The following is a 137,336-nucleotide window of genomic DNA, read 5'->3' on the forward strand; positions in this document are numbered from 1 at the left end:
GCCAGCCGGGCACCCCCTCATTCGTCCCCGGGGCGCTCCTCTCCCTGCCAGCCCGGGGACACTGTGCACAGCTGTGCGGGCCCTGGCCCTGGCGGACGTGCACCTCATTCATTCAGGGAAATACCGGGGAACCCCACGGCTGCGCCCCGACATCATGAGGGGCTAAACTGTCTCCTCAAGCTGATGGTCTCGTATGGAATCCTCTGATGTCCATGCTAAGGACAATGAGCACTTTTCTTGCCTTGGTTTTCTGACCTTTCTCCATGAAGCGTCTGTTCAAGGACGTTCCCACGGGGGCGTCTGTTCCTTGTTGAGAGGGACGAGGCCTCGAGGCTCAGGGCGGACAACCTGTGTCCACGCAGCCTGGGAGGACATGAAACTTAAAGGTGTGCAATTTTTGCTCCAAGTCTGTTTTTTAACTTTTTAAGGTTATTTTGAAGAATGAGCTTTCTCTATTTTGATGAAGTTAATTGGTGGTTTTTTTGTTTTTTTTTTTTTTTTTGTGGGACCCTCGCCGATGGCCGGGGATCGAACCGGCACTGCAGAGGCTGCGGGCAGCCCCGCACCCAGCGCTCAACCGCTGCGCCACCAGGGGAGGCCCTAATTTATGTTTTTCCTGGTATGGTTAGTGCTTTTTGAAACTTAGGAAATCTGTGCCAAACTCCAGGTGGTAAAGGTTTTCTCCTCTCTTGATTTCCTGTTGTTCTTTTTGTAAACTAAGATCTCAGTCCTAGGCTGATGTCCAAGGTCTCTTCTTATAAGCACTGGATTGAGGCGTACTTGACATTATTTGCATCTTTCTACACACTCTCTTCAGATTCTCTTCACTGTCAAAATTTTTATCTCAATGACTTTTTTTAAGTTTTTTTTAGTTATGCACACAAAAACTGGGTGAGGGCCAGAGGTGCAGGGGTGAGAGGACCCACCAGAGACAGTGGGGAGCAGAACAGGCAGGTCCAGTGAAATCTACTGCTGAGGGGCTAGCGGGTGGACAGGAGAGGTCTGCTGCGCCCTGTGTCACTCCCTGGCCAGGGAAGGACTCAGGCCACAGTTCTGGAGAGAGCTTGATGGCGCTGAGACTCAACCCCTGTGCTCCAGGGAGGCCCATGATGAGTCCTGATGGGATGTTCATCTGAGTTTTGCTGCTGTGGTTGTGGAGATTCTTTCAACTAGGACATTTAAATCATTACTTTTCACCCCATTTTTTACTCCCTCCATTTCTGGAGACACAATTACATATACGTTAGATACTTGGATATTTCCACGAGGGTCACAGAAGATGTTCATTGTTTCCAGCTATTCTTATACTTGAGCATAATCCTAAGTAGATCCTGGTGCCACGTCTTCAATTCACTAAACTCTTCTTAATCTTTTGTTGTTCCTTCAGTGAATTTTTTCATTTCAGGTATTACATTTATCACCCCTAGAAGATGTTTTTGGTACTTTATTAAATCTTTGATTCTTCTAGTATGCACACATCTTCCTTTAGCACAAGGGACTTACATACAACAGGTGTCCTGTGTCATCGCTCACCGACTTCTCCCCTGGGAGCTCTCTGTCACCCGCTGCAGCGTTTCCTGCGTCCTGCCCTGGGCTGGTGATGCTGCACGGGCTCCGGACAGACGGTTTAGGCTGCTTGGCGCCCACTGCTGTGGCCTCCTCAATGTGCGCGACTCTTCCATCGGGAATCATAGACTTGCCAACTTGAGTGTCTGGTTCACGGTTATTTCAGCTGCCATCCAGGGTGTCTGGAGAAGTCTTTTTTGTGTTGCTAACTTCACCTCACATCTAATGTGCAGCCCTTCTGGGTTCTCTACTTAATGTGTGGAAGTCCCCATAAACCATAAGATGGACACACACGGCACAGACACAGAGACAGAGGAAGCCCTGAGACAGGCCAGCAGCTCTGGCCTCCAGGGCAGCAAATCACGCCAACACTGGAGTAAGGAGCTCACTTTCGCTTTGGAACCTTAGGAGATGGTTGTAAAAATGACTAATTTCAACATTGTTTACGTTCATTTTCAAGGCAGGATTTGGAAATTTTCCCAAATAGCCTTTCAATTATCAACCCCACTGGCCAGGCTGATTATCTGCATCAGCAGCCCAGAGGGCTCACGTATTTACATAACATTCAGTTTAGCATTGCTATATCAGAAAAGTGAAATAATCTAAATCCCCATCAATAAATACAAGTTGAGGGCGTCCCCTGGTTGTGCAGGTGGTTGAGCACAGCGCTGTGAAGCTCTCTGCAGCTTCTGTAGCACTGGTTCGATCCCTGCTGGTGAGGGTCCCACATGGCGGGGCAGACCTCTCCTGATTTACCCTCTGCTCCCCTCAGCAGTGTATATCGTCAGTCTGCCTGTTCTGTTCCCAGCTCTGTCTGGTGAATCCTCTCACCTGCCCGTGCATCTGGCCTGTACCCTGGTTCTTGTATAAATAAATAAATATAAATAACTAACTAAATACTAGTTTAAATTAAGTTGCATTACAAAATTTGGAACGATACAGGTCTATGAATGTTGATACAAGCAACTCCCCAACATTTATTTAAGGAAGCCCAATAGAGATCCTCAAAACACGAGAACAGAGTGGGCTGGGTGGTCTCTCCCCCATCCTGCACTGAGAGGAAAATGAAACCAGCAGAACTAACGAAGGATGAGTGAAGGTTTTGGGGCAGAAACAGAAGCTCCCTGGGGCCGGTTCTGGGGCTGCAGACTGAGGGTGGGCAGTGAGGACGTACAGGGGGTCGTAGGCAGAGTAGGCACTGGCTTGGGTTCAGCTGACCACACTGAATGGTCAGAGGGCCCTTTGGAGAGGGAGGGACAGAGAGGTACATGGTTGTGCCCAGGATGTGGGGGCAGGTGGGTCTCTGCATTGTGGGCTTGTCTCAGGGGTGGTGATTGTGGTAGGGGCCTCCCCTCACCCTGGAGCCGCAGCAGAGGGACACCCTGTGCTGGTGCTGTGGAGCTACACTGGACCCACCAGGACTAGGGGTAGGAGAGCGGGAGGGAAAAAACTCTTACCACTGTCTGCAAACTGACCTGCGTGAGCATCAATGACCTGGCAGCCCCACACCTCCCACCCCCAGTGGACATTGCTGAGAGTCAGGAAACAGCCCACCCCAGGCGCCACTCCCAGCAAGAAAAGCCCGTCTGCGTCTGGTTGCCCCTGCTGCTAGGGTTACCCCGGGACCAACCAAGTTTTCTGGGGACACAGAGTTTTCTTTAGAGAAAGAGGAGAGGAGCCAGAGATGACCTTTGCCCTAAGCTGCCCTCCCTCCTCACCAAGACTGAAAATGAGAATTTGAGCCCTGTTTTCCCTCTTCTCCACCCCCACTTGCTCCACAGTAAGCAATCAGGAGGAACAAAGAAACTAAAGGGCAAAAAGGGCAATAAGGCAGCATGCCCCTAGGAAGCAAAAACACCTGAATGCAAGATAGAAAGGCAGAAGGAGAACACAAGTCCAGACACAGCGACCAGGGGCCAAGAAATAGAGAACCTGAGAGGCAAATAGCAACGTTTTCATACTAAATGAGGTACAGGGAAGACAGTCCGGAACGGAATAGGAAGGCACAGGGTCACAGAGGGAACAGAGGTGGGCCAGGCAGTCCAGGAATCAGGAGCTCACAGTACAAGGACAAGGGGCCCCACACAAACAGGAAGCATACACCTTTTCTTCAAGTGCACAGGGAACTTTTTTCACGGCAGACCCCAATGTGGGGATACAAGTCAACTGTCAATAAAACCACTGAGACTTAAAATATACCTGGTGCCTTCTCTGACCATAATGCCATAAAACTGAAAATACCTTAAAAAAATATACGGATGTGCTTCCCAGTGTCGCAATGGGTTAAGATGCAGCCTATGAAGCTATCTCCTGGCTTGACCGCTGTTCACCTCAGTGTGTATTTCAGTCAATCCACCTGTTCTGCTCCTTACTCTGTCTCTGGTGAATCCCTCTTACTCCACGCCTCAACACCTCTGGCCTGCACCACAGTTCTTGTGTGCATAAATAGATAAAGATTTTTTAAAAATTTACACAGAATGGCATGAATTCTTGGACATTTAAATAATAGCCTCTTAATAGCAATTGATTAAGAGAAACTCAATGTAGAAAGTTAAAAATACCAGAAATGAATAAAATTATTTATACAATCACCAGAATTTACGGGGTACAGCAAAAGTGCAGAAGATAATTGCAATACAGACCCATATTACCATAAAAAGTAAAAAGTATCCCAGATAAACAACCTGATATCACACCACAGTGACTTGGAAAAGTGGAACAAGTAAGACCTAAAGTTAGTCATAGTAAGGAAATTACAAAAGCAAGAGAGGAAACAAATGAAATAGAGATGACAAAGACTACATCAAAAAAAAAAATCAATGCAACTAAATTTGTTCTTTGAGCTGGTTCTTTGAGGAGACAAACAAAAAGATAACCCTCTATCTAGGCTAACAATAAAAAAAAAAAGATAAAAAATTAATGAACTAAATCACAATCGATAGAGGAGAAATTGCAACAATTAACAGAGAAATACAAAAGGTAATAAGAAAGTACTACGAAAACTATATGCTAATAAATTAAATAACCTCAAAGTAACAGGAAAATTTCAAGATCAACCTAACCTACCAAGACTATCCCCAGGAAGACACAGGTACCTGGAGAAAACCTACCACAAGTGTGGAAACTGAAACAGCAGTGAAAGTTTTTCTGAGAAACAAAAGTCTAGGACCAGATGGCTTTACAAATAAATTTTATCAAGCTTTCAAACAAAAACTAATGATCAACTTGCTTGAATTGTTTTCAAAAATACAAGGACTCCTCCTTATTACATTTTAAGATGCCGACATGACCTTAATACCAAAATCAGAAAAAAAAAAAAAAGGAAACTATAAGCCTCTATCCTTGATAAACATCAATACAAAAATTTTCAAGAAAATACTAGCACACTGATTTCAACAGCGCATCACAAGAATTATACACCCGGATCAAGTGGGACTCATCCCAGGTATGCAAGATGGTTTAAAACACATAAACTAATTAATGTAATACACCATATTAACTAAAGTAAAGATAAAAGTCATAAGATTAACAAGAACAGATGCAGAGAGGGCATTTGATTAAATACCCATTTCTGATAAAAACTCTAAACAAGATGGAAAAAGAAGGAACCCGCCTCAACATGATAAAGGTCATAGATCACAAATCCACGTCACTATGATAGCCAATGGTGAAAGACTGAAAGCCTTCCCCAAGATCCAGCACAAGACAAGGGCTGTTACCCACTGTCACCACTTCTATTTGACTTGGTATTAGATTTTTGGCTGGAGCTATCAGACAAACACAAAAACAGAGGGACCTACATAGGAAAAGAAGAAGTGAACACATCACTATTTGTAGATGAAATGATGATACATATTAAAAACCCTAAAGACTCCATCAAAAGGTCATTAAAAAAAATATGAATGCAGCCAAGTTGCAGTCTGAAAAATCAACACACAAAAATTCGTAACATCTTAATATACATTGCCCAAGCAGCAACAGAAATTAAGAAAACAGCTCCATTTATGATCGCTTCACAAAGAGTCAAATACCTGTAACCAACCTCTACAAGGACATCTACAATGTGTCATGAAAGGACTAGATTTATACTTCACATGTATGAGGTAACAGGCATCAGGACCTACAGAAATGAAACACATTTGCTAATAAGAAAACAAAGGAAAGGGGAGGGAGCAATGTTTCTGGGCTAATGAATTTATTCCAGATGTTAACTCAAATTCACAAAAACAAATACAATATTCACAGGAAAAATAAGGTGGCCAAAATAGCAAGAGTTTAAGATATTTCCCCCCATCCTTTCTAACCTTCATTAAAAGATATAAAATTATATCCTATATATCTTTTATATATTACTTATTTTATAAGTTATAATTCTATATTCTAGGGTATATAACAGTTAGAGATATGTTACATATATTACAGTCATATGTATATAACATAGACATATAACATAAAAAAGGTGAAAGGACTAACAGAGAATATCTCCATAAAGTACTAAAGTTAACTTAGCACAAATATGAAGCTTATTCTCATTATTATGAAGTATATAGAAAGTCCTAAAGCAACTACTAAGGAAATAATTCAATATAGTTGAAAAACTTTAAAGAAATTAAAATTCTACATTAAAAAATATTCAGTTAGGAAGTCCTAGCCAGGGCAATAAGACAAGAGAAAGACATCCAAGGAATCCAAATAGGAAAAGAAGAAGTCAAACTATCACTATTTGCAGACGATATGATATTATACATAGAGAACCCCAAAAACTCCACAGAAAAGCTAATTCAACTCATCAATCAGTTCAGTAAAGTGGCAGGATACAAAATCAACACGCAAAAGTCAGTAGCCTTCCTATACACAAACAATAAATCTGAAGAAGAAGAAATCAAAAAAACCATCCCTTTTGTTATTGAAACAAAAAAAATCAAATATTTGGGAATCAATCTAACAAAAGAGGTAAAGGACCTATACAAAGAAAACTATAAAACACTGTTAAAAGAAATAGAAGAAGACACAAAGAAATGGAGAGACATCCCCTGCTCGTGGATTGGAAGAATAAACATTATTAAAATGGCCATCCTTCCAAAAGCAATATACAGATTCAATGCTATTCCAATCAAAATTTCAATGTCATTCTTCAAAGAAATAGAACAATTATTGATGAAATTCATATGGAATCACAAAAAACCCCGAATAGCCAAAGCTCTCCTGAAAAAAAAAGAAGGGAATGGAGGCATTACACTCCCAGACTTCAAACTATACTACAAAGCCATAATCATCAAAACTGCATGGTATTGGAACAAGAACAGACATACAGACCAATGGAATCGAATAGAAAATCCAGAAATAAACCCACAGATTTATGGTCAACTAATCTTTGACAAAGGAGCAAAGACTATGCATTGGAGCAAAGAAAGTTTGTTCAATAAATGGTGCTGGGAAAACTGGGTCGCTACATGCAAAAGAATGAAGCTTGACCACTACCTCACACCATACACAAAAATCAACTCAAAATGGATTAAAGAACTAGACATAAGACCTGAAACCATAAAATATATAGAAGGAAATATAGGCGAAACACTACATGATTTGCACATCAAAGACATCTTTACAAACACATCACCCAAAGCAGTGATAGTGAAGGCAAAGATAAACAGATGGGACTACATCAAATTAAAGAGCTTCTGCACAGCAAAAGAGACAATAACAAAAACAAAGAGAAACCCCACCAACTGGGAGAACATTTTTGCACCCAACACTAATGATAAAGGACTGATCACAAAAATCTGCAAAGAGCTGATGAGACTCAACAACAACAAAGAAAATAATCCAGTCAAAAAATGGGCAGAAGAGCTAAAAAGAAACTTCTCTGAAGAGGAAATGCAAATGGCCAACAGGCATATGAAAAAATGTTCAACATCACTTGCCATCAGGGAAATGCAAATCAAAACTACCATGAGATACCATCTTACACCAGTGAGAATGGCACATATTAAAAAAACTAGCAACAACAAATGCTGGCGAGGGTGTGGAGAAAAAGGAACTCTTCTACACTGTTGGTGGGAGTGCAAACTGGTCCAACCACTGTGGAAAGCTGTGTGGAGATTTCTGGACCTACTAAACATAGAGCTTCCATATGATCCAGCAATTCCACTCCTAGGTATTTACCCAAAGGACACAGAAACATCAATTCCAAAGAACACCTGCACCCCTATGTTTATAGCAGCACTGTTTACAATAGCTAAGCTTTGGAAACAACCCAAATGCCCAAAAATAGATGACTGGATCAAGAAGATGTGGTCCATATATACCATGGAATATTACTCAGCATTCAAAAAAGATAAACACATGCAATTTGCAGCAACATGGATGGCGCTGGAAGGGATCATGCTCAGCGAAATAAGCCAAAAAGAAAAAGAAAAATACCGGATGGTCTCACTCATAGCAGGAATCTAGAAAACTTAAATAAGGGACCAGGAAATTGAATAACTATAAGAAAGTGAAAATCAAAATCAACAAAAAACTATGAACCAGAGACACTTTTAGGGGGGTGGGGCGGGAGGGGAGGGATTGGGGTCAGAATGGGGGGCTGCAATTGTATGGGAATATAACAATAAAATTTATTATTAAAAAAAAAAAAAAAAAAAAAAAAAAAAAAATAAAAAATATTCAGTTAATAAAACAGGAAAAATAAAACAATAATAAAAACATGGGAAATATACAACACAGAAATTAATGTTGAAGTCATAAATCCGACTACATCAATGATGGCATTAAATGTCAATGAAGGGCCTCCCTGGTGGCGCAGAGGTTGAGCACTGGGCTGCAAAGCTGCCTGCAGCCTCTACAGCACCAGTTTGATCCCTGACTGCCAGCAAGTGTCCCACATGGCATGCAGACCTCTCCTGCTGCGTCCGATGCTCTCCTTAGCAGTGTACTTCAGCCGTCATCCTGTTCTGTTCCCTGCTCTGGCTCTGGTGAATTCTCTCACCTTCCTGCATTTCCGATTGTACCCAATGCTTGTATAAATAAATAAATAAATAAATAAATAAATAAATAAATAAATAAATAAATAAATAAATTTTTTTTTTTTTAAATGTCAATGAAGCAATCAAATTCAAAGGCAAAGAAATTTCTAACTGGATTTAAAAATCAAGGTGCAACAATATGCTGTCTTCAAGACACATGTCCATCAAAGATACAGATTAAAATAACATAGATGGAAAATATAAACTATGTAAAGAGCAACCAAAGAAAGCTGGAAAAACTATACTAACAGCAGACAAAGTTGACTATAAAACAAGTATTATCAATAAAGATAGAACAGAACAAGGGCCTCCCTGGTGGTACAGGTGTTAAGTGTCAGCACTATCAAACTATCACCAGCCACTGCAGCATGAATTCGATCCCTAGCCAGGGAGCTGACACACTTATGACACAGCAGACCTCTCCTGTCTCACCCACAGCTACCCTCAGCAGAGTGTTTCAATAAATCGGCCTATTTTGCTCCCCACTCTGTCTCTGGTGAATTCTCTCACCCCACCCCTACCCTGCACCCCTGACCTAGACCCCAGTTCTTATATGCATAAATAAATAATATTAATCTTTAAATAAAAAGATATAAAGGAAAATGTCATAACAATAAGTGTCAATCCACCAGGAAAACATATCAATTACAAATATATATGCAACCAATAACACACACCAAAAATACAGAAAGCAAAAATTGACAAAATAAAGGAAAATGGAAAATTCAATAAAACATTGGAAATCAATGTCTCACATTAAATAATGGATATAACAACTAAACAGTAGACATACAATATTTTTATTGTATTGATGGAATAATTGATGTAAAAATTGCTTGAATGGGTTTGTCTTGGAAAGACTGCAGAAGGGAAGGGCTAGGACTCAGCAGGAGTGTGTCTGTCCCTTGTTCCCTGAGAAGCTCTGTCTTCCTATGGCATCCCCACCATACCCAGAGCTCCAGAAGCAGCCATCCTATGAGCTCCAGGAGCAGCCATCCTCATAGGTTTTCCCGGAACCCTTGCATACTGCATGACCACCTTTGACACTGCTGACAGTGGAGTGGACACTTAGTGACAAGCACCCATTTCTTCAGAAGTGATTGGGTGTGGTCATCCCACATGTGCAGATGATGCTTTTGTTGAGAAGGAAGCTGCTGGGCCCCAGAAAGCACAGGACAGCTCCTGGCCTTTCCCAGCCAGTGGAAGTGACCCACATCCATCAGCCAGTCATCTGAGGGCTCCACCCACCAGCCCACCCACTGCTGGTTCAACCTCAAAACATAGTACCAGACCCACCCCACTCTCCCTGCAGATATGCTCAAAGAAACAGGGGCAAGGGCGGCACCACTCCCCCCAGGGAAACCAACATAAGACCAGAAGATGAAAACGACACTCAACACCGTCCAAGAGAAAAGCTGTCCCAGATGGACATTGCATTGTGCAGCGGTGTACAGGCAGACAGCTGGCCAGCCCACTGGCTGCAGGGGGACAGAGCCCAGGTGGGGCGTGTTTGGGAGATGGCCAAACCCTGGGACCGGGAACCTGCAAGCAACTGAGGAACAGTGGGCAAACATCTACGGCCAGTGTGGTGAGGGCAGTGAGATGCACCACGGGGGTCCAGATGGAGCTGTGGTGCAGGAGAGGTCCTGGTACTCAGGAGGAGTGGGGAGGAGAGAGACCTTATAGGATGAAGTCCATGGGCAGCAAGGTGATAGCTCCTGTCCCAGGTACAAGAGCACCTACCCACCTGGGGCCACGGGTCCCACTGAGGCTTCTTGGGAGTCCAGGAGTCCTGACTCAGCTAGAGTGCCCAGCACCAATGCTGGGCTATGAGAGGGAGCTGGCCGGTCTAACGTCTAAAAGCCTGGTCTCAGGTAGATCCAGGGGTGGGGATCCGACTGGAAGAAGGACTTGCACATGGTGTTAGCGCCTGCAGAGATTAAGGAGTCTCCTCAGGGCCTGCTTAACCTCAGCATTCCGCAGAGAGTAGATGAGTGGGTTCAGGGCAGGGCCCACCATCGTGTACATTACTGAGAACACTTTACTTCTATCAGAATCATAGCTGGAGGCCGGGCTGATGTAGGCACAGAACACGGCTGAGTAGTAGAAGGAGACCACCAGCAGGTGGGAGGAGCAGGTGGAGAAGGCTCGCCGCTTGCCCTCGGCCGAGCGGATGCGCAGGATGCTGGCGATGATGAAGCCGTAGGACCCCAGCGTGAGCATGAAGTTGATGACCCCATAGAAGGCGTCGGCCAGGACCGTCATGATGCTGTTGATGAAGGTGGAGCTGCAGGAGAGCAGGAGTAGCGGGGGGATCTCGCAGAAGAAGTGTGTGATGAGGTTGGAGCCACAGAAGATCAGACGCGCCATCAACCCGGTGTGCACGGAAGCGTTGATGGCACAAATGGTCCAGACGGCTGCAGCCATTACCCCACACAGCTGTGGGCTCATGATGGAGCTGTAGTGCAGCGGGTGGCAGATGGCCACGTAGCGGTCATAGGCCATGACTGTGAGCAGCAGTAGATCTGCAGACGCTGACCAGGCGAGAAAGAAGAGCTGGGCCATGCACCCCTGGAAGGAGATGGTATTCTCCGTCTCTGACACCAGGCCCACCAGCGTCTTGGGCAGCACGGACGAGGTGCAGATGACGTCCATGGAGGCCAGGTTGAACAGGAAGAAGTACATGGGGCTGTGCAGGCTGGCGCTGCAGCTGATCAGCACAATGATGACGGCGTTGCCCGCCAGCGCCAGGGTGTACAGGGCCAGGAAGCAGCCCAGCAGGGGCAGCCGCAGCTCAGGGTGCTCGGAGAAGCCCTGCAGGACGAACACCTCCACCTGCGTCCAGTTGTGCCCCAGGGCCCTGCCAGGAGAGGCCCCCAGGCCCGACTCCATGGTGACCCCTGAGAGAGATGCACAGTCAGCCTGCGCTCTGGGTAGGAGCTGCAGGCCCCTGACACACACACACCCTGACCCATGACCCCTGCAGCTGCTCCAGGACCACCTGGACTGCCGTGTGCCCTGTGCCCTGGGACATCTGTTCCACCCTACTTGCCCATTCCAGTGGGCTCCAGCTGTCCTCCTGCTCCGTGTCCTGCTCCCTGGCCCAGCCCAGGTGAGGAGCAGTCTGCCCACTGGGCCCTGAGGCCATCGCTGTGGGGCCCGCCACACTCCACCGAATGAGCTCGTCCCTGCTCCTGAGGGTCATGTCGCCCTGGGCTCGGCCCCGCCACTCCAGATGCACACACCTGTCTCTAGCTCCAGAGCTCTCCCCAGGCATCTGTTCCCTGTGCCCTGGGACATCTGCTCAGACATCCTTGCCCACAACGGGCTCTGGCCAAGTTCCTACTCCATGCCCTTCTCCCTGTCCCAACCCCAGAAGAGCAGCAGTCTGCCCACTGGGCCCTCCAGTCAATGCTGTGGGGCCGTTCATGCCCTCTGCGGGCTGAGCATGTCCCTGCTCCCAAAAGTCATGTCACCCTGAGCTCAGCCCCGCTTCTCCAGGTGCACACGCCTGTCTCTAGCTCCAGAGCTGTCCCTAGACGCCCGCCCCCAACCCCTCACTGAGCCCCAAGCACTCGTGTGACATCTCTGCCTCCATGAACTGCAGCCCCTTTGCGCTCAACACCCAGGGGAATGGTGGCCGCACCCCAGGGCAGGTGTGGTACCTCCTGCAGGCCCTGCCCTGCCTGATGCCCGAGCGGCCCAAGGGAGCAGGAGCTGGCTGACCCCTCACCCCTCAGCTCCCGCCATCCAGGCTCTGCGGATCAGCTGCTCAGGGCTGAGACCGTCTCTGCCGTCATCTCTGTCGGCTCCACGGGTCCCCACGGCCGGCTGAGCTTCCAACCCCTCTGGCAGCTCCCCCGCCACCTCGGCCTCCTCTGCACGCCAAGGCCCTGTCCCCCGAGGACGCCGCAGCTGCCTCCACTCCCACAGATCTCCACGGAGACCCCAGGGACTCCTCCAGCAGAATCTGGCTCTGGGCACCTCCCGCTGGACTGACGGACACTCCCGGGACATGTGTGAGCGCCTGACTGTGTCCATGTGTGTGGGGCATGGGGACCCCCCAAGGATGCCAACGGGGCAGAGCTGCACTCAGAAAGGACGGGAAGGATTCTGCTCGGCAGTGCGGCCCCATAGAGCCTCGCCCTGGACAGGAGGAGTCAGAATCCACAGGGGGTGGGGGGCGGCCACCTCTGGCTTTCCAGGGAGCTCACACACACACACACACACACACACACACACACACACACACAGGGAGGGGTCCAGGACCCACGGGGCAGAAAGGACAGAGCAGCGGGGCCTGGGATCGGGCAGGGGGAGGCCCCGGGCTGGGCGGCCACCGCCTTGTGAGGGGAACCGGCAGGGGCAGCTCTTCCCTGAGGAAGAGACAAGAACGTCAGCGACAACGATGTGTCCACGGCACAGAGTGTTGGAGGCTGCAGGGACGGCGGGAGCCGCCCCGGTCTACACTGCGTGACCGGGCTCGGGAGCGCGAGTGTCCGAGCGAGCGAAGGGCCCGCGGTCTCCACCGGGACGGAGCTGGGTTTCTCACACGGGACACAGAAGCCGAAGAACAACAGCTCGAGCTCAGGGACAACGGGGCGGCGTGGGGTGAAGACAGCCTCCGGGACGCCGTCAGACGCGGGGCCCCCGGGGCCCCTGGCAAGGCCGGCAGGGACTGCCCAGTCCCTCAGTCACAAGAGGAGACCGTGGACAGCCGGACACAACTGGGGGGGACACAGACAGACCCTCCAGCAAGGCCCAGGGGCTGCGGGCGAGGCCGGCAGGGTGGGGAGAGCGACTCCGCGGGGGTGGAGGTGCTGCAGGGGGAGGGGAGCCTGGGGTCCTGCAGGGAGGGGGAGCTCTTTTGGCCAGGCTCGATGGAGAGTGGGGTCATGGGGGAAGCGGGCAGCTCAAAGGTGGCCTGGACAGACACTGCAGCCCTCCATCCCCTCCTGACCCGAGGCCACATCGTCCTGGGTGACCCACCGGCAGATCCTGCCTGTTCCCGTGTGAGGTTTCACGCCGGAACCTGGGACTCAGGACGGCCCTTCTGAAAACGGAAACACAAAGTTCAGTCCTGGCCAGTGTCCCGGGCCTGCCCCCTGCTGGCAGGAGACGTGACCCCAGGACGCCCTAACAAACATGGAGCCGACCCCAAGGGACGAACAGGCCTCTTCCCCATGCAGGCGCTCAGTGTGGTGAGCGAGGGAGCTGGCCCTGGGCAGGGCCTGGACACTTGGCCGCCCTGTTGAGTGTGTGGAGGACACTGGGGTCTGCACGGGGGCACCTGACACAGCCTCCGGAGTGGCGGGAGGCTGACCAGACGGCCGTCCCCATGAGGCAGCTTCCACACTCTAGCCTGTCTGGGGCTGTGTCCTGTCTGCACGGAGGTGCCCCAAAGGCATGCAGCCTGGGTGGACACTTGGTCTGTACTGGACACACTCTGGCCCCTCCTCAGCCTCCCTCATGCCCTCCTCCTCCTGCTTCTCTCTGCTCCTATCTCCTGGCTGACTTAAGGCCCCATGTCTACCAGGCCGGGTTCCCCATGGGCAGCGGGGCTGCTGTGGGGTGGCAGCACCTCTGCTACTCCCTCACTCTGTGCCTCACCAAGTCTGAGATTGCTGCCGAGACTCCGATTCCCTCTGAAGCAGGACTCTGCTCCGGCGCACCGAGGGCAGGGCAGCTGCGGTCACTCACCTCTGCTGGCCCCGCGAGCCGGGCTGTGGCTCGTCGTGCAGCCCCTCCGTGTCCACCGTGCTCCGGTATGGACGCCGCTGCTCAAGAAAGCTCGGAGTCTCCAAGGCCGGGGCCAGGGTTCGGGGCGGGCCCTGGGGAGGCCACCGCTGAGGTGCTCGCAGGGACCATTAGCGCAGCTCGAGGCGCGTGACCGCAGCTTCCCGCCCATCAGCGTCAGACCAGATGCCAGGGCTGCGGGCCAGCCAGGCGCCTCCGCCATCCCCAGGGCGCTATTCTCCCTGCCAGCCCAGGGATTCTAGCGTGGCTGTGCACTCCCTGGCCAGGGATGGACTCAGGCCAGAGTGCTGGAAAGAGCTTGATGGCGCTGAGACTCAACCCCTGTGCTCCAGGGAGGCCCATGATGAGTCCTGATGGGATGTTCATCTGAGTTTTGCTGCTGTGGTTGTGGAGATTCTTTCAACTAGGACATTTAAATCATTACTTTTCACCCCATTTTTTACTCCCTCCATTTCTGGAGACACAATTACATATACGTTAGATACTTGGCTATTTCCACGAGGGTCACAGAAGATGTTCATTGTTTCCGGCTATTCTTATACTTGAGCATAATCCTAAGTAGATCCTGGTGCCACGTCTTCAATTCACTAAACTCTTCTTCTATCTTTTGTTGTTCCTTCAGTGAAGTTTTCATTTCAGGTATTACATTTTTCACCCTTAGAAGATCTTTTTGGTACTTTATTAAATCTTTGATTCTTCTGGTATGCACACGTCTTCCTTTAGCACAAGGGACTTACGTGCAACAGGTGTCCTGTGTCATCGCTCACCGACTTCTCCCCTGGGAGCTCTCTGTCACCCGCTGCAGCGTTTCCTGCGTCCTGCCCTGGGCTGGTGATGCTGCACGGGCTCGGGACAGATGGTTTAGGCTGCTCCGCGCCCACTGCTGTGGCCTCCTCAATGTGCACGACTCTTCCATCGGGAATCATAGACTTGCCGACTTGAGTTTCTGGTTCACAGTTATTTCAGCTGCCATCCAGGGTGTCTGGAGAAGTCTTTCTTGTGTTGCTAACTTCACCTCACATCTAATGTGCAGCCCTTCTGGGTTCTCTACTTAATGCGTGGAAGTTCCCATAAACCATAAGATGGACACACACCGCACAGACACAGAGACAGAGGAAGCCCTGAGACAGGCCAGCAGCTCTGGTCTCCAGGGCAGCAAATCACGCCAACACTGGAATAAGGAGCTCACTTTTGCTTTGGAAGCTTAGCAGATGGCTTGTGAAAATGACTAATTTCTTCATTGTTTACGTTCCTTTTCAAGGCAGGATTTGGAAATTTTCCCAAATAGCCTTTCAATTATCAACCCCACTGGCCAGGCTGATTATCTGCATCAGCAGCCCAGAGGGCTCACGTATTTACATAACATTCAGTTTAGCATTGCTATATCAGAAAAGTGAAATAATCTAAATCCCCATCAATAAATACAAGTTGAGGGCGTCCCCTGGTTGTGCAGGTGGTTGAGCACAGCGCTGTGAAGCTCTCTGTAGCTTCTACAGCACCGGTTCGATCCCTGCCGGTGAGGGTCCCACATGGTGGGGCAGACCTCTCCTGATTCACCCTCTGCTCCCCTCAGCAGTGTATTTCATCAGTCTGCCTGTTCTGTTCCCAGCTCTGTCTGGTGAATCCTCTTACCCGCCTGTGCATCTGGCCTGTACCCTGGTTCTTGTATAAATAAATAAATATAAATAAATAAATACAATTTAAGTTGCATTACAAAATTTGGAATGATACAGGTCTATGAATGTTGATACAAGCAACTCCCCAACATTTATTTAAGGAAGCCCAATAGAGATCCTCAAAACACGAGAACAGAGTGGGCTGGGTGGTCTCTCCCCCATCCTGCACTGAGAAGAAAATGAAACCAGCAGAACTAACGAAGGATGAGTGAAGGGTTTGGGGCAGAAACAGAAGCTCCCTGGGGCCGGTTCTGGGGCTGCAGACTGAGGGTGGGCAGTGAGGACGTACAGGGGGTCGTAGGCAGAGTAGGCACTGGCTTGGGTTCAGCTGACCACACTGAATGGTCAGAGGGCCCTTTGGAGAGGGAGGGACAGAGAGGTACATGGTTGTGCCCAGGATGTGGGGGCAGGTGGGTCTCTGCATTGTGGGCTTGTCTCAGGGGTGGTGATTGTGGTAGGGGCCTCCCCTCACCCTGGAGCCGCAGCAGAGGGACACCCTGTGCTGGTGCTGTGGAGCTACACTGGACCCACCAGGACTAGGGGTAGGAGAGCGGGAGGGAAAAAACTCTTGCCACTGCCTGCAAACTGACCTGCGTGAGCATCAATGACCTGGCAGCCCCACACCTCCCACCCCCAGTGGACATTGCTGAGAGTCAGGAAACAGCCCACCCCAGGCGCCACTCCCAGCAAGAAAAGCCCGTCTGCGTCTGGTTGCCCCTGCTGCTAGGGTTACCTCGGGCCCAGCGACCAAGTTTTCTGGGGACACAGAGTTTTCTTTAGAGAAAGGGGAGAGGAGCCAGAGATGACCTTTGCCCTAAGTTGCCCTCCCTCCTCACCAAGACTGAAAATGAGAATTTGAGCCCTGTTTTCCCTCTTCTCCACCCCCACTTGCTCCACAGTAAGCAATCAGGAGGAACAAAGAAACTAAAGGGCAAAAAGGGCAATAAGGCAGCATGCCCCTAGGAAGCAAAAACACCTGAATGCAAGATAGAAAGGCAGAAGGAGAACACAAGTCCAGACACAGCGACCAGGGGCCAAGAAATAGAGAACCTGAGAGGCAAATAGCAACGTTTTCATACTAAATGAGGTACAGGGCAGACAGTCCGGAACGGAATAGGAAGGCACAGGGTCACAGAGGAAACAGAGGTGGGCCAGGCAGTCCAGGAATCAGGAGCTCACAGTACAAGGACAAGGGGCCCCACACAAACAGGGAGCATACACCTTTTCTTCAAGTGCACAGGGAACATTTTTCACGACAGACCCCAATGTGGGGATACAAGTCAACTGTCAATAAAACCACTGAGACTTAAAATATACCTGGTGCCTTCTCTGACCATAATGCCATAAAACTGAAAATACCTTTAAAAAAATATACGGATGTGCCTCCCAGTGTCGCAAGGGGTTAAGATGCAGCCTATGAAGCTGTCTCCTGGCTTGACTGCTGGACACCTCAGTGTGTATTTCAGTCAATCCACCTGTTCTGCTCCTCACTCTGTCTCTGGTGAATCCCTCTCACTCCATGCCCCAACACCTCTGCCTGCACCACAGTTCTTGTGTGCATAAATAGATAAAGATTTTTTTTAAAATTACACATAAAGGCATAAATACTTGCACATTTAAATAATGCCTCTTAATAGCAATTGAATAAGAGAAACTCAATGTAGAAAGTTAAAAATACCAGAAATGAATAAAATTATTGATACAATCACCCGAATTTATGGGGTACAGCAAAAGTGTAGAAGATAATTGCAATACAGACCCATATTACCATAAAAAGTAAGAAGTATCCCAAATAAACAACCTGATATCATACCACAGTGACTTGGAAAAGTGGAACAAGTAAGACCTAAAGTTAGTCATAGTAAGGAAATTACAAAAACAAGAGAGGAAACAAATGAAATAGAGATGACAAAGACTACATCAAAAAAAAAAATCAATGCAACTAAATTTGTTCTTTGAGCTGGTTCTTTGAGGAGACAAACAAAAAGATAACCCTCTATCTAGGCTAACAATAAAGAAAAAAGGAGAGAAAAAATTAATGAACTAAATCACAAATGCTAGAGGAGAAATTGCTACAATTAACAGAGAAATACAAAAGGTAATAAGAAAATACTACGAAAACTATATGCAAATAAATTAAATAACCTCAAAGTAACAGGAAAATTTCAAGATCAATCTAACCTACCAAGACTACCCCCAGGAAGACACAGGTGCCTGGAGAAAACCTACCACAAGTGTGGAAACTGAAACAGCAGTGAAAGTTTTTCTGAGAAACAAAAGTCTAGGACCAGATGGCTTTACAAATAAATTTTATCAAGCTTTCAAACAAAAACTAATGATCAACTTGCTTGAATTGTTTTCAAAAATACAAGGACTCCTCCTTATTACATTTTAAGATGCCGACATGACCTTAATACCAAAATCAGAAAAAAAAAAAAACTATAAGCCTCTATCCTTGATAAACATCAATACAAAAATTTTCAAGAAAATACTAGCACACTGATTTCAACAGCGCATCACAAGAATTATACACCCGGATCAAGTGGGACTCATCCCAGGTATGCAAGATGGTTTAAAACACATAAACTAATTAATGTAATACACCATATTAACTAAAGTAAAGATAAAAGTCATAAGATTAACAAGAACAGATGCAGAGAGGGCATTTGATTAAATACCCATTTCTGATAAAAACTCTAAACAAGATGGAAAAAGAAGGAACCCGCCTCAACATAATAAAGGTCATAGATCACAAATCCACGTCACTATGATAGCCAATGGTGAAAGACTGAAAGCCTTCCCCAAGATCCAGCACAAGACAAGGGCTGTTACCCACTGTCACCACTTCTATTTGACTTGGTATTAGATTTTTGGCTGGAGCTGTCAGACAAACACAAAAACAGAGGGACCTACATAGGAAAAGAAGAAGTGAACACATCACTATTTGTAGATGAAATGACGATACATATTAAAAACCCTAAAGACTCCATCAAAAGGTCATTAAAAAAAATATGAATGCAGCCAAGTTGCAGTCTGAAAAATCAACACACAAAAATTCGTAACATCTTAATATACATTGCCCAAGCAGCAACAGAAATTAAGAAAACAGCTCCATTTATGATCGCTTCACAAAGAGTCAAATACCTGTAACCAACCTCTACAAGGACATCTACAATGTGTCATGAAAGGACTAGATTTATACTTCACATGTATGAGGTAACAGGCATCAGGACCTACAGAAATGAAACACATTTGCTAATAAGAAAACAAAGGAAAGGGGAGGGAGCAATGTTTCTGGGCTAATGAATTTATTCCAGATGTTAACTCAAATTCACAAAAACAAATACAATATTCACAGGAAAAATAAGGTGGCCAAAATAGCAAGAGTTTAAGATATTTCCCCCCATCCTTTCTAACCTTCATTAAAAGATATAAAATTATATCCTATATATCTTTTATATATTACTTATTTTATAAGTTATAATTCTATATTCTAGGGTATATAACAGTTAGAGATATGTTACATATATTACAGTCATATGTATATAACATAGACATATAACATAAAAAAGGTGAAAGGACTAACAGAGAATATCTCCATAAAGTACTAAAGTTAACTTAGCACAAATATGAAGCTTATTCTCATTATTATGAAGTATATAGAAAGTCCTAAAGCAACTACTAAGGAAATAATTCAATATAGTTGAAAAACTTTAAAGAAATTAAAATTCTACATTAAAAAATATTCAGTTAATAAAACAGGAAGAATAAAACAATAATAAAAACATGGGAAATATACAACACAGAAATTAATGTTGAAGTCATAAATCCGACTACATCAATGATGGCATTAAATGTCAATGAAGGGCCTCCCTGGTGGCGCAGAGGTTGAGCACTGGGCTGCAAAGCTGCCTGCAGCCTCTACAGCACCAGTTTGATCCCTGACCGCCAGCAAGTGTCCCACATGGCATGCAGACCTCTCCTGCTGCGTCCGATGCTCTCCTTAGCAGTGTACTTCAGCCGTCATCCTGTTCTGTTCCCTGCTCTGGCTCTGGTGAATTCTCTCACCTTCCTGCATTTCCGATTGTACCCAATGCTTGTATAAATAAATAAATAAATAAATAAATAAATAAATAAATAAATAAATCTTTTTTTTTTTTAAATGTCAATGAAGCAATCAAATTCAAAGGCAAAGAAATTTCTAACTGGATTTAAAAATCAAGGTGCAACAATATGCTGTCTTCAAGACACATGTCCATCAAAGATACAGATTAAAATAACATAGATGGAAAATATAAACTATGTAAAGAGCAACCAAAGAAAGCTGGAAAAACTATACTAACAGCAGACAAAGTTGACTATAAAACAAGTATTATCAATAAAGATAGAACAGAACAAGGGCCTCCCTGGTGGTACAGGTGTTAAGTGTCAGCACTATCAAACTATCACCAGCCACTGCAGCATGAATTCGATCCCTAGCCAGGGAGCTGACACACTTATGACACAGCAGACCTCTCCTGTCTCACCCACAGCTACCCTCAGCAGAGTGTTTCAATAAATCGGCCTATTTTGCTCCCCACTCTGTCTCTGGTGAATTCTCTCACCCCACCCCTACCCTGCACCCCTGACCTAGACCCCAGTTCTTATATGCATAAATAAATAATATTAATCTTTAAATAAAAAGATATAAAGGAAAATGTCATAACAATAAGTGTCAATCCACCAGGAAAACATATCAATTACAAATATATATGCAACCAATAACACACACCAAAAATACAGAAAGCAAAAATTGACAAAATAAAGGAAAATGGAAAATTCAATAAAACATTGGAAATCAATGTCTCACATTAAATAATGGATATAACAACTAAACAGTAGACATACAATATTTTTATTGTATTGATGGAATAATTGATGTAAAAATTGCTTGAATGGGTTTGTCTTGGAAAGACTGCAGAAGGGAAGGGCTAGGACTCAGCAGGAGTGTGTCTGTCCCTTGTTCCCTGAGAAGCTCTGTCTTCCTATGGCATCCCCACCATACCCAGAGCTCCAGAAGCAGCCATCCTATGAGCTCCAGGAGCAGCCATCCTCATAGGTTTTCCCGGAACCCTTGCATACTGCATGACCACCTTTGACACTGCTGACAGTGGAGTGGACACTTAGTGACAAGCACCCATTTCTTCAGAAGTGATTGGGTGTGGTCATCCCACATGTGCAGATGATGCTTTTGTTGAGAAGGAAGCTGCTGGGCCCCAGAAAGCACAGGACAGCTCCTGGCCTTTCCCAGCCAGTGGAAGTGACCCACATCCATCAGCCAGTCATCTGAGGGCTCCACCCACCAGCCCACCCACTGCTGGTTCAACCTCAAAACATAGTACCAGACCCACCCCACTCTCCCTGCAGATATGCTCAAAGAAACAGGGGCAAGGGCGGCACCACTCCCCCCAGGGAAACCAACATAAGACCAGAAGATGAAAACGACACTCAACACCGTCCAAGAGAAAAGCTGTCCCAGATGGACATTGCATTGTGCAGCGGTGTACAGGCAGACAGCTGGCCAGCCCACTGGCTGCAGGGGGACAGAGCCCAGGTGGGGCGTGTTTGGGAGATGGCCAAACCCTGGGACCGGGAACCTGCAAGCAACTGAGGAACAGTGGGCAAACATCTACGGCCAGTGTGGTGAGGGCAGTGAGATGCACCACGGGGGTCCAGATGGAGCTGTGGTGCAGGAGAGGTCCTGGTACTCAGGAGGAGTGGGGAGGAGAGAGACCTTATAGGATGAAGTCCATGGGCAGCAAGGTAATAGCTCCTGTCCCAGGTACAAGAGCACCTACCCACCTGGGGCCACGGGTCCCACTGAGGCTTCTTGGGAGTCCAGGAGTCCTGACTCAGCTAGCGTGCCCAGCACCAATGCTGGGCTATGAGAGGGAGCTGGCCGGTCTAACGTCTAAAAGCCTGGTCTCAGGTAGATCCAGGGGTGGGGATCCGACTGGAAGAAGGACTTGCACATGGTGTTAGCGCCTGCAGAGATTAAGGAGTCTCCTCAGGGCCTGCTTAACCTCAGCATTCCGCAGAGAGTAGATGAGTGGGTTCAGGGCAGGGCCCACCATCGTGTACATTACTGAGAACACTTTACTTCTATCAGAATCATAGCTGGAGGCTGGGCTGATGTAGGCACAGAACACCGCAGAGTAGTAGAAGGAGACCACCAGCAGGTGGGAGGAGCAGGTGGAGAAGGCTCGCCGCTTGCCCTCGGCTGAGCGGATGCGCAGGATGCTGGCGATGATGAAGCCGTAGGACCCCAACGTGAGCATGAAGTTGATGACCCCATAGAAGGCATCGGCCAGGATCGTCATGATGCTGTTGATGAGGGTGGGGCTGCAGGAGAGCAGGAGCAGTGGGGGGATCTCGCAGAAGAAGTGTGTGATGAGGTTGGGGCCACAGAAGATCAGACGTGCCATCAACCCTGTGTGCACGGAAGCGTTGATGGCACAGATGGTCCAGACAGCTGCGGCCAGAGCCCCACACAGCTGTGGGCTCATGATGGAGCTGTAGTGCAGCGGGTGGCAGATGGCCACGTAGCGGTCATAGGCCATGACCGTGAGCAGCAGTAGCTCTGCAGACGCTGACCAGACGAGGAAGAAGAGCTGGGCCATGCACCCCTGGAAGGAGATGGTGTTCTCCGTCTCTGACATCAGGCCCACCAGCGTCTTGGGCAGCACGGACGAGGTGCAGATGACGTCCATGGAGGCCAGGTTGAACAGGAAGAAGTACATGGGGCTGCGCAGGCTGGCGCTGCAGCTGATCAGCATGATGATGACGGCGTTGCCCGCCAGCGCCAGGGTGTACAGAACCAGGAAGCAGCCCAGCAGGGGCAGCCGCAGCTCAGGGTGCTCGGAGAAGCCCTGCAGGACGAACACCTCCACCTGTGTCCAGTTGTGCCCCAGGGCCCTGCAGGGAGCAGGCCCCAGGCCCAGCTCCATGGCGCCCCCTGAGAGAGACACACAGTCAACCTGGGCTCAGGGTAGGTGCTGCAGGCCCCTGACCCACACAAACCCTGACCCATGACCCCTGCAGCTGCTCCAGGACCACCCGGACTGCCGTGTGCCCTGTGCCCTGTGCCCTGGGACATCTGCTCCACCCTACTTGCCCATCCCAGTGGGCTCCCGCTGTCCTCCTGCTCCGTGTCCTGCTCCCTGGCCCAGCCCACGTGAGGAGCAGTCTGCCCACTGGGCCCTGTGGCCATCGCTGTGGGGCCCTCCACACTCTACCGAATGAGTTCGTCCCTGCTCCCGAGGGTCATGTCGCCCTGGGCTCGGCCCCGCCACTCCAGATGCACACACCTGTCTCTAGCTCCAGAGCTATCCCCAGACGTCTGCCCTCACTGAGCCCCAAGCACTCGTGTGACTTCTCTGCCTCCATGAACTGCAGCCCCTTTGCACTCAACACCCAAAGGAATGGTGGCTGCACCCCAGGGCAGCTGTGGTACCTCCTGCAGGCCCTGCCCTGCCCAATGCCTGAGTGGCCCAAGGGAGCAGGAGCTGGCCTGGCCCAATACCCCTTGGCTCCCGCCATCCGGACTCTGCAGATCAGCTGCTCAGGGCTGAGACGGTCTCTGCCGTCATCTCTGTCGGCTCCATGGGACCCCAAACCACTGAGTTTCCAACCTCACTGGCAGCTCCCTCACCCCCTTGGCCTCCTCTGCACGCCAAGGCCCTGTCCCCCGAGGACGCCGCAGCTCCCTCCAGTCCCACAGATCTCCACGGAGGCCTCAGGGACTCCTCCAGCAGAATCTGGCTCTGGGCACCTCCCGCTGGACACTGATGGACACTCCCAGGACATGGGTGAGCGCCTGACCGTGTTCATGTGTGTTGGGCATGGGGACCCCCAAGGACGCCAATGGGGGCAGAGCCAGACTCAGAAAGGACAGAGCAGGGCTCCGCTCTGGTGGTGCAGCCACATGGTCACCTCATCTTGGGCAAGTGGTGTCAGAATCCGCAGGGGGTGCGTGGTGGCCACCCCTGGTGCTCCCGGGAGTGCACACACACACACACACACACACACAGGGAGGGGAGCCCAGGACACATGGGGCAGACAGGACTGGGCAGCGGGGCCTGGCTCAGGCAGGGGGCGGCCCAGGGCTGGGCAGCGGTGGTGCCCCCAGATGCAGAGCTTGCCAGACCTAGCCTGGCCTGAGCCGCCTCCCTGGACAGCGCGGGTTGAGTGAAACGGCTGTGGACGTGCCGGGGCACCAGAGCCGGGCATGGGACAGCCCGACTGGGGGCCCAGGCGCAGCCTCACCCATCTGCTCAGCGGGCTCCAGGAACGACAGACCAGAGGCAGCGTCGCCCGGCCTGACGCGGTGACACTTGTGAGGGGAGCCGGCAGGGGCAGCTCTTCCCTGAGGAAGAGACAAGAACGTCAGCAACAATGATGTGTCCACGGCACAGAGTGTTGGAAGCTGCAGGGACAGCGGGAGCCGCCCCGGTCTACACCGCGTGACCAGGCTCGGGAGCCCGATGGACAACAGCCCCGGGCGCGCGAGCGTCTGAGCGAGCGAAGGGCCCGCGGTCTCCACCGGGACGGAGCTGGGTTTCTCACACGGGACACAGAAGCCGAAGAACAACAGCTCGAGCTCAGGGACAACGGGGCGGCGTGGGGTGAAGACAGCCTCCGGGACGCCGTCAGACGCGGGGCCCCCGGGGCCCCTGGCAAGGCCGGCAGGGACTGCCCAGTCCCTCAGTCACAAGAGGAGACCGTGGACAGCCGGGCACAACTGGGGGGGACAGAGACAGACCCTCCAGCAAGGCCCAGGGGCTGCGGGCGAGGCCGGCAGGGTGGGGAGAGCGAGACGCCGTGGGTCCTGCAGGGGGAGGGGGAGCCTGGGGGTCCTGCAGGGAGGGGGAGCCTGGGGTCCTGCAGGGGGAGGGGGAACGTGGGGGTCCTGCGGGGAGGGGGAGCTCTTTTGGCCAGGCTGGATGGGCAGCAGGGTCATGGAGGAAGGGGCCAGCAGGCAGGTGGCCTGGACAGGCGCTGCCGCCCTCTGTGCCCACCTGGTCTGGTCCTGGGTGACCCACCTGCAGATCCTGCCTGTTCCCGTGTAGGTTTCGCACAGGCACCTGGGAGTCAGGACGGCCCTTCTGAAAACAGAAACACACTAAGTTTGGGGTCCTAGCCAGTGTCCAGGGCCTGCTCCCCGCTGGTCGGAGAGGTACCCGGGACCCTCTAGCAAATGTGGAGCTGCTGCGAGGGACTGACAGGTCTCCTCACTGCGCAGGAGACTCGGTGTGGCAGAGCCGCCCCAACCGCCCAGCCCCGGGGGAGCTGGTCCTGGGAGTGTCTGGACACTCGGCAGCCCGTGGAGTGTGGGTGGACTCAGCATCTCTGACTTAGGTCCAGAGCAGCCTGGCGCTGACCAGCCATCTGCCCCTTGAGGTGGCTCCCACACTCTGCCCTGCCCAGGGCTGTGTCCTGTCTATATGGCGGTGCCCGGTAGTCCCCCAGTCCGGGTGGACAACTGGTGGGCTGGACACACTCTGGCCCAGGCCCTGGCTTCCCTCACGCACCCTCACCCTCCTGCTTCTCTCTGCTCTTGTCGCCTGGCTGACACCAAGGCCCAATGTCCACCAGGTTGTGTCCCTTACAGCTGGCAGTGCTGTTTGGGTGTGGACAGAACCCCACTGTTCGATCTCTCCGTACCACCCCCAGGCCGAGGCTCATTCTGGAGACTGATTCCCTCTGAAACAGGACACTGCACCGAGGGCAGCACAGCCACGGTCACTCACCTGCACCGAGCCCAGCAGAAGGAGGGCTGAGGGCTCCTCCTGTGGCCTGTCCGTTTCCACGGGGCTCTCAAGTGAGCTTTGCAGCTCAAGAAAGCTCTGAGTCTCCAAGGCCAGGCCCAGGAGCCAGGGCAAGCCCTGGGGAGCCTGCCGCCGGAGGAGGCTCTCAGGGACCATTAGTGCGGCTCAAGGCACGTGACCACCGCTTCCTGCCCATCAGGATCAGGAGACCAGATGCCAGGGCTGTGAGCCAGCCAGCACCTCCTCTGCTGTCCCTGGGGGTGCTCCTCTCCCTGCCAGGCCCCGGGACACTGTGTGCGGCTGTGCGGGCCCTGGCCCTGGGCGGACGTGCACCTCAATCATTCAGAGAAATACCGGGGAACCCCACGCTGCGCCCCAATGTCATGAGCTGCTAAACTGTCTCCTCAAGCTGATGGTCTCGTGTGGAATCCTCTGATGTCCATGCTAAGGACAATGAGCACTTTTCTTGCCTTTGTTTTCTGACTTTTCTTCATGAAGCGTCTGTTCAAGGACGTTCCCACAGGGGTGTCTGTTCCTTGTTGAGAGGGACGAGGCCTCGAGGCTCAGGGTGGACAACCTGTGTCTACACAGGCTGGGAGGAAATGACACTTACAGGTGTGCAATTTTTGCTCCAAGTCTGTGCCTTGTTTTTTAACTTTTTTTTTTTAAAGATTTATTTATTTATTTATTTATACAAGCACCGTGTGGAGTCAGAAGCGCGGGAGGGTGAGAGAATTCACCAGAGCCAGAGCGGGGAGCAGAGCAGGCAGAAGGACTGAGGTACACTGCTGAGGGGAGCAGCGGGCGGCAGGAGAGTTCTGCGCGCCATGCGGGACCCTCCTCTGGGGCCGGGGAGTAGCCGGGGATCGAACCGGCACCGCAGAGGCTGCGGGCAGCTTCACAACCCAGCGCTCAACCGCTGCGCCACCGGGGAGGCCCAGTTTTTTAAATTTTTAAGGTTATTTTGAAGAGTGAACTTTCTCTATTTTGATGAAGTTAATTGATGTTTTTCCTGGTATGGTTAGTGCTTTTTGAAACTTAGGAAATCTGTGCCAAACTCCAGGTGGTAAAGGTTTTCTATTCTCTTTGCTTTCTGGAGTTTTTTTAAAAATTAAAATTTCAGTCCTAGCTTTATGTCCAAGGTCTCTTCATAAGCGCTGGATTGAGGCGTAATTGACATAATTTCAATTCTTTCTACACACTCTCTTCAGGTTCTCTTCATTGTCAAAATTTTTATCATGATGAATCCTTTTATTTAAAGATATTATTTATATGTGCATACAAGAGCTGGGGTACAGGCCAGAGGTGCAGGGGGGCGGGGGTGGGTGAAAGGACCCACCAGAAACAGAGTGGGGAGCAGAACAGGCAGATCCAGTGAAATCCATTGCTGAGGGGCCAGCAGGGGAGAGAGGAGAGGTCTTCTGCGCCCTGTGGGTCACTCCCTGGACTGGGAAGGACTCAGGCCACAGTGCTGGAGAGAGCTTGATGGTGCTGAGACTCAACCCCTGCGCCCAGGGAGGCCCATGATGAGTCCTGAAGGGATGTTCATCTGAGTTTTGCTGCTGTGGTTGTGGAGATTCTTTCAACTAAAACATTTAAATCATTACTTTTCAACCCATTTTTTTACTCCCTCCATATCTGGAGACACAATTACATATATGTTAGATACTTGTGTATTTCCACAAGGGTCACAGAAGATGTTCATTGTTTCAGGCTATTCTTATATTTGAGCATAATCCTAAGTAGACTCTGGTGCTACGTCTTCAATTCACTAACCTTTCCCCACATCTTTTTGTTGTTGTTCTTTTTGCTGTTTCGTTGATTATTAAATCTTTGATTCTCTAGTACGCACATGTCTTCCTTTAGCACAAGGGACTTACATGCAACAGGTGTCCTGTGTCATCGCTCACCGACTTCTCCCCTGGGAGCTCCCTCTGTCGCCCGCTGCAGCGTTTCCTGCATCCTGCCCTGGGCTGGTGACGCTGCTCGGGCTCTGTAGAGACAGCTTAGGCTGCTCCGCGCCCACTGCTGTGGCCTCCTCAATGTGCGCGACTCTTCCATCGGGAATCATGGACTTGCCAACTTGAGTGTCTGGTTCACGGTTATTTCAGCTGCCATCCAGGGTGTCTGGAGAAGTCTTTCTTGTGTTGCTAACTTCACCTCACATCTATGTGCAGCCCTTCTGGGTTCTCTACTTAATGTGTGCAAGTTCCCATAAACCATAAGATGGACACACACCACACAGAGACAGAGGAAGCCCTGAGACAGGCCAGCAGCTCTGGCCTCCAGGGCAGCAAACCACACCAACACTGGAGTAAGGAGCTCACTTTCGCTTTGGAACCTTAGGGGGCGGCTTGTGAAAATGACTAATTTCTGCATTGTTTACGTTCCTTTTCAAGGCAGGATTTGGAAATTTTCCCAAATAGCCTTTCAATTATCAACCCCACTGCCCAGGCTGATTATCTGCATCAGCAGCCCAGAGGGCTCACATATTTACATAACATTCAGTTTAGCATTGCTATATCAGAAAAGTGAAATAATCTAAATCCCCATCAATAAATACATGTTTAAATTAAGTTGCATTACAAAATTTGGAACTATACAGGTCTATGAATGTTGATACAAGCAACTCCCAACATTTATTTAAGGAAGCCCAATAGAGACCTTCAAAACACAAGCACAGAGTGGGCTGGGTGGTCTCTCCCCAATCTGCACTGAGAGGAAAATAAAACCAACAGAACTAACAAAAATGAGTGGAGGGTTTGGGGCAGAAACAGATGCTCACTGGGGCTTGTTCTGTGGCTGCAGTGCTGTGGGGTGAGCAATGAGGAAGTACAGGAGGTCATAGGCAAAGGCCGGTCACTGGCTCCGGTCATGCTGACCACTGAGGATGGTCAGAGTGTTCTTTGGAGAGGTAAGGATGCAGAGGGACATACCTGTGCCCAGGACTGCGGAAGCAGGTGGGTCTCTGCATTGTGGGCTTGTCTCAGGGGTTGGTGATTAGGGTAGGGACCTCCCCTACCCTGGAGCCGCTGCAGAGAGACACCCAGTGCTGGTGCCGCGGAGCTATACCGGCCCCACCAGGACTGGGAGTAGGAGATCAGGTGGGAAAAACCTCTTGCCACTCCCTGCAAACAGCATCAATGACCTGGCAGCTCCACACCCCCCACCCACAGTGGGCATTGCTGAGAGTGAGGAAAAAGCCCACCCCAGGCGCCACTCCCAGCAAGGAAAGCCCATCTGCATGTGGCTCCCACTGCTGCTAGTGTCACCCCGGGCCCAGTGACCATGCTTTGTGGGAATACCCCCGGCAACATCGGGCAGCACAAGGACACTGGGCATGAATCAGGGTCCTTGAGTCACTAAGCTGAGCTTTCTTTAGAGAAAGAGGAGAGGAGGCAGAGCTGACCCTTTGACCTGAGCTGCCCCTTTGCCCTGAGCTGCCCTCCCTTCTCCTCAAGACTGAGAATGAGCATTTGAGCCCAGTTTTACCTTTCTCCACCCCGCTGCTACCAAGGTAAACAAAGAGGAGGAACAAAGAAACTAAAAGGCAAAAAGGGCAATAAGGCAGCATCCTCCTTAGGAAGCAAAAACACCTGAATGCAAGATAGAAAGGCAGAAGGAGAACACAAGTCCAGACACAGCGACCAGGGGCCAAGAAATAGAGAACCTGAGAGGCAAATAGCAACGTTTTCATACTAAATGAGGTACAGGGAAGACAGTCCGGAACGGAATAGGAAGGCACAGGGTCACAGAGGGAACAGAGGTGGGCCAGGCAGTCCAGGAATCAGGAGCTCACAGTCCAAGGACAAGGGGCCCCACACAAACAGGGAGCATACACCTTTTCTTCAAGTGCACAGGGAACATTTTTCACGGCAGACCCCAATTTTGGGACACAAGTCAACTGTCAATAAAACCACTGAGACTTAAATTATACCTGGTGCCTTCTCTGACCGTAATACCATAAAACTGAAAATCAGCCTTAAAAAATTTATACAAAAAGGTATTAATACTTGGAGATTTATATGATGTTGCTTAATAGCAATTGAATAAGAGGAAATAAAGCAGAACATTGGAAATACCAGAAACAAATAAAAATGTTGATACAATTACTAGAATTTGTGGGGTGCAGCGAAAGTGCAGAAGATAATTACAATAACCCCCTATTATCATAAAAAGTAAGAAGTATCCCAAATAAACAACCTGATATCACACCTAAAGTGACTTGAAAATGTGGAACAAGAAAGACCTAAAGTTGGTAGCGTAAGGAAATTACAAAAACAAGAGTAGAAATAAATGAAATAGAGATCACAAAGACTACACCAAAAAAATCAATACAACTAAATTGGTTTCTTTGAGGAGACAAACAAACAGATAACCCACTATCTAGGCTAACAATAAAGAAAAAAGGGGAGAAAAAACTAATGAACTGAATTACAAATGATAGAGGAGAAATCACGCTACAGTTAATAAAAAAAATACAGATGGTTATAAGAAGTGCTATGAAAACTATATGCTAATAAATTAAATAACCTCAAAGTAACAGGAAAATTTCAAGATCAATCTAACCTACCAAGACTACCCCCAGGAAGACATCGGTGCCTGGAGAAAACCAACCACAAGTGTGGAAAATGAAACAGCAGTGAAAGTTTTTCTGAGAAACAAAAGTCTAGGACCAGATGGCTTTACAAATAAATTTTATCAAGCTTTCAAACAAAAACTAATGATCAACTTGCTTGAATTGTTTTCAAAAATACAAGGACTCCTCCTTATTACATTTTAAGATGCCGACATGACCTTAATACCAAAATCAGAAAAAAAAAAAAAAACAAGGAAATTATAGGCCTATATCCTTGATAAACATCAATACAAAAATTTTCAAGAAAATACTAGCACATTGAATTAAACAGTGTATCACAAGAATTATATACCAGGATCAAGTGGGACTCATCCCAGGTATGCAAGATGGTTTAAAATATATAAACTAATTAATGTAATACACCATATCAAGTAAAGTAAAGATAAAAGTCATAAGATTAACAGGAACAGATGCAGAGAGGGCATTTGATTAAATACCCATTTCTGATAAAAACTCTAAACAAGATGGAAAAAGAAGGAACCCGCCTCAACATGATAAAGGCCATAGACCACTAATGCACGTCACTTCGATAGCCAATGGTGAAAGACTGAAAGCCTTCCCCAAGATCCAGCACAAGACAAGGGCTGTTACCCACTGTCACCACTTCTATTTGACTTAGTATTAGATTTTTGGCTGGAGCTGTCAGACAAACACAAAAACAGAGGGACCTACATAGGAAAAGAAGTGAACACATCACTATTTGCAGATGAAATGATGATACATATTAAAAACCCTAAAGAGTCCATTAAAAGGTCATTAGAAACAAATATGAATACAGCCAAGTTGCAGTCTGAAAAATCAACACACAAAAATTCATAACTTGGGCCTCCCCAGTGGCGCACAGGTTGAGTGCTGGGCTGCAAACTGTCCGCAGCCTCTGCAGTGCTGGTTCGATCCTCGGCCGCCAGTGAGGGTCCCACATGGTATGCAGACCTCTCCTGCTGCACCCGCTGCTCCCCTCAGCAGTGTTTCGTCAGTCTGCCTGTTCTGTTCCCCGCTCTGGTGAATTCTCTCACCCTCCTCCACTTCTGACTGTACCCAGTGCTTGTATAAATAAATAAATAAATCTTTTAAAAAAATTCATAACTTCTTAATATACATTGCCCAAGAAACTACAGAAATTAAAACAACTCCATTTATGATCACTTCACAAAGATTTAAATACCTGCAACCAACATCCACAAGGGGATCTACAAGGTGTCATGAAAGGACTAGATTTATAATTTACATGTATAAAGTAAAAGGCAAAGGGTCCTACAGAAATGAAAGAAATTTGACAATAAGAAAACAAAGCAAATGGGAGGGAGCAATGCTATACCAGGCTAGTGAATTTATTCCAGATGTTAACTCAAATTCACAAAAGCAAATATAATATTTACATGAAAAATAAGGTGGCCAAAATAGCAAGATATAAAGATATTTCCCACCATCTTCTCAAACCTTCATTAAGAGACATAAAATTATATAAGTTAATAATTCTTTGTTTTTGGGTTTATAACATTTATAGATATGTTATATATATATATTACAATCACACATATATATATACCCTATACATATAAAACATGGGAGAGGACTAGAGGTACTAGAGAATGTCTAAATAACTTACTAAAATTAATTTAGCACAAATATGAAGCTGATTCTCATCATTATAAAGTGTATGGAAAGCCCTAAATCAACTGCTAAGGAAATAAGTCAATATAGCTGAAAAACTTTTTTTAAAAGATTTATTTATTTTTATATAAGAACTGGTGTATAGGCTAGAGGCGCAGGAGGGTGAGAAGATTTACCAGAGACAGAGTGGGGAGCACAACAGGCAGACAGACTGAAGTACACTGCTCTGGGGAGCAGGGGGTGAGACAGGAGAGGTCTGCTGCCCCATGTGGGTATCTCCCTGGCTGGCTGGGATTGAACTGGTGCTGCAGAGGCTGTGCTCAACCCTCTGTGCCACTGGGGAGGCCCCTATAGTTGAAAAACTTTAAAGAAATTAAAATTATGCATTAAAAAATATTCTGTTAACAAAACAGTGATTATAGAAGAATAATAAAAACATGGGAAATATATAAAACAGAAATTAATGTTGAAGACATAAATTCCACTATATCAATAACATTAAATGTCAATGGAGTAAACAAATTCAGTCTAAGGTAAAGAAATTTCTGAGTTTGAAAATCAAGGTGCAACGATATGCTGTCTTCAAGACACACGTAAATCAAAGATATAGATTAAAATAACAGATGGAAAATATAAACTATGTAAAAAGCAACTAAGGAAAGCTGGAAGAACTATACTAACAGCAGACAAAGTTGACTATAAAACAAGTATTATCAATAAAGATATAAAGGAACATGGGCTGCCCTGGTGGAACAGGGGTTAAGTCTCAGCACTATCAAGCTATTGCCATCCACTGAGGCATGAATTTGATTCCCAGCCAGGAAGCTGACTCACTTATGGCGCAGCAGACCTCTCCTGTCATACCCACTGCTACTCTCAGCAGAGTATTTCAGTAAATCTGCCTATTTTGCTCCCCACTCTGTCTCTGAGGAATTCTCTCACTGTCCCCCCACCCCACACCACTGGCCTAGACCCCAGTTCTTGTATATATAAATAAATAATATTAATCTTTAAATAAAAAGATATAAAGAAAAACATTGTAACAATAAGTGTCAAACCACCAGGAAAACATATCAATTACAAATATGTATGCAACCAATAACACACACCAAAATACAGAGAGCAAAAATTGACAAAATAAAGGAAAATGGAAAATTCAATAAAAAACATTGGAAATCAATGTCTCATATTAAAAATAATAGATAAAACAACTAAACAGAAGCGATACAATATTTTTATTAATTTCACAAAAATTGCTTGAATGGGTTTGTCTCAGGTTAGGGGCCCTTCCCAGTGAAGACAAAAAGTCTATGAAGCTCAGGCTTATGTAACCAACCATGGTTTGGGGTAGGAAGAAGGGGACACCTGGGACCTGGAAGAGCATGGGGACCTGAGGCACCTCCCTCTGGCTATTGTATCACCTGTGGTTTGGCGTAAGACACTCATGAAGGCCTGGCTGTAACTTCCTGCCCTTTGACAGGTGGAGAAGAAAAGGCAGCTGCAACAGAAGAACAAGACCTGGGAGCATCACAAGATGCATGAGAGACTGCAGAAGGGAAGGGCTGGAACTCAGCTGGGGTGTGTCTGTCACTTGTTCCTTGAGAAGCTCTGTCTTCCTATGGCCTCCCCAGCACACCCAGAGCTCCAGGAGCAGGACTGCTGCCATCCTCATGGTGCACCCCAGAGCCCTCAGATGCTGTGTGCCCATCTTTGACACTCCTGACAGTGGAGTGGATGACTCAGTGATGAGTAATCTGTTGTCATAAGGGACTCGTTGGGTACACCTGTGTGTACAGATGGTGCCTATGTTAAGAAGGGGCACCTAACAGCACTGGACCGTGCCTGGCCTTTCCCAGCCAGTGGAATTGACCCACATCCCACAGCCATGGATCCAAGGGCTTCACCCATTGAGAGGCCCACCTACTCCTGGTCCCACCTCAAAACATGGTTCTAGACCCACCCATCTCCCTGCTGACATGCTCAAAGTAACAGGGGTGAAGGCGGGACATTACTCCCCAGGAAACCAACATAAGACAAGAAGGTGAGAGTGTGACTCAAAATGGTCCAGGGACAAGGTTGCAAATGAACATTGCACCATCCACCGGGTACAGCCTGTGACCTGTCCAGCCCACTCACTGCAGGGCCCTAGGGCCCAGGTGGGGCCTGTGTGGGAAATGACCAAGCCCTGGTGCAGGGTGGCCTGCGAGCTGCTTGAGGAAAAGGGGGGTCCATCAAGGGCCACTGTGGTGAGAACAGTGGGGCACACCGTGGGGGTACAATGGAGCTAGGGATGCAAGGGAGGTCCTGGCACTGAGGAGAAGGGAGGAGAGAGGCCTTATAGGGTGAAGATCAGGGGCCAGCAAGGGTGATGATTCCTGTTCCAGGTACAAGAGCACCTACCCACCTGGGGCCACGAGTCCCATTGAGGCTTCCTGGGTGTCCAGGTGTCCTGGCTCAGCTACAATGACCAGCACCCATGCTAGGCTGATGAGAGGGTGCTGGCCAGTCTCACATCTACAAGCCTGGTCTCAGGGAGACTGGGGGGTGGAGAGAGGGAGGAAATCCACTGGCAGAAGGGCTTGCACATGGCATTAGCATCTGCAGAGATTAAGGAGTCTCCTCAGGGCCTGCTTGACTTCAGCATTCCGCAGAGAGTAGATGATGGGGTTCAGGGTGGGGCTCAGCAAGGTGTACAGTGCTCCAGAGACTTTGTTTCTCTCAGGACTGTAGTTGGAGGCCGGGCTGATGTAGGCACAGAACACGGCTGAGTAGTAGAAGGAGACCACCAGCAGGTGGGAGGAGCAGGTGGAGAAGGCTCGCCGCTTGCCCTCGGCCGAGCGGATGCGCAGGATGCTGGCGATGATGAAGCCGTAGGACCCCAGCGTGAGCATGAAGTTGATGACTCCATAGAAGATGTCGGCCAGGACTGTCATGATGCTGTTGATGAGGGTGGGGCTGCAGGAGAGCAGGAGCAGTGGGGGGATCTCGCAGAAGAAGTGTGTAATAAGGTTTGAGCCACAGAAGTTTAGACGAGCCGTCAGCCCGGTATTTATAGAAGAATTGATGGCACAGATGGTCCAGACAGCTGCGGCCAGAGCCCCACACAGCCGTGGGCTCATGATGGAGCTGTAGTGCAGCGGGTGGCAGATGGCCACGTAGCGGTCATAGGCCATGACAGTGAGCAGCAGCAGCTCTCCAGACAGGGACCAGACGAGGAAGAAGAGCTGGGCCATGCACCCCTGGAAGGAGATGGTATTCTCCGTGTCTGACACCAGGCCCACCAGCGTCTTGGGCAGCACGGACGAGGTGCAGATGACGTCCATGGAGGCCAGGTTGAACAGGAAGAAGTACATGGGGCTGCGCAGGCTGGCACTGCAGCTGATCAGCACAAGAATGATGGCGTTGCCCACAAGCGCCAGGGCGTACAGGGCCAGGAAGCAGCCCAGCAGGGGCAGCCGCAGCTCTGGGTGCTCGGAGAAGCCCTGCAGCACAAACACCTCCACCTGCGTCCAGTTGTGCCCCGCAGCCCTGCCAGGAGAGGCCCCCAGGCCTGACTCCATGGTGCCCCCTGAGAGAGACGCACAGTCAGCCTGGGCTCAGGGTAGGAGCTGCAGGCCCCTGACTCACACACACCCTGACCCATGCCCCCTGCAGCTGCTCCAGGATCTACCTAGACCGCCCTGTACCCCATGCCCTGTGCCCAGGGACATCTGCTCAGACATCCTTGCCCAGTCCCGCAGGCTCTGCCCAACCTCCTGCTCCATGCCCTGTTCCCTGCCAAAGCCCCAGGTGAGGAGCAGTCTGCCCACTGGGCCCTGCGGCCATCGCTGTGGGGCCCTCCACACTCTACCGAATGAGTTCATCCCTGCTCCCAAGGGTCATGTCGCCCTGGGCTCGCCCCCGCCACTCCAGATGCACACACCTGTCTCTAGCTCCAGAGCTGTCCCCAGACGCCCGCCCAAAACCCTCACTGAGCCCCAAGCACTCATGTGACTTTTCTGCCTCAATGAACTGCAGCCCCCTCACGCTCAACACCCAAAGGAATGGTGGCCGCACCCCAGGGCAGCTGTGGTACCTCCTGCAGACCCTGCCCTGCCCAATGCCTGAGTGGCCCAAGGGAGCAGGAGCTGGCCTGGCCCAATACCCCTTGGCTCCCGCCAACCAGGCTCTGTGGATCTGCTGCTTTGGGCCGAGACCGTCTCTGCCGTCATCTCTGTCGGCTCCACGGGTCCCCCAGGGCCAGGCAAATCTCTCAAACATGCTGGAAGCTCCCCTGCCCCCTCTGCTTCCTCTGCACACCAAGGCCCAGTCCCCTGAGGATGCCGCGGCTCCCTCCAGTCCCACAGATCACCATGGAGGCCCCAGTGACCACCTCCAACAGAACCTGGCTCAGGCCACCTCGCACTGGATAATGATGGACACTCCCGGGACATGTGTGGCCCTGGGTGAGCGTGTGACTATGCGTGGGGTATGGGGACCCCCAAGGACACCAATGGGGGCAGAGTCAGACTCAGAAAGGACAGCGCAGGGCTCCGCTCGACGGTGTAGCCACACGATGGCCTTGCCACGGACAAGTGGACATCAGAATCTGCAGGGGTGAGCGGCAGCAGCCTTGGGCGCTCCTGGGGAGCTCACACACACACACACACACACACACACACAGGGAGTGGAGCTCAGGACCCACTGGACAGACAGGATGCGGCAACGGGGCCTGGCTCGGGCAGGGGGTGGCCAGGGCTGAGCGACCACCGCCATGAGGGGAACCAGCAGGGGCAGCTCTTCCCTGAGGAAGAGACAAGAACGTCGGCGACAACGATGTGTCCACGGCACAGAGTGTTGGAAGCTGCAGGGACAGCGGGAGCCGCCCCGGTCTACACTGCGTGACCGGGCTCAGGAGCCCGAGGGGCAACAGCCCCGGGAGCGCGAGCGTCTGAGCGAGCGAAGGGCCCGCGGTCTCCACCGGGACGGAGCTGGGTTTCTCGCACGGGACACAGAAGCCGAAGAACAACAGCTCGAGCTCAGGGACAACGGGGCGGCGTGGGGTGAAGACAGCCTCCGGGACGCTGTCAGACACGGGGCCCCCGGGGCCCCTGGCAAGGCCGGCAGGGACTGCCCAGTCCCTCAGTCACAAGAGGAGACCGTGGACAGCCGGACACAACTGGGGGGGACAGAGACAGACCCTCCAGCAAGGCCCAGGGGCTGCGGGCGAGGCCGGCAGGGTGGGGAGAGCGAGACTCTGCAGGGGTGGAGGTGCTGCAGGGGGAGGGGAGCCTGGGGTCCTGCAGGGGGAGGGGGAACTTGGGGGTCCTGCAGGGACGGGGAGCTCTTTTGGTCAGGCTGGATGGGCAGCAGGGTCATGGAGTAACGGGTCAGCGGGAAGGCGGCCTGGACAGGCGCTGTCAACCCTCCATCCCCTCCTGGTCTGGTCCCGGGTGACCCACCTGCAGATCCTGCCTGTTCCCGTGTGAGGTTCCCGCAGGCACCTGGGAGTCAGGACGGCCCTTCTGAAAACAGAAACACACTAAGGCAAGGTCCTGGCCAGTGTCCGGGGCCTGCTCCCCGCTGGTGTGTCCCTGAGACCCTCTTGGAACCTGGAGCTGACCGGGAAGGACTAACAGACCTCTGCCCCATGCCGGCGACTCAGCGTGGTGGAGGCGCCCAGGCCTTGAGGGAGCTGGTGCTGGGCAGGGTCTGGGCACTCGGCTGCATGTGGAGTGGGGCGGGGGATGCAGGGTCTACAGCTGGTGCCTGGCACAGCCTCAGGAGCACCCGGACGCTGACCAGGCTGCTGCCCCCATGAGGATGGCTCCCACACGCTGGCCTGTCTGGGGATGTGTCCCGTCTGCATGAAGGTGCCCAGCAGCCCTGGGGCTGGGTCACACCTGGAAGAACAGGACAGCCTCTGCTCTGGCCCCGGTCTCCCTCACTGCCGTGCAGAGAAGCCAGCCTCCTGCTTCTCTCTGCTCTTGGCTCCTGGGTAACCCCGGCGCCCTGACATCCACCAGTCTGGATCCCCACAGCCGGCAGGGCTACTCAGGTGTGGCCAGCACCCCTGGGGTTTCCTCACTCCGTGCATGACCAGACTGAGAATCATGCCAAGATTCAAATTCGCTGAAGCAGGCCCCTGCAAGCCAGCACCGAGGGCAGGGCAGCTGCCCTCACTCACCTCTGGTGGGCCGAGCAGGAGGGGCTGCGGCTCTGTCCTGCGGCCTCTCCGTGTCCACCGCGCTCTGGCGCGAGCTCCGCTGCCCAAGAAACCTCCCAGTCTCCGAGGCTGGGGCCAGGGTTCGGGGCAGGCCCTGGGGAGGCCACCGCTGAGGAGGCTCGCAGGGACCATTAGCGCGGCTCGAAGCGCGTGACCGCAGCTTCCCGCCCATCAGCGTCAGGAGACCAGATGCCAGGGCTGCGGGCCAGCCGGGCCCCCCTCCACTGTCCCCGGGGCGCTATTCTCCTGCCAGGCCCGGGGACTCTGCACACAGCTGTGCGGGCCCTGGCCTTGGGCGGACGTGCACCTCATTCATTCAGGGAAATACCGGGGAACCCCACGGCTGAGCCCCGACTCCACGAGCTGCTAAACTGTCTCTTCAAGCTGATGGGCTCGTGTGGAATCCTCTGATGTCCATGCTAAGGACAATGAGCATTTTCCCTGCCTTGGTTTTCTGACCTTTCTCCATGAAGCGTCTGTTCAAGGACGTTCCCACGGGGGGATCATGGACTTGCCGACTTGAGTGTCTGGTTCACGGTTATTTCAACAGCTTTCAAGGGTGTCTGGCAAAGTCTTTCTTGTGTTGCTAACTTTACCTCACATCTATGTGCAGCCCTTCTGGGTTCTCAATGTGTGGAAGTCCCCATAAACCACAAGATGGGCACACACGGCACAGACACAGAGACAGAGGAAGCCCTGAGACAGGCCAGCAGCTCTGGCCTCCAGCAGCAAACCACACCAACACTGGAGTAAGGAGCTCACTTTCGCTTTGGAACCTTAGGGGGCAGCTTGTGAAAATGACTAATTTCTGCATTGTTTACGTTCCTTTTCAAGGCAGGATTTGGAAATTTTCCCAAATAGCCTTTCAATTATCAACCCCACTGCCCAGGCTGATTATCTGCATCAGCAGCCCAGAGGGCTCACATATTTACATAACATTCAGTTTAGCATTGCTATATCAGAAAAGTGAAATAATCTAAATCCCCATCAATAAATACATGTTTAAATTAAGTTGCATTACAAAATTCGGAACTACACAGGTCTACGAATGTTGATACAAGCAACTCCCCAACATTTATTCAAGGAAGCCCAATAGAGACTCCCCCAAAACACAAGAACAGAATGGGTTGGGTGGTCTCTCCCCCATCTGCACTGAGAGGAAAATGAAACCAACAGAACAAAGGACGAGTAAAGGTTTCGGGGCAGAGATAGACACTCCCTGGGGCTGTTACTGGGACTGCAGTGCTGAGGGTGGGCGTGAGGAGGTACAGAAAGTCATAGGCCAAGGCCAGGCACTGTCTCAGGTCCTGCTTACCACTGAGGATGGTCAGAGGGCCCTTTGGAGAGGGAGGGACGGAGCAGGACATACATGTGCCCAGGACCGTGGGGGCAGATGGGTCTCTGCTGTGTAGGCTTGTCTCAGGGGTTGGTGATTGGGGTAGGGGCCTCCTCTACCCTGGAGCCACTGCAAGGGACACCCAGTGCTGGTGCTGCGGTGCTACACCGGCCCCACCGGGACTGGTGGTAGGAGAATGGGTGGGAGAACCTTTTCGCCACTGCCTGCAAACAGAGCTGTGCACATCAATGAGCTGGCAGCTCCACATGCCCCACCCCCAGCGGGCATCGCTGAGAGTCAAGAAGCAGCCCACCCCAGGTGCCACTCCCAGCAATGAAAGCCCATCTGCTTCTGGCTGCTCCTGGTGCTAGTGTCACCCCGGGGCCCAGTGACCATGCTTTGTGGGAATACCCCCCCGGTGGCATCAGGCAGCACAAGAACACTGGGCATGAATCAGGGTCCTTGAGTCACTAAGCTGAACTTTCTTTAGAGAAAGAGTAGAGGAGGCAGAGCTGACCATTGCCCTGAGCTGCCCTCCCTCCTCCTCAGACTGAGAATGAGCACAAGCCCAGTTTTCCCTTTTTTCCGCGCTACCTGCTATCAAGGTAAACAAAGAGGAGGAACAAAGAAACTAAAAGGCAAAAAGGGCAATAAGGCAGCATCCTCCTTAGGAAGCAAAAACACCTGAATGCAAGATAGAAAGGCAGAAGGAGAACACAAGTCCAGACACAGCGACCAGGGGCCAAGAAATAGAGAACCTGAGAGGCAAATAGCAACGTTTTCATACTAAATGAGGTACAGGGCAGACAGTCCGGAACGGAATAGGAAGGCACAGGGTCACAGAGGGAACAGAGGTGGGCCAGGCAGTCCAGGAATCAGGAGCTCACAGTCCAAGGACAAGGGGCCCCACACAAACAGGGAGCATACACCTTTTCTTCAAGTGCACAGGGAACATTTTTCACAGCAGACCCAAATTTGGGGACACACTGAGACTTAAATTATACCTTGTGCCTTATCTGACCACAATACCATAAAACTGAAAATCAGCCTTAAAAAATTATACAAAAAGGTATTAATACTTGGAGAATTAAATAATGCTGCTTAAGCAACTGAATAAGAGGAAATAAAAAGAGAACACTAGAAATACCATAAATGAATAAAAATGTTGATACAATTACTAGAATTTATGAGGTACAGCAAAAGTGCGGAACAATTGCAATAACTCCCTATTATCGTAAAACGTAAGAAGTATCCCAAATAAACAACCTGATATCACACCTAAAGTGACTTGGAAATGTGGAACAAGAAAGACCTAAAGTTGGCAGTGTAAGGAAATTACAAAAACAAGAGTGGAAATAAATAAAATAGAGATCACAAAGACTACACCAAAAAAATCAATACAACTAAGTTGGTTCTTTGAGGTGGTTCTTTGAGGAGACAAACAAAAAGATAACCCACTATCTAGGCTAACAATAAAGAAAAAAGGAGAGAAAAAACTAATGAACTGAATTACAAATGATAGAGGAGAAATCACTACAGTTAACAAAAAAAATACAAAGAAGTGCTATGAAAACTATATGCTAATAAATTAAATAACCTCAAAGTAACAGGCAAATTTCAAGATCTACCTAATCTACCAAGACTACCGCCAGGAAGAACTGGTGCCTGGAGAAAATCAACCACAAGCATGGAAACTGACACAGCAGTGAAAATTTTTCTGAGAAACAAAAGTCTAGGACCAGATGGCTTTAAAAATAAATTTTATAGAGCTTTTAAACAAAAACTAATGATCAACTTGCTTGAATTGTTTTCAAAAATACAAGAAGAAGGACTCCACCTTATTACTTTTTAAGATGCTAACATGACCTTAATACCAAAATGAGAAAAAAACACAAGGAAATTATGGGCCTATATCCTTGATAAACATCAATACAAAAACTTTCAAGAAAATACTAGCACATTGAATTCAACAGTGTATCACAAGAATTATACACCAGGGTCATGTGGGACTCATCCCAGGTATGCAAGATGGTTTAATATACATAAACTAATTAATGTAATACACCATATCAACTGGCATAAAGATAAAAGTCATATGATCAACATGAATGCAGAGATGCAGAGAAGGCATTTGATTAAATACCCATTTCTGATAAAACTCTAAACAAGTTGGAAAAAGAAGAAATTCACCTCAACATAATAAAGGCCATAGAATACAAATCCACAGTCACTATAATAGCCAATGGTGAAAGGCTGAAAGCCTTCCCCACAAGATCCAGCACAAGAAAAGGGCTGTTACCCACTGTCACCACTTCTATTTGACTTAGAGTTTTTGGCTGGAGCTATCAGACAAACACAGAAACAGAGGGAACTAGATAGGAAAGAAAAAATGAACACATCACTATTTGCAGATGAAATGATGACACATATAAAAATCCTAAAGAATCCATCAAAAGGTCATTAGAAACAATGTATAAATACAGCAAAGTTACAGATTAAAAAATCAACACACAAAAATTCATAATTTCTTAATATACATTGACCTAGAAACAACAGAAATTAAGATAATAGCTCCACATATGATTGCTTCAAAAAGAGTTAAATACCTTGTAATCAACCTAACTAAGGAGGTAAAAGACATCCACAAGGACATCTACAAGGTGTCATGAAAGGACTAGATTTATACTTACATGTATAAAGTAACAGGCAGCGGGACCTACAGAAATGAAACACATTTGCCAATAAGAAAACAAAGGAAATGGGAGGGAGCAATGTTATTCTGGGCTAATGAATTTATTCCAGATGTTAACTCAAATTCACAAAAGCAAATACAATATTCACATGAAAAATAAGGTGGCCAAAATAGCAAGAGTTAAAGATATTTAACCCATCCTCTCGAACACTCATTTAGGGATATAAAATTATATAAGTTAACAATTATAAATTCTTGGGATTACAACATTTATGGAAGTGTTATATATATATATTACAATCACATATATATAAAACCTATACATATAACATAAAACAGGGGAGAGAACTAGAGCTACTAGAGAATGCCTCAATAACTTACTAAAGTTAATTTAGCACAAATATGAAGCTGATTTTCATCATTATAAAGTATATGGAAAGCCCTAAAGCAACTACAAAGGAAATAATTCAATACAGTTGAAAAACTTTAAAGAAATTAAAATTATACATTAAAAATATCCAGGTAATAAAACTGGAAGAATAGAAGAAAATAAAAGCATGGGAAATATACAACACAGAAATTAATATTGAAGACATAAATTCCACTGTATCAATGTTAGCATTAAATGTCAATGGAGTAAACAAATTCAATCTAAGGTAATTTCTACCTGAGTTTGAAAATCAAGGTGCAATGATACGCTGTCTTCAAGACACACGTAAATCAAAGATACAGATTAAAATAACATAGATGGAAAAATATAAACTATGTAAAGAGCAACCAAAAAAGCTGGAACAGCTATACTAACAGCAGACATAGTTGACTATAAAACAAGTATTATCAATAAAGATATAATGGAACAGGGGCCACCCTGGTGGCTCAGGGGTTAAGTCTCAGCACTATCAAGCTATTGCCAGCCACTGAGGCATGAATTCGATCCCCAACCAGGGAGCTGACTCACTTATGGAGCAGCAGACCTCTCCTGTCACACCCACTGCTACCCTCAGCAGAGTATTTCAGTAAATCTGCCTATTTGTTCCCCACTCTGTCTCTGGTGAATCCTCTCACCTCCACAACCTGCACCCCTGACCTAGACCCCAGTTCTTGTGTATATATAAATAAATAATATTAATCTTTAAATAAAAAGATATAAAGAAAAACATTGTAACAATAAGTGTCAAACCACCAGGAAAACATATCAATTATAAATATATATGCAACCAATAACACACACCAAAATACAGAGAGCAAAAATTGATAAAATAAAGGAAAATGGAAAATTCAATAAAAAACATTGGAAATCAATGTCTCACATAAAATAGATAAAAAACTAAACAGTAGACATACAATATTTTTATTAATTTCACAAAAATTGCTTGAATGGGTTTGTCTCTGGTTAGGAGCCTTTCCCGGTGAAGACAAAGAGTCTATGAAGCTCAAGCTTGAGTAACCAACCATGGAATGGGGTGGTTTGGGGTAGAAAGAAGGGGACAACCGGGACCTGGAAGAACATGGGGACCTGAGGCACCTCCCTCTGGCTTTTGTATCACCTGTGGTTTGGAGTAAGACACTCCCCTCATGAAGGCCTGGCTGTAACTTCCTGCCCTTTGGCAGGTGGAGAAGAAAAGGCTGCAACTGAAGAACGAGGCCTGGGAGCATCACAGGATGTGTAAGAGACTGCAGAACGGAAGGGCTGGGACTCAGCGGGGGTGTGTCTGTCACCTGTTCCTTGAGAAGCTCTGTCTTCCTATGGCTTCCCCACCACACCCAGAGCTCCAGGAGCAGGACTGCTGCCTCTTCATGGTGCATCTCAGAGCCCTCGGATACTGCGTGCCCACATTTGACACTCCTGACAGTGGATCGGACAACTTAGTGACGAGCACACAGTTCATCAGAAGAGATTGGGTGTGGTCACCCCACATGTCCAGATGACACCTTTGTTGGGAAGGATGCTGCTTGGCCCCAGATAGCACTGGACAGTGTGTACCCTTTCCCAGCCAGTGGAAGTGACCCACACCCATCAGCCAGTTATCCAAGGGCTCCACACATGAGCCCATAAGAGGCCCACCCACTCCTGGTTCAACCTCAAAATGTGGTACCAGACCCGCCCCACTCTCCCCGCAGACATGCTCAAAGGAACTTCTGGGCAGGACTGTTTTTCCCCAGGAAACACCAACATAAGACCAGAATGTGAGAACACAACTCAACAGGGTCCAAGAGAAAGCTGTCCCAGACAGACAATGAATCGTCCACTGGGATAAAGGCTGCAAGCCCATCAGCCCACTGGCTGTGAGGGCACAAGGCCCAGGTGGGGCATGTTTGGGAGATGACCAGCCCTGGGGTGTGTGGCCTACAAGAAATTGAGAAACAGTGGGCCACCATAAAGGACCAGTGTGGTAGGGGCAATAGGGTGTACCATGGGGGTGCAGATGGAGCTGGGGTGCATGGGAGGTCCTAGTGCTGAGAAGATGGAGGGACCCATAGGGTGAAGTTCAAGGGCCAGCAAGGTTGATGACTGCTGTCGCAGGTACAAGAGCACCTACCCACCTGGGGCAATGGGTCCCACTGAGGCTTCCTGGGTGTCCAGGTGTCCTGGCTCAGCTAGCATGGCCTGCACCCAAGCTAGGCTGGAGAGAGGGTGCTGGCCAGTCTCAATCTATAAGCCTGGTCTCAGGGAGACCCGGGGCGGGAGGGATATCCACCAGCAGAAGGGCTTGCACATGGCCTTAGCGTCTGCAGAGGATAAGGAGTCTCCTCAGGGCCTGCTTGACCTCAGCGTTCCGCAGAGAGTAGATGAGGGGGTTCAGGGCAGGGCCCAGCATCGTGTACATTACTGCAAACACTTTACTTCTCTTGGAATCATAGCTGGAGGCTGGGCTGATGTAAGCACAGAACACGGCTGAGTAGTAGAAGGAGACCACCAGCAGGTGGGAGGAGCAGGTGGAGAAGGCTCGCCGCTTGCCCTCAGCCGAGCGGATGCGCAGGATGCTGGTGATGATGAAGCCGTAGGACCCCAGCGTGAACATGAAGTTGATGACCCCATAGAAGGCGTCGGCCAGGACTGTCATGATGCTGTTGATGAGGGTGGGGCTGCAGGAGAGCAGGAGCAGCGGGGGGATCTCGCAGAAGAAGTGTGTGATGAGGTTGGGGCCACAGAAGTTCAGCCGCGCCATCAGCCCGGTATTTATAGAAGCATTGATGGCACAGATGGTCCAGACGGCCGTGGCCATTACCCCACACAGCCGTGGGCTCATGATGGAGCTGTAGTGCAGCGGGTGGCAGATGGCCACGTAGCGGTCATAGGCCATGACCGTGAGCAGCAGTAGCTCTGCAGACGCTGACCAGACGAGGAAGAAGAGCTGGGCCATGCACCCCTGGAAGGAGATGGTGTTCTCCGTCTCTGACACCAGGCCCACCAGTGTCTTGGGCACCACAGACGAGGTGCAGATGACGTCCATGGAGGCCAGGTTGAACAGGAAGAAGTACATGGGGCTGTGCAGGCTGGCGCTGCAGCTGATCAGCACAAGAATGATGGTGTTGCCTGCCAGTGCCAGGGTGTACAGGGCCAGGAAGCAGCCCAGCAGGGGCAGCCGCAGCTTGGGGTGCTCGGAGAAGCCCTGCAGGATGAACACTTCCACCTGTGTCCAGTTGTGCCCCAGGAACCTGCTGGGAGAGGCCCCCAGGCCCGACTCCATGACGCCCCCTGAGAGAGACACACAGTCAGCCTGGGCTCAGGGTCAGAGCTGCGGCCCCTCACCTACACACACCCTGACCCATGACCCCTGCAGCTGCTCCAGGATCTACTTAGACCACTCCGTGCCCTGGGACATCTGCTCAGACATCCTTGCCCAGCACAGCGGGCTCCAAGCGTGCTCCTACTCCCTGCCCCAGGTGAGGAGCAGTCTGCCCCCCTGGGCCCTGCGGCCATCGCTGTGTGGCCCTGCATGCCCTCTGTGGGCTGAGCGCATCCCTGCTCACGAAGGTCATGTCGTCCTGGGCTCAGCCCCTCTGTTCCAGGTGCACACGCCTGTCTCTAGCTCCAGAGCTGCCCTCAGACACCCGCCCCAACCCCTCATTGAGCCCCAAGTGCTCAACACCGGACCAAATGGTGGCCGCGCCCCAGGGCAGCTGTGGTACATCCTACAAGCCCCGCCCTGCATGATGCCCAAATAGCATGAGGGAGCAGGAGTTGGCCTGGCCCGACACCCCTCAGCTCCCACCATCCAGGCTCTGCAGATCTGCTGCTCGATGTCGAGACTGTGTCTGCTGTCTCCGTTGCCTCCACGGGTCCTCAGGGCAGCCGAGCTCCCAACCACACTGGTAGATCCCCCACCCCCTCGGCCTCCTCTGCACGCCGCGACTCCCTCCACTCCCACAGATCTCCATGGAGGCCCCAGTGACTGCCTCCAGCAGTGTGTGTGCGAGGGTGAGCCTGATTTACGCACGTGTGTGGGGCCTGGGGACCCCCAAGGACACCAACAGGGCAGAGCTGGACTCAGAAAGGACAGGGCAGGGTAGGGCCCCGTAACAGCTCTGCCCTGGACATGAGTGGTGCAGCCACATGATGGCCTCACCTCGGACAGGTGGAGTCAAAATCCCCAGGGGGCGGGCAGCGGCCGGCTTTGGTGCTCCGGGGAGCGCATGCACGCGAGCGCGCGCGCGCGCGCGCACACACACACACACACACACACAGAGGGAGGGGTCCAGGACCCAAGAGGTGGAAAGGACAGAGCAGTGGGGCCTGGGATCGGGCAGGGGGAGGCCCCGGGCTGGGCGGCCACCGCCTTGTGAGGGGAGCCGGCAGGGGCAGCTCTTCCCTGAGGAAGAGACAAGAACGTCAGCGACAACGATGTGTCCACGGCACAGAGTGTTGGAGGCTGCAGGGACAGCGGGAGCCGCCCCGGTCTACACCGCATGACCGGGCTCGGGAGCCCGAGGGGCAACAGCCCCAGGAGCGCGAGTGCCTGAGCGAGTGAAGGGCCCGTGGTCTCCACCGGGACGGAGCTGGGTTTCTCACACGGGACACAGAAGCCGAAGAACAACAGCTCGAGCTCAGGGACAACGGGGCGGCGTGGGGTGAAGACAGCCTCCGGGACGCCGTCAGACGCGGGGCCCCCGGGGCCCCTGGCAAGGCCGGCAGGGACTGCCCAGTCCTCAGTCACAAGAGGAGACCGTGGACAGCTGGACTCCATGGTGTGTGGGGGGGGGGCAGCAGAGACAGACCCCACCAGCAAGGCCCAAGGGCGGGGCAGGGCTGGCAGGGTGGGGAGAGCGAGACTCTGGGCAGTGGAGGTGCTGCAGGGGGAGGGGGAGCCTGGGGTGCTGCAGGGGGAGGGGGAGCTCTTTTGGTCAGGCTCGATGGGCAGCAGGGTCATGGAGGAAGGGGCCAGCAGGCAGGTGGCCTGGACAGGCGCTGTCAACCCTCCATCTCCACCTGGTCTGGTCCCGGGTGACCCACCTGCAGATCCTGCCTGTTCCCGTGTGAGGTTCCCGCAGGCACCTGGGAGTGCGGACGGCCCTTCTGAAAAAGGAAACACTATGGTCATGGTCCTGGGAGTGTCCGGGGCCTGCTCCCTGTTGGTGGAAGAGGTGACTCTGGGACCCTCTAGAGAACGTGGAGCTGACCCCAAGTGACTGACGAGTCTCCTCCTCGTGTAGGCGACTCAGTGTGGTGGAGCCACTCCAGCCCTGAGGGAGCTGGTGCTGGGCAAGGTCTGGGCACTTGGCAGCCCCGTGGAATGTGGGTGGACTCAGCATCTGGAAGAGGCGCCTGTTAGGTCCAAAGCAGCCAGATGCTGACCAGGCTGCTGCCCTCCTGAGGGCAGCTCCCACACTCTGGCCTGTATGGGGATGTGTCCTGTCTGCATGAAGGTGCTCAGCAGCCCCGGGGCTGGGTAACACCTGGAAGAACAGGACAGCCTCTGGTCCAGCCTCCGTCTCTCTTACTAGCCCGCGCCTCTCTGCTCGTCTCCTGGCTGACACCAAGGCCCTATGTCCACCAGGCTGGGTCTCCTACCGCCCGCAGTGATGTTCGGGTGTGGCCAGAACCCCAACTGCTCGATCTCTCTGTTCCACTCCCAGTCTGAGGTTCGTTCCAGAGATTCCAATTCCCTCTGAAGCAGGTTCTGCTCCCTAGGACCAGGGGCAGCGCAGCCACACTCTCTCACCTCCACTGGGCCCAGCCAAGGGGCCTCTCCATGTCCACTGCACTCTGGCGCGAGCTCCGCTGCTCATGAAACCTCTGAGTCTCCAAGGCGGGGGCCAGGAGCCGGGGCCGGCCCTGGGGAGGCCGCCGGAGGAGGCTCTCAGGGACCATTAGCGCGGCTCGAGGCGCGTGACCACAGCTTCCCGCCCATCAGCGTCAGGAGACCAGACGCCAGGGCTGCAGGCCAGCCGGGCCCCCCTCCGCCGTCCCCGGGGCACTCGTCTTCCTGCCGGGCCGGTGGGCGCTGCTCTGCTCACGCCCATGCCCAGGCTCTGCCCTTGCAGTGACCGATGTGCCTGGGATGCACATGTCCCCGTCTCTGCGCCGCTGAGGGGCGGACACCCAAGTGGGGGGGACCCAGAGATGGCTGCGGTGTCTTCGGCTACGCTGGGCCTCGCGTTTGGCTCTACTTCGGGAACTCAGTAGAAGATCCCACAGGGTTTCTCCTGCGGGGTGTCACCTAAGTCCACGGCGACTACCCAGGGCGCTTGTTTCACAACTGTGCACCCTGCCCAAGACCCTCCTACCGGTGGGGGTTGAATCACCTTTTTGGGCCATCATGAACCTGAACGTTCACAGATTAAATTATGATCATCATTTGCCCCCCAGGAAGCAGCGTCCTGGTCCCCCGGGAGCTCAGCCAGCCAAGGGGTCCCCTGCGCCACTGGGGTCTGCTTGGGAGGTGACCTGCTCTTGGTCCCAGACTCTGGGCTGCCACCTCCCAGCGCCCCTCCTGCCACGCCTCCAAACCCTTCTCCTGCCCTGTGGTGTGGCTCCTGCCGGGCCCGGGACTCTGGCCGCATCTGTGCGGGACCTGGCACTGGGCGGACGTGCACCTCATTCATTCAGGGAAATACCGGGGAACCCCGCAGCTGCGCCCCGACATCATAAGCTGCTAAACTGTCTCCTCAAGCTGATGGTCTTGTGTCGGAATCCTCTGATGTCCATGCTAAGGACAATGAGCACTTTTCTTGCCTTGGTTTTCTGACCTTTCTCCATGAAGCGTCTGTTCAAGGACGTTCCCACGGGGGCGTCTGTTCCTTGTTGAGAGGGACGAGGCCTCGAGGCTCAGGGCGGACAACCTGTGTCCACGCAGCCTGGGAGGAAATGACACTTACAGGTGTGCAATTTTTGCTCCAAGTCTGCGCCTTGTTTTTTAACTTTTTAAGGTTATTTTGAAGAGTGAACTTTCTCTATTTGATGAAGTTAATTGATGTTTTTCCTGGTATGGTTAGTGCTTTTTGAAACTTAGGAAATCTGTGCCAAACTCCAGGTGGTAGGTTTTCTACTCTCTTGATTTCCTGGACTTTTTTTAAAAATTAAGATCTCAGTCCTAGGTTTCTGTCCAAGGTCTCTCCTTGTAAGCACTGGATTGAGGTGTAATTGACATTATTTACATTCTTTCTACACTCTACTCAGATTCTCTTCATTATCACAATGACTTTTTTAAGATTTTATTTAATTATGCACACAAAATCTGGGTGAGGGCCAGAAATGCGGGGGTGAGAAGACTCACTGGAGACAGAGTGGGGAGCAGAACAGGTGGATCCAGTGAAATCCACTGTTGAAGGGCCAGTGAGGGGACAGAAGGGGTCCTGCTGCGCCCTGTGGGTCACTCCCTGTCCAGTGATGGACTCAGGCCACAGTTCTGGAGAGAACTTTATGGTGCTGAGACTCAACCCCTGCGCCCCAGGGAGGCCCATGATGAGTCCTGATGGGATGTTCTTCTGAGTTTTGCTGCTGCAGTTGTGGAGATTCTTTCAACTAAAACATTTAAATCATTACTTTTCATCCCATTTTTTTACTCCCTCCATTTCTGGAGACACAATTACATATACGTTAGATACCTGGATGTTTCCACAAGGGTCACAGAAGATGTTCATTGTTTCAGGCTATTCTTCAGGCTTATACTTGAGTGTAGTCCTCAGTAGATCCTGGTGCCACATGTTCAATTCACTAACCTTTTCTTCAAATCTTTTGTTGTTCCTTCAGTGAATTTTTTCATTTCAGATACTACATTTTTTACCTCTAGAAGATCTTTTTGGTACTTTATTAAATCTTTGATTCTTCTAGTATGCACACGTCTTCCTTTAGCACAAGGGACTTACATGCAACAGGTGTCCTGTGTCATCGCTCACCGACTTCTACCCTGGGAGCTCCCTCTGTCGCCCGCTGCAGCTTTTCCTGCGTCCTGCCCTGGGCTTGTGACGCTGCACGGGCTCCGGAGAGACGGTTTGGGCTGCTCCACACCCACTGCTGTGGCCTCCTCAATGTGCACGACTCTTCCGAAGGGGATCATGGACTTGCCAACTTGAGTGTCTGTTTCATGGTTATTTCAGCTGCTATCCAGGGTGTCTGGAGAAGTCTTTCTTGTGTTGCTAACTTCACCTCACATCTAATGTGCAGCCCGTCTGGGTTCTGTACTTAATGTGTGGAAGTCCCCATAAACCACAAGATGGGCACACACGGCACAGACACAGAGACAGAGGAAGCCCTGAGACAGGCCAGCAGCTCTGGCCTCCAGGGCAGCAAACCACACCAACACTGGAGTAAGGAGCTCACTTTTGCTTTGGAAGCTTAGGGGATGGCTTGTGAAAATGACTAATTTCTGCATTGTTTACGTTCCTTTTCAAGGCAGGATTTGGAAATTTTCCCAAATAGCCTTTCAATTATCAACCCCACTGCCCAGGCTGATTATCTGCATCAGCAGCCCAGAGGGCTCACATATTTACATAACATTCAGTTTAGCATTGCTATATCAGAAAAGTGAAATAATCTAAATCCCCATCAATAAATACATGTTTAAATTAAGTTACATTACAAAATTCGGAACTATACAGGTCTATGAATGTTGATACAAGCAACTCCCCAACATATATTTAAGGAAGCCCAATAGAGACTCCCCCAAAACACGAGAACAGAATGGGTTGGGTGGTCTCTCCCCATCCTGCACTGAGAGAAAAATGAAACCAACAGAACTAATGAAGGCTGAGTGAAGGGTTCGGGTCAGAGACAGACACTCCCTGGGGCCGGTTCTGGGGCTGCGGTGCTGTTGGATGCACCTCACTAGGAGATATAGGAGGTTGCAGGCAGAGGCGGGGCACTGTCGGATCCTGCTGACCACTGAAGATGGTCAGAGGGCCCTTTGGAGAGCAAGCGACAGAGCGGGACATACCTGTGCCCAGGACCTTGGGGGCAGCTGGGTCTCTGCCATGTGGGCTTGTCTCGGGGTGGTGATTGGGGTAGGGGTCTCCCCTCACCCTGGAGCCGCAGCAGAGGCACACCCAGTGCTGGTGCTGTGGAGCTACACCGGCTCCACTGGGACTGGGGCTAGGAGAGAGGGTGGGAGAACCCTCTCACCACTCCCTGCAAACAGACCTGCGTGAGCATCAATGACCTGGCAGCCCCACACCCTCAATAAGGCATCATTGAGTCAGGAAACAGCCCACCCCAGGCACCACGCCCAGCAACGAAAGCCCATCTGCATCTGGCTGCTCCTGATGCTAGTGTTACCCCGGGCCCAGTGACCAAGCTTTGTGGGAACATCCCCTGCAGCATTGGGGAGCGTGAGGACACAGGGCAGGAATTCAGGGTCCGAGTCACTGAACTGAGATTTCTTCAGAGAAAGAGGAGGAGTCAGAGGCGACCTTTTGCCCTGAGATGCCCTCCCTTCTTGCCAAGATTTGAACCCAGTTCTCCCTTTTCTCCACTCCACCTGCTACCAAGGTAAGTGAAGAGGAAGAACAAACAAACTAAAGGAAAGGAAAAAGGAAAGGAAAAGGAAATAAGGCATCATCACTCTTAGGAAGCAAAAACACCTGAATGCAAGATAGAAAGGCAGAAGGAGAACACAAGTCCAGACACAGCGACCAGAGGTGAAGAAATAGAGAACCTGAGAGGCAAAAAGCAACATTTTAATACTAAATGAGGTACAGAGAGGACAGTCAAAATCAGAAAGACAGGTAATGGAGTCTAGAAACAAGCTTCGGCAATAAAGGACATAAATTGTACTGAATGAAATAAGGAAAATATGGAAAGCATTTTAAGTAGAACTGAGCTGGTAGAAGAGAATTTCAGAAACAGAAGATGCAAATATTCAAATCACCCGGCTAGAAGAAACAGAAAGATTTAGTAAAAAATGAAAAAGAAAATGCTGCAAGAGATGTCAGCCTCAATTAGAAGAAGAAATATTCAAGTAAAGAGTACTCCAGAAGATGACAAGAGAGAAGGGAAGAGAGGTGATATTCAAAGAGTAACTGAGAACTTTCCAAACTTAAGCAAAGAAACAACAATGGGTGCCCAGGTAGCAGAAATAACACCTAAACTTCCAAATGTAAAGTGCCCTTTCGGCAATGCATCAGTGCTATGTTACTAAAAGTCAGGGACAGAAAAATGATACAGATTGCTAGAGAAAAAAAGAAAGTAACATACAGAGGTTCTGCATAGGGCCTCATCAGATATCTCTGCAGCCACCATTCAGGCTGATGTGGACTAAAAGAAAAATCTCTGTCATGCAAAATCACCATCTAACATGAAGGCGAAGCAGAGACTGCCACATCCCATCTAAAGAAAGCTGATGAGGCCTATCACCACAGAAGCTGCCCTAAGAAGCGCTGAGAGGACTCTGCAAGAAAGACAAAACCTGAGCAGACAACACCGGGCACGCGTCATCAGGAACAACAGGCGACAGCGACACCATGACACCCAGAAGAAAAGTCTAGAAGCTGTACGGTTAGATGAGATTGAGTCCACTCCAGCTCAAAGGCAGTGATATAACACTTACAGTAGCCACCAGGAAAAAATTTAGAATTCAGAGACACAGGGAAAGAAACAGAGCTGCCAGTGAAAGCCACCCAAATGAAAATGAGAGAAAAACCTCATAACAAAACAACAGAAAGAGAAAACAATGAAAAATCAAAAGCCAGAATAACAGTAACTAAGCCTCATGTATCATGTCACTCTAAGTCTGAATTCAGCACTTAAAAGGCAAGATTGCCAAATTGGGTCCAAAAATATCAGCCATCTACATTTACTTACAAGATACTCTTTTAAACCTAAAAACAAACACAAGTTTAAAATGAAAGGCTGCTTGGGCTTCCCTGGTGGCGCAGCAGTTGAGCGCTGGGTTGCGAAGCTGCCCGCGGCCTCTGCGGCGCCGGTTCGATCCCCGGCTGCTCCCCGGCCACCGGAGGAGGGTCCCCCATGGCACGCAGACCTCTCTTGCCGCCCGCTGCTCCCCTCAGCAGTGTACTTCGGTCCTTCTGCCTCTGCTCCCTGCTCTGGCTCTGGTGAATTCTCTCACCCTCCCGCGCTTCTGACTGTACCCAGTGCATGTATAAACAAAACAAACAAACAAATAAATAAATAAAACATGCCTCTATTTAAAAAAAAAAAAAACATTAAAAAAAAAGAAAATGAAAGGCTGGAGCAAGATCCTTCAAGCCAGTAAATCAGGAACTACTGCTCTCATTTCAGGTCATTAGACCTGCAGCCAATAAAAGGCAACTGGGGACAGGTGGGCACTACACAGTGACCAAGGGCAAGCAGCTCATCCAGAAGACACAGGTGCTGTGGACATCTGTGTGCCTGACACAGGCCATGGGGCCATCTTCAACAGCATTGACAGACCTCAGCGACACACTGACAAACACTAACTGTGGGGACTGAACTTAAGTTACATAAGGGACAGACAGGTCATCCAAACAGAAGGCAACACACAAAGGTTTTAAGTGATGTGTGGGACCAGATGGACTAACAGACACTTATAGAACCTTCCATCCCACAAGATCCTCATACACATTCTTCTTAACCACACACGGAACTTCCAAGGGTAGATAATATGCTGGGGCACAAACATGTATCAAAAGCAGGATGAAGGCCCATCCTCAGCAGGCCCAGAACCATGTCCACTCCGGGAATCGCTGGCCTCTCGCCTGAGCTGTGCAGATGCGATGGAGCCGAGGTCAAAATATGGTGGCTATGAATGATATTAATGTTACCAAGCAACACAAGTCAATCAGAAACATGCAGAAAATGACCAAGTCTCTGAACATGGTGCTGCAGAAAATACACCCAAGCTGAGAGGGAGTTGAAGCCAGCTTGTATGTATGGAACAGGCTCTCTGCCTGTGCGAACAGGCTGATAGCAGGCGCCTAAAACAAGGACCTCTCCTCCTGGTGCGCTCTCAGATGGTGCTCTTCGTCCCTTGGTTGCCAAACAAACGAAAAAGGAGGTGGCCATGCTCACAGCAGTGGGGCAAGGAGCCCTGCTTGCTGGAGATGGAGGTAAAGTCACAGACCCATTCTGACCAGGTCTTCTAACACTCGAAGAAGCAGGAAGGAAGCCCCAAGGTATGAAGATGTGTCAGCCAATGCCCTTGAGTCATTAAATACTAGATATGAATGTGATGAAGGATTTGTCATCCTTAATCAATTCAGGCCTGCCATCTCCCACAGGACAAAAGCCCATCATTTCCCTCGACCCTACTGCAGGTGCTGAGGGCGTGAGCGTCGGCAATGTAATCGGTGCTGAGGTGCTACAGAACACCACGAGTGACCTGCCTCCATTAGCTGTCATCCTCTGAAAGACCCGCTATCATGAGCAAAACACCCGGATGACGGCATAGGTGTTGGTGGTGCCTGCCACGCTGTCATCACAAAAGACTTGACTGATCTCGTGCAGCACCTCTTGGTTAATCTAGATTATTCATTCTCATACAAGAGGTGAAAAAGGAAAATTCAGCAGCTGATTTTGGTTTTACCTTACTGCTGTCCTATTCAGAAGAAATTATTTGCCCATTGTTTAAATTTCTTAAGACAGCAAGATGCTTGTCGACTATCTTACAATAAACAACTTACAATAAGAAAAATAGATATGAAATTGGAAGTCATATCTGGCATCTTTTCCAATCTCAGTGGTATCAAGGTAGAAATTTATTTTGGAAATAAACCAAAATATGTGCAGGCTAAATAAAATGCTTTCAAACAACTCCTGGGTCAAAGACGAAATTAAAAAGTGTCTGGAGGCTCATGAGAACAGAGGGCCAGGCTGGCAGATCCCATGGGATATTCTGAAGTGGTATTGTGAGAGGGAGTACATGACACCACAGGATCACATTTTTAAAATCTCAAATATATAATCTAACTTTACAATGTAAGACATTAGAAAAAGAAGGGGGGAAAGCCAGTAATTTAAAGGAGGAAGGAAAATTTAAAAGTTAGAGTGGAAAATAATAAAATAGGAAACAAAAAGACAATCCCAAAAGATCAATAAAAACAAGATCTGTTTCTATGAAAGGATAAACAAAACAATTAGCAAGGGTCACAGAGAAAAGAACAACAACAACAACAACAAAAAGAAACCCATACAAAAATAATCATGAATTAAAAAGGAAAATTACAATAGTTGTCACAGAAATACAAAGGATCATAAAAATCCACTATGAATGTCTCTGTGCAAATAAACTGGAGAATATGGAAGAAATAGACAAATTTTAAAATCATACAGCATCCAAGACTGCACCAGGATGAAATAGACAGCTTACACACTCTAATCACAATCACAGAAATTGAAACACTACTCAAAGGAATAGCTAAGAGCAAAATCCCAGGACCTGAGAACATCATTAGAGAATTCTACCAAGTCTTCAATGAGGACTTAATTCTTATCCTATCAAACTCTTAAAAAAAATTAAAAGGAAATGTTCCTATGAAGCCAGCATTATCCTAAAACCAAACAAGACAAAAGGTCCCTAAAAGGTCAGCATCACCCCAAACCAAACAGGACAAACAAAACCAAAGACCAACATCTCTAGTGGACTTAGATGCAAAATCCTCAAGAAAATCTTTACAAAGGAAGCCAGCATTGTACTGTTGGGATAACCCACCAAGGTTAAGAAGGTTTCAACCCAGGAATAAAAGTTTGGTTCAACATATACAAATCAACCAATGTCATTCATCCAATTGACAAAAAGGAAGATAAAAATCATAGGATCATTTTAACAGATGCCCAGAAAAGCATTTGACAAGACCCAACACCCATTTATGATTAAAAACTCTCAATAAAATGGGAATGCATGGAACCCATCTTGACAAAATAAAGCCCATATACAGCAAACCCACAGCCAACATCATATTTAATGGTTAAAAACAGAAACTATTTCCCTAAGATCAGGAAAAAGGATGTTCACTTTTACAACTACTGTTCAACAGAGTATTGGAAGTTCTAGCTGGAACAATTAGACAAGAAAAAGATATAAAAGGAATCCAGACTGGAAACGAAATGTAAAACTGTCATTATTTGCAGATGATGTGATAATATACATACAGAACAACAAAGACTTCCCCCAAAACTACTAGCAATAACAAAAATACAGCAGAGTGACAGAATGCAAAATCAATACATAAAATTCAGCTGCATTTCTACATGCAAACAATGAATTAGGAAAAAGAGAAATTAAAAAACAATCCTATTTACAGCTGCACCAAAAAGAATGGAGCAAACTTAACAGGAGCAAACTTAACAAAGGAGGTGAAAGACTTATGCATGAAAAACTATAAAACTCTGTTAAAGGAGGGGCCTCCCCGGTGGCGCAGTGGTTGAGGCTGGGTTTCGAGGCTGCCCGCAGCCTTTGCGGCGCCGGTTCGATCCCCGGCTGCTCCCCGGCCACCGGAGGAGGGTCCCACATGGCGCGCAGACCTCTCCTGCCGCCCGCTGCTCCCCTCAGCAGTGTACTTCGGTCCTTCTGCCTGCTCTGCTCCCCGCTCTGGCTCTGGTGAATTCTCTCACCCTCCCTCACTTCTGACTGTACCCAGTGCTTGAGTAAATAAATAAATAAACAAACAAACAAATAAATAAAAATAAATCTTAAAAAAAAAAAAACTTCTGTTAAAGGAAATAAAAGAAACACAAGGAAATGGACAGTATCCCATGGGTTGGAAGAGCAAATGTCATTAAAATGGTCTTGTTGCCTCTAGCAATTTACAGACTCAATGCAGTGCTCAGTCAAATTCCCAATGACACTTTTTTAAGGGAATAGAACTGAGAATTACAAAATTTGTATGGACCACAAAAGGCCTGATTCTAAGAGAAAAGAAGAAAATGGAGGTTATCACATTCCCTGACTACAACATACAGCAATGGTAATATACTACAATGGTAATATACTACAACTATACAGCAATGGTAATAAAACAGTGTGGTACTGCAACAAGAACAGACCAAAGGAAAAGAATAGAAAACCCAGATAAACCACACAAACACAGACAGTTAATCTTTGACAAAAGAACCAAGACCATGCGATGTAGAAAAGGAAATCTCTGTTAACAAATGGTTCTGGGAACATGGACAGCCGCATGCACGAAAGGAAGCTAGAGCCACACTTAACTCCATGCCCAAGTTAGTGCAAATGGATTAAAGATTTGGGTGTAAGACCTGAACACCTGAAAGAAACAAGGAGAGGGCCTCCCCCAGTGGCGCAGCGGTTGAGCGCTGGGCTGAGAAGCTGCCCACAGCCTCTGCAGCGCCAGTTCGATCCCTGGCAGCTGGCGAGGGTCCCCCATGGCGCGCAGACCTCTCCTGCCGCCCGCTGCTCCCCTCAGCAGTGTCCTTCGGTCCTTCTGCCTGCTCTGCTCCCCGCTCTGGCTCTGGTGAATTCTCTCACCCTCCCGTGCTTCTGACCGTACCCAGTGCTTGTATAAATAAATAAATAAATCTTTTTTTAAAAATTTTAAAAAAAGATAAGTGAAATAGAAGGGCTTCAGTTCCAAAATATAAAGTATTTATACAATCCAACAACAAAAAAGAACCCAAGCAAAAAACAGGCTAAGACTTGGCCCTTTTCTGAAGGAGACGTGCACTGGCCACGGCACGTGAACAGTCTCCAGTGTCACTGTCCAGTAGGGACATGCAGATCAGGACCCCTGGGAGACCCTGGAGAAACCCCAGACAAGGAGAGTGACACAGTGAAGTGGGGAGGTCCCCCTCCTCACTGGTGCAGCCTCTAAGGGAACCACATTCGCCTTCAATCTGGTGAGCGGATGGAGGAGACAGGAAGGTAAAAAATCCCGTGAGCCAGCAACATCTCCTCAGGGGGGTTCCGCCACAGAGCATGGAAATACTAATGTGAAAAGATGCACACAAATGTTCCCACAGCTTTACCCACAATGCCAAGTCGCGTCTGTAAGATCAAGACCAGGGTAGGGATGGGGCAGAAAAGGGAAACTTTAAACTGCTGTCACCTGTGTCCCAGAGACTGGCCAGAGCCGGGCCTGATTAGCAGTGATGAAAGATCAACCAGTTCTGAGAGAAAGACAATTTCTTTTAAAAGTAACTTCAACTCCACATTCTCCACACCACCACCCATCCCCCACCCCAAGGCCAGACCCCACCCTATAAGTTTACCCTTATCCCCCAAAGCACACGCAACTTCTCCGACCCCTGCAGGGGTCCACGAACCTCCCCTGGGAGCGCAATAAATTTCCTCCTGTCAAAAACTTGGCCTGGCTCTCCTCTTGGCCGTGCCAATCCTTTCCCCGTCCATCCACAAAGGAGCGTGGGCTGGACACGCATGGCATCAACTGGGCTACTCTCCAGGGCTGGGCTACTCTCGGAATCCAAATGCATGGACCTTGAGCAATACAACACCCACACAGGAGGAGCCTCTGGGCTAGAGCCTAAGAAAGGACAATGTCCAATAAGGGGACAGGTCTGTGGGCCTCACCCGTACGCACAGTCCAAGAGCCCTCAGGCCGCGGGAACGACCATGGGGCTTATTTTGTAAACAGGGAAACAAAGCGCTACTGTACCCGCAAGTCTGGCTGCCTTGTCCAGATGACGTCAGTGATGGCCGCCACCGGTCACCAGGAGTGCTGGCCAGCAGTGACGGCCATTACTGGTCCCTCAGAGGTGTCCGAGACACCGAGTGTCCACAGCTGAGTGAGCCGTGGGGCGGCACCGACAACAAGCAGCTCTCCGGGACGCCAGGCCGCGGCCTCTGGGGCTCCTGTGAGGCAAAGCCAGAGACAGGCCCAGGCCCTCCGCCACGCAGTCCTTCAGCTTCTCTCCCTCCTCAGAGGGCGGCTGCTGGACGCTGCTTTTCCTTTCTTCAGAGCGAGGAGCAACGTCTCCCCTCCTTTCGCTGGAAGCTGGACCCGCCGTCGTCTCCTCAGGGTCCAGGGCGTCGGGGTCGCCGTCACCTGCAGGGCTGGCATCGTCTCTACTCGGCGCCCGCCCACCCTGGCTTATATCCTCTTTCCGGGGCCCCGCCCACACGTCTGATTGGACCATTTTTCAACCCTGGGGCTGATTGGACCATTTACCCATCAGCCCATAGCACCTGATTGGTCCATTCCACAGTCCGGGAAGTGCGCGTTACAGCAAGGGCGCTGAGGCGCAGCTGCCACCACTGACGAGGTGAGAGGCGGCTCCAGGTAGCAAAGTCTGATTGGGCCAATTAACACCAATCGGCTCAGAGCTCGCACCTGATTGGTCCATTTGCGGCTCCAGGAAGCACACTGTGACATAAAAGGGCTCAGAGGCGCCACCCCGCCACTGAGTTGGGGAGCAGCAGGGTGAGGGCCCCCCGGCTCCTGCTCCCGCGGGGTGTCTGGGTCGCCGTAACGGTTTCGCTCACTTACGGAGTATAAATACCCGGGCAACGAGTCCTGCAGCCCGGAGAGAGCAGCTGCAGACGCCGAGGAGGGGGGCGGGGACAGAGCGGGGGGGGGGGGGGGGGCGGGGACGAGGCCGCGTCCGCGCGGCGGGGGCGGGGACCCTTGGCCTGGGCCGGGGGTGACCCTGGTGAACGCACAAGCGCGCCCCGCAGCGAGCGTCTGACAGTGGAAGGGAACAGCCGACAGGACCCTCCGGGCGCCTGCGGGGCGGGCGGGCGGGGGCGCGGACAGCAGCGGACAGACGGGCGGAGGCTGACGGCGATCCCGCCCTCGCTGCCGTCTGACGCCTCCAGTGCCGCCTCAGCCCGGGTCTTCCGGCTGTGGTGGACGGTCGTCGTGCTTTGAAGCCTACAGCGGCCTCAGCGGGAGACGCTCTCCGGGCTGACAAGGCCGGACCCCGCTCTCCGGGCCGCCCTGCGGCGCTGCGTCTGCGTCGGGTCAGGCGAGGCGGGCTCCGGGGCGCAGCCCTCAGCCGGCCGGCCGTCCTGCGGCTCGCGCCGTGGATGTCGCTTCAGCCGACCCGCCCCCACCCGCCCGCGGTCGGGCTCCGCCTCAGCACTAGGGCACCACCCACCCCAAGTCTGGGCGGGGCCCTCGGCATCCCCCAGGGGCTGAGCAGGAAACACGGGCGCCCACCCCGCCTCGACGGCCGTGGCATCCCCCGAGCAGCGTGGTCCACGCTGACCGCGTGGCCGTTGCTTCTGGGACCTGCCGCGGTGAGGGGCCTGCAGGCCGCGGGGAGAGAGCAGGGGCGGGGCGCTGCCGAGCAGCACGGCTCGCTGAGAGCTCAGGGGCTTAGTATTGCCACAGGCTGTGCTTGTTGGAAACCGCGAGACGACGACGCGCTCACAGGCGGGACCCGGCCGCTCGGCCAAGCGTGAGTTGCGCGTCAGCCCTGCACCAAGCACTGCGGTGTCTGGTAAAGCCTCTGGGATTCCAACTCTTTATCACTTTCATGAGAACAAATAGCACATGCATGTTCCTTCTGTTGAGCGAAGACCCCAGATTACCCGTAACATTGGAGCTCGGCGAAGAGAGGCCCGGGGCTTCCGTGTTGAGAGAGAGCAGAGAGCACCGCAGTCAGCCCCGGCCCAGCCGGCCCGACCGGCTCTGACCCTCAGGTCTGGGTGCACGCCCTGAGGGTTGTCTGTCATTTCAGTATTTCTAATCATGTGAAATTTTAAATATATATTCAACTAGATGCTCACACCTGCCACATCTGCTTTCTATCTGTCTAGAGATAAATCAGTAAGACACAAATCAGCCCTGCAGTGTTCGCCCCTGCCAGCGCCCGCCAGGACAGCTGCAGCGATGCCCTGAGCACCCCGCTTTCCCTGAGGCCACACCACGTCAGGGGCCAGCTGGCTGCCCCTGTGTGGCCTGTGTCCACTCTAATGGGAGGAGATCAGGGGTCAGCCCTACATGTGGGTGGAGGCTCGCTCAGCCCTGTCCCTTCCAGGGGTGTGAATGGGATACACTTCTTTGCTGCTCCCCAAGAGGACCCACAAATGCTTTGAACGTGTGACTCCACAGACGTGTGTGGGCGCCGGTGCCACCGTGCATGTGTTCAGCTCAAGCAGATGCATAACGTGGCTCTTTGCCACTTAGTCTTCACTGGTCGTGTTCCAGCCCTACCCAAGTGCTGAGGACAGCGAGAGGCAGTGAGTAAACACTACAGCCCTCACAGCCCAGCGGTCACCAGACACTGCAGGATGGTTGGCTCTGGGGAGCAGGAGGCACCTGCAGCAGTAATAGGGCACACAGCTCAGCCCATCCAGGAGGAAGCACTTAGCATTTAGCTTGCAACAGGATGAAAAATAAACAGAGTAAACCAGGTGGAAAGCATCCTGTGATGCGCAGCCCTGTCCTGGGTCCCAGGACTTCTGTCTTGAAGCAGGGGCTGGAGGTAGCGCCCTGCACAGAGGCAGGTGCACTGGTCAGGGCCGTTCAGCAGAGGAGGTTGGGGCACACACATGTGCCCTGGGTGTGGCGGTGCGGGCTTCAGCACGGCACACGAGTGTGTCTAGTGCACATACACAGGTGTGTATGCACAGCTCTGTGTGTGTGAGATAAAAGTGTGAATCCATGTACGACATTATACAGAGTGATGTGCATACATGGAGATTTGTCACCGGAATGTGCTCTTGGGTTGTGAAGACCAAGTGCGGGACCTATGGGAGACCTAAGAACCCAAGTGCTGGCTCAGCAACCGGGTGAGGCCTGAGGATGGGCCGCAGACAGCAAATGTGCTTTCCTCCATCCACTGGCTCTGCTCAGGCCTCAGGGGGCTGGTGACGCCCCCACTGGCAAGGGGACCCTCCTGGCTCAGCAGCCACCTGGGTGGCCCTGACTCAACCCCATCAACATTGAACAAGGACCGCAGAAGAGGCTTTCTCTGCAATTTGGGCTCAAGACCCACTTGGCCGTTAAGACACTTGGGCAGCCCTGGACGCAAACTTGTGTGGACTTGACTCGGGCCAGCCATGGGCTACTGTGTGGGCCTCGGAATCTGAGAAGTGAGCAATGGCCCTTTCATTAAAAGGGATGTGACTCATCCCATTAAGAGTCTGGGGGCAGTCGGTGGAGAGTGTTATCTTTTTTTTTTAATGCCCTTTTGTAGAAATTTTAATGTTTTTTTCCAGTTTGTAGCTATTTTATTTATTTTTAAATAATATATTTACTTATTTATATTTTACATCATTGCTCATTTTTGTTAAATGTTTGCTTTCTTTTCTCAGGTGTAGTCCCCATAGAATTTCCATCACCAATTCACCATCACCATAGAGGGCATTACTTTGCAGAGCTGTGTTGAGGGTGTCGGTGCAGCCCCGTAGAGAGAGAACATTTATAAGTGGCAGGAAGCATTTCATAAGGCCAGACGGCAACAAAGAACACAAACTCTACAGACTCTAACTCAGTTTTTCAGCTGTAAGCATCAAGACTTTCTTGAGGGCGGCCTTGAAGTCCTTGTTCCTTAGCGTGTAGATGAGCAGGTTCAAGCTGGGGCTCACGGTAGAGTAAAGCACAGCCACCACCTTGCCAGTCTCGGGGGAGTAGCTGGAGCCGGGGCTCAGGTAGGTGTAGATGATGGTGGAGTAGTACAAGGTGACCGCGAGGAGGTGGGAGGAGCAGGTGGAGAAGGCGCGCCGCTTGCCCTCGGCCGTGCGGATCTTCAGGATGGAGGAGATGATGACACCATAGGACACCACGGTGAACGCGAAATTCAACACCGCGAAGAAGATGTCAGCCATGAGTGACATGATGTCGTTCAGGTACGTGGGGGAGCAGGAAAGCAGCAGCACAGGGGGGATCTCGCAGAAGAAGTGGTCCACCACGTTGGGCCCACAGAAGGTCAAGCGCAGCACCAGGCAGGCGTTGACCCCGGCACCGAACACACTGATGCCCCACACGGCCCCGGCCAGCCCCGCGCACACCCTGGGGCTCATCATGGAGCTGTAGTGCAGCGGCTGGCAGATGGCCACGTAGCGGTCGTAGGCCATGGCCGTGAAGAGCAGGACCTCCCCCGCCACTGACCAGGACAGGAAGTACATCTGGACCATGCAGCCCCAGTAGGAGATGCTTCTCTTCTCTGCCACCAGGATCGCCAGCAGCTTGGGCACCACCGTGCACGCACAGATGACGTCAAAGACAGCCAAGTTGACCAGGAAGAAGTACATGGGGGTGTGGAGCCCCGCGCTGGCAGCGATGGCCGCCACGATGAGGGAGTTGCCGCAGAGAGCCACGGTGTAGAGGGAGAGGAAGAGAACGAAGAGGAGGGTCTGCAGCGGGGGCGGCACGGAGAAGCCCCGCAGGATGAACTCCGTCACCAGCGACTGGTTGCTCATGGCTGCCAGCATCATCTTGCAAAGAACTTACATAGTTCAGTGTGTCTCTCTTGCTCCATAGTTTGACTAGAATGTAAAGGTTTGTGACTGGTCAGTATAACTGCAAAGAATCTCATTGCCTTCTTTTGTCTTTCATTCCTCTACATCTTTATGATCTCTCTGCTGAAAACAACCCTCATTGGCCGGACCCGAACCCAACCTTGAACAAAAAGAACATTAAGGAAAACTGGAAACTGCCTTCCATTTAACCCCAAGGGCGCTCTCCCACGGAGGGCGACAGCGCAGGCCCCACCCCCACGGTGCTCATCTGGCAGCGGCTTCTGTCCATCGCACGTGCCCAGAAGCTGGACAACCATTTCACCAAAGATGGCAACTAAGGCAGAGCTGCTTCACCTCATCACTGGGCAGAACACAAGTCAGGGTGTGGAGACGCCAGCGAGGTGGGAGCGCGGCCCCCAGGCCCCTGCGGGCAGAGCCAACGGCTCCTAAAGAGCCCAGCCCGATGAGCAAGTCCGCACCCCAGGAACTTACCGGGGAATCAACACAGTCTGCTGCTGCGGGATCGTGACTGGGGGCTCCGCACCGGCCTGGGCCAGCCCAGGCAGGAGCAGAAGGGGCGCGGCCCTGTCACAGCAGGGAGAGCTGCTGAGCACCCAAGGGCACCGCCTGCGCCCTGGAAACCCAGGCCACGGGAGGGCAACCCAAGAGGCCGCTTCTTCACCCCAACTGGCCTGGGGCAGGAGCCCCGCCCTGGCCCTTGCCCCGCCCTCACCCTGCCCGGGGGCCCCGCAGTGCAGCCAGGTCCGGCCCCTCCTGCCTCCTCCCCTGCAGGAGCCCTGGCCCGCCAGGTGTGGGTGCAGGGGGCGCCCCAGGCCCAGTGTCCCAAAGAGTCTGTTTCAGTTCATTGGATGAAGCTGTCTGTGGAAATCCTTTCATCATGAGACTCAATAAAGAAAACGTTTTAGGTGCATGGAAGATAACTATATGCAAACAGACCTGTTTAATTAGCTCCACTTCTCAGACCGGGATAAACGGGGTCTCTGCAGCTGGCCTCGCCAGAAGCAGGGGCTGCAGCCCCCAGGCCTGTGGCCCCACCTGCTCCTGGGCAACGACCGCCAACCCGGGCTGCAGCCTCTCAAGGGTGGGCGTGGGCCCCCCAGGTGGGGCCCCGGCTGTGCCTGCGGCCGGTGTGGCCATCAGGCATGGGGGGGGGCGGCCACCCTCCCAGGGGACGCCCTCTCACCCCTCTCCGGGGGCCGCCGGTGCTGGGAGGGCCATCCTGGCCTCCAAGAGCCACACTCAACAAGGCCCCACTTGGGCTAGCGCAGGGCGCCATGCGCTGAAACGCGTCTAAGCAATTTTTAAAGTTTGCGAGAACGGAGTGTACAACACGCAGGTCTGGACGTGTTAGGGTGTGAGCGATGCTTGAAAGTCCCACCTTCGCCCTGTTGAAGCCAGTGCCCCCGCGGGTGCCGTGACCCCAGGACAAGGCCACTGCCTCTGGTCAGGGCACAACTGCAGGGCCAGTGGGCAGCCAGCACAGTAGCGTGACAGCGGCCAGGGGAGCAGAGCCGCCAGCAGGAGACCGCTTGGCCAGCAGGCTCTGCATTGCCTTGGCTGGACGCAGGAGGCGGACTGTCCAGCACATCCGGGCGGCCAGGGAGAAGTCCAGGGGTGTGGTCAGTGAGAATCTGCAGGACCAAGACGGTCACTGCTGTCCAGCTGCGGTTGCAGCTGCGGGGCCTGTTTCTGCTTCTTCCCTGTCGTGATGGCAGGATTTCGTTTTTAACAGAAAAACAAAAAGTTTATTGCATTTAGTGAGCAGCCCCTTCTGGAGGGAAAGCAAGGACTTTGACATCCCCTTTAAGCCGACACACTCTCGACTCACCAAAGGACAGCCACAGGCCGCGCCGCCCAGCCCGGCCTCTGCCCCTCGCAGCCCTGCGGTGCTCCCGGGATGACCACGGCCTTTCCCGGGGAGGAGGCAGCGGGGATGGGTCCGTGTCCCGGCAGCGGGGATGTCCGGCACCTGCCAGCCGCGGAGCGACCCCATGGAAAGTGGCCGTGCGACCCTGCCAGCTACTGGCTTGTCCTTGGCGAGGCCCCGCTGGTTTGCCGCGCGTGCACGATTCAAGGGTGTGGGTCGCACTCTCCGGAGTTTTACCCCCACACCACCCGTTGGCCCCCCCATCCCCACTCCTCTCTCCGGTGACCTCAGTTCCGCAGCCAGATTTCGAGGGTTGGTTTGGTTTGATCCGACCTCTGGCTGTGGTTCTGTGTTCCTCACACGTGAAATTGGACCCTCAGGTCTTCGCTGCTGCCTTGGGCAAGTCCCCGCTTTAGTCCAGATTTAACCCTTACCAGAGGCAGGACCTGAAGCCCCCCCATCCCACAGGCCGTCTTTGGTTTTGCCGTTATTTCGCTCTGCAGAGACCCGGGTGCTGAGGGGTCACCTGCCACCCCCATGTCCCAGCAGTGCAGGGAGCAGCCCCCTCTCACCACCTGAGACCTTTCTTTCCCTACTTTGTCATGGCTCCAACCACCCAGAATCTCCCAGAGCTCAGCACACCCCCCTACCCCCCAAAATTGGGCCACACCCCAGAGCCTCCACACCAGCTGGGAGAGCCTGGGCCCGGGCAGCCATGGGGTACCCATCTCCTTCCCACGGGCAGCACAGGCTCCCCCGGCTCCGGGCAGGGCCAGCACCTGTGCCCAGGGGCCACCCGTTCTTCCCAGGACAGGACCTGGCCCTGGCCATTCAGGCCAGGACCCCTGACTGGGGAGGCCCCCACCCATCTTGAAAAGAGCAGGCACAGGCTGCAGGAAGTCGGGGTCTGCACACTTCCTCAGCCTGCAGAGTGGGGGATTCCCGCCCAAGGGTCAGCCAGAGGCCTCCCACACTGAAGGGAGTGCGCACAGCCCACTCCCCCCTCCCGAGGCCAGCGAGCAGACCAGACTGTCAGACCAGGCCGCCAGGCCTTCCTGAGTCTCCGTAGGGCGGGGGGGCTCAGCTTTCTCACGAGGGCAGCAGGGGCGGCCAGCCATCCCCTGGTCGGGGTTAGAAGCACGAACTGGCCCGGGCCTGTGAACGAGGAAGGACAGCTGGGGCCCCCAGGACCCTCTGGCAGCAGAGACCCACAGAAAGGACGGCTCCTGGGATGGGGGGGTCTGCAGGGACAGGGAGAATCTCCCTGGATTGGGGGCTCCTGGGACAGGCGAAGCTCTCAAGAAAGGGGGCTCTCTGGACAGAGGACCCCAGGATGGGGGGGCTCTGGGGATGGGGAGCCCCACTCCTGCGGGCACCACCTCCAGGCCCCGCAACCCTCCAGCGGCTCACAAGGCAGGGTCCCCCAGGTGACTGCGTGACCCAGCTCTGGGCTCCTTGTCTGTCCCCATGGCGAGATTCACGGCAGGGCAGGTCCCCACAGCACCGAGCCCTGCTGCAAAGAGGGTGGACGGGGCGGCAAAGGACAAGGCAGGAGGCCGGACGAGAGCCCCCCACCTGCCCGGCTGGGGCCAGTCACCCGAAAGCCAGGAAACCAGAAACCACAACTCAGGGCTACAGCAACACTTCGGCCTCACAACTGGGGCCGACGGGCTAGAGCCCAACGAAGGACAGGGCCGCGGCCTCACCCAGACGGCGTCGGTGACGGTCGCCCCGGTCTGCACGGCCCGGGCCGCAGTGATGCCGCCGCCGGCCCCGCCGAGGCAGCGAGTGCTCCCAACTGCGCGAGCTGCTGGGCGGCACCAACAAGCGGCTCCGTGAGGCGCCAGGCCGGGGCGGTGCGCTCCTCGCAGGTAACCGCTTCTCCTTCTTCGGGGCCAGGAAGAGTCGCCCCCTCCTCCCCGGGGTCGGAACCCCCTGCAGGGCTAGCACCCCCTCAGCTCGGTGCCCACCCGCCTGGCTTATATCCGCCTTCAGGGGCCCCGCCCGCAAGTCTGATTGGACCATTTTTCAACCCTGGGGCTGATTGGACCATTTACCCATCAGCCCATAGCACCTGATTGGTCCAGTCCACAGTCCAGGAAGTGCGCTTTACCTCAAGGGCGCTGAGGCAGCTGCCACCCCTGACTTGTGGGGAGAGGCGGCTCCAGGTAGCAAAGTCTGATTGGACCATTTAGCACCAATCGGCTCAGAGCTCGCACCTGATTGGTCCATTCCACGATCCAGGAAGCACGCTGTGACCTCCCAGCGGCTGTTTCCCCACACGTGTCCAGACACGTGTCCACGCGGTCCAGGCCGCTGCCGCACGGCGGGGCGGCGGGGGGCCGGGGGGGACGGTCTGCCCGCGCCGCAGCGTCTCCCGGCGGGCGTCCTCGCCACGCGCCCCTGACGCCCGCCCAGTGTCCCCGCAGCCTCGGGATTCGGGCGGCTCGGGACGAAGCCCGCTCGGGGCGAGGTCGCCGTCCGCGGGCACGCGGGCCCCAGAGCCCGTGGCCAGCGCCAGCCCGCCGGGCCTCCGCGCCGCCTTCCTCCAGGCGGAGGGCCCGGGCGGGCGGGCGGGAGCCGGGGCGCGGGAGGCCGCCCGCCCAACGCCGCCGGAGAGGCCCGTCCGCCCCGCACGCCCGCCCGCGCGGTGCCCGCGGCGCTGGGGCTCCAGCTCTCCAGGCTTCCCGGGACACCGGCTCCGCCCGCGCCCGCCCGAACGGCCCCGCCGCCAAGCCGGGACGGCGCCTCCCCGGGCGGGACCGGCGTCTGCGGGGCGCCGAGGCCCCGCGCCTGCAGGGATCCTCCGCGGGGGCGTCCCGGGCCCCGCGACCCCCCCCCCCCCGTGGGCCCGGATGGCCCCCGGGGCCCCGCCCGCCTCCGCGGGGCTCCGGAAGGGCAGGGCCGCGTCCCGCGACACTCGCCCCGGCGCCCTCGGCCTCGCGACCCGCCCCGCGCCGCCCCCGGGACTCGGGAGATGAGCGCGCAGCAGAGGAAATGGCGGCCCCGCGCACATGGTGAGCGGGAGACGTGCTGAGGCAGTTCCGCGTGGAAAAGCAGAATGCGCAGCAGAAAGTGAGGTTCGGTTCCGTGACGGACCCAGGGCAGAGAGCGGGGTCTCCGGCACCTTCAGGACCCCGGGCCCGGCGCCTCTCGCCTCCCGAGCACTCCCGGCGCGCCCCGGGAGACGCTGAGGCTCCCTCACCGCGCCTGCAGTCTGTAGCTTTCCCGAGCTAGTCCCTCTGATTTGATAATGTAATTACATCTGATAATGTAATTACAGTTTTTCTGCTAAAAATGTCAAGACTTTCTTGAGGGCGGCCTTGAAGTCCTTGTTCCTCAGCGTGTAGATGAGCGGGTTCAAGCTGGGGCTCACGGAGGAGTAAAGCACAGCCACCACCTTGCCAGTCTCGGGGGAGTAGCTGGAGCCGGGGCTCAGGTAGGTGTAGATGATGGTGGAGTAGTACAAGGTGACCGCGAGGAGGTGGGAGGAGCAGGTGGAGAAGGCGCGCCGCTTGCCCTCGGCCGTGCGGATCTTCAGGATGGAGGAGATGATGACACCATAGGACACCACGGTGAACGCGAAATTCAACACCGCGAAGAAGATGTCAGCCATGAGTGACATGATGTCGTTCAGGTACGTGGGGGAGCAGGAAAGCAGCAGCACAGGGGGGATCTCGCAGAAGAAGTGGTCCACCACGTTGGGCCCACAGAAGGTCAAGCGCAGCACCAGGCAGGCGTTGACCCCGGCACCGAACACACTGATGCCCCACACGGCCCCGGCCAGCCCCACGCACACCCTGGGGCTCATCATGGAGCTGTAGTGCAGCGGCTGGCAGATGGCCACGTAGCGGTCGTAGGCCATGGCCGTGAAGAGCAGGACCTCCCCCGCCACTGACCAGGACAGGAAGTACATCTGGACCATGCAGCCCCAGTAGGAGATGCTTCTCTTCTCTGCCACCAGGATCGCCAGCAGCTTGGGCACCACCGTGCACGCACAGATGACGTCAAAGACAGCCAAGTTGACCAGGAAGAAGTACATGGGGGTGTGGAGCCCCGCGCTGGCAGCGATGGCCGCCACGATGAGGGAGTTGCCGCAGAGAGCCACGGTGTAGAGGGAGAGGAAGAGAACGAAGAGGAGGGTCTGCAGTGGGGGCGGCACGGAGAAGCCCCGCAGGATGAACTCCGTCACCAGAGACTGGTTGCTCATGGCCTCCAACAAGTCTGTTCAGGCACCTCTTGTTCCACAGCTGAGCTGGAAAGTGTGTGGAATTAATGGTCTCTAGATACATCACACTCCCCCTGATTTTATATAATTTTACATTTTATCTGACTCAACCACTGCAGCCGCCAGCCCCCAGCCTGAAATAAATGGGCAGGACCTTCCTCTGTACCCTGTGCCACTGCCCGGACTGGCTCTGGCAGCCCTCACACGGCATGACTGCGTCGCCTCTCCTCACACAGGATGCTGATCCCAAAGTGCTAACCTGACAGTGCCAGGTCCTTGCTAGCACCACCAAGAGGCAGATGCCAGCATCTTCCTGAGGCTTAGTGTCCAGAGGTTCCATCCCGCCCAGAACGTGGCCAGCTCTCCCTCCTGGCTCCCCATCTCTCCCCAAAACCCTCTGTCCTGTGGGCTCTGCCTGCAGCACTCTTCCCCATGCTGCCCTGGACACGAGCATCCTCTTCTGACTTGAGGCCTGGGCTTGGCTCAGGGAGGGCATTTGCTTGGGCAGACAGGAGCTAGACCCAGGCCAGGGAAGGTGGCCGGTGCAGGGCAGAGAGCCTGGAGTCAGGAGGGAGAGCTGAGGCACCAAAGGGGCCAGATGTGGGGATATACATGAGGTCCAGGCTGGAAGGAACAGTCAGCACAGAATAGGAAGGCATAGGACTCACAGAAGAGGGCAGGCAGTCCTTAATCGGGAGCACACAGCCCAAGGACAAGGTCAGCCACAAAAGCAAGTGCACATGGAACATTTTTAAGGGCAGACCCCATTTTGGGAAACAAGTCAACTGTCAATTAAACCACAGGGACTTAAATTTTACCTGGTGCCTTCTCTGACCACAATACCATAAAACTGGGAATCAGCCTTAAAAAAATTACATGAAAAAAAGTATGACTACTTGGAGAATTAAAAAATGCTGTTTAATAGCAATTGAATAAAAGAAAATCAAAGCAGAAAGTTAAAAATACCAGAAATGAATAAAAATGATGATAGAAGTTACCAGAATTTATGGGGTATAGCAAAAGTGGTCTTAAAGGGGAAAATAATTGCATACAGATCATATTATAATAAAAAGTAAGAAGTATCCCAAATAAACAATGTGATATCACACTTAAAGAGACTTGGGAAAGTGGAATAAGACCTAAAGTTAGTAGTAGCAAGAAAATTACAAAAATAAGAGTGGAAATAAATGAAGTAGAGATCACAAAGACTACACCAAAAAAAAAATCAATGAAATTAAGAGCTGATTCTTTGAGAAGACAAACGAAATAGATAACCCTCTATCTAGACTAACAGAAAAGAAAAAAGGAGAGAAAAAATTTAATGAACTTAATCACAAATACTAGAGGAGAAATCGCTACAGTCAACAGAGAAATACAAAATGTTATAAGAAAGTACTATGAAAACTATATGCCAATACATTCAATAACCTCAAAGTAATAGACAAATTTCTAGATCAACCTAATCTACCAAGACTACCCCCAGGAAGAACAGGTGCCTGGAGAAAACCTACCACAAGCGTGGAAACTGAAACAGAAATGAAAATTTTTCTGAGAAACAAAAGTCTAGGACCAGATGGCTTTACAAATAAATTTTATAGAGCTTTTAAACAAAAACTAATGATCAACTTGCTTGAATTGTTTTCAATAATACAAGAAGGACTCCTCCTTTTTTGGATGCTGACACAACCTTAATACTAAAATCAGACAAAGCATAAGGAAATTATAGGCCTATATCCTTAATAAACATCAATACAAAAATTTTCAAGAAAATACTAGCACACTGATTTCAACAGTGTATCACAAGAATTATACACCAGGATCAAGTGGGACTCATCCCAGGTATGCAAGATGGTTTAATATACATAATCTTATTAATGTAATACACCATATCAACTGGCATAAAGATAAAAGTCATATGATTAACAGGAACAGATGCAGAGAGGGCATTTGATTAAATACCCATTTCTTTTTTTTTTTTTAATAGAGGCATGTTTTATTTATTTATTTATTTGTTTGGTTTTTTTTGTTTTGTTTTGTTTATACATGCACTGGGTACAGTCAGAAGCGCGGAAGGGTGAGAGAATTCACCAGAGGCAGAGCGGGGAGCAGAGCAGGCAGAGGGACCGAAGTACACTGCTGAGGGGAGCAGCGGGCGGCAGGAGAGGTCTGCGCGCCATGTGGGACCCTCCTCCGGTGGCCGGGGGGCAGCCGGGGATCGAACCGGCGCCGCAGAGGCTGCGGGCAGCTTCGCAACCCAACGCTCAACTGCTGCGCCACCGGGGAGGCCCTAAATACCCATTTCTGATAAAAACTCTAAACAAGATGGAAAAAGAAGGAACCCGCCTCAACATGATAAAGGCCATAGACCACTAATGCACGTCACTACGATAGCCAATGGTGAAAGACTGAAAGCCTTCCCCAAGATCCAGCATAAGACAAGGGCTGTTACCCACTGTCACCACTTCTATTTGACTTAGTATTAGATTTTTGGCTGGAGCTGTCAGACAAACACAAAAACAGAGGGACCTACATAGGAAAAGAAGAAGTGAACACATCACTATTTGCAGATGAAACAATGATACATATTAAAAACCCTAAAGACTCCATCAAAAGGTCATTAGAGGGCCTCCCCGGTGGCGCAGCGGTTGAGCACTGGGTTGCGAAGCCGCCCGCAGCCTCTGCAGCGCCGGTTCGATCCCCGGCTGCTCCCGGGCCTCCGGAGGAGGGTCCCACATGGCGCGCAGACCTCTCCTGCCGCCCGCTGCTCCCCTCAGCAGTGTGCCTCGGTCCTTCTGCCTGCTCTGCCCCCTGCTCTGGCTCTGGTGAATTCTCTCACCCTCCCGCGCTTCTGACTGTACCCAGTGCTTGTATAAATGAATGAATAAATAAATAAATAAAATACAAAAAAAAAAAAAGGTCATTAGAAACAAAATATGAATATGACAAAGTTGCAGGCTAAAAAATCAACTCACACAGTTTGTGTGTGTGTGGTTTATAGTTGCTTATTGATTTTTATTTTTTCTTTATAATAGTTAGTCTTTGGATTAGGGTCAAAATAAGGGGGGGTGCAATTGTATGGGGAATATAACCAAAATGAAAATGTGTACATTGCGCAAAAAATGATGTAAGAATTAAATAAAATAAAATATTTTTTAAATAAAATAAGAGAAATAAGAGGGATGCATTTAATCATAAATAACTGGTTTCAAATCACTTAAACGGCCCCCGAATTATCATTTTTCACTTTAAACCTGAAAATAGGCTATTTTATTCTTTAATTGCTTATAACATATTTTCACCCATGTAAAAAAAACCTAGCTTCTATATGAATCTTGCGGTGTAAAATGGAAAGGATATTTGTAGAAGCTGCACGAACTCTCAAAGTTCATTAGAAGTCTTCTGGGTGTTTCTCTAAAAAAATCATGAAAGGGATAATGCCCTTTGCAAGAACTTTAACTGTTTCTTTGAAAAGCATTTCGAAATAATTATTTCAGTTATTCTAAACATCCTTGAGCACCGTGAACTGCCACCGCGCTGCAGGCTTGGTGCGCCCGCCCATGCAGCGTCAGGAGGGTTCAGATGCGTTTTGTCGCCCTCTGAAGCTGGGAGTAGGCGATGTGGGTGCGAGTCCACTTTACTGATCTTTAACTTAGCAAACTTAACTTGTAAATATAAAAGATACTTAAAATGCTAAAAAAAAAAAAAAACCAAAGCACAAAAATTTGCAACTTCCTACCATGCGCTGCCCGCGAAGCCACGGACGCGCAGGAAGCAGCCACGACGGCCGCGGCACCAGGGCGGACCCGGCCCCGCGGCAGGTCGGCCTCGAGCGTCCGCGGGCGCCGGGCTGGGGCGACGCGCGGGGGGCGGGAGCCGAAAGGCGCCAAACGCCGTCTCGCCTGAAGTGACACGGGCCGCGCGCCCCCGACAAACGCCGCGATGTTTTCCAAAGAAACTGAGCACGAAATGCTGAAATTTAGGTGGAATCACAAAAAGCCTTGAATTTACAAAGCAAGTTTTAGGGAAACATGAGCGAAACGGGCGGCAGGGCACCGGTCTCGGCGCTGCGCGAAGCGACGGGGAAACCGCGGGCTTCGGCCGAAAGGGCCCCGCGGACGCGGGAGCAGCGCGGGCCGGACACGAGTCCCGCCCCCCCCCCGCCGCAGCCGCCCCGAGCGCGCGAGGGCCGGGCCGGGCACAACGCGCGGGGCGCGGGGGGCGCGGGGGCGCGCGGGGGCGGGCTGGGAGGCGCGCGCTGCCCCAGCCGGGCTCAGGGTCCCCCGCCCCGCGGGCGTCTGCGGCTCACAGGACCGCGCGGCCTCCCCAGCCCCGGGGACCCCGACCTGAAGGAAAGTGTTTCCGCCAAAACGTGAGGTGTAAGGTGCAGAAGCTGAGGCGCCGCCGCTGCTGGAAAGACCCCAGCGGCCCGGGGAGGCCCCGCACCCCGGCTCCCCCCGCCCCGCCCCCCCCGCGGTCCCGCGCCGCCTGCCCCTGGCCGCGGTCACCGGGAAGCGCCTTCGAGGCACGTTTCTGGGGGAGCCCGGGGCGCCGGGGGCGCGCGGGGGGGCTCCCCCGGGCGGGGGCCGGGCCCGAACCCCCTGCTTGCGCGCGGGTCAAGGGTGACCCGCCCGAGCCCGCCTCTCTCAGGAGCGGAGGCCGCTGGGTTCGCACACCCGGAGGGCAGCGCCCTGCGTGGGCCCACGGCCCGCATCCCAGCCCGGGCGGGAGCAGCAGCGGGACCGGCCGCCGGGAGCCTCGAGCGCGAGGCCTGGAGGCGGCGCTGCCTGTCCCTTCCCGGGGGGGGGGGTGCGGGGGCCCCTCGGCACGCGCAGCTGGGGGTCCCCAGGTCCCGCCCGGGCCGGAGCCGCGGAGCCCGCACCGCCCGGCGCGTGCGCTGCGGGACCGGGTGGGGGACCCCAGGACACCCGCCGAGCCCCCGCCCCCGGAGTCAGTCGCGGCACCCCCAGATCAGAGCCGCCGGCGGCCCCGGGAAAGGGCGCGCGAGGAGGCGCCGCCGGGTGCGCCGCGTGGGGGGCAGCGCCGGCCGCGACACCCCCGGGTCCTACCGGGAAACGCGCTCCGCGCCCCGGCCCGCGCCGTCCTCCGCCAGGCTCGGGGCGCAGGAGCCGCGGGGCTTTAAACGGCCGCGCCCGGAGACCGAGGCGGGGAGCCGGCCCGGCACGGGGGGGGGGCTGAGCGGCCCCGCCAGCAGCAGCAGCAGCAGCAGCAGCACTCCGGGGGGCGCGGCGGCGGGGCCTGGGGAGCCCAGAGCCCCGGGGCCCCCAGGGCCGGGGCGCGACAGGACGCGGCGGGGGTGCCGGGGGCGGGGCGCGCTCTCCGAGCCGGCCGGGCGCCGCCCGCGGGCGCGTTTCCACTTCGCGGCCTGGCGGGACTGGCCCGCGCGGCCGAGGCGGCTCAGGGCGGCTCTGCCGCCTCCCGACGCGGCGGCGTTTCTGCTGCGGGGAAACCCCGTCCCGCAGCAAAGCGGCCAGAAGTCGCTTCTCCCCTGCGTTTCCTCCGCGCTGCCCCTCAGGACCCTCCCTGGCCGCCGCTGAGCCAGCCCAGAACCCCCACAGCTGCACAGCAGCCCGTGCCCCCAACGGCCCTCCGCGACCCCGGAGCCCCCACTCCCTGTGCGCCCCGGCTTTACCCAGACACATGGCCCCTCACAGCGGGGCACAGGGCCGCCTGCACTGGTGTGGGGACATCCTGCCAGCAGCCAGCGCAGGCCGCAGGGCCCAGAGAAAGCCCAGGCCGAGACAGAATGTGTGCCTGAGGGGGCTGCAAGGCAGGGCCGATTGCCCTGGAGGGGCTGGCCTGGCACAGCTCCCCTGGCGGGGGCCTAGGGCTCCGGCCTTCTGAGGTCCCTCGGCTGCCAGGGAAGTTGCAGATGGACCTGGTCATCGCCTGGCTTGGAAAGCACAGCCCCCGAGCAGAGGGTCCAGCACCGCCTCGGTGGTGAGTGGACAGATGAGGTCCTGCCAACAGCATTCTCACCCGGGCCTGCTCCAGGTGGTCCTCCTCGCCCTAGTGGTCAGGCTGCACGGGGTAGGGAGGCCCGGGCCCAGCTCCCTAACCCCATGGCCACCAGCACCACGCCAGGACCCTGTGGGACGGCCCATCACAGCAGACATCGGCAGACCAGCGAGGAGGAGGTTGCAGGGGCTGCCCTGCACCGTCAGGCCATGACTGGGTACAGTGCCTCGCCCATCCCCACCACCCCCCAGCAAACACCTGCGAGGGGTGAGACAAGCCGCAGTAGACGCCTGAAGCGCTGTGATCACTCTGAACCCACCCTTCCGGGAGCAAGCTCTGCAGACAAACGACACGGGGTCATCCAGTGCCCGCAGATCCAAGCGGTTGGGGCCGGCCACACAAGGCAGGACTGCAGGGTGGGCCGCTGTGCTGCCTGGCACCTCTGGCCTTGATCTAAGAGCCATTATCTACAACAATGACAGGCCTATTCCCTTGTTTCGAGGGACCCATGCTGCTGGCCCGCATGTTCACCCATGATCCAGGCCCCCCTCCATAGGTAGGGGCCCAGCTGTCAGGACAGCCCTGGCTCTGCAGGGCCTAGGCTACTACACTCCAGCCAGCCAGGTGGGCCTCAGCCTGGTCTCCCACATGTCTGCTCTGCTTCCTGCCCACAGCTCCCACAGTGCAGCTCTTCACCCCACCCCAGGGAGGGACCAGGGCCTATGGCAGACACTGTCCCATACACCATGGAGAGAGCAGCCCCAGAGCTGCCCCAGAGCAGACAGCAACAAGGCCACCTGGGGGAAGAGAGCAGCAGAGGGCAGAGCTGGCTCCAGGTCCAGCTGTGAGACAGGCTGGGGGCCTGCGGGGGTTCTCAGCCTCTGAAAACATTTTGGAATTAGATAATGGTGGATGTACAATTCTGTGAATGCATGAAATTCTACTGATCTGTTCATTTTAAAATGGCTAACTTTATGTTACATAAATTGCACCTCCATACATCATTTTTTACAAAAATGAAGGACGATATGATTACAATATTGCATCAAACAGGGAATGGGAATAAAAAGTCAAATTAATTTAGATGAATGAAATAAAAATTCTCGAGTTAAAATGTATAAAACTGACAAGAAAAATTCACTACAGGGCCTCAATAGTAGGTTTGAACTGGCAAAAGAAACAAGTGAACTTGAAGATGCAGCAGTAGAGATTATACACTCTGAAGAACAGAGAGAAAAGGAAAGAATGAAAACGAACATAATCTCAGAGAAATGCGGAGCACCATTATACACCCTAACACACCCTGACACCTTTCAGCACCCTAATAGGAGCAACAAAAGGACAGGGAAGAGGAACGGAGCAGGAGAGAATTCAGAAAAACATGACTACAAACTTCCCAAATTTATTCTAAAACCCTAACCTAGACACACGGGCAGGCCAGTAAACACCAAATGGAATGAATAAGTAGAGGTTCACAGACAGACACGGTGAAATGCTCCAGGTGGCCCTCCTCTCCCTAGTGGTCAGGCTGGACGGGGAAGGGAGGCCCCGGCCCAGCTCCGTTACCCCATGGCCACCAGCACCACGCCAAGACCCTGTGGGACCTTCTGGCCTTGACCCTCTGGCCAAGACCCTCAGAGTCTCAAAGACTATGAGAAAATCTGGAAAGCAACAAAAGAAAACTTGTCACTTACAGGAAACTAATAAAACAAACAGCTCTTCTCAGCAGCAAGATAAAGGCCAGAAGGTAAAAAAAAAAAAAAAAAAAGGGCCAGAAGGTAGTGGGATAACATATTCAAGTGCTCCAGGAAAAACTGTCAACCAATCCTACATCCAGCAAAGCTTTCATTCAAAAATGAAGGTGAAGCTGAGATATTCCAGGTAAACAAAAGCTGAGAACACTAGCCAGGAGCAGACCCATCTCAATGAAATACTAAATTGAAAACAAAGAGATGTCAGGTGTCTCAAAGTGGTAACTCAGATCTACCAAAAAGACAAGAGCACCAGGAAAGGTAACTATGTCACTAAAAAGCAGTAGAGATTCATGTGTGTGTGTCTGTTATTCTCATAAATGATTTTTAAAACTCATTGTATAAAGTAACAGGCAATGGGATATACAAAAATGAAATACATTTGCCAATAAGAAAACAAAGGAAGGGCCTCCATGGTGGCGTAGTCAGTTGAGCGCAGTGCTGTGGGGCTGTCCGCAGCTTCTGCAGTGCCGGTTTGATCCCCTCCACCCCGCCGCGAAGCACCCACATGGCACAGCAGACCTGTCCTGTCTCACCCACTGCTCCCCTCAGCAGTGTGTTTTGGTCGGTCCGCCTGTTCTGTTCCCCACTCTGTCTCTGGTGAATCCTCTCACCCTCCAGCACATCAGGCCTGTACCCCAGTTCTTGTATAAATAAATAACCCTTTAAAAAAAAGGAAATGGGAGGGAGCAATGCTTCCGGATGTTAACTCAAATTCACAAGAATAAATACAGATATTCATATGAAGAATAAGAAGGCTAAAATAGTAAGAGTTAAAGATATTTTCCCCCATCCTTTCTAAACTTCACTAAAAGATATAAAATTATATGTTAATAATTATATGTTCTTGGTATTTTAACACATACAGATGTGAGATATATAGATAGATATAAAAATCATACATAGGGCCTCCCCAGTGGCGCAGCAGCATGCAGACCCCCGGCCACTGGCATGCCACATGGCATGCAGAACTCTCCTGCCACCCGCTGCTCCCCTCAGCAGTGTACTTCAGTCCTTCTGCCTCTTCTGCTCCCTGCTCTGGCTCTGGTGAATTCTCTCACCCTCCCACGCTTCTGACTGTACCCAGTGCTTGTATAAATAAATAAATAAATCTTTAAAAATCATACATATAACAAGGGGGAGAGGACTAGAGCTACTATACAATAATGTCTCAATAACTTACTAAATTTAAGTTAGCACAAATATGAAGCTGATTCTCATCATATGTAAAGTATATGGAAAACCCTGAAGCAACCACTAAGGAAGTAATTCAATATAGTTGAAAAACTTTAAAGAAATTAAAATTATACATTCAAAAATATTCAGTTAATAAAAATGGAGGAATAGGAGAACAATAAAAACATGGGGAAGTTAATATTAAAGACATAAATCCCACTGCATTAATAATAACATTAAATGTGATTGGAGCAACAAATTCAATCAAAGGCTAAGGAATTTCAAATGGGTTTAAAAATCAAGATCCAATGATATGTTGTCTCATGACACACATAAATCAAAGATATAGATTGAAATAAAATAGATGGAAAATACATACTATGTAAAGAGCAACCAAGAAGTTGAAATGACTATATAACAACAGACAAAGTTGACTTTAAAACAAGTATTATCAATAAAGACATAAAGGAAGATGGGAAAGAAAGAAAAGACATAAAGGAACACTTTATAACAATGAAAGTGTCAAAACACCAGGAAAATATATCAGTTACAAACATATGCAACCAATAACTGACAGGCAAATACAGAAAGCAAACACTGACAAAATAAAGGAAAATAGAAAATTCAACAACAATCACTGGAAATCAATGTCTCACATTAAAATAATGGATAAAACAATTGAACTGAAGTCAAACAATATTTTTATTACTTGACAAAAATTGCTTGAATGTTATTTGTCTCAGGTTAGGGGCTTTTCCCAATCAAGACGAAATACCTATGAAGCTCATAGCTTGGGCAACCAAACCCAGGGTGATGACTCCTGTCCTGGGTGCAAGTGCACAAACGCACCTGGGGCCTCATGTCCAGATGAGGCTTCCTGGGTGTCCAGGTGTTCTGGCTCAGCTAGCATGGCCAGCACCCATGCCTGGGCTGACTGAGAGAGGGGCAGGCAGTTCTCATGTCTACAAGCCTGGTCCAGGGAGACCTAAGGGGCGGGGTGGGGATCCAGCTGGAAGAAAGGTTTGCACATGGTATTAGCATCTGCAGAGGTTAAAGAGTCTCCTCAGGGCCTGCTTGACCTCAGTGTTTCTCAGAGAGTAGATGAGGGGGTTCAAGGCGGGGCCGAGCATCGTGTACATTACTGCGAACAGTTTGTTTCTCTCAGGATTATAGTTGGAGCCCGGGTTGATGTAGGCACCGAAAACTGCTGAGTAGTAGAAAGTGACCACCAGCAGGTGGGAGGAGCAGGTGGAGAAGGCTCGCCGCTTGCCCTCAGCCGAGCGGATGCGCAGGATGCTGGTGATGATGAAGCCGTAGGACCCCAGCGTGAACATGAAGTTGATGACTCCATAGAAGATGTCGGCCAGGACTGTCATGATGCTGTTGATGAGGGTGGGGCTGCAGGAGAGCAGGAGCAGCGGGGGGATCTCGCAGAAGAAGTGCGAGATGATGTTGGGACCACAGAAGCTCAGACGGGCCATCAACCCGGTGTGCACCGAAGCATTGACAGCACAGATGGTCCAGACGGCTGCAGCCAGCACCCCACACAGCTGTAGGCTCATGATGGAGCTGTAGTGCAGCGGGTGGCAGATGGCCACGTAGCGGTCATAGGCCATGACAGCGAGCAGCAGCAGCTCTGCTGACCCCGACCAGGCAAGAAAGAAGAGCTGGGCCATGCACCCCGGGAAGGAGATGGTGTTCTCCGTCTCTGACACCAGGCCCACCAGCGTCTTGGGCACCACGGACGAGGTGCAGATGACGTCCATGGAGGCCAGGTTGAACAGGAAGAAGTACATGGGGCTGCGCAGGCTGGCGCTGCAGCTGATCAGCACAAGGATGACGGCATTGCCTGCCAGCGCCAGGCCGTACAGGGCCAGGAAGCAGCCCAGCAGGGGCAGCCACAGCTCTGGGTGGTCAGAGAAGCCCTGCAGGATGAACACCTCCACCTGCGTCCAGTTGTGCCCCGGGGCCCTGCTGGGAGCAGGCCCCAGGCCCGGCTCCATGGTGACCACTGAAAGAGACGCACAGTCAGCCTTGATTCAGGGTAGGAGCCATAGGACCCTCACCCATACACACCAGGACCCATGCCCCCTGCAGCTGCTCCAGGATCTACTTAGACCGCCCTGTGCCCCGTGCCCTGGGACGTCTGCTCAGGCATCGTTGCCCGGTCGTGCAGGCTCCAGCTGCCCTCCCACTCCTCACCCTGATGATCTGGCCACAGCCACCCCGACCCTGCTCCCTGCCCCAGCCCCAGGTGAGGAGCAGTCTGCCCATTGGGCCCTCTGGTTATCGCTGTGGGGCCCTCCATGCCCTCCACGGGCTGAGTTGGTCCCTGCTCCTGAGGGTCATGTCGCCCTGGGCTCGCCCCCGCCACTCCAGATGCACACACCTGTCTCTAGCTCCAGAGCTGTCCCCAGACGCCCGCCCCAACCCCTCACTGAGCCCCAAACACTCATGTGACTTTTCTGCCTCAATGAACTGCAGCCCCTTTGAACTGCAGCCCCTTCACGTTCAACACCCAAACAAATGGTGGCCGCACCCCAGGGCAGCTGTGGTACATCCTGAAGGCCCCACATATGGCTCAAGGGAGCAGGAGCTGGCCTGGCCCAACACCCCTCAGCTCCCGCCATCCAGGCTCTGCGGATCAGCTGCTCGGGGCCGAGACCGTCTATGCCATCATCTCTGTTGGCTCCACGGGACCCCAGGCCACTGAGTTCCCAACCCCGCTGGCAGCTCCCCCACCCCTTTGGTCTTCTCTGCAGGCCAAGGCCCTGTCCCCCGAGGTCGCCGCGGCTCCCTCCACTCCCACAGATCTCCACGGAGACCCCAGGGACTCCTCCAGCAGAATCTGGCTCTGGCCACCTCCCGCTGGACACTGACAGAGACTCCCAGGACATGTGTGCCCGTGGGTGAGTAACTGACGGTGTTTGGGGGGTCATGGGGACCTCAAGGACACCAACGGGGGCAGAGCCAGACTCAGAAAGGACAGAGCAAGGCTCCGCTCTGGTGGTGCAGCCACATGGTCGCCTCATCTTGGGCAAGTGGAGTCAGAATCCGCAGGGGGCGGGTGGCGGCCACCCCTGGTGCTCCCGGGAGTGCACACACACACACACACACACACACACAGGGAGGGGAGCCCAGGACCCACGGGGTGGACAGAACTGGGCAGCGGGGCCTGGCTCGGGCAGGGGGCGGCCCAGGGCTGGGCAGTGGTGGTGCCCCCAGATGCAGAGCTTGCCAGACCTAGCCTGGCCTGAGCCGCCTCCCTGGACAGCGCGGGTTGAGTGAAACGGCTGTGGACGTGCCGGGGCACCAGAGCCGGGCGTGGGACAGCCCGACTGGGGGCCCAGGCGCAGCCTCACCCATCTGCTCAGCGGGCTCCAGGAACGACAGACCAGAGGCAGCGTTGCCCGGCCTGACGCGGTGACGCATGTGAGGGAAGCCGGCAGGGGCAGCTCTTCCCTGAGGAAGAGACAAGAACGTCAGCGACAACGATGTGTCCACGGCACAGAGTGTTGGAGGCTGCAGGGACAGCGGGAGCCGCCCCGGTCTACACCGCGTGACCAGGCTCGGGAGCCCGAGGGACAACAGCCCCGGGAGCGCGAGCGTCTGAGCGAGCGAAGGGCCCGCGGTCTCCACCGGGACGGAGCTGGGTTTCTCACACGGGACACAGAAGCCGAAGAACAACAGCTCGAGCTCAGGGACAACGGGGCGGCGTGGGGTGAAGACAGCCTCCGGGACGCCGTCAGACGCGGGGCCCCCGGGGCCCCTGGCAAGGCCGGCAGGGACTGCCCAGTCCCTCAGTCACAAGAGGAGACCGTGGACAGCCGGACACAACTGGGGGGGACAGAGACAGACCCTCCAGCAAGGCCCAGGGGCTGCGGGCGAGGCCGGCAGGGTGGGGAGAGCGAGACGCCGTGGGCCCTGCAGGGGGAGGGGGAGCCTGGGGTCCTGCAGGGAGGGGGAGATGATTTGGCCAGGCTGGATGGGCAGCAGGGTCATGGGGGAAGGGGTCAGCCAGAAGGCAGCCTGGACGGGCACTGCAGCCCTCCGTCCCCACCTGGCCCCCGACCCGAGGCCACCTCGTCCTGGGTGACACACCTGCGGATCCTGCCTGTTGCCCTGTGAGGTTCCCGCGGGCGCCTGGGAGTCAGGACGCCCCTTCTGAAAACGGGAACACACTGAGGTCGGGTCCTGGCCAGTGTCCGGGGCCTGCCCCCTCCTGGCGGGAGAGGTAACCTGGGACCCTCTGGTGAATGCGGAGCTGCCCCCGAGGGACTGACGGGTCTCCTTCCTGTGCAGGCGACTCAGCGTGGCGGAGCTGCCCAGCCCAGAGCGCTGGTGCTGGGCAGGATCTGGGCACTTGGTGGCCCTGTTGGGGAGGGGGGACACTCGAGTCTCGACAGTGACACCTGGCACAGCCTCCAAAGCGGCCTGATGCTGACCAGGCTGCTGCCCCAGCGAGGGGGCTCCCACACTCTGGCCTGTCTAAGGAGGTGTCCTGCCTGCACAGAGGTTTTCAGCAGCCCTGTGACCTGAGTGGACACCTGGTGGCGCTGGACAAGCTCTGACCCCAACCTTGGCCTCCCTCACCGCCCTCACCCTCCTGCTTCTCTCAGCTCTTGCCTCCTGGCTGACCCCTGACGCCCAACGTCCACCAGGCTGGGTTCTGGGCCAGCCAGCGGGGCTGCTCAGGCCTGGCCAGCGCCCCTGGCTGCTAGTGCCCCAAACCACACAAGTCGGAGATTCCTGCTGAGATTCCAATTTGTTCTGAAGTGGGACTCTGCTCCCCAGCCCAGAGGGCAGAGCAGCTGCGCTCACTCACCTCTGCCGGGCCCAGAGGGCTCGGCTGTGGCCTTGTCCTGGGCCTCTCAGTGTCCACTGAGCTGTGGCACGGACACCGCTGCTCAAGAAGCCTCTGTAACTCCAAGGCGGGGACCAGGAGCCGGGGCGGGCCCTGGGGAGGCCGCCGGAGGAGGCTCTCAGGGACCATTAGCGCGGCTCGAGGCGCGTGACCACAGCCTCCCGCCCATCAGCGTCAGGAGACCAGACGCCAGGGCTGCGGGCCAGCCGGGCCCCCCTCCGCCGTCCCCGGGGCGCTCGTCTTCCTGCCGGGCCGGTGGGCGCTGCTCTGCTCACGCCCATGCCCAGCCTCTGCCCTCGCAGTGACTGACGTGCCCAGGATGCACATGTCCCCATCTCTGCACCGCTGAGGGGCGACGCCCAAGTGGGGGGGACCCAGAGATGGCTGTGGTGTCTTCGGCTACGCTGGGCCTCGCGTTTGGCTCTACTTCGGGAACTCGGTAGAAGATCCCACAGGGTTTCTCCTGCGGGGTGTCGCCTAAGTCCACAGCGACTACCCAGGGCGCTTGTTTCACGACTGTGCACCCTGCCCAAGACCCTCCTACCGGTGGGGGTTGAATCACCTTTTTGGGCCGTCATGAACCTGAACGTTCACAGATTAAATTATGATCATCATTTGCCCCCAGGAAGCAGCGTCCTGGTCCCCCGGGAGCTCAGCCGGCGAAGACGCCCCCCGACCACTGCGCCCTGCGCTCCGGACCCCCCCCCCGGACCCCCTCTCCCCCGCGCCACTGGGGCTGCCCGGGCGGTGACCTGCTCCTGCTCCCAGACTCTGGGCCGCCACCTCCCAGCGCCCCTCCTGCCGCGCCCACAAACCCTTCTCCTGCCCCGTGGCGCGGCTCCTGTCGGGCCCTGGACTCTGCGCACGGCTGTGCGGGCCCTGGCGCTGGGCGGATGTGTACCTCATTCATTCAGGGAAATACCGGGGAACCCGACGGCTGCGCCCCGACATCACGAGCTGCTAAACTGTCTCCTCAAGCTGATGGGCTCGTGTGGAATCCTCTGATGTCCATGCTAAGGACAATGAGCACTTTCCCTGCCTTGGTTTTCTGACCTTTCTCCATGAAGCGTCTGTTCAAGGACGTTCCCACGGGGGGATCATGGACTTGCCGACTTCAGTGTCTGGTTCACGGTTATTTCAAAAGCTTTCAAGGGTGTCTGGCACCCTTGAAAAGTGTCTCACATTAAATAACGGATATAACAACTAAACAAAGGAAAAACAATATTTTTATTATTTTACAAAAATTGCTTGAATGTTATTAGTCTCAGGTTAGGGGCTTTTCCCAATCAAGACAAAACACCTATGAAGCTCATAGCTTGGGTGACCAATCCTAGGGCCTGTCCTGGGTGCATGAGCACAAACCCGCCTCAGATCCAGTTGAGGCTTCCTGGGTGTCCAGGTGTCCTGGCTCAGCTAGCATGGCCAGTGCCTGTGCTCATGCTAACTGAGAGGGGCTGGCTGGTCTCACATCTACAAGACTGGTCTCAGGGAGACCCAGAGGGTTGGGGGGGAAAGCCAACTGGAAGAAGGGCTTGCACGTGGTGTTAGCATCTGCAGAGGTTAAGGAGTCTCCTCAGGGCCTGCTTGACCTCAGCGTTTCTCAGAGAGTAGATGAGGGGGTTCAAGGCGGGGCCGAGCATAGTGTACAGTATTCCAAACAATTTGTTTCTCTCAGGACTGTAGCTGGACTCCGGGTTGATGTAGGCACAGAACACGGATGAGTAGTAGAAGGAGACCACCAGCAGGTGGGAGGAGCAAGTGGAAAAGGCTCGACGCTTGCCCTCAGCCGAGCGGATGCGCAGGATGCTGGCGATGATGCAGCCGTAGGACCCCAGCGTGAGCAGGAAGTTGATGACTCCGTAAAAAGTATCAGCCAAGATCGTCACGATGTTGTTGATGAAGGTGGAGCTGCAGGAGAGCAGGAGCAGCGAAGGGATCTCACAGAAGAAGTGTGTGATGAGGTTGGGGCCACAGAAGATCAGACGCGCCATCAACCCGGTGTGCACCGAAGCGTTGATGGCACAGATCGTCCAAACGGCCGCGGCCAGTGCCCCACACAGCCGTGGGCTCATGATGGAGCTGTAGTGCAGCGGGTGGCAGATGGCCACGTAGCGGTCATAGGCCATGACTGTGAGCAGCAGCAGCTCTCCGGACAGGGACCAGAGGAGGAAGAAGAACTGGGCCATGCACCCCTGGAAGGAGATGGTGTTCTCTGTCTCTGACACCAGGCCCACCAGCGTCTTGGGCACCACAGACGAGGTGCAGATGACGTCCATGGAGGCCAGGTTGAACAGGAAGAAGTACATGGGGCTGCGCAGGCTGGCGCTGCAGCTGATCAGCACAAGGATGACGGTGTTGCCCGCCAGCGCCAGGGCGTACAGAGCGAGGAAGCAGCCCAGCAGGGGCAGCCGCAGCTCAGGGTGCTCGGAGAAGCCCTGAAGGACGAACACCTCCACTTGCGTCCAGTTGTGCCCCGGGGCCCTGCTGGGAGCGGCCCCCAGGCCCGACTCCATGGCGCCCCCTGAGAGAGACGCACACAGTCAGCCTGGGCTCAGGGTAGGAGCCATCGGACCCTCACCCATACACACCAGGACCCGGGCCCCCTGCAGCTGCTCCAGGATCTACCTAGACCACCCTGTGCCCTGGGACGTCTGCTCAGGCATCGTTGCCCGGTCCTGCAGGCTCCAGCTGCCCTCCTACTCTGTGCCGGGCTTCCCTGGCCGCAGCCACCAGGGCCCTGCTCCCTGCTCCAGGTGAGAAGCAGTCTGCCCCCTGGGCCCTCCAGCCATCGCTGTGGGGCCCTCCATGCCCTCCACGGGCTGAGCATGTCCCTGCTCCTGAGGGTCATGTCGCCCTGGGCTCGCCCCCGCTCCAAGTGCACACACCTGTCTCTAGCTTCAGAGCTGTCCCCAGACCCCGCCCCAACCCTCACAGAGCCCCAAGTGCTCAACACTGGACAGAAATGGTGGCCGCACCCCCAAGGTAGCTGTGATACACCCTGCAGGCCCCACCCTGCCCGATGCCCAAGCAGCGTGAGGGAGCAGGAGCTGGCCATGGCTCCCTCAGTCTAACACCCCTTGGCTCCCTCCGTCCTGGCTCTGCGGATCTGCTGCTGGGTGCCGAGACTGACTCTGCTGTCGTCTCCATCACCTCCATGGGTCCTCAGGGCCGGCTGAGGTCCCAACCCCACTGTCTGCTCCCCCGGCCCTCGGCCACCTCTGCACTCCACAGAGGCCCCAGTAACCCCACAGCAGAATCTGGCTCTGGCCACCTCCCGCCGGACACTCTCAGACACTCCCGGGACGTGTGTGCCGGTGGATGAGCGCCTGACTGTGTGCAAGGGGTCTGGATGCCCCTCCACCCCCAAGGACACCAACAGGGGCAGAGCCAGACTCAGGAAGGACAGGGTAGGGCTCCACTTGACGATGCAGCCACACGATGGCCTCGCCCCGGACAACTGGAGTCAGAATCCGCAGGGGGTGGGTGGGGGCCACCCTTGGTGTTCCCGGGGAGCTCACCCACCCACACACACACTCTCACACACACACAGGGAGGGGGCCCAGGACCCACGGGGCAGACAGGATGAAGCAACGGGCCTGGGATCAGGCAGAGGGAGGCCCCGGGCTGGGCGGCCACCGCCTTGTGAGGGGAGCCGGCAGGGGCAGCTCTTCCCTGAGGAAGAGACAAGAACGTCAGCGACAACGATGTGTCCACGGCACAGTGTTGGAGGCTGCAAGGACAGCGGGAGCCGCCCCGGTCTACACCGCGTGACCGGGCTCGGGAGCCCGAGGGGCAACAGCCCCGGGAGCGCGAGCGTCTGAGCGAGCGAAGGGCCCGCGGTCTCCACCGGGACGGAGCTGGGTTTCTCACACGGGACACAGAAGCCGAAGAACAACAGCTCGAGCTCAGGGACAATGGGGCGGCGTGGGGTGAAGACAGCCTCCGGGACGCCGTCAGACGCGGGGCCCCCGGGGCCCCTGGCAAGGCCGGCAGGGACTGCCCAGTCCTCAGTCACAAGAGGAGACCGTGGACAGCCGGACACAACTGGGGGGGACACAGACAGACCCTCCAGCAAGGCCCAGGGGCTGCGGGCGAGGCCGGCAGGGTGGGGAGAGCGAGACTCCGCGGGGGTGGAGGTGCTGCAGGGGGAGGGGAGCCTGGGGTCCTGCAGGGGGAGGGGAGCCTGGGGTCCTGCAGGGAGAGGGGGAACGTGGGGGTCCTGCAGGGACGGGGAGCTCTTTTGGCCAGGCTGGATGGGCAGCAGGGTCATGGAGTAACGGGTCAGCGGGAAGGCGGCCTGGACAGGCGCTGTCAACCCTCCATCCCCTCCTGGTCTGGTCCCGGGTGACCCACCTGCAGATCCTGCCTGTTCCCGTGTGATGTTTCCCGCAGGCACCTGGGAGTCAGGACGGCCCTTCTGAAAACAGAAACACACTAAGGCAGAGGTCCTGGCCAGTGTCCGGGGCCTGCTCCCCGCTGACCCCGAGGGACTGATGGGCCTCCTCCCCGTGTAGGCGACTCAGTTGGCAGAGCCACCCCGGCCCTGAGGGAGCTGGTGCTGGGCAGGGTCTGGGCACTCGGTGGCCCTGTCGAGTGTGGGGAGGACACTGGGGTCTGGATGGGGGTACCTGACACAGTCTCTGGAGAGGCCGGACACTTTCCAGGCTGGTGCCCTTGTGAGGGCAGCTCCCACACTCTGGCCTGTCTGGGGCCGCGTCCTGTCACAAGGAGGTGGCCGGCAGCCATGCGGCCCGGGTGGACACCTGGTGTGGGCTCGACTCACTCTGGCCCCTGCCCCGGCTTTCCTCACTGCCCTCACTCTCCTGCTTCTCTCTGCTCCTGTCTCCTGGATGACCCCCCCCCCAAGGCCCAACGTCCACGAGGCTGCATTCTGAGCCGGCTAGCAGGGCTGCTCGCTCCCTCCCTGCCCGCTGAGTCTGAGATTCCTGCTGAGACGCTGATTCCCTCTGAAGCGGGACTCTGCTCCCGAACACCGAGGGCAGCACAGTTGTGGTCACTCACCTCTGCTGGGCCTGACCGGCCGTGCTGTGGCTTCGTCTTGTGGCCTCTCCGTGTCCACTGCACTCTGGCGCGAGCTCCGCTGCTCATGAAACCTCCGAGTCTCCAAGGCCGGGGCGGGCCCTGGGGAGGCCGCCGGAGGAGGCTCGCAGGGACCATTAGCGCGGCTCGAGGCGCGTGACCACAGCTTCCCGCCCATCAGCGTCAGGAGACCAGACGCCAGGGCTGCGGGCCAGCCGGGCCCCCTCCGCCGTCCCCGGGGCGCTGCTCTGCTCACGCCCATGCCCAGGCTCTGCCCTCGCAGTGACCGACGTGCCCGGGATACACATGTCCCTGTCTCTGCGCCGCTGAGGGGCGACGCCCAAGTGGGGGGGACCCAGAGATGGCTGCGGTGTCTTCGGCTGCGCTGGGCCTCGCGTTTGGCTCTACTTCAGGAACTCGGTAGAGGATCCCACAGGGTTTCCCCTGCGGGGTGTCGCCTAAGTCCACGGCGACTACCCAGGGCGCTTGTTTCACGACTGTGCACCCTGCCCAAGACCCTCCTACTGGTGGGGGTTGAATCACCTTTTTCGGCCGTCATGAACCTGAACGTCCACAGATTAAATTATGATCATCATTTGCCCCCAGGAAGCAGCGTCCTGGTCCCCGAGGAGCTCAGCCGGCAAAGATGCCCCCACCACGCACCCTGTGCTCCCGGCCCCCCCCACCCCCTCCCCTGCGCCGCTGGGGGCTGCCCGGGCGGCGACCTGCTCCTGCTCCTGCTCCCAGACTCTGGGCCGCCACCTCCCAGCGCCCCTCCTGCCGCGCCCACAAACCCTTCTCCTGCCCCGTGGCGCGGCTCCTGCCGGGCCCTGGACTCTGCGCGCGGCTGCAGCTGTGCGGACCCTGGCGCTGGGCGGACGTGCACCTCATTCATTCAGGGAAATACCGGGGAACCCCACGGCTGCACCCCACCATCATGAGCTGCTAAACTGTCTCCTCAAGCTGATGGGCTCGTGTGGAATCCTCTGATGTCCATGCTAAGGACAATGAGCACTTTTCGTGCCTTGGTTTTCTGACCTTTCTCCATGAAGCGTCTGTTCAAGGACGTTCCCACGGGGGCCTCTGTTCCTTGTTGAGAGGGACGAGGCCTCGAGGCTCAGGGCGGACAACCTGTGTCCACGCAGCCTGGGAGGAAATGACACAGGTGTACGTTTTTGCTCCAAATCTGCCCTTTGTTCATGTTTTAATGAAATTTTTTCATTTTTTATGATGAACAAACTTTCTCTATTTCCATGAACTTAATGTTTTTCCTTGTATGGTTAGTGTTTTGGTTAGTGTGTTTTGTAACTTAGGAAATCTGTGCCCAAAACAAGGTGGTAAAGTTTTTCTTCTCTATTTCCTGGAGTTCTTAAAATATTATGATTTCAGTCCTAGTTTTATATCCAAGAACTCTCTTTGAAATAGCTGGATTGAGGCATAATTGACATTATCTGCATTGTTTTTTCAAAGATTTATTTATTTATGCATGTAAGAGCTGGGGCACAGGCCAGAGAGGGCACAGGCGAGGGGTGAGTGGATTCACCAGAGTCAGCGTGGGGAACAGAACAGGCAGACTGCTGAGGGGAGCAACAGGGACACAGGAGAGGTCTGCCGCGACATGTGGGCTGCTCCCTGGCCGGCCGGGGATCGCACTCGTGCTGCAGAGGCTGCAGATTGCTTCACAGGGCAGTGCTTAACCCCTTGCGCCACCAGGGAGGCCCCCCCGATTCTTTCATTGTCAAAATTTTTATCAGGATGAGTCTTGCTGTGATGCTACACCAGAGGTGACCAACTCGGGGTAGAAGTGGGTGGAGAAGCCTCTCTCCACTCCCTACAAACAGACCTGCGGGAGTCAAGGCCCTGGCACCCACACCCTCCCACACCCAGCAGGCGTCACTGAGCGTCAGGAAACAGCCCACCCCAGGCACCACGCCCAGCAACGAAAGCCCATCTGCATCTGGCTGCTCCTGATGCTAGTGTTACCCCGGGCCCAGTGACCAAGCTTTGTGGGAACATCCCCTGCAGCACTGGGGAGCGTGAGGACACAGGGCCGGAATTCAGGGTCCCTGAGTCACTGAACTGAGATTTCTTTAAAGAGGAGGAGTCAGAGGTGACCCTTTGCCCTGAGCTGCCCTCCCTCCTCACCAAGATTTGAGCCCAGTTTTCGCTTTTCTCCACCCCACCTGCTACCAAGGTACGCGAAGAGGAGGAACAAACAAACTAAAAGGCAAAAAAGGAAATAAGGCATCATCACTCTTAGGAAGCAAAAACACCTGAATCAAGATAGAAAGGCAGAAGGAGAACCAAGTCCCGACACAGCGACCGGGGGCCAAGAAATGGAGAACCTGAGAGACAAAAAGCAACATTTTAATACTAAATGAGGCACAGAGAGGAGTCAAAGGCAGAAAAGCAGGTAATGGAGTCTAGAAACGAGCTCCAGCAATAAAGGACACAAAAAATTGTACTGAATGAAATAAGGGAACGATGGAAAGCATTTTAAGTGGAACTGAGCTGGCAGAAGAGAGAATTTCAGAAACAGAAGATGCAAATATTCAAGTCACCCGGCTCGTTTTAACAAGAATCTCAACATTTGACAGGCCCAGTAAGTTCTAGAAAGTTTCGCACTCAGCCAATAAGCTTGTTGACGGCGGCACAGGGAAGCAGAGATTTTCCCCAGCGCAGAGACCAGCACAGCAGCTCGAGGCGGACCAAAGGAGAATCCAGGGCCCCGGCGGGAAGGCAGCCGAGCCCCGCCGGCCACCCCAACACCGGACCAAAGGTCCAGGCACCCCGCCAGCCCGCGGCCGTGGTGGACCCTGTCTCCATAGACACCCTTGAGTCTCACAGCCCGAAGCCCATCTCCGGTGCCCGCGACAAGCGTGGTGACCTCTGAAGACCATTTTTAGAAATATTTTTTATTTTTCATAAATAGAGCAACTGCCCTAACTCTGTGCTTGGCTTTGGGGGGGTCCCACGAGCCTCCCCCGCAGCAGGGAGGGGCCGCCTCCGGGCCTCCGTCCGGCCCCCGAGCTTCTCGCGGGCGGATCCAGGCCGCGGCCCCGGCGCGTCCCGGGCAGGGCGCGGGGCTTCGCCACCGCCAGGCTTGTCGGGCTCCGCCTGCCCCGGCGCGTCCGCGGCGCGGGAGGCGACCATCGCGCGGCGAGGCAGCGGGCCCGTCCTCGCGGCCCGCGGGGCGTCCTGACGGCCCGCGCTGCCCCCATCTCGGGGTGCGGCTCTGCCCGCGGGAGGCCGCGGCAAGTCCCGGCGTGGGGGGCGCGGGAGGCCGCGGGGCCGGCGGCGGCGGAGACGGGCAGGGACGCCGGGAGGGCCGAGGGGCGGCCGCGCCCGGGAGGCCCGGAGGGAACCGGAGAGGCGCGGGGGCGGCGGAGAGAGCCCGGCCCCAGCGGGCGACGGGGCCCCGCGCGGGGGCAGCGGTCCCCGCGCCCCAGACCAGCCCCGACGGGCCCTCGCCCCGCCCCCGCCCGGCCCGGCGTCCCGGCGCCTCCCGGTCACCGGCTCCCCGCGGCGTCCGCGGTTCCCCGCCGGCTCGGGGCTGACCGGCCGCCTCGGGCAGGACGTCCGACGGCGCCCGGTGCGCGCGGGGAGAGGCCGCGGCCCACGGGCTCCCTCGGGCGGGGGACCCGCCGGAAGGACGCGGGCTCGGGTCTCTGGGGCCCGGACCCCGCCACCGGCGCCCGCGTCCCCCCCGCCCCGCGCGGGTCTCCGAGGGCCCGGCGGGCCGCCCTTCCCGGGGGCCTAACGCTGCGGGGGCTTCGCCGGCTCCCGGACAGGCCCGCGGGACGCGGAGACGCGGAAGCCCCGGCGAGACCACGCGCGACGCCCGCCCCCGCCCCCCGCCCCGCGCCAGGGCGGCGAGTCCCGCGAGACCCGCACGCCGGACCCCAAGGCCCCCGCGCCGCCGTCTTGGCCGGCCCCGCGCCCCCGGGAGCCCGTCCCCCGAGATGGCGGCCGGGGCGCTGCCACACCCAGGCCTGCGGCCGCGCCCCGCGAAACTGCCCACCCGAGCGCAGCCGGGCACGTGACAGTGGGTGACCACGTGGCACCTGCGGGGGGGGGCGTACACATGACGGGTCACGTGGCCACCCTCGCCTCCCCCCACCCTCCACCAAGGAGCCCCGAAAGCCCCGAAACCAACACGCGGGGCTACGGCAACGCGACTCCCCCGCAACAGGGGCCGAGGGGCGGAGCCGAACGAAGGCCAGTGGCCAACAGGACAGGCCGCGCCGGGGCCACGCCCGCGCCCTCGCGGACAAGACCCGCCGCGCCCGCCTCAGGGACGGTCCCCGCCCGCCACCAGGAGCCGGCACAGCGCCGGCCAGCAGTGGCCGCTCCGGCCCAGGGGAGGCGCCGGACACCCGCGCTCCGCAGCTCGGGGTGCGCGGCCGGGCAGCGCCAACAACAAGCAGCCCTTTGGGACGCTTCCAAGCACCTTCAGCCACAAGACGGAGGCCCGAGGCCGCACCCCGCACATGTCCTCCGCTTCCGCCTTGGGGAGCAGCTGCCGGACCCGCTTTTCCCGTCTCTTGCGAGGCGAAAACGGCCCCGCCCCGTCCTTCTTCCCGCCGAGGCTGGAACCACGGCAGAGTCACGCATCCCCCCCCCCTCGCGCCCCCCCGCGCCCCCCCCGCGCCCGCCCACGCTGGCTTATATCCGCCTTCAGGGGCCCCGCCCGCAAGTCTGATTGGACCATTTTTCAACCCTGGGGCTGATTGGACCATTTACCCATCAGCCCATAGCACCTGATTGGTCCAGTCCACAGTCCAGGAAGTGCGCTTTACCTCAAGGGCGCTGAGGCAGCTGCCACCCCTGACTTGTGGGGAGAGGCGGCTCCAGGTAGCAAAGTCTGATTGGACCATTTAGCACCAATCGGCTCAGAGCTCGCACCTGATTGGTCCATTCCACGATCCAGGAAGCACGCTGTGACCTCCCAGCGGCTGTTTCCCCACACGTGTCCAGACACGTGTCCACGCGGTCCAGGCCGCTGCCGCACGGCGGGGCGGCGGGGGGGCCGGGGGGGACGGTCTGCCCGCGCCGCAGCGTCTCCCGGCGGGCGTCCTCGCCACGCGCCCCTGACGCCCGCCCAGTGTCCCCGCAGCCTCGGGATTCGGGCGGCTCGGGACGAAGCCCGCTCGGGGCGAGGTCGCCGTCCGCGGGCACGCGGGCCCCAGAGCCCGTGGCCAGCGCCAGCCCGCCGGGCCTCCGCGCCGCCTTCCTCCAGGCGGAGGGCCCGGGCGGGCGGGCGGGAGCCGGGGCGCGGGAGGCCGCCCGCCCAACGCCGCCGGAGAGGCCCGTCCGCCCCGCACGCCCGCCCGCGCGGTGCCCGCGGCGCTGGGGCTCCAGCTCTCCAGGCTTCCCGGGACACCGGCTCCGCCCGCGCCCGCCCGAACGGCCCCGCCGCCAAGCCGGGACGGCGCCTCCCCGGGCGGGACCGGCGTCTGCGGGGCGCCGAGGCCCCGCGCCTGCAGGGATCCTCCGCGGGGGCGTCCCGGGCCCCGCGACCCCCCCCCCCCGTGGGCCCGGATGGCCCCCGGGGCCCCGCCCGCCTCCGCGGGGCTCCGGAAGGGCAGGGCCGCGTCCCGCGACACTCGCCCCGGCGCCCTCGGCCTCGCGACCCGCCCCGCGCCGCCCCCGGGACTCGGGAGATGAGCGCGCAGCAGAGGAAATGGCGGCCCCGCGCACATGGTGAGCGGGAGACGTGCTGAGGCAGTTCCGCGTGGAAAAGCAGAATGCGCAGCAGAAAGTGAGGTTCGGTTCCGTGACGGACCCAGGGCAGAGAGCGGGGTCTCCGGCACCTTCAGGACCCCGGGCCCGGCGCCTCTCGCCTCCCGAGCACTCCCGGCGCGTGGCGGCGGCGCTGGGCAAAGTGGGGGAGAAACGCTCAGAGCTTGCGGGGCCAGAGCCTGCCCTGCTGTGCGCCCCTCTCACCGCCGCTGACACCCGGGCCGGCGCCCTGGGCCACCACGTGGGCGCTTTGTGCTTGTTGCTCTACCAGCTTCCAGCCCACGAGAAGTGGGTGACCCTGGCGGGAACGGGCAATGTCACCTCCAAGATCTCCTCCGGAGACAACGGTCACTGCTAGGAAGTGCAGTTCTCAGCCGCTCTGCTCCCGCCGTCCGCCCAACGCCCTCCACTTGCGCGCCCACAGACCCGGCTGTTCCAGCCCGCGTACCCCCGGTTCATTAACCCGACGCCACGCGCCGTCCCTCCATGCACCTGCTTTCCTCCGTGACGCTCTTCCCGCCCGTGCCTCCACCAGCTCTCCCTTCCTCCAGCCAGGCCTCATCTTTCCACTTCTCACCCCCCGACCACCGTCCGTAGATCCCCATCACCCTCGACACAACCTTCGGGTTTCTTCTGCTCCTCTTCCTCTCCACGTCCCCTTGTCTCTCATCTTTACAATGTCCCACTTATCCATCCATCTTTTCCTCTCTCACCCTCTTTTTCCCTTTTTATATCCCATTAATGCACATATTATGACCATGTTTGGGGCCTTCTTCACCCCCAGTTGCAGAGGGTGTCCTGGGGGTGTAAAGCAAATCTTCCCACAGAGATCCTTGGTAATGCACACTCACACTATAACACAAGCCCTGCCTACCTCCATCCCTCTACACACAAAGATCAAGAGCACCATGAAAGGTAACTATGGCACTAAAAAGACAGTAGAGATTCATGTGTGTATCTGTTATTCTCTTAAGTGATTTTTAAAACTTACTGTATAAAGGAACAGGCAAAGGGACATACAAAAATGAAATGCGGAAACAAAGGAAATGGGAGGGAGCAATGCTTCCAGACGTTAACTCAAATTCATAAGAATAAATACAAATATTCATATGAAGAATAAGAAGACTAAAATAGTAAGAGCTAAATATATTTTCCCCCATCCTTTCTAAACTTCACTAAAAGATATAAAATTATGTTAATAATTATATGTTCTTGCTTTTTTGACACATATAGATGTGAGATATATAGATAGATAGATATAAAAATCATACATAGGGCCTCCCCAGAGGCACAGCGGTTGAGCGCTGGGCTGTGAAGCTGCCCACAGCCTCTGCAGTGATGGCTCGATCCCTGGCCTCCAGGAGTCCCACATGGCGCACAGACCTCCCTGCCACTCGCTGCTCCCCTTAGCAGTGTACTTCAGTCCTGCCTGTTCTGCTCCCCACTCTGGCTCCGGTGAATTCTCTCACCCTCCCGCGCTTCTGACTGTACCCAGTGCTTGTATAAACAAACAAACAAATAAATAAAAATCTTAAAAAAAATTTTAAAAATAAAAATAAAAATCAAGATCCAATGATATGCTGTCTTCAAGACACACATAAATCAAACATATAGATTGAAATAAAATGATGGAAAATGCAAACTATGTAAAGAGCAACCAAAGAAAGCAGGAGTAACTATACAAACAGCAGACAAAGTTGACTTTAAAACAAGTATTATCAATAGATATATACAGGAACACTTTATAACACTAAAAGTGTCAAAACACCAGCAAAATATATCAACTCCAAACATACATGCAACCAATAACTGACAGCAAAATACAGAAAGCAAACATTGACAAGGGAAAACAAAAAATTCAATAACAATCATTGCAAATCAGTGTCTCACATTAAATAATGGATATAACAACTAAACAAAGGAAAAACAATATTTTTATTATTTTACAAAAATTGCTTGAATGTTATTAGTCTCAGGTTAGGGGCTTTTCCCAATCAAGACAAAACACCTATGAAGCTCATAGCTTGGGTGACCAAACCTAGGGCCTGTCCTGGGTGCATGAGCACAAACCCGCCTCAGATCCAGTTGAGGCTTCCTGGGTGTCCAGGTGTCCTGGCTCAGCTAGCATGGCCAGTGCCTATGCTTATGCTAACTGAGAGGGGCTGGCTGGTCTCACATCTACAAGACTGGTCTCAGGGAGACCCAGGGGGTTGGGGGGGAAAGCCAACTGGAAGAAGGGCTTGCACGTGGTGTTAGCATCTGCAGAGGTTAAGGAGTCTCCTCAGGGCCTGCTTGACCTCAGCGTTTCTCAGAGAGTAGATGAGGGGGTTCAAGGCGGGGCCGAGCATAGTGTACAGTATTCCAAACAATTTGTTTCTCTCAGGACTGTAGCTGGACCCCGGGTTGATATAGGCACAGAACACAGCTGAGTAGTAGAAAGTGACCACCAGCAGATGGGAGGAGCAAGTAGAAAACGCTCGACGCTTGCCCTCAGCCGAGCGGATGCGCAGGATGCTGGCGATGATGCAGCCGTAGGACCCCAGCGTGAGCAGGAAGTTGATGACCCCGTAGAAGGCATCAGCCAAAATCGTCATGATGCTGTTGATGAGGGTGGAGCTGCAGGAGAGCAGTAGCAGGGAGGGGATCTCACAGAAGAAGTGCGAGATGATGTTGAGACCACAGAAGGTGAGACGCGCCATCAACCCGGTGTGCACCGAAGCATTGACGGCACAGATGGCCCAGACGGCTGCAGCCAGCACCCCACACAGCTGTGGGCTCATGATGGAGCTGTAGTGCAGCGGGTGGCAGATGGCCACGTAGCGGTCATAGGCCATGACTGTGAGCAGCAGCAGCTCTCCGGACAGGGACCAGAGGAGGAAGAAGAGCTGGGCCATGCACCCCTGGAAGGAGATGGTGTTCTCCGTCTCCGACACCAGGCCCACCAGCGTCTTGGGCACCACGGACGAGGTGCAGATGACGTCCATGGAGGCCAGGTTGAACAGGAAGAAGTACATGGGGCTGCGCAGGCTGGCGCTGCAGCTGATCAGCACAAGGATGACGGCGTTGCCCGCCAGCGCCAGGCCATACAGGGCCAGGAAGCAGCCCAGCAGGGGCAGCCGCAGCTCAGGGTGCTCGGAGAAGCCCTGAAGGACGAACACCTCCACCTGCGTCCAGTTGTGCGCTGCAGCCCTGCCGGAAGCGGCCCCCAGGCCTGACTTCATGGCGCCCTCTGGAGAGACACACAGTGAGCCTGGGCTCAGGGTAGGAGCCATAGGACCCTCACCCATACACACCAGGAACCGTGCCCCCTGCAGCTGCTCCAGGATCTACCTAGACCACCCTGTGCCCTGTGCCCTGGGACGTCTGCTCAGGCATCGTTGCCCGGTCGTGCAGGCTCCAGCTGCCCTCCTACTCTGTGCCGGGCTTCCCTGGCCGCAGCCACCAGGGCCCTGCTCCCTGCTCCAGGTGAGAAGCAGTCTGCCCCCTGGGCCCTCCAGCCATCGCTGTGGGGCCCTCCATGCCCTCCACGGGCTGAGCATGTCCCTGCTCCTGAGGGTCATGTCGCCCTGGGCTCGCCCCCGCTCCAAGTGCACACACCTGTCTCTAGCTTCAGAGCTGTCCCCAGACCCCGCCCCAACCCTCACAGAGCCCCAAGTGCTCAACACTGGACAGAAATGGTGGCCGCACCCCCAAGGTAGCTGTGATACACCCTGCAGGCCCCACCCTGCCCGATGCCCAAGCAGCGTGAGGGAGCAGGAGCTGGCCTTGCTCCCTCAGTCTAACACCCCTTGGCTCCCTCCGTCCTGGCTCTGCGGATCTGCTGCTGGGTGCCGAGACTGACTCTGCTGTCGTCTCCATCACCTCCATGGGTCCTCAGGGCCGGCTGAGGTCCCAACCCCACTGTCTGCTCCCCCGGCCCTCGGCCACCTCTGCATGCCACAGAGGCCCCAGTAACCCCACAGCAGAATCTGGCTCTGGCCACCTCCCGCCGGACACTCTCAGACACTCCCGGGACGTGTGTGCCGGTGGATGAGCGCCTGACTGTGTGCAAGGGGTCTGGATGCCCCTCCACCCCCAAGGACACCAACAGGGGCAGAGCCAGACTCAGGAAGGACAGGGTAGGGCTCCACTTGACGATGCAGCCACACGATGGCCTCGCCCCGGACAACTGGAGTCAGAATCCGCAGGGGGTGGGTGGGGGCCACCCTTGGTGTTCCCGGGGAGCTCACCCACCCACACACACACTCTCACACACACACAGGGAGGGGGCCCAGGACCCACGGGGCAGACAGGATGAAGCAACGGGCCTGGGATCAGGCAGAGGGAGGCCCCGGGCTGGGCGGCCACCGCCTTGTGAGGGGAGCCGGCAGGGGCAGCTCTTCCCTGAGGAAGAGACAAGAACGTCAGCGACAACGATGTGTCCACGGCACAGAGTGTTGGAGGCTGCAGGGACAGCGGGAGCCGCCCCGGTCTACACTGCGTGACCGGGCTCGGGAGCCCGAGGGACAACAGCCCCGGGAGCGCGAGCGTCTGAGCGAGCGAAGGGCCCGCGGTCTCCACCGGGACGGAGCTGGGTTTCTCACACGGGACACAGAAGCCGAAGAACAACAGCTCGAGCTCAGGGACAACGGGGCGGCGTGGGGTGAAGACAGCCTCCGGGACGCCGTCAGACGCGGGGCCCCGGGGCCCCTGGCAAGGCCGGCAGGGACTGCCCAGTCCTCAGTCACAAGAGGAGACCGTGGACAGCCGGACACAACTGGGGGGGACAGAGACAGACCCTCCAGCAAGGCCCAGGGGCTGCGGGCGAGGCCGGCAGGGTGGGGAGAGCGAGACTCCGCGGGGGTGGAGGTGCTGCAGGGGGAGGGGAGCCTGGGGTCCTGCAGGGAGAGGGGGAACGTGGGGGTCCTGCAGGGACGGGGAGCTCTTTTGGCCAGGCTGGATGGGCAGCAGGGTCATGGAGGAAGGGGTCAGCGGGAAGGCGGCCTGGACAGGGGCTGCCAACACTCCGTGCCCACCTGGTCTGGTCCCGGGTGACCCACCTGCAGATCCTGCCTGTTCCCGTGTGATGTTTCCCGCAGGCACCTGGGAGTCAGGACGGCCCTTCTGAAAACAGAAACACACTAAGGCAGAGGTCCTGGCCAGTGTCCGGGGCCTGCTCCCCGCTGACCCCGAGGGACTGATGGGCCTCCTCCCCGTGTAGGCGACTCAGTTGGCAGAGCCACCCCGGCCCTGAGGGAGCTGGTGCTGGGCAGGGTCTGGGCACTCGGTGGCCCTGTCGAGTGTGGGGAGGACACTGGGGTCTGGATGGGGGTACCTGACACAGTCTCTGGAGAGGCCGGACACTTTCCAGGCTGGTGCCCTTGTGAGGGCAGCTCCCACACTCTGGCCTGTCTGGGGCCGCGTCCTGTCACAAGGAGGTGGCCGGCAGCCATGCGGCCCGGGTGGACACCTGGTGTGGGCTCGACTCACTCTGGCCCCTGCCCCGGCTTTCCTCACTGCCCTCACTCTCCTGCTTCTCTCTGCTCCTGTCTCCTGGATGACCCCCCCCCCAAGGCCCAACGTCCACAAGGCTGCATTCTGAGCCGGCTAGCAGGGCTGCTCGCTCCCTCCCTGCCCGCTGAGTCTGAGATTCCTGCTGAGACGCTGATTCCCTCTGAAGCGGGACTCTGCTCCCGAACACCGAGGGCAGCACAGTTGTGGTCACTCACCTCTGCTGGGCCTGACCGGCCGTGCTGTGGCTTCGTCTTGTGGCCTCTCCGTGTCCACTGCACTCTGGCGCGAGCTCCGCTGCTCATGAAACCTCAGAGTCTCCAAGGCGGGGGCCAGGAGCCGGGGCGGGCCCTGGGGAGGCCGCCGGAGGAGGCTCGCAGGGACCATTAGTGCGGCTTGAGGCTCATGACCACAGCCTCCCGCCCATCAGCGTCAGGAGACCAGACGCCAGGGCTGCGGGCCAGCCGGGCCCCCTCCGCCGTCCCCGGGGCGCTCGTCTCCCTGCCGGGCCGGTGGGCGCTGCTCTGCTCACGCCCATGCCCAGGCTCTGCCCTCCCAGTGACCGACATGCCCGGATGCACATGTCCCCGTCTCTGCGCGCTGAGGGGCGACGCCCAAGTGGGGAGGACCCAGAAATGGCTGCGGTGTCTTCGGCTGCGCTGGGCCTCGCGTTTGGCTCTACTTCAGGAACTCGGTAGAGGATCCCACAGGGTTTCTCCTGCGGGCTCCACCCCAAATTCCACAGTCACTTCCCAAGGCGCTCGTTCTGACCCTTCTCAAGACCTTTCTGAAACGGGAAGAACGCAAGGACAAAGGGCAGCCAAAGCCTAAAAAGGCCAGAAGTCAAACCAAGGGCTATGTGGTAAGAACAGAGCAGGGCCTGCAACCCATGGGGGACAGGCCGGTGTGTGGGTCTCCCCGCGCTCACGCCTGCGAGAGGCCTCGGGCCGGGCACACCACCACGGCCGCTTGGCAGCCCGGGGAGACATGGGGCGGCCGCCCGACCCAGACGGCCCCCTGTCAGCAGGGCCGGGCAGCGCTGGCCAGTGGCGATGGTCACCACTGGCCCCCAAAGGCAGCGTCAGGACACCCCTGTTAGCGGGGGGGGAGGCTGGACAACCCCGACAACAAGCGGCTCCTTGACACGGCCGGCCCGAGGCCTCCGAGGCCCCTTTCAGGCGAAGGAGAGACGGACCGAGGCCCCGTCTCCGCAAAGGCCTGGGCCCCCCGGGGCCGGCGCCGGGCCCCCGGGTTTGAGGGCTGGACCTCCCTCCCCCCAAGCCACGTGGCCCTGCCTTAAAGCCTCTGTCAAGGCGCCCCAGCCACACCTCTGACTGGGCCATTTAGCACTGATCAGCTCCTCACTCAGCCTGGCTGGGCCGGGCCGGACCCGCGCCAGGTATGAAGGGAGGTTGCTGGGCGGGAGGATCCGCGGCCAGAGCTGCCTGTGGTGGAGCAGGAGAGGCCACTCTGCTGCCCTCTGCCATTCAGCTGTCAGTCATGAGGTGGGTCGGGATGTGGTCACCAATGGTCAGTCAGGTGGTGGGTTGGAGTGTGGTCACGATGGCTTGGTGGGTCATCGGCACAGTGCAGGGGAGAGTGCGGAGGTTGGGCCCCAAAGGGGCCGGGCGGGGGGCTGCCTGCAAGTGTAGCATGGCTGGTTGGTCACTGGGGAGCAGGCCTGCCCCCAGGGAACCATGTGGGCAGAGGCTGTGGCTGAGAACACTGGGGCCTGCTCAGGCCGTGGCGAGGGGGCAGGGTCCAAAGCCAGCCCCAGGCCTGCGGGTGTAGGAGGAATGTTTCTGGGGTGAGTTCATGCTGCAGAATGAATCCGAAGGGAGTTTATTCACGAGGACCGTGAGAGCCAGGCGCCGCGCCCCCCCCCCACCCCAGTCTTGCTGGTGTCTCAGTGGCCAGCCCTGGTCGCTCCAGGGCCCAGGCTGCGCCTCCTGCGTGTCGGGAGGGGCCCGCACGCACACAGACGCGCACACGATGCCCGGCGCGTCCTCACAGCTCCACTCGCCGCGCCGTGAAGCCGGAGCCACCTGGACGGGGAGTCGGGGAGAGCAAGCGCTGCCCACCCCGTGTGTCCTCCGCCCCGCTGCCCAGGGCTGTCGCAGCCCGCTCCCGCTGCCCCCCGGGGACAAGGACCCAGAGGCCTCCGCTCCGCCATGAGAAGAACTGGGTGCTCACCAGCCAGCCGGCCCCCCAGACACCCCACACGGCCACGCCACTGCCGGGAGCGGACATCCTGACGCCCAGCCCGCGGGCAGTGACCACGCACACGAGGCAGCTCTCAGGGTCTTTAAATGTAGGTGCTGGCCGGCCCCGAGCCCTGGGGGCAGCAGTACAGCAGGAAGAGCAGGAGGGACACCAGGGCACAGAGGCGCACCCCTGTGGCGCTCAGGGGCCCGTGGCCCTCTGCGCCCGCGTCCTCCGCGTCCTCCTCGTCCTCCATTTCCTCCTCCTCAGGGGCCGGCTCCCCGGCGGCGTCATACCCCTCCTCCTGCCCCAGGCCCTGGGGGTCCTCTGGCCTCCCCTCCTTCTCCCGCACGGGGAAGGCGCTGATGTCCTCATAAACGCCTTCCGAGGGCGGACTCCCCAACATTCCAGAACCTGCAGAGGAGACACCGTGGCAGCCTGTGCCCCCATGGCCCACCCCCTCAGCTCCTCGGCGGCAGCTCTCCCAGAGGCCACCCAGAAACCTCCCCAGATGAGCCCAGAGCCCCGTCCACATACGCAGGCACCCGAGGCTGGCCAAGCCAGGCTCAGAGCCGTGCCCAGGGCCCGTCCCTATGGCTCGTGGGCCCAGACCACAAGAAGTCCCACGGGACGCCACTGGCCACACAAGGCAGCCACCAGGATGGCCACGGGCCAAGGCCCCCCAGCCCCCAGCCCAGGGCCCTGTGTTAACCTCGCCGGCTGCACCACCGGCCCCTGCAGACTCCTCGGCCGCAGCACCAGCGCGCCCCCAGGGCCAGAGAGACAAGCCCCAGCAGGGTACCCAGAACGAAGCAGAAGGCCATAGGTAGGCTCCCAGCCTCCGCGGCAGGTCGGGGGCCAGGGGAGGGCCTGGAGGGACAGTGAGAGGCGGGTCCTCCTGCTGCCTGTGCTGCGGTGGGGGGGGGTGACCCGGGGGATTGTGACCTGGCGCCCTGGGGGAGGGGCCGCAGAGCGGAGGGCCCAGGAGGAGCGGCGGGGAAAGCCCCGGGGTTCCAACCGCCAGCGGCCTCCGCGGAGCTGGACACAGGGCAGCGCCCGGGGCGCGTCCCCCTCCCCGTCCCCCGCGAGGCCGCGTACGCCCCAGCCGGCGGGGAGGGGGCAGCGCGGGGCTGCGGCGGGCTCCGCTCCCGGCCGCCCGGGGCACAGCAGGAGCCTCGGCGCCGGCCCTGGGGGGCGGCAGGCCACGGGCCGGCCCCGGCGGGGGCCACACCCCCCTGAGGCCAGCGGCGGGCGGGCGGGTCCCACAGCGGCCGCAGGAGCAAGGGCGGCTGCGGACAAGCCCCGGGAGCGCGCAGGTGGGGGTGCTTCGGGGAGCCTCGGGCACCCCGCCCCCGCCCGCCCCCGCCCGCGCCCCGCACGGGAGCAGCGCCCGCCCGCGTCCTCCTTGTGCCCGCAGTCCCCGTGGCCCCAGGGCGCCGCGGGGCAGCCCCACGGGGCGGGCTTGCTGCCCCTGCACCCCACCTCGTCCAGCCACACGGGCCCTGAGCCCGGCCCGAAGGCGGCCCCCCCGGGGCGCCCACGGCCGGGCCCGCAGCCCAGCTGGCGGCACACGGACCTCGGCGTCCGCCAGGTCCCCGGCGTCGTCGCACACGGTGGCCCGGAGCCGGCGCCAGAGCTCCACGCGCCGGAGCAGCCGCCTCGCCTGCAGCGGGCCGGTGGGCGGGGTGGGGGGCGCAGCGGGGCGGGCAAGGCCAGGTCAGCGCGGGGTGACGGGTCAGCGCGGGCGGGCGCGCAGAGCTGTACCTGGGCAGCTGCCGTGGAGGCGCAGTCTGGGGCCGCCCCGGGATCCCGAGGTCCTTCCTGTGATGATTCTGCGCGATTAAAAACAGCCATCCCTGTGCACGCGCCTGGAAAGGCTTCAGGACGAAGTTTGGGGAGCCCTGCACCCCGGCCCGAGCCACGTGTCCTGCAGGTGACTTCTCAGGACCGGCCTGACGCCACCTCCAGGCCCCCGAAACCGCCAGGGCCCCACCTGCACAGGGGATCCACGCCTCCTCCCCGGGGGCACAGGCGCGGGGGTGCCACGGGCCGAGGGGCCCCGCCACAGCGGGGAGCTGCGCAGCCCGCGGCACCGGACGCCGTCCACCCAGGCGGGGCCGCGGCGCGGCGGGCACGGGCCTGCTCTCCAGCCAGCCCTGCCCCCCGCAGCCCAGCTGCCGCAGATGCCGGCCAGGGAGGCGTCTGCAGGGCGTGGCTGCACACGGCGCCCCAGGCCCGCGGTAGAGCCCGTCCAGCCAGCGCGCGGGGGCCGCCCCGCAGCCTCAGGGCCACCGACCCTGCCAGGCCGCACGCCGGGTCAGCGCGCGAGGCCCGCGGTCACGCACCCCGACCGTCGCCCACCCCCGGGTGCTGGCGGCGCAGGCTCAGGGGCCGGCTGGGGCCGCGCTGTCACGTCTGGGCAGCGGCGCGTGGCGCGGAGACGCCGCCCTGGAAACCGCTGGGAAGGCAGGAAACCGTCTGGTCGAGACCCGCGGAGCAGACGCGTAAAAACACCGAATTCAAGCCCCGGGAAAGGACGGAGCTGCCGCTTCCGCAGGTCCAGGCCCCTCCGGTGGGCGCCCGGGGCCGGAGGCCCAGCCGGCCGCGGGAGCGGTCGCAGCGCGCGGGGAAAGCGGCCGCGGAATCGCTTCCGCAGAGGGGCCCGGGCCGGCGCCGCCCCTGAGTCTGCGCCGGCGAATGGGCGCGCCAGGGTGCGGAGCCTGCCCAGGCCGGGCCCGCGGCGGGGCGCAGCGGGGAGCAGAGACGGGCGCCCCGCGGAAGGCCCGGCCCGCAGAGGCGGCGGAAGAGCCGGACAGGCGCCTCGGTGCCGCCGCGACACACGCGGTGAGGCGCCGTCGAGGACAGACGGACGGGAACGTCCCCGAGCCCAACACAGGGCCACGTCCGCGGAGGGGCGGCCGCTCCCCGGCACAGCGGGCTCCTGGGCGGCCCCGCGCCCCCCGCCCCCCACCCTGGATGACAACCCCGTCTCCCCGGGGGGCTCACGCCCAGATCCCTGCGAGCAAAAGCATTTCAAGCATCACCTTGAAAACAGGCGGACAGTCCCCCAGCGGGACGTTGGGGGGATTCAGACTCAGACAGGAAAAGCACGGGCGCCCCGGGGGATGAGCAGGCGCCGCCCGCACCCCGCCCAGGGCAGCGCGGGACCCAGGCCTGGGAGGCGCCCGCTGGGGTAGCAGCCCGCACCCCCTGCGGAGAGGCCCCTCCCGAGAGCAAGAGGGGGTGTTTCCGGCACGAAGACAGCACCCCGGCTGCCGCCCAGCCGCCCCCAAGGAACGCGGGGAACAGGACCCACCTGAGCAGAAGACGCCCGCGTCCTCCTTGTGCCCGCAGTCGGGCCGGCCCCAGCCCCCCGACGGGCACCGCCACAGCGCGCCTCCTCCCCGCACAGCCCAGCTCGCCCAGCCACACGGCCCGGACCCTGCCCCGGAGTGCGCGGCCCCGGCGCCCCGAGCGCGGCCACAGCCCGGCTGCCCGCAGACCACGTGGGCGTCGCGCAGGCCCCAGGCGTCGTCACACACGGTGCCCCACGCGCCCCGCGCAGCGGTCGGGGCCGCGGACAGGCGCAGCCGGAGGCTCCCTGTGGACAGACGGAGTCAGGGCCCGCCCCGCGGGCGGGCCGGGCCGCACTCACCCGCGCACACGACGCCCACGTCCCGCAAGGCCCCGGGCGCCCGCGGCACCGCGCCCGCGGCCACGTTGCACTGCGTCAGGCGGGACTCCGTGCCCAGACAGCGCGCGGCGCGCAGCCCCACCGGGGCGGCCCCACGCGGCGGCGCAGGCGCGTCTAGGCCCGCTCGGCGCCCCGCACCTCAGCTGCCTGCACACCACGGCGGCGCCACGCAGGTCCCACGCAGCATCCAGGACGCGGCCCCACGAGCCGTCCAGGGAGACCTCCACGCGGCCATCACAGGGGCTCTGCCCGTCTCTCAGCCGCAGGGCCTGGGGGAGGCCTGGCGGGGAGGTGGGAGGGCCGGGTCTTTCTCCCCAAATCCGAGGGGGCCCACGCCCCCTGCCCTCCCAGGCCCTCTCTGTGTGCCCTCCCCGACCTACCTGAGCAGACGGCAGTGGCAGCGTGTCCCGGGGCGCAGGAGGGCACCCTGAGGGTGCTTACAGGACAATTCCACAGATAGGGCTCAGTCCCAGCGCAGTGGAACTGGTCGGGCCAGATGAGCCCAGCCCCGCCCCCCAAATGGCCTCCCTGGAGCATGGCCTCAGCACTGCCGCAGTTGAGGTGGTAGCAGAGGATGCTGGCATCTGCGAGGTCCCAGCGGGTGGCACAGAGGGGTGCCCAGACGCCCCGGACCAGGAGCTCCACACGGCCCTGGCAGCTGCTGCTGCCGTTGACCAGCCGGAACTCGGGGGCAGGGGTGTCAGAGCCCCACAACCCCACACCAACCCCGGAGTGTCGTCCTTCTGGGCCCAGGGCTGTGGCCACAGAGTGGCAGGACCTTGCTCCTGGGTCCCTGCCACACCCAGCTCGCACTTCATGGCAGCCTTCCTCAGATGCCCCTGCCTGGCCAGAGGCACCCCGTGAGCGGCTGCATACCCTCACCTTAAAGGGCAGCAGGCAGGGACGGGGCAGGGCTACCTCAGCTTGCCTGTGGCCTCACCTGAGCATCGGAGCCCGGCGTCCTGGCTGTGTCCACACTGGTGTCCTGGCCGCCGTGGGCAGTGGAACAGCAGGGACTCATTGCCCGCACAGCGGAAGGCCTCTGTCCACACCACCCCAGAACCCCGGCGGAAGTGGGCCGCCCCGGGCATGGACACGGCAGAGCCACACCGCAGCTCCCGGCACACCACGGAGGCCGTGGCCACATCCAGGTCGGCGTCGCAGACGGTGCCCCAGGTCAGGCCGTGCCTCACCTCCAGGCGCCCGGCACAGGGGGCTCGCCGCCTGCCAGCCGGGCCTCAGCGTGCCCTGGGGAGCAGAGCGCTTCAGGAAGGACCCTGTTCCCAGGTGGACGCTGGGCCAGAGGCTCCGGCCAGCAGAGACCGCCTGCGGCAGGCAGCTGGTCCGCCCCGCACTGGGGAAGTGCTGGCGGCCGAGACCCATCTGCCCTGCGCCTGGCTGCTTCCCCAAGGTCAGAGGTCAGGGCACCTGCTGCAGGTGTCCACGTGCGAACACAGCCTTCACCTGCCCAAAGCCCTCTGCGGTCCCGGAGGGCAAGGCCACCGACACACGCGAGATGGACTGTCCCCTGCAGCCGTCGGGCCCCAGCACCAAGCACAGGGAGTGTGGACGAGTCACACCGACTCTTCCAGGCCCAGGGGGAGGGGCAGCCCGGCTCTGGGGCCCTGGACCCACCCACAAAGGCCCGCACCCGGCAGCCCCACCCCCGAGTCTGTCCATATCCCCTCCCTGCTCTCCCCGCCCCGGACAGCACGGTCGAGGGGAGGCCTTTCCCGCTGGGGTCAGTCCAAGGCTCAGCCCCTGCGCCCCGTCTGTGGGCGCCCCTGGCCCCGTCCCCCAGGCTGGCACCCGCCCCACCCTCTGCCCCTCCTTCCTCCCCCATCTGTGGGCCTCCACCCCTCCCCTCCCCGCCCCGCCCGCCGCGGGCACCCCCAGCCCCCGCGCCCGCACTGCGGTTGGTGCGCTCGGAGCCGCGGCCGCTCACGCACCTGCCGGCCGCGCCCGCTCCGCGCGGCGCCTGGAGCGCGGCCCACAGCGCAGCCCCGCAGAGCGCGGCGGCCTCGCCGGCCCGGTGCAGCGCGCAGAGGCGGCCCACGCCGTTGGGGCTGCAGATCTCGGGGGGCCCCGCGCAGGGGCTGCGCCCTTCACCAGCCGGAGCTCCCGGAAGGTGCCGAAGCTCTGGGAAGCACCGGCCGCGGGGGCCGGCGGAGGTCACGGCGGCGCGAGGGCCTCCACGTCCGGCGCCCGAGAGCGGGTGCGCAGGGGCCGCGGGCCGACGGGGCGGCTCTGCGCGGTGGGGGGGGTCCCGGGGGCCTGGCCGCTGCGCCGCCCCCCGGTGGGTGGGTACCCCTGTGCCCTCGGGCGCCCGCGAGGGAGCGCGCCAGCCCGGCACCTGCGCCCGAGGCCCGGACCCCGGCGCGCCGGGTCACTGGCGCCTGCGGCCGCCGGAGCGGGGTCCCCGCGGCGCGTCTTGGTCCAGCTACGGCGCCGTCCGGGCGGCGCCGCCGGGAGGAGGCGGTCTGCAGGCAGCTGGGCTGCGGCCGGCGCCCCCAGGGACGTCCCGCTGCCGGGGGAGATGGGGCCGCCCTGGCTGCACAACGTGACCTGCAGGGGCCACGAGGCCGCCCTCCGCGACTGCAGCCTCGGGGCCTGGACGCGGGGCCGCTGCCCCCACGAGTGGCCGAGGTCGCGCTGTGCGCCCGTGAGTCCGCGCGGGCTGGCGGGGCGGGGCCGGGGCGGGGCGGGGGCGGCCCCCCAAACCCCGAGGGCTGCGGTCCCGCGGGTTCTGGGCTCCGCCCGGTCGGCCCACGGCCCCTGGGCACCCAGATGTGGAGGCCCTCGCGCCGCGGTGACCTCCGCCGGCCGGCTTCCCAGGGGAACCTACCTGCGGGGAGTGCCCTGAGAGCAAGGAGAAGGGGCGCAAGTTGCAAGACCCAGAGAGCTGCCCTCACGGCCCCCAGCCCTGGCCGCCGCCTGCTGATCTGAGGCCAGGGAGAGGAGGTCCAGAGCCGGACAGCAGAGGCAGCACTGCCCAGGGCCGGGGGGAGGGTGAGTCCTCTCCCGAAGTCGTCCATGGCTCCGCCGTCATCTGGGAGCAGAGCAGCCCTGGTGTGGTCGCTGAGCAGCGGGGCTGCAGGTGGGGTGGAGTGGGGCCCGGGGTTTCCCCCAGATAACCGCTGACGGGCGGGCTCAGCCCACAGCAGGCGGGGCCCTGTCTCCACCGCAGCACAGCAGCACCTGCTGAGGTGAGGTGTCAGCAGTAAACCTGGCTGTGGTGAGTCACAGCACTGTCTTGCCTAGTTTGCGTATAAATCTAAACTGTTGTAAAAATAACTGGAAACGCTGCGTACATCTAGGCCCAGATGGTTTCACCAGAGAATTTTAAAGATTGAGGCAATTTTACATAACTTCTCCCAAAAAATAAAAGATGGGACACTTTCCAAATCATTTTATAAGGCCAGGATGACCCCGATACGAAACCAAACAGAAACAGCACCAAACAAGTAAACTACAGAGCAGGAGCTCTAATGAGTTTGGATGCAAAATCCTCACAAAACTTTATCAAATATCTAATATAAAAAAGAATAACATACCACAACTAAGTAGAATTATTCCAGGCATGCAAGACTGGTTCAATGTCTGAAAATTAATCATTTTAATCCACCACATCAAAAGCTAAAGAGGTCACATGATCATGTGATACAGAAAAAGCATTTGACAAAATTCATCTCCATGTAGGCTTAAGGCAATTCCCATCAAAATTGTAGCATGGGCCCTCCCCGGTGGCGCAGCGGTTGAGCGCTGGGTTGCGAAGCTGCCCTCAGCCTCCTCAGTGCTGGTTCGATCCCTGGCTGCTCCCCCGGCCACCGAAGGAGGGTCCCACATGGAGCGCAGACCTCTCCTGCCGCCCGCTGCTCCCCTCAGCAGTGTCCTTCGGTCCTTCTGCCTGCTGTGTTCCCCGCTCTGGCTCTGGTGAATTCTCTCACCCTCCCGCGCTTCTGACTGTACCCAGTGCTTGTATAAATAAATAAATAAATCTTTAAAAAAAAAAAAAAAAAAGCTACACCCATTTAAAAAAAAAAATTGTAGCATGGTTTCTTACAGACACAGGCAAGACTATTCTAAATTTCTATGAAAAAGAGAAGATCCCAGAATCGTCTGACTTTTGGAGGAATCAGTGTTACCAGTGCTGAGATTCACTATATAGTCACAGTGATCCAGGGGCAGATAAATGGAACAGATACAAATTCACATAGACTACATGAATTTTTGACAAAAGGATAAAACCAATTAAATGAGAAAGTGATAGCCTCTTCAGTGTATGGTGCTAGAATAATTGGATAGCCACCCGGGCAAGAGAGAAGGAAACTGACCTAATAATCCTCCTAACTTACACAAAAATTAACTCAAAAAGGATCATGGGGTCTCCCTGGTGGCGCAAGGGGTTAAGACACAACCTATGAAGCAATCCCAAGCCTCTGCAACACGAGTTCGATCTCCAGACAGCCAGGGAGCTACCCACATGGAGCAGCAGACCTCTCCTGCCTCGCCCGCTGCTCCCCTCAGCAGTGGGCTTCGTCAGTCTGCCTGTTCTGTTCCCCGCTCTGTCTCTGGTGAATCCTCTCACCCTCGCACATCTGGCCTGTACCCTGGTTCTTATATAAAAATAAATAAATCTTGGGCCTCCCCTGGTGGCGCAGGTGGTTGAGCGCCGCGCTGTGAAGCTGTCTGCAGCCTCTGAAGCGCCGGTTCGATTCCGGCTGGCCAGCGAGAATCCCACATGGTGCGGCAGACCTCTCCTTCGCGCCCACTGCTCCCCTCAGCAGTGGATTTCAGTCAGTCTGCCTGTTCTGTTCCCCGCTCTGTCTCTGGTGAATCCTCTCACCCTCTTGCGCATCTGGCCTGTACCTGGGTTCTTGTGTAAAATGAATAAATAAATCTTTAAAAAATAAATCTTTAAAAAAATAAAACAAAAAAAGCACACTGAGATACTGCCTTAGACCAGTGAGAATGGCAGCCCGCCATTCCCGCCCGCGCTCACCCTGCACCGTGGTGGAAACCCTTCTCCTTGATGTGGGTGAGGAGCTGGGCGAGGGCCCCCCGTGGACACCAATGGCCTGACCTGCCCCTTGCCTGCCCCTGTGTCTGGTTGCTGTTGGTCTCCAGGAGTCAGACTCTGGGTTGCTTGTTTGGGGCTTTTAATGAAGGTCTGTTGTTCCCCATCCCTGTTAGTTTTCTCCCCGTATAAGTTTCTCCCCATGGTGGCCGCCGCCACCGCCCCCCAGCCCCACCTCCCGCTGGAGGCCTGGGCCTGCGGCCAGCTTCCCAGGGCACCCCTAGGACATCTTGCTTTGTTTGCCCTTTACATTTGCTGGGTACAAGTTCTTGGCCGCTTTCTCCAGCGCTGGAGTCTGATAAGCAGAGCTTTTGATTGCATGGCGTCCGATTTATTATTTTCCTTTTTGTCTTCTTTTTAAGAAAACTCTGCCCTCCGAGGCTGAGAGGATACTTTCCCACCCTCTCCTCCGGATGCCTCCTGGGTCAGCCCCTCTACCCCTGTCCAGGAGCCGCTCAGACCCATCCTTGCGCACGGGGGAGGGGTGTGGAGCTGAAGCTCGCTCCCCGCTGCGCGCGCTTTTGTGTCCGTCTGTGTGGAGGGAGCCGTGGCGCGAGGCCCGCTCACCCGGCCGGGGGGCCGCGCCGCACTGGCGGAGTTGGATGTGGCTGCGTCTTCTTGGCCTCTTCTCACTTTAGATCACTCGTCAAGCTCGTGTCTTGCGAGAGCAAACGCTCTTCCTCGCGTTTTCACCCAGCCTGCCCCCCCGCCGGCCCCGGGCCCGCCGCAGAAACCAGGTCAGCGTCGGCCCAAGTGTGAGAGCGACACGGGCAGAAAATGCTTGAAAGCCGGGCACTAGCAGAGGGTTTACATTCCAGAGACGCAAGGAGCTCCACACCCCAGAGCAAGAAAACAAACAGCCCAATAAAGCAACCACCTCCCAAGGTCGCCAAGAAAGCGCCGCGGAGGCGGGACCTGGGCCCCACGGGACGCAGGCCAGGCGGGCAGGAGGAGGGCGCGAGGGTCGGGGCGCTGGGGCCCACGGCCAGCGTCCTTTCCTTCTGTGCCTCGGTCATTTTTCTCCTCAGGATTGACTGGGGAGAAGTTTAAGAGCGGGGAGAGCGAGAGCCGCACGGACTCTCCCAGGCGCCTGTTCCTGGAGCGGCCGGGGCCCGCCAGGGGAGGGCCGAGGGGTGCTGAGGGGCGCCAGGCGAGGGGCCGCGGGGACCCCTGGGGCGCTGGTGGGCTGGGCAGCGCTGACTTCTGGAAAGTGGAAGAGGCAGACGCCTCGGGGGCAGAAACCAGGTCAGGGGCTGCTGGGGCCGGGGCGGGAGGGAGGAAACGCGCGTCCCCTCCTGTGGCTTCCAGGGGCGCTGCGGGCACGGCCTCCTCCCTGCCGGCTTCAAAGGGAGCGCGTCCCACAGAGAAAACCAGGCCGGCGTGGGGGCGCCCGCCGGTGGCCGGGGCCGGCGGGCCAGGCCCGCTGGACGGCGTGAGGTCGGGGCGCTGCCAGAGGCTCCAGGCTGCTCTGCTCAGGGCCCAGCGGGCAGGGGCGGGGGGCCGAGTGGGGCCACAGCATCCACAGGCCCGGTGCCCTCTCGGGGACCCCGGCAATCACCGCCTGAGTGGGTGAGAGCCAGCATCCTCGGGGTGCCCCCAGCCTCGCGAAGTGAGGGCGTCAGCTGCAGCCACAGACAGCAGCTCCCAAGCTGGCCCCTCCTCCCGCTTCCCACCCTCCCCCTCCTGCCCCCCTCCCCTCCCCCATCTTCCCCCACCCTCCCCCCTCCCACATCCTCCCCCACACCCTCCCCCTCCCCCACACCCTCCCCCCTCCCGGGCCAGCATCCTGGGGGGGGTCCAGGTCTGGAAGCGCGTCCCTGCACTCACGCAGCCAGCCGGGTGTCCCCGTCCCGACCCACCTGTCCCGCCTTGTCTAAATTGTGACCAAAAACCTGCTCTTCAGCCCCCAGCACCTCCGCAGCCCCTCATCCCGGGCCCTCGCCGGGCGGCTATGCCTGTGCCCAGAGCCCAAGACGCAGGGAGGCCCAGCGAGCCCCACTGGATCATCAACCGTGACTTTGGGACAAAAGACACAGCCCCAGGCTGCCCCCACCCGGCCCTGGCGCCAGCGGGGCACGACGGGACCAGGACCCCGCGGGCCAGGCGGCCCCTGACCAGGCTGGGAAGCTCCCCACGCTTGGCAGCGGCTGCGGGCGGTGCGGACAGCCTGGGCCTCCAGCACATTCACCCGGGGCCTCTGCCCGCCTGCGGGCCTCACTGGGGCCCAGCCGGGGGCAGGAGGGGGCGGGGGCGGCCTTCCTCCCACTCGGCCACTCTGGCTGAGGCAGGGGTCTCGGGGGAGGCGGCCCTGGGCGGAGGGGCCCCGGGGGAGCACAGTGCCGCGGGCGGGGCTGGGCAGGAGCCTCCTGGTCGCAGCCCAGCCCGGCTCCTCTGCCTCTCCCTGAGCGCCCTCCAGGAGAGCAGGGCTGGCGCTCGCCGCGCCACCCCGCAGAAGCCCTCTCAGCCCGGTGGAGGGGGCTCCGGCTGCAGCATCAGCTGCTCTCCCCACACGAGAGAGCAAACAGCACCCCATAGTCTAAGACCGGGGACCCCTTGTGCTTTTCCCCAAAACCTGACCCCTGCTCCTGTGGGCGGCCCACAGCAGAGGAAGGAGGGGGCTGCCCCCTGCGGGCACCAGTGCGATCCTGCTGGGGTGGACCGGTGGTCACGGGGAGCACGGCCTCGGGGCAGATCCTCAGGACCCGGCGCCTCAGGACCCGGCGCCTGAAGCTGCACCCAGCTGGGAGCAGGACCCGAGTGGGAGCCCCCAGCCAAGCCCGGCAGAACCAGTGGAGTCTCCGGCGAGCCCCTCTGAGCTGGAGGACCAGGCGAGGAGCCTCTTCTGCCAGGTCCCTGGCCTGGAGAGACCCGCCAGAGGCCCCCGTGCAGGTGAGCGGTGCAGAGTGCGGGGCGCAGGTGGCCATTCCTGGGGGTCTGTGAGTGTGTGGCTGCATGTGCGCATCTGGGGGTGTGGGCACCCGGGTGCTGCATGTGTTCCTGTGTGTGCACCTTGTGTCTGTGGGCACTTGTTGGGGGGCACCCATGGGGGGGCACCTGTGTGCGTTATGTGCACCTGTGTGTGGGGGTACCTGTGTGCATGTGGGCACCCGGGGGGGCACCCAGGGGTGTGGGCACCAGGGGCACCCCTCTGGCAGGCCCCAACACAGGACGACCAGCCCCGCCTGTTCTGAACTGTTCTGAGCAGGTATGTCCTGAGCCGGCATGTGAGGAGGCCCGGTGTCAGGTGTGGGGTCCGCTCCTGCCTGCCCACCTGTGCATGGGGAGCGTGTGGCGGGGCGGGGGGCTGAGGCGCGGGTGCGGTGTCTGCCGTGAGTTTGCACCGGGCCTCAGGCTGGGGTGGGGGCGCTGCCCCAGGGCCGGAGTATCGGGACGGGCTGGGGCGCGTGTCAGCCGCGTGTCCCCGCTGGGCTGGGGACCCTCCCGTTTGCTTCCATGTGTCTGCATGGGAAGAATTTGGGGTTCCTCCCACGAGAGGACGCCCCCCCACCTCTCAGGGAAGGGTGGGCCGGGGCGCCCAGCCGCGGTGCGGGTCTGAGCAGCCCATCCCTGTGTCACCAGGAGACAGTGGGGCAGAGGGCGGCGGCTGGAGACACCTGACTCCGAGCCTTACAGGGGCGCACCCCACATCCAACCAGCTTCCTCCTGCTGCCCAGTGGTGTCGCCAGAGCCCCGATGCACCACCGGTGCCAGAGTGGGTGAAATGGGTGAGGGGCTGCTGCGGGCCCCTCAGCCCCCTCCCCCCTGTGAAGCAGGGACAACCCAGCAAGGGTCCTGCGTGACCCCGCGGCCCATAGGGATCTAAGGGAGGGCAGCTGGAAACCACCCCCCCCACCCCCCCACCCCCGTCCCAGGACCACACCCTGGAGCCAGCACGGCCGCCCTTGGAAGTCTTTGTGGGGTAGAAACACGCCTGCGGCTGGCACTGGGCAGGCAGAGGGCCAGGGCTGCTGAGGTGGGGCTGGGCTCGGGCCTGTTGTGGAAATGAATTCTCGCCTTTACCCGGGCAGAGGAAGAACAAGCGGTGCTTCAGGAATGGGGCGCCAGAGGGCCTGGAACCACACGAACTCAGTAGATGGGACCAGGCCACTCCCCTGGGCCAGCTGCTGGCCAGGGACGAGGGCGCCCCACCCTCTAGGCCAGCCCAGCCCAGGCCCCAGGACGCCCTCAGCCTGGCCTCCCCCACCGGCCCTCGCGCCTGCCTGCAGCTTCGCGGCCACCTTTGCGCTGTTCTCGGGGTGCCCTGCACGCTTCCCCTCCATGTATACAGCATCACTGGTCTGTGGTGACTGGAAGCCCCAGGACGCAGCCCGGTCTGTCCAGCTCCCACCCAGTGCCCAGTGGAAACGTATGCGGACCCTGGGCGGGGTGGGCAGTCCCAGCGGCAGCGACGGGGCAAGCTCTGCGCAAGCACAGAGGGCAGGGCACCGTGGCCTCTGACCCCCACCCTGCACCCTGTCCCCCCAGCCGCCGAGGCGCCTCCCACCCCACCCCTCCCTTCCCCCCGCCTGGCCCAGACCCTTGCTAACCGGGCCTCTGCCCCCAGGCCGCGCGCACACCATGCGCTTGGGGGACAACGGCTCGGAGGTGACCGAGTTCATCCTGCTGGGCTTCTCTGGCTCGCAGGGCCTGCACCTGGGCCTGCTGGCGCTGTTCCTGCTGGTCTACGTGCTGACCGTCACGGAGAACCTGGTCATCGTCACGGTGATCCGCGCCAGCGCGCTGCGGCACAAGCCCATGTACCTGTTCCTCAGCCACCTGTCCTTCCTGGAGGCCTGGTACATCTCCGTCACGGTGCCCAAGATGCTGCTCGGCCTGGCGGCGCGCGAGCTCCGCCACATCTCGTTCCGTGGCTGCATGGCGCAGCTCTACTTCTTCCTGGCGCTGGCCTGCACCGAGTGCGCGCTGCTGGGCGTCATGGCCTACGACCGCCACGTGGCCATCTGCAGCCCGCTGCGCTACCCGGCCATCCTGAGCCCCGGCTTCTGCCGCCTGCTGGCCGCCGGCTCCTGGCTCTCGGGCTTCTCCATCTCCCTGGGCAAGGTCTTCTTCATCGCGCGCCTGGGCTACTGCGGCCCCAACGTCGTGAACCACTTCTTCTGCGACGTGTCGCCCCTGCTTAACCTGGCGTGCTCCGACATGTCCGTGGCCGAGCTGGTGGACTTCCTGCTGGCGCTGCTCATCCTGCTGGGGCCGCTGCTGCTCACCATCTTCTCCTACGCGTCCATCATCCGCACCGTGCTGCGCATCCCGTCCGCCGCCGGCCGCCGGAAGGCCTTCTCCACCTGCGCCTCGCATCTGGCCGTAGCGGTCACCTTCTACTCGGCCTCCCTCTTCATCTACGCGCGGCCCCGCGCCATCTACTCCTTCGACTTCAACAAGCTGGTGTCCGTGGTGTACACGGTGCTCACGCCCCTGCTCAACCCGGTCATCTACTGCCTGCGGAACCAGGAGGTCAAGGAGGCCCTGCGCAGGACGGCCCAGCGCGCAGCCCAGGCCCTGGGCGGCCCCTCCTAGGCCCCAGCGCAGGCTCCACCCACTGCCCCCTGCCCTGTGCCCCATTCTCACCTCTGCCCCTGCCCCTCATGTTCCATCCCCACCTCTGCCCTGCCCTGTGCCCCATCCCCACTTCTGCCCCCACCCTGCCCTGTGCTCGGTCCCCACCTCTGCTCCTGCCCTGCCCTGTGCCAGCTGCTAGCCCAGGACCCCAGGGGCCACCTTGACCTGGCTCACCTCCTCCCAGTGCCCAGGCTGACACCCCATGCCTCCCCAGGTGCCACCAGTGGGCTTTCCAAAGGCCACCCGTAGGAGTGGAGGGGACGCCCACTCACCCCACACACCGCCTTGGAGGCTAAGCCGGGCACAAGCCTGGCCCTGCTCCCCACCGAGGCCTCCCTCTGGCCACCTGGGTCTGCCCTGGGGTCGGTCAGGACAACATCGCAGCGCGCGCTGCCGGGAGAAACGCCAGGGCTGCTCAGGCTGATTCATAGCTCAGGAAGGGGAGGTGCCGCCTGTGACCACGAGGAAGAGGATGCAAAACTCAGGGAAGCGGGAAGCTGCGGCCAGCCACCCCTCCCCCGGTGCCTGCTCCATAAGGAACGGGAGTGTGAACGAGGCGAGGGCCAGGGTGGGCCTGAGACCCTGCCCCTGCTGACCTGGGCACTGGGGTTGCTCCCACCAGGACATGCAGGCTCCTGGCTGGCCTCCCCAGCCAAACAAGGGGACCCTCTGAGCTGATGGACTCCACCAGCTGTGGGTCAGCCGTCTGCAGAAGACCCCGACCGCTACAGCCCCACAGGTCCACTATCACGACGGGTGACCAGGACGGAGCCCCCGCTCTCACTGCGGGCCCACCCTCAGGGCTACCCTGGAGGCAGGCAGTGCAGTGCGGCCAGCTGCGGCCCTGAGAGCGGGGCCCCGGGAGGCCTGGTGGGCACAGGGGAACCAGCAGGAGCAGACCCCTGCAGGGACGAGCCCCTCGGCCCCTTCACCCCGAGCCGTGGAGCTGACCTGAGGGCTCCTGCTGGCCTGGCCGATGGCCGTCTCTGCGTCGGGACCCAAAGGCAGCGCTCACGGTCTGGAGCTGTGCGTCTAAACCAGAAATTGCACGCGCCCCTCTTCCAGAACACATGCACTTTCGTGTCACACGTCTGCAGAGCGACCATTTAAAAATGGGGTGAAGCACCTGTTCTCTGGCGTGTCGTTACTGGGAGCCGGCGCGGCCGCTCAGCACCTGCCACACGCGAGGGGCCCAGAGTGCGGAGACACAGGCGGGGGCGGCCGGTGGGGCGCAGCCGTGGGGCCCGCAGGAGCGGGGAGCAGGGCCGTGGGCGGGTGGGACGGATGCCACTGGGACAGACACCGAGCAGCGTCGCCCACAGGTGCTGGGGGCATGGGGGGGCAGGGGCAGGGCCACCAGGCGACAGGCGGAGGGAATCCGGACAGGCCCCGAAGCTGGGTGGGCGACAGTGCGGGTGCCCCAGGCCCAGGACAGGGGAACCCCTGGCGTCTGGAGGTCGTGGGGAGGCCACGCCCGGGGAGAGGCCTCCAGAGGCTGCAGCGCGGTGTGAAGACAGTGGGCGCCGGCATTGGGCGGGGCGCCAGGCCAGAGGCCGCCCCGCCAGAGGCCGCCCCGCCTCGACCTGTTGAAATGGAGGCAGGTGGTGGGGTGCCGGGAGGGCCAGCCAGGGCGCAGCCGGGGCTTGGGCAGGAAGACCCGCCGGGCCAGACCCCAGAGGGAAAAGGGGGCCTGAAATCAGACGCGGCCCTGCCCAGGCTGGCGCAGAGACGCCCCAAGCCCCCTGCCGGGCTGCCCGAGGGTCCGCCCGGTCCAGGGCCGCGGGACACACACGCGGCCGCGCCCACGGCAGGCGGCGGAGCGCGCCTCAAAGCTCCAGCCAAGAAGCCCCCCCAGCCCACCGGGGCGACCTGCGCGGTGAAGACGCCCCCCCAGAGGGGACGGGGAGGAGGCCCGTGTACCCCCCTCCGAGCAGGCCGCGGGGGGGCGGGGGGGGGCGCCCTAAGACAGAGCCGCTGTCGCTGGCTGAGCAGCCGCGCTCCCCAGGGGCTGACGCCCGCCCCAAGATGCCCCCAGGTCCCCCCAGCCTTCTCCCCAGTTTCCCCCAGGTCTCCCCAGCCTTCCCCCCGACTTCCCTCCGGTCTCCCCAGCACCCCCCAGGCTCCTCATCTTCCTCCGGGACCCCCAGGCCGCCCTCAGGTCCCCCAGGTCCCCCATTCTCCCCAGGACCCCAGGCCTCCTCTGGCCCTCCTCCGCCCACCCCCTCGGAGATGCAGTTTCCGGCCAAGGGTGGGGCTGGGCCTCCACCACCAGGACGTGGCCTCCCGGGGCGCAGGGGAGTGGGCGCTCCCGGGGAGGGGAGGGTCGGGACGCAGGGAGAGACGCGGCGGGCGGGGGAGGGCGGGGGACGGCGGGGAGAGGGAGTGCCGCAGGGGTGACGGCGGGGCGCGGGGCGAGGGGGGGCGCGGGGCGGGGAGGCGGGGCCGGCGGCGGAGCCCAGCCGAGAGCTCCGCTCCGAGCCCGCGAGCCCGGGCGGCGCCGACCCGCCCCGCCCCCGGCGCCCCCGGACTGGGCGGCGAGGACGCAGCCGCGGGCCCCCAGCCCAACAGCCCGGCCCCCAGCGGGGCGCCGCGGAGCCCCCAGGAGCGCCGCGGGAGAGGCCCAGGGCGGAGCGCTGCGGACGGGCGCGCGGGGACCCCGGGACGGAGCCGGGCGGCGCCCCCGAACCGCAGGCGCGGAAACGGGGGTCTCCGAGGCACGAAGGCGCGAGCCGAGCGGGCGGGGGGCCGAGCGCCTTTCGCGGGGAGCGAGCCGGGAGGCCCTGCGGGCCCGAGGGCCCTGCCCTGGGCACGGGGGGGGGGGCGGCAGGGGCGCCCCAGCGTCGGGGAGCGCGGGACCAGCCGCCCGAAGGCGAAGGCGGCGCCGCTGCTCGCGGGGTCCCAGCAGCGCAGCCCCGCACCCCCCGCGCCGCGCGCCCCGCCGGGAGCCCGTGCGGCCTCGCGAACACGAGCCGAGCGGGCGCGCCACGACCGAGCCGCGGGCTGGGAGCCCGGACCCCGCGGGCGCCGCCCGCCCTGGGTGAGGCGCGGACCTGGGCCGGAGGCGCCTGCGTGCGGGAGGAGGGGCTCGAGGCCGCGGGCGGAGCTCGGTTCTGACCGTTTGCTTCGGCCCAGACAGGCCGAGCCCCGCGCGAGGCCCCCGGCGGCGGGGCCGAGGGCGCGCGAGCCGGTCTGCGCTGTGAAGCGGCGTCGGAGCAGGAGCGCGAGGCGGCGCGTGCGAATCCCGGCCCGAGGCGCGCCCAGACCCGCCGGCCGCCCGGCCCGGCCCGCGCCCGGACAGCGGCCGCGGCAGAGTCGGGGCGGAACGGGCCAATCAGGTGCGAGCTGTGAGCTGATTGGTGCTGAATAGCCCAATCAGCCACAGATCGAAAAATGGTCCAATCAGACTTGCGGGTGGGGCGCCCGGAAGGCGCATATAAGCCTGGGTGTGGGCCCTGCAGGGACGGGAGGGCGACGCTGGCCCGGGGCGGGGCCGGCGAGGCGGGAGGCCGGGTGGAGGGACGTGGCAGGGCCCCCCGTGGCTCTAGCTGGTCAGGGCAGTGCCCTCTGGGAGGACGGTCAGCTCGCGGCGCTCCCCTGCGCACAGCCGCGAGGCCTCGGGTCCCGGCGCGCCCTCCCGGGGGGAGCAAAGGGCCCGCCGCGGCCACACGTGGCGGCACCGCCCGGCGTGGTCACCGCTGGTCCTCGGAGGCGGCGTCGGACACCCAGGGCTCACGCTGCGAGCTGCTGGGCGACGCCAGGCCGGGGCCTCCGGGCTCTGCGGGGCGCGGGGGGCAGGGCCGGGCCGTCCCGCGAGGACCTTCGCTCCCCCGTCCCCGGGGGCGGCTGCTCCGGAGTCTGCCCTGCGTCCCTCCCGAGGCTCAGCGCCGGCCACGCGGGCTTCCGTCCTCGCAGGCGCCCCGCCCGAGTCGGACCCGGCTGCTCGTGGCCGGCGCCACGACTGACTTGTGGGGGCGCCGCAGGGAAGGCCGGCCCTGCCGCCGCCGCCCCGCCGCGGGGCTGCGTCCAGCAACAGAAACAAACTGCTTGAAAGACCCAGAGCCTCCGCCCCGCCCCCGGGGCGCGCCCGGGGCCGAGACCACCCCGCCCTTTCCGCGAGGCCCCCACGCAGGCGGAGCGGACCCCCCGCCCGGCCCGGCCCAGGCCGGCACGAAGCCCAGGGGCCGGCGGGCAGGCCAGCGCGGGGCGCCGCCGCGGAGGCAGAGCGGTCAGCGCGCCCAGGCCAGAGGGGCTCCCGCGCCGAGTGGGGGCGCTGCGGGCGGCCGGCCGAGGGGTCAAGCCGGGCCTGGGCACAGCGGGGCGTCTGCACGCGAGGCCCAGGCCCGGCCAGCGAGGGCGGGTGGAGGCGCCCAGGGAGGGAGACGCAAGGCTCCTCCGCGGCGGGGCCCGCGCGGCCGCGCTCCTGGGCGGGGCGGCGGAGTCGGCCCGAAGCACCCTGCGGCGTCCGGGGGAGGCCGCGCGAGCGAGGCCGGCAGGCGCCCCGGAACGCGCGGAGGCCGCAGGACGCCGCCGCCGCTCCGGGCCCGGGAAGCGAGCCGGGTCCCGCCCGCTGCCGGGAGGGCGGCCTCCCCAGGCGGGCGCCGCAGCCGGAGCCGAGGAGGGCGGCCCGGGCGGCCCGGGGGCAGCGGGTCTTCACCCCGTCTCGGCCCACGCGGCCGGCGGGCTCAGCGGCGGCCCGGGCGCCTCATCGTTCGCCGCACCCCGGGGAAGACACGCAAACGGCGCTACTGCCCCGCGGCTTCCATTCCCCCTCCAGGGCGGGGGCGGGCAGGGCTCCCCCGGGCAGGACGGAGCAGCCGCCCTCGGCCCCGGGCTGGGACAGGAGCGCGACGAGGGGCAGCAGCGGGCCAGGGACAGGCCACCGCGCGCCGCCGGGCCCGGGCTTCCTCTGCGGAGAGACCAGACAACGCGCTGCGCGCCCGCCCGCGCCGGCCGCCTCAGACAGCACCAGCGGGGCCCCCACCGGCCGCCCGCAGTCCGGCGGGCACCGGCCAGGGGTGGCGGCCACCGCTGTTTCTTTGGGGGCGGCGTGAGCCCCGGCGCTCGCAGCTGTGAGTCGTGGGGCGGCACCAGCAAGCAGCGCTGCGGAACGCCAGGCCGGGGCCGCAGACTCCTCTCAGGCAACGCCGGGGACACTGTCGGGCGGCGCCTCTTCTCCCTCTTCAGAGCCCGGCGCGGGGCCGCCTCCTGCTCCCTCGGCGGCTGGCGATTCAGTCCCCCCAGCTCCGCTGCGCACCCCAGACCCTGGCTTATATCCTCTTTCCGGGCGCCCCGCCCACAAGTCTGATTGGACCATTTTTCAATCCTGGGGCTGATTGGACCATTTACCCATCAGTTCATAGCACCTGATTGGTCCATTCAACAGTCCAGGAAGTACGCTTTACATAAAAGGGCTCTGAGGAGCAGCTGCCACCACGGACTTGCGTTGAGAGGCGGTTCCTAGTGACAACGTCTGATTGGACCATTTAGCACCAATCAGCTCAGAGCTCGCATATGATTGGTCCATTTGAGGATACCGGAAGCACACTGTTACATAAAAGGGCTCTGAGGCTCACCTGCCCCCAGTGACTGCGGCGGAGCCGCCGAGCCAGAGAACCGCGGCTCCTGCCCCTCCCCGAGGCGGCGGCTCCTCCCCGAGTGGGTCTGAAGAGAAGCGCGAAGCCTTTCGGAGGCGAGGGGGGCGGGGCGGGAAGCGAAGGGCCCGCCCCGCCGCGCTGGAGGGCCGCGGGGCGGCGCCGGAGCTGGTTGCCGCCGGGCCGGCCCGACCGCGGCGCGAGGACCGCCGGCTCCGGCGGGCGGAGGGGCCGTCGCGGGAGGAGACGGGCCTCCCCGCAGGTCAGGCCGGGCCCGAACCCGCCTCCCCAACAGCGCCGCCGGCCGGCACCTCCCGGCGCTTCGCGACGCGCAGCCAGGCCCGGGCGAGGCCGAGGCGGCGGGCGGGCCGGAGCGCGTCCTCCCGGCCGGGCTCCCCGGCGCGCGGGGCCGGGCCTCCTGCTGCTGCGCGAGGCGTCAAAACAAGGAAAACGCAGGCACCGGCGGGCGCAGCCGAGCCCTGCTGGCGGGGCCTGGCCGAGGCAGAGCCGCGACCGCCACCCCGGCGCCCCCCGGCCCCCGGCCCCCCAGGGCGCCCCGGACCCCCACCCCGGGGAGCCTCCTCCCGGCCCAGGACGCGCGCGCCCGCGCTCCGGCCGCGGGGGGACGGCGGGCGGCTGGGCGGGGGCTCTGCGGGGACCACCGGACCCTCCGCGCTGGGGGAGCGCAGGCAGCACCCCCACTTCGGAGACAAGTCGGGGGTGTCCCGGGAAGGGAAATGTGCCTCCCGAGCAGCCATGGCGCACGGAGGCGCGCCGCGAGCAGGAGTCCCCGGCCGCCCCTCCCCAGGCCGCGGAGGCCAGGGCGCGGCCCCGCGGACCCCGCGCCGCCGCCGGGGCGAGGCCGGCGGACCCGCCGCTCTTCGTCCAGAAGCTGAGCCGCCGCGGAGACGGAGGAAGCGGGGCCGCAGGAGGGAACCCCGTGGCCGGCGGAGACCCGCGAGCCCCGCCGCCGCGCCCTGCCGGGGAGCGCGGTCCCCGCGGGCGACGACCCGAAGCGCCCGGAACCCAGAGGACGAGGACGGCGACCCGCGGCGCCGGGAGGGGTCTGGGCGCCGCCCGCTGCGGTCCCGAGGTCTCCTGGCCCTGGGGCGCCCCAAGTCCATAACGAAAACCACCTCTGGGCACGAAGGGCCGCCCGGGCGCCCACTGCCGGCGTGTGCTTCCAAGAGTCGGCTAGAGATGTTTAAAATCTAAGTTTACACGCCAAAAAAAAGCATGTGAGCCTCTAAAACTCGGCTCCTGAGCCACGCGGGAGCGGCCCCCGCGGAGTGACGGCGCCCCGGGGGCGGGGAGACCCGGCTGCAGCAGCGGCCGAGCCGGGCGGGGCTTCCCTCCTCGCAGCGAGAGCCTTGACGGCGAGCTCGGCGCCAGGGCCTCGGCGGAGAACACCAGAGATGGGAACAGCGGGGGCCAGGCCCGACCTGGCCTCTCGGGTTTGGACTTGACTGACTCCTGCAGCTGAGCCTGCGGAGAATTGAGGGCCTCGTTAATTGGGAGCCCCGGCCTGGGTCTCCTGGGCTAAGGAGCCAGAAACGCACTTTCTAATAGCCCTGGGCCTGGAGGCGCCTCAGCCACCTTCTCTTAACGAGGCCCCCGAGGCCTCCCAGCCCTTGAACTTCTCTGATCAGAGTTGAGATGGGAGCTGGATTTGATTTGGTACCAAGAGGCTTCTGAGCTGTTCCCCAGCTGCCTGGAGAACACAAACTTTCTCACATGCAGCCTCAGAATAAAAGGCATTCCCCCGGGGCTCAGTGGGGCAGAGAGAAGCCGGCTGCGCTGGGATGGCAGGTGGGAGCTGAGCTGCCCCAGAGCCCACCTCCTGCAGGCAGAAACCACTGCACTGGAGGCAAAGGATATGGGGAGTCTGCCCCCCAGGCACTTCTCACTGCTTGATGACAGCATTGTCGTTGAGATCAAGCCCTAGTTCCTCAGCCCAGGTTTCAATCTTATCAACAAGGTGTTCCACTTATCAGCCTCTGGGGTCCTTTGTGATACATCAGTCAAGGGTCTGTCTTACCTCATGATGCACACCCTTCCCAGGGTGATCGAGCTTTCCGCTCTTGATTGATTTGAAAAGCACCTTGTAGGGTTCGGCTCCTATAACTGAATGGCCAGGCAGTTCTGACCTTGTACAGTAACACAGAATCGTAGGTAACAAAAATGGTGGCCGAGCAGGCCACTCAGGAATAGCAGGCCCACCGTGGGTGGTGGGTGGAGGCTGGCTGGCTGGGTGAACAGACGGATGGATGACAGAGAGATGACAGGTGATGGAGGGACGGTGGGTGGAGGAGTGTCTGGAATGGAGGGTGGCTGGAAGATAAACAGGTGGTGGTCGGGCTGATGGGCAGGAAACAGATAAGAACCTCTGGCCGCTGCCTCCAGGAACTCACAGTCTAGAATCGACAGTGACAGAGAAATGGTTTTTTTGCCAGAAAACAGTGAATGTTGTTCTCCATCCCGTAGGTGGCTTGAGCGGAGTAAGAAGTCACCCAGAGTAGCTTAAGGGATGAGGGCCTTAATCAGGGGCTCAGAGATCCCATCTGACCAAATGGTCTGGACAGAAACCGAGGCCAGACGCAGCTAGTCCACAGCCCAGTCAGCTTAGGGCCGCCCATTGCCACAGCAGGGGCAGGACAGATCACAAGCATGACGGGCCCTGAGGTTTCGTGGGCACTCAGGTGCCAGGGAATGGACACGGGGCTCCTGAAGCACCATGTGGGGGAGGCAGCCCAGGAAGTGAGGCAGTTCAGGTGAGCGATGGGGCCGCCGCGGGCCCGGCCAGGATCTCCCACTCTGCAGACCTGCAGCTCCACCTCCAGCCCCTCCTCAGGTTGCCCCAGCCAGTCTCGCTTCTCCTCCCATCTCCAAGGGCACCGCGGCCCCCTGTGGACACACCCGACACTGCAGCATCCCCAGTTCAGCTGAGCCCCATCGCCTTCCAGACCAAGGCCACGCTGGCATTTGGAGCTCAGGGTCCTTTGAATGTCACCTGCTCCTTCTGTTAGGGGGAAAAGGCTGTCCTAAAGCTGATTCCATGCAGGCTGTGTGGACTCCACCCCCACCCCAGGCCAAAGCCAAAGACACTGGGGACTCCAAATCCCGTCACCACCCAAGGGAAGGTGGCTGGGACCTGAGGGTGGGGTTCAGCAGCCAGGTGGATATAAAAGGCAGACACGTGGGCTTTGGGGGGGTCCCCCATTTGGGCTCCCCGCCAGCTCGCAGCGTCCGGCCAGCTCTGAGAGTGACTTTGGGTTTCCAGGTTGGCGGATCGGGTAGGACGCATGAAAGACTTTATTTCCCTATTTTCTCCCTGAGTTGTACATTTCCTCAATTCCCTTTCCCTTGTAAATAAACCATTTATTAACCTTTTGTGTGTGCCTGCAGCGGAGTATTAAGTCCCTTTTAAGCGTGTGGGTGAGGATCCATAGCCAGGCAACCCTTTTTATATCGGGGTTGCCCTATAACACTTCCTGCTGACCAAGAAGCTTCCAGTGAACTCAAGCTCTGCCTGGACACAGGTGGGTGGCCAGCCCCGGCGACCCCACCTCCCTGAGCAGGACGTCAGGACATCATCTCTGGCAAGAGGCCAAGGTGGCACCTGCCACCCCCCCCCCAAGGTATTGGTAGCCCCTTTCTGCTGGGAGCCATGCTACTCATGTTGTCTGACAAAGGCCCGGGCATGGGGCAGATTCCTGAAAAGTCAGGAATCTCGTTAGCTGACTCCTGCTAGATTCTCCTCATTTGTTTATGGCTAGTTTCTATCATTGTCAAAACACGCATTTAAAAGTAAAACTGCAAATGTTGTTTGATCAATTACTGAATAACCAATTTGATGGCAAATGGCACTGCGTGATACAAATATTACATTTTTTATAAAATTAGTAAATCTCTGCCAAAAGGCAGTAATTCAACATTTGGCCTTGCATTAACAAGTGAAAAAACTTCTGGGAACAAAAGGCTGTAAACATCCCTTGGCCAAGTCTTTAATATGGAGATGTGGGCTTTTGAGGCAAGGGCTAAATGGAGAAGGAAATTCTTTTGCTTTAAGGATAGCAGGTGGGTGGCCGACAGGAGTCACGAGCCACGCTCCAAGTGTAAGAAACTTCCTGAGAAGCCAGGAGGCGCCCTAGCCGGCTCCCGCTAAATCCTTCCTGTTTGTTTAGGGCTGACTCGCCTGGATGTGACCAAGGGTATGGTAGCTGTTAGAGTTTGCAGTCGAGCATAAGTCAACAACAGTTTTGTTACTGGTTAAGCTAATAACCACGGCAGCACAAATAATGCACTCGGAAATAGTCAATGTTAAACTACTGATATGTCACGTATTAACCATTCTGGGAACCAAAAGCTGTAACCATCTCCGGCCCTGCCTCCTCCGATGACATGTTTGCAGTTCCTTAAAACAACAATCAGCAATCTTACAGAAAAAGGCATTTTCCCTTGATCTTAAAGTTAGGTACGGAAACTAGGCTGACAAGATAAATATAGGAGTAATAGGTAAAAAAAAAAAAAAAAAAAAAAAAAAAAAACTCGTTAGATTAGAAAAATCCCTCCCTTAATTGAGAGCCCCGGGGCTAGGGAGAAGTCAACGCATCTTCCTTCCCCCAGGTAACTTCCTGCCCTTTGTTTCCTCTCGCTCTTAGTTAACCTTCACCAGGGTAAACATAAAAATACTTTCACAGAAGTTGTTCACTAGTAATAAAATGACTGTTTAAGGTAAATGACTATTCTAAGGACACTTGTTTAGCAACGGTGCCTTCTTTAAAACAAAGAACAATAAATGTCATGACCTCTGCAGGAGGGCAAACAGACCCTCGGCTGTTCTTGAAAAAAATAGGATTGTTATCTTCCTGCCTTCATGCATGTGCTTACGCGCTCTCAGGGTTTGCTTGAAATGTATAAATAAGGGCTGCTGAGCCCTTCGGCAGGAGGATGTCTGCACCCTGACCCAGTCTGCGTCTCCTCACTCCCCTCCCCTCATTTCCACAATTGCGCCGATGGACGACGTCCCATCCTCCAGGAACCGCTGACACCCAGGCTGCAGCAGCTGCCCCGTGGCACCTTTCCAATATTTGTCTCTTTAGTTCTCTGAATTGAAAGAACCAAGCCTGATAAAGGTAACATCCAAAAAAACACCCAAGTGCAGAAGACCGGGATTGACACTAAGTGCCGGTGGTGACTGCGCGTGGAGAAGCCCGTCCTCCCCACCAGGCGCTCACCCTCAGGGTGGGGCTCGCCGAGGCCCCCTCCTGTGCTTCAGGCACAGACACCACGACAGGAGCACCTGCCTGGCCTGCTTCCCGGGGACAGCGTGTGCGGGACAAGATGAGCAACCTGTGAAGTGCGGGACAGCTGGGGTTGGAGTCACCAGGAGCACAGGGTGGGGGACAGACCCGGCCCCTCTGCAGGCAGAGACCGGACTCCCCCAGCCTTTCGAGGCAACTGATTGGGAATGGGACGAAGAGCCAGGAGGGGTGAGAAGACGCTCATTCAGATGCCTCTCTGCAGAGCTGCCTGTAACGGAAAGGCCGCGGCCCACCACATGCCTATGGGCAGAGCAGTGCAGGGAGTCATGTGCAGGCACTTAACGGAGCAACAACAGCTAATTAAAAATGAGACTCAAGACAATTGCTTGTTGATGTGAAAAAAATAAGTTTATTTATTAAGTGGAAAATCCAGTTGCAAACTTTAGATTTCCTATTGAATCCGAAGGCAAGTTCGGGAGAATTAGGCAGCCTCAAGGACAGTGCAGGTGGGGACCTCGGGAGAATTAAGGAAGGCTTCAGAGATAAGGCAGCAAGAGGAATGTGGTAACGCTGGCCTTGGTTTCCTTTAGGGGATAAAGGACAGTGGAGTTGGGGAAACGGAGAGTGGGTTAATTAGGGCGGCAGACTCGTTTCTGCAAGGAGGAGCTGAGAAGGGTCAGCACGGAGACCGGTGGGCGCCAGCCTGTCTTTTTCTTCAATAGCTGATGTTTGACTTTCTCTTCCCTGAAATGCAGAGGTGCTCATTTGGGAGACTGGGTCATAAAGACAAAGCTATCAAACAAGGGGGAAGATGCAACAAATGGGGAAAGACAAACCTGTTACATAAGGAATGTGAAGATCCCCCGCTCAGCAGCAGATGAAGTGAGACAGCCCAGAACTGACCAATCACAAGGAGACGGGTGGAGCTGTAGACCAGTTAGGGAAAGAAGGTCTATATTCCCTGAGACACGACTCCACTTTGGCTTCCTTCCCCTCCCTGGCCTGGTTTCCTGGCCTGGGAGTCCCACTTTATTTCTGTTCCTCTTCTCCTCAGTAAACTTTTTCTTTCTCTAAACAAACCTGCCTCTTCTCGCTTGCTTGCCTGAGCGTCTGCGAAGTTCCTGCTGCGGCTTCGTGAGACACCCACCCGTGGGGGTCTCGTGGCTGGGGCTCAGCGCTTCCCCTGCAGCCTGGGATCCGTTCCTGGATGGGAGACTAGGCCTGACAACATTCCTTATCTAACAGGTCTGTCTCTCCCCATTTGTTATATTTTTATCTTTATGGTCTAGCCCTCCCGGTGAGCATCTTTACACTTTATCTTATCATCTGAAGAAAACCAAGACCATCCTTAACAAGATTATTTGTGGTGCTGGGATGTTTGTTTTTCCCAGTGGAATTGCTTTCATTTCCTTGCTCGTCCTTGTCTCTGAAGCCTTCCTGAATTTTTCAAAGGTCCCCTTCTGCACTGTCCCTAAAACTGCCTAATAACCCTAGCTTGCCCTGTCTCACTATGATCATATTTTTCTAAGAGTGAAGACATAACCTCCCAGAAAAGAAACCCCCAGGCCCAGATAACCTCACTGATAGGTTCTCCCAAACATTAAGAAGGAAATGTACCAGTTCTCTACACACTTCTCCAGAAATTGAGAAGAGGAAATTCATCCTAATTCATTCTATAAGGTCAGCATTACCCTCATACAAAGAAATTATAAGAAAGGAAAACTTCAGATAATTGTATTTCGAAAACACCGATGCAAAAATCCTCAATATTATATTAACAAATCAAATCCAACAATGTCTTAAAAAGTATATACCATAACCACCTGGGATTTATTCCAGGTATGCAAGACTGATATCAAGACATCTCATAATTAACGTAATACATCATATCAAAAGGCTAAAGAAAAAAAAATTATACGATCCTATATAGAAGAATAACCAGGAATAATGTAATAACACATCAAAAGGGAGGAAGATGTTGAAACTCTACAAATGATGGTGAGTTAACACCATCACAGGAAGGACTGTCTTAGATATAGAAAGCTTGATAACACTCATGGTCTCCACAAACCAAAAATCTAGAATAGGTATTTGGAAGAAGAATGAAGAAGCATCAGGGAAAGCCATGCACATGACAAGCAAATAGGAACACATGGGGAAAGAAACAACAGGAAGATAAACAATCCAAGTTTAAAAGACAAAACAGCAGTAAATAGCCTCTTCTATCAATAATCACCCTAAATGTGGGGCCTCCCCAGTGGCGCAGCGGTTAAGCCTCTGCGGCACCGGTTCGATCCCCGGCTGCTCCCCGGCCACCGGAGGAGGGTCCCACATGGCGCACAGACCTCTCCTGCCGCCCGCTGCTGCCCTCAGCAGTGTGCTTCGGTCCTTCTGCCTGCTCTGCTCCCCGCTCTGGCTCTGGTGAATTCTCTCACCCTCCCGCGCTTCTGACTGTGCTTGTATGTAGGGTAAGAAAAAATGTCAGGCTTTTCTGCCCTCCCGCCATCAGGATAGATGATGGATCCTTGCGGTCCTGAACGCATGCCTGATGGCGGCACCTGGAGCAGGGTGTGGGCCTAGGGAGATGGGATTCACCTGGGCTGAGACTGTGCTTTTAAGGGCGGTGTCACGGGGACGCCAGTAGAAGCCGAGAACGAAAGAGAAGCAGAAGAAGCAGAGAAGCTGAGAGAGAAGCAGAGAAGGCCGGAGAGCCCAGATAGAGTGAAGACTTGCTGGGGGCTGGGAGGCCTGCCAGCGTCCCGGCCCCCCAGCACCCCTGCCTGCCGTGTACCTGGTAATCCCAATAAAAGCCTGCAAAACCATTCAGGACTCTAACTCCTCCTTTACCCGGTCTGCATGGGATCAGAAAACCTGCACAGTGGCTACTCCTGACCCTACATTGTATAAATAAATTAAAAAATCTTAAAAAAAAAAACCACCCTAAATGTGAATCCTCTAAACTCATCAATTAAAAGGCACAGGATATCAGATGGGATAACTTACCATGACCCATATTACAAATACAAGGACCTGACGTCATATCTAAAAAGTTTAGACTCAAAGTGAAAGGCTGGAGCAAGATACTTCAAGCTAATAAGCTTGAAGCTTCAAGGTAATAAGCCACCAAAAAAAAGCAGGAACTGCTATTTTCACATCTGATAGATTAGATTTCCATCAAGAATGGTGGTCGGTGTCTAAGGCAGGTGCTACTCATGATTGAGGGAGCAATTCATCGAGAAGGTGTAGCTGTTATCAATATGCACCCAGCACAGGTGAACCCAAACATATAAAATAACTATTAAAATGTCTAAAGCAATACACTGACAGCTACACAGTAATAGTGGGGGATTTCAACACATCTCTTATAGAAACAGATAGATTATCCAGGGAAAAAAAATTCACATGGAAATAATGGCCTTAAATGAAGTAACTAACCAGATGGATTTAATAAATACACACAAAAATTTCCCTCCCCAAAGAAATGAATACACATTCTTCTCAAGTGCACATGGAACATTCTCAAGGATAGAACATTTGGTGGGACACAAAAAAAAAATCTAAAAAAATATTCAAGTAGAAATTATATCAAGTATCTTCTCTGATCACCACACTATAAAGCTGGAAATCAACCACAAAAAGAAACCTGGAAAAACCCCAAACATGTGGAGACTAAACAAATGCTTTTGAATAAGTCCTGGGTCAATAAAGATACCAAAGGAGAAATAAAAAATTATCTGGAGACTAACAAAATGAAGAGACACACTACCAGATCATATGGGATGCATAGAAGTGGTATTAAGAGACAAACACATAGCATTACAGACCCACAGCAGAGTCAAGAAAAATCTCCAATCAACATCTAACTTTACAAGTGAAGGAACCAAACAAAGAATAACAAATGAAACCAATGATCAATAGAAGAAAGGGAATACAAGCATTAGAACAGAAATAAACAAAATAGAAAACAAAAGACTACGGGGAAGATCACTGAAACCAAGTGCTGGTTCTCTGACAGGGTAAACAAAACTGATGAACCCTTAGCGAGGCTCATCCTGAAGAGATAAAACCTAAATAAGAAGAATCAGAAGTGAAAGGGGTAACATTACAGCACATACTACAGAAATGAAAACAGTAATAAAAAACTAATGTGAACATCTATATGCAAGCAAATTGGAAAATCTAGAAGAAATTGAAAATTTTTTAGAATCATACAACAATCCCAGACTGAGCCAGGATGAACTAGAGGACTGGAACACACAGCCCCTAAAAAGAAAGTCCCAGGACTAAGTGGCTTCACAGATCAATTCTTTTTGTTTTGTTTTTTGTTTTTGTTTATATATATTTAAAGAGCAGGTTTATTAGGGTAAGGAACAGAAGAACAAAGGACACTTATGTAGACACCAGTGGGCAGAAAGAGCTGCCCCGAAAGGGACAGGCTTGCTAAGAGAGGCCTGCGTGGTTGCATGTGGGAGGCCTTGAGGAGAGCGGCCTCTGCTGAGGGAGGTCAGTGAAGAGAAGCCCCGGCATGCACAGGTCATGGGCAGGCAGGAGGCTGCTGCCCTGCAGAGGCAGAGAGTTGGTGAAAGGAAGCACCTGCATAGTCACAGGTGGGCAGAGTGCTGCCTTCACTGGTCAGTTCTACCGAGCCTCCAATGAGGATGCAATACATATTCTGAGCATTTACAAGGAGCTGCCAAAAGCATCTCACAAGGCCAACACTACCTTGAATCCCAGCCATGCAGGACAGCGCAAAGAGAAAACCAGAGCCCGCCGTCCCCGATGGCCACAGATGCAAACATCCTCAACAGAGTCCTGGCGAACAGGACCCAGCAACATATGGAGAGGACTGTCTCTCTGGGTCGCCAACTGACACAGGGGCTGAGAGGGCCACCAAAGGGCAACGAGGCAGGAGGCCGGATGGAAGGATGGAGTGGCCACCCACCTGCCTGGGCTGAGACCAGAGCCACCAAAAAGCCCCAAAAGGCCAAAAGCCCAAAAACCAAAACCGAGAGCCATAACAATACATCAGCCACACAACAGAGGCCGATGGGCTACAGCCTGACAAAGGACAGGGCCCAATAAGAGGACAGGCCACTGTCTGTGGCTCTCCCCCACGTGTGCAACTTCAAGAGACCTCGGGCTCCAGGAGCAGCCGTGGGGCTTCCTTTACACACAGGGAAACAAAGAGCTACTGTACCCACACGTGGAGGCTGCCTCCCCCAGACAGCATCAGTGATGGTCACCACCGGTCACCAGGGTTGCTGGACAGCACTGGCCAATAGGGATGGTCTCCTGCAGTGCCCGCTGCTCCCCTCTGCAGTGTACTTCGTCAGTCTGCCTGTTCTGTTCCCCGCTCTGGTGAATCCTCTCCCCCTCCCACGCATCTGACTGTACCCAGTGCTTGTATAAATAAATCTTTAAAAAAGAAAAAGAAAAGAAAAAAAGAAAAATAAACCACCGGGACGACATCAAACCAGAACACCATCGTATCTCAGCAGAAGGCACCACAAAGGCCGCAGGGCAGCCGAGGCTGGGGGAGACGCTTGCACATCACCCGGCCAGCAGCAGCAGAGCCAACCTAGGGATGGGCAGAAAACTGAGATATGTAGGTGCTTCTTCAGGAAGACAGGCAGGGGCCCACCGGCACGGGAGACATGCCCACCCTGTCACGGGACTTCCTTTTCCTCCTAACAACCCCACTTGCTGTGAGGAAAACAACAGAAACCACAATGGGACCACCTCGCCCTATGAGCACAGCCGCATCAGCCAGAACAGAGACACAGGAGCTTGTGCTGGGGGGAAAAGGCTGTCCTGAAGCTAACCCCATGCAGGCTGTGTGGACGCCACCCCCACCCCAGGCCAAAGCCAAAGACACTGGGGACTCCAAATCCCGTCACCACCCAAGGGAAGGTGGCTGGGACCTGAGGGTGGGGTTCAGCAGCCAGGTGTGGTATAAAACTGTTATGGAGAAGCCCCGATATAAAACGGGGTGCCTGGCTGTGGGTCCTCACCCGCACACTTAAAAAGGGACTTATGAATACTTCACTACAGGCGCACACAAAAGGTTCATAAAAGGTTTATTTGCAGGGGAAAAGGAATTGAGGAAATGTACAACTCAGACACGTGGGCTTTGGGGGGTTCCCCCTTTTTGGGCCCCGCCAGCTCGCAGCGCCGGCCAGCTCGGAGAGTGCCTTGGGGTTTCCAGGTCGGCGGATCGGGTAGGACGCATGAAAGACTTTATTTCCCTATTTTCTCCCTGAGTTGTACATTTCCTCAATTCCTTTTCCCCTGTAAATAAACCTTTTATGAACCTTCTGTGTGTGTCCTGCAGTGGAGTGTTCATGAGTCCCTTGTAAGCGCGCGGGGGAGACCCACAGCCAGGCACCCGTTTTATATCGGGGCTGCTCCGTAGCAGTTGGAGCTGTGGAGCAAGGGGCCTCAGCGCCGCTGGGCGACTCTTGCAGCCTCTGGGAAAAGAGCAGGGAGAGTCCTGGAAAAACAGGAGTGGACATCCCAGGAGATCTGCCTCACCTGCTGGGCACTGGGGGCCTCTGAGCCCTGAGCAAGCAGATCCGTGCCCACCTGTCCCACACGCCGCCCGCAACGACCAAGGGACGGCCGAGCCTCGGCGCCGCCAGCAGGCGCCTGGACAGAGGGGTGGGGACTGGACACTCAGGCCCCCGGCTCGCCTTTCAAAAGCCCAACCAGCGCGTTGGGGAATCCGCAGAGGCGCCAAGATGATGCCTTAAGCGAAATGAGGCAGGACGCGAGAGCCACCAGGAGTTTGCCGTTGTTTGTGGCATATAAACCACCCCAGAAAAGAAACCAGCAAAACCCAACAAAAATAATTCCAGACGCCGAAAAGACCGGTGACCAGGGGGCTGGGGCCCGCGTCCTGGTACGGAGCAAGGCTGCAAGGCTGTCCCCTGAAAGGGCCATGCCGGAGGCCGGAGTGCAGAACCCACCAGGCAGCCCACCTGGGAACAGGATGCGGACGCCTAGAGGACTCGGACGATGAGCCTCCCCCTCCCTCCAAATCCTTTCTCAGACAAAGAAAATCCCGTCCCCCCACCCAACAAACTTTTTCCCACCGGCCGAGCCCAGTCTCCCACCTGACCTCTCCTCGCCCTAGAAAACCCTGCGTCCCCCTGACGTGCGCGGCTTCACGGACGCCCCCCTTGGGTCCGTGAGGTCCGCCCTGGGCGCAATAAATTTTCCCTTCCTTAGAGAAATGTAGCCTGGCTCTCCTGTTCTTTACCGCGCCGAACCTCTCATCCCCCAAATTATATCGTCACTCAAATGATTGGCCAACATTAAAATTCGAACTTAAAATTCTGCTCTGCAAAGGAACAGCTAAAAGACCGCAAAGGCCTGCAGACCCGAGACACGCAGGCACACGCCTGGGCAGGTGTTCCTACGATAGGACGATTAAGACTCCACAACAGGAAACAAACAACCCTCTTTTTTTAAAAAAGATGTATTTATTCATGCATACAAGAACCGGGGGACAGGCCAGATGCACGGGAGGGTGAGCGGATTCACCAGACAGACAGCGGGGAGCAGAACAGGCAGACTGACGAAGCCCACTGCTGAGGGGGCAGCGGGGAGACAGGAGAGGTCTGTGCGCCATGTGGGACCCTCGCCGGCCGGCCGGGATCGAACCGATGCTGCAGAGGCTGCGGACAGCTTCACAGCGCTGCGCTCAACCCGTCCGTGCCACCAGGGGAGGCCCATAAACAACCCCCTTTAGAGATGGGTGACAGCTGAACAGACACCCACCAGAGGTCTCCAGACGGAAGGACGTTTTGGAAAAGACATGGTGCAGGACGGGGTTAGAGAAAGGGGCGGGTGCCCATGAGGATGGCCAGAGCCCCAGCCTGCAGGGAGTTAAGCGGCAGGAGCAGTGCAGGGGGGGCCAGGGGACTTCCCGACATGGCGCCACCCTGCCTTCCAGGCTCTGTCCCCCCTCTGCACCCTCTTCCAGGAGACTAGGTCGCCCTGGCCGCTGCAGGGACCCCGGGCCTCTTGCTGGCTTAGGTTAGGGTTAGGGTAGGCTCAGTCTCCCGGCTCCACCAGGCCCCGCGACCCCGCACCCAGGAGGTGGGAAGGGGCAGGGGGCACGGGGCTGGTGGGGTCCACGTCGGCACCAGCGCTGCAAAGCCCGTGGACACAGCCACACCCGCCAACAGCCGCTGTCTCTGGACTCACCCAGACGAGGTGGAAACTCACGTCCACACAAACCCTGCACAGATGGTCCGAGCAGCCTGCCCACAACAGCCACGTCCAGAGGTCGCCAAGATGGCCTTCGGGGCAGTGGACAAACGGTAGCTGCCGGCGCTGGGGTATTACTCGGTCACAAAGGGGGAAGACGCCTGCGGTGACTCCGCAGCCCACACCCACGCTGCGTTCTGGGAAAGGCAAAGCGACACAGTGAGAAAGATCAGAAGTTGCCAAAGATTCAAGGAGGAGGAGGAGGGCGGTCAGGTGAGCCGTCCCGCTGGACCACGTGGCCCTGGGCGCACCCAGACCCGCCAAGGCCGAGACCTGGGGCACAGGGAGCCAGAACCCCTGCGTTAGGTCGCCGGAGCCCCAACACACGCGGGCCGGACCAGGGAACGGGGCGGCCCCGCTGCCCCACCTGCTCGTCTTTTCCTGAACTTAAAACTGCTCTGAACATAGAGTCTATTCACTTAGAGTCACTGTTAAAGTTTTAGCGGGCGGGGGAGGGAGAGCGCAGCGGGGCACGCTGACTCCACTTCCTCCCCTGACTGCGGGGCCAGGCACCCCAAGGCCACACTGGGGGGTGCAGAGGCCGTGTGCAAGCCGAGGCGCAGCTGCGCAGGGTCCCAGCCAGGCCCGCGAGGACCTGCACTGCGGCTTCTCCAGATGAAAGCGGGGCTGTGCTGGCCAATCGTCCCTCCCTTTCTCCATCTGCCCACTGGGCCCAAAGCCCCAAAGGAAGGTCAATGCACACGTGGTCGCAGCGTCGCGTGTCCTCACATGCTGCGGAGGGGGCGCCCGCCTTCCAGCCAGACCCCCGGGCTCCCCACTCTCCTCCCGGAGCACCAGGCTCCGCCAGCCCCTGCCTCTGGGGCCAGCGCCAGGCCAGCTCTCCCGGGACCCCCAAGGCAGCCCCACCCTAGAGCCACCTGGGCTCCGCCCTGCCCAGGAGGAGGCGGACACGTGTCCGTCCCCAGTCACCGCTGCGGCCGGCCGTGGCCGCTCAGCTCCGGGAAAGGGGTCCCCGAGCAGCCCCTGCACTCACGGCCAGGCGCCCCAGCCAGCACCGGGAGGGGCCCGGGGCGTCCAGACCCAGGGGCGGGGCAGGCGGCGCGGGGAGGGGACAGGCGGGCGGGGTCCCTGCAGCGGCCGGGGGACCTAGTCTCCTGGAAGGGGGTGCAGAGGGGCACAGACCCTGGAAGGCAGGGCGGCGCCATGTCGGGAAGTCCCGCAGTGGCCAGCCTCGGGGACCTGGGGGGTGGGGGGTGGGGGGTGGGCGGATGGGCCAGAAAGGGGCCAGTGTGGGGCTGTCCCCCCAAACCAGCCCCACCTGGCGCGGGCACCTGCGTCCCCTGCGTGCCGAGGGCGCGGCCCCGCGGAGCCCAGCGCCTGGGGCGGCCCCGGGGGTCGCCGCGTCCCCTGCGGACGAGGATGGGGGCGGGGTGGGGGCCCTGGAGAGCGGGCGGGCGTCCGGCACCCCCG

General features: G+C 56.9%; 12 protein-coding genes across 13 annotated transcripts; 2 read left to right on the forward strand and 10 right to left on the reverse strand.

Moving 5' to 3' along the window:
* Positions 1–10,446: 10,446 nt before the first annotated feature.
* Positions 10,447–11,483, reverse strand: LOC119234088 (olfactory receptor 13A1-like). The gene has a single exon (XM_037496853.2). It carries the CDS (start codon positions 11,481–11,483, stop codon positions 10,515–10,517), a length of 969 nt encoding a protein of 322 aa, XP_037352750.1. The 3' UTR covers positions 10,447–10,514.
* A 10,490-nt stretch (positions 11,484–21,973) lies between these two features.
* LOC119234089 (olfactory receptor 13A1-like) lies at positions 21,974–23,010 on the reverse strand. Its single transcript, XM_037496854.1, has one exon. It carries the CDS (start codon positions 23,008–23,010, stop codon positions 22,042–22,044), a length of 969 nt encoding a protein of 322 aa, XP_037352751.1. The 3' UTR covers positions 21,974–22,041.
* Positions 23,011–34,645: 11,635 nt separating this feature from the next.
* LOC119234091 (olfactory receptor 13A1-like) lies at positions 34,646–35,643 on the reverse strand. The gene has a single exon (XM_037496855.2). The coding sequence runs from the start codon at positions 35,641–35,643 to the stop codon at positions 34,675–34,677; it is 969 nt and encodes a 322-aa protein (XP_037352752.1). The 3' UTR covers positions 34,646–34,674.
* Positions 35,644–42,291: 6,648 nt separating this feature from the next.
* Positions 42,292–59,721, reverse strand: LOC119234133 (olfactory receptor 13A1-like). Of its 2 annotated transcripts, XR_008549947.1 has the most exons (4): positions 59,324–59,721; positions 47,772–47,834; positions 44,861–46,016; positions 42,292–42,340 (listed from the first exon to the last, which is right to left on the reverse strand). XR_008549947.1 is itself a non-coding variant. In XM_037496909.2 (3 exons), the coding sequence occupies exon 3, from the start codon at positions 46,006–46,008 to the stop codon at positions 45,040–45,042; it is 969 nt and encodes a 322-aa protein (XP_037352806.1). In that variant the 5' UTR covers positions 46,009–46,016; positions 47,772–47,834; positions 59,324–59,721; the 3' UTR covers positions 42,369–45,039. The 2 variants fall into 2 exon arrangements, 1 of the variants encoding a protein (XP_037352806.1); XM_037496909.2 differs by lacking the exon at positions 42,292–42,340 and having other exon boundaries at positions 42,369–46,016.
* Positions 59,722–62,757: 3,036 nt separating this feature from the next.
* On the reverse strand, positions 62,758–67,708 carry LOC119234358 (olfactory receptor 13A1-like). The gene is made up of 2 exons (XM_037497248.2): positions 67,669–67,708; positions 62,758–64,101 (listed from the first exon to the last, which is right to left on the reverse strand). Exon 2 carries the CDS (start codon positions 64,048–64,050, stop codon positions 63,100–63,102), a length of 951 nt encoding a protein of 316 aa, XP_037353145.1. The 5' UTR covers positions 64,051–64,101; positions 67,669–67,708; the 3' UTR covers positions 62,758–63,099.
* A 1,531-nt stretch (positions 67,709–69,239) lies between these two features.
* LOC119234095 (olfactory receptor 13A1-like) lies at positions 69,240–70,175 on the reverse strand. Its single transcript, XM_037496860.1, has one exon. It carries the CDS (start codon positions 70,170–70,172, stop codon positions 69,240–69,242), a length of 933 nt encoding a protein of 310 aa, XP_037352757.1. The 5' UTR covers positions 70,173–70,175.
* A 9,952-nt stretch (positions 70,176–80,127) lies between these two features.
* Positions 80,128–81,096, reverse strand: LOC119234096 (olfactory receptor 13A1-like). The gene has a single exon (XM_037496861.1). It carries the CDS (start codon positions 81,094–81,096, stop codon positions 80,128–80,130), a length of 969 nt encoding a protein of 322 aa, XP_037352758.1.
* A 4,110-nt stretch (positions 81,097–85,206) lies between these two features.
* LOC119234097 (olfactory receptor 13A1-like) lies at positions 85,207–89,135 on the reverse strand. The gene is made up of 4 exons (XM_037496862.2): positions 88,980–89,135; positions 88,586–88,675; positions 88,311–88,374; positions 85,207–86,478 (listed from the first exon to the last, which is right to left on the reverse strand). Exons 1-4 carry the CDS (start codon positions 89,133–89,135, stop codon positions 85,502–85,504), a joined length of 1,287 nt encoding a protein of 428 aa, XP_037352759.2. The 3' UTR covers positions 85,207–85,501.
* A 7,565-nt stretch (positions 89,136–96,700) lies between these two features.
* LOC119234099 (olfactory receptor 13A1-like) lies at positions 96,701–100,645 on the reverse strand. Its single transcript, XM_037496863.2, has 4 exons — positions 100,448–100,645; positions 100,054–100,143; positions 99,779–99,842; positions 96,701–97,968 (listed from the first exon to the last, which is right to left on the reverse strand). Exons 1-4 carry the CDS (start codon positions 100,532–100,534, stop codon positions 96,992–96,994), a joined length of 1,218 nt encoding a protein of 405 aa, XP_037352760.2. The 5' UTR covers positions 100,535–100,645; the 3' UTR covers positions 96,701–96,991.
* A 4,103-nt stretch (positions 100,646–104,748) lies between these two features.
* SCART1 (scavenger receptor family member expressed on T cells 1) lies at positions 104,749–109,160 on the reverse strand. Its single transcript, XM_037496864.1, is given in 12 exon segments — positions 104,749–105,116; positions 105,748–105,830; positions 105,832–105,865; positions 105,868–106,032; positions 106,087–106,256; positions 106,258–106,405; positions 106,506–106,809; positions 107,061–107,344; positions 107,347–107,373; positions 108,037–108,372; positions 108,479–108,620; positions 109,038–109,160. Coding segments are annotated over 12 exon segments (2,184 nt in total).
* A 6,620-nt stretch (positions 109,161–115,780) lies between these two features.
* Positions 115,781–116,737, forward strand: LOC119234401 (olfactory receptor 226-like). Its single transcript, XM_037497320.1, has one exon. The coding sequence runs from the start codon at positions 115,781–115,783 to the stop codon at positions 116,735–116,737; it is 957 nt and encodes a 318-aa protein (XP_037353217.1).
* Positions 116,738–117,755: 1,018 nt separating this feature from the next.
* LOC119234102 (collagen alpha-1(I) chain-like) lies at positions 117,756–123,585 on the forward strand. Its single transcript, XM_037496865.1, has 5 exons — positions 117,756–117,795; positions 118,965–119,027; positions 119,916–120,114; positions 120,941–121,848; positions 122,363–123,585. Exons 1-5 carry the CDS (start codon positions 117,756–117,758, stop codon positions 123,583–123,585), a joined length of 2,433 nt encoding a protein of 810 aa, XP_037352762.1.
* Positions 123,586–137,336: the final 13,751 nt, after the last annotated feature.

The sequence above is a fragment of the Talpa occidentalis genome, unplaced genomic scaffold (assembly GCF_014898055.3).
Source record: "Talpa occidentalis isolate TD23 unplaced genomic scaffold, MPIMG_talOcc4v2.1 talOcc4.8, whole genome shotgun sequence".
NCBI lineage: Eukaryota > Metazoa > Chordata > Mammalia > Eulipotyphla > Talpidae > Talpa > Talpa occidentalis.

Coding starts and splice junctions, on each gene's coding strand:
- LOC119234088 (XM_037496853.2), bottom strand. CDS start 11,483: ATGGAGTCGGGCCTGGGGGCCTCTCCTGGCAGGGCCCTGGGGCACAAC.
- LOC119234089 (XM_037496854.1), bottom strand. CDS start 23,010: ATGGAGCTGGGCCTGGGGCCTGCTCCCTGCAGGGCCCTGGGGCACAAC.
- LOC119234091 (XM_037496855.2), bottom strand. CDS start 35,643: ATGGAGTCAGGCCTGGGGGCCTCTCCTGGCAGGGCTGCGGGGCACAAC.
- LOC119234133 (XM_037496909.2), bottom strand. CDS start 46,008: ATGGAGTCGGGCCTGGGGGCCTCTCCCAGCAGGTTCCTGGGGCACAAC.
- LOC119234358 (XM_037497248.2), bottom strand. CDS start 64,050: ATGATGCTGGCAGCCATGAGCAACCAGTCGCTGGTGACGGAGTTCATC.
- LOC119234095 (XM_037496860.1), bottom strand. CDS start 70,172: ATGAGCAACCAGTCTCTGGTGACGGAGTTCATCCTGCGGGGCTTCTCC.
- LOC119234096 (XM_037496861.1), bottom strand. CDS start 81,096: ATGGAGCCGGGCCTGGGGCCTGCTCCCAGCAGGGCCCCGGGGCACAAC.
- LOC119234097 (XM_037496862.2), bottom strand. CDS start 89,135: ATGGTCCCTGCGAGCCTCCTCCGGCGGCCTCCCCAGGGCCCGCCCCGG. Junction 88,375..88,585: donor CTCTCCAGAGACTGTGTCAG/GTACCCCCATCC, acceptor TTCTGTTTTCAG/AAGGGCCGTCCTGACTCCCA. Junction 86,479..88,310: donor GGAACAGGCAGGATCTGCAG/GTGGGTCACCCG, acceptor CGTCTCTCTCAG/GGGGCGCCATGGAGTCGGGC.
- LOC119234099 (XM_037496863.2), bottom strand. CDS start 100,534: ATGAGCAGCGGAGCTCGCGCCAGAGTGCAGTGGACACGGAGAGGCCAC. Junction 100,144..100,447: donor GCCGGTCAGGCCCAGCAGAG/GTGAGTGACCAC, acceptor TCCTTGTGACAG/GACGCGGCCCCAGACAGGCC. Junction 99,843..100,053: donor CTCTCCAGAGACTGTGTCAG/GTACCCCCATCC, acceptor TTCTGTTTTCAG/AAGGGCCGTCCTGACTCCCA.
- LOC119234401 (XM_037497320.1), top strand. CDS start 115,781: ATGCGCTTGGGGGACAACGGCTCGGAGGTGACCGAGTTCATCCTGCTG.
- LOC119234102 (XM_037496865.1), top strand. CDS start 117,756: ATGGCCGTCTCTGCGTCGGGACCCAAAGGCAGCGCTCACG. Junction 117,796..118,964: donor ACCCAAAGGCAGCGCTCACG/GTCTGGAGCTGT, acceptor CATTCTCCCCAG/GACCCCAGGCCTCCTCTGGC. Junction 119,028..119,915: donor GATGCAGTTTCCGGCCAAGG/GTGGGGCTGGGC, acceptor CGGCCCAGACAG/GCCGAGCCCCGCGCGAGGCC.